The sequence below is a fragment of the Thamnophis elegans genome, chromosome 1 (genome assembly GCF_009769535.1).
Source record: "Thamnophis elegans isolate rThaEle1 chromosome 1, rThaEle1.pri, whole genome shotgun sequence".
NCBI lineage: Eukaryota > Metazoa > Chordata > Lepidosauria > Squamata > Colubridae > Thamnophis > Thamnophis elegans.
In genome coordinates, this window is record NC_045541.1 from 72,627,717 (window position 1) to 72,749,612 (window position 121,896).

At 41.5% G+C, this 121,896-nt stretch overlaps 3 protein-coding genes and 1 long non-coding RNA gene across 8 annotated transcripts; 1 reads left to right on the plus strand and 3 right to left on the minus strand.

Moving 5' to 3' along the window:
* Positions 1 to 1,394: 1,394 nt before the first annotated feature.
* On the minus strand, positions 1,395 to 35,192 carry LOC116510765 (ryncolin-3-like). Of its 4 annotated transcripts, none has more exons than XM_032220425.1 (8): positions 35,051 to 35,180; positions 16,320 to 16,457; positions 15,637 to 15,699; positions 15,335 to 15,370; positions 3,591 to 3,724; positions 3,015 to 3,144; positions 2,489 to 2,623; positions 1,395 to 1,744 (listed from the first exon to the last, which is right to left on the minus strand). In XM_032220425.1, exons 1-8 carry the CDS (start codon positions 35,163 to 35,165, stop codon positions 1,497 to 1,499), a joined length of 999 nt encoding a protein of 332 aa, XP_032076316.1. In that variant the 5' UTR covers positions 35,166 to 35,180; the 3' UTR covers positions 1,395 to 1,496. The 4 variants fall into 4 exon arrangements, with proteins under 4 accessions (XP_032076316.1, XP_032076307.1, XP_032076331.1 ...); XM_032220416.1 differs by having other exon boundaries at positions 16,320 to 16,460; positions 35,027 to 35,180; XM_032220440.1 differs by lacking the exon at positions 35,051 to 35,180 and adding an exon at positions 22,602 to 22,644.
* On the plus strand, positions 24,142 to 96,255 carry LOC116510821. The gene is made up of 3 exons (XR_004255671.1): positions 24,142 to 24,204; positions 28,184 to 28,234; positions 95,252 to 96,255. It is a non-coding gene; the product is annotated as an uncharacterized LOC116510821 (long non-coding RNA).
* Positions 37,407 to 46,195, minus strand: LOC116510796 (ryncolin-3-like). Its single transcript, XM_032220449.1, has 8 exons — positions 46,066 to 46,195; positions 44,165 to 44,302; positions 42,205 to 42,267; positions 41,903 to 41,938; positions 39,586 to 39,719; positions 39,029 to 39,158; positions 38,502 to 38,636; positions 37,407 to 37,755 (listed from the first exon to the last, which is right to left on the minus strand). The coding sequence occupies exons 1-8, from the start codon at positions 46,178 to 46,180 to the stop codon at positions 37,508 to 37,510; spliced, it is 999 nt and encodes a 332-aa protein (XP_032076340.1). The 5' UTR covers positions 46,181 to 46,195; the 3' UTR covers positions 37,407 to 37,507.
* On the minus strand, positions 64,592 to 120,645 carry LOC116510748 (NACHT, LRR and PYD domains-containing protein 12-like). Of its 2 annotated transcripts, XM_032220400.1 has the most exons (29): positions 120,415 to 120,645; positions 114,102 to 114,241; positions 111,932 to 112,223; positions 108,312 to 108,344; positions 103,559 to 105,245; positions 101,589 to 101,666; positions 96,262 to 96,432; positions 95,135 to 95,305; positions 94,770 to 94,940; positions 83,523 to 83,693; positions 83,183 to 83,353; positions 82,820 to 82,990; positions 82,472 to 82,639; positions 82,122 to 82,289; positions 81,760 to 81,930; positions 77,329 to 77,499; positions 76,970 to 77,140; positions 76,612 to 76,782; positions 76,062 to 76,232; positions 74,540 to 74,710; positions 74,176 to 74,346; positions 73,816 to 73,986; positions 73,442 to 73,612; positions 73,089 to 73,259; positions 72,476 to 72,646; positions 72,096 to 72,266; positions 71,749 to 71,919; positions 70,662 to 70,832; positions 64,592 to 64,903 (listed from the first exon to the last, which is right to left on the minus strand). In XM_032220400.1, the coding sequence occupies exons 3-29, from the start codon at positions 112,200 to 112,202 to the stop codon at positions 64,783 to 64,785; spliced, it is 5,946 nt and encodes a 1,981-aa protein (XP_032076291.1). In that variant the 5' UTR covers positions 112,203 to 112,223; positions 114,102 to 114,241; positions 120,415 to 120,645; the 3' UTR covers positions 64,592 to 64,782. The 2 variants fall into 2 exon arrangements, with proteins under 2 accessions (XP_032076291.1, XP_032076297.1); XM_032220406.1 differs by lacking the exon at positions 108,312 to 108,344 and having other exon boundaries at positions 120,415 to 120,644.
* Positions 120,646 to 121,896: the final 1,251 nt, after the last annotated feature.

Sequence of the window (121,896 nt, forward strand, 5' to 3'; positions counted from 1 at the left end):
AGAAATTTTAAGTTGAGAACTACCGTTATTTTCCTTCTTACTTTAGTAACAACCTATATGCAAATTGGTACTTGGGACAAGGGACATATGGGGGTCTGCGTGGGGAAACACTAGAAATGAACTCCCCCCCCCCCCGGTTTTTAACTTTTAAAGGGTCAGTCAGAGTTGGGTAGACAAAACAAACTTTAATGACAGACTGAATGAATAAATTTCCTTTGCAAACATCATTGCATGCTTTAAAAAGTGTGGAGCTTTCATTGTGCTATCATGGTTGCCAAGTTGACATTTTGATCTGCCTTTGGGACAGACTGAAATGTGCTGTATGTTTTATTAACAATGGTTTGTTATTCACATCCCTATATTGTCCCTCTGATAAGCTAGAAAGGAATTAGGCAGCCCCCTGGCTTAAGTTGTTTTTGCATTCTGCATCACGTCATGTGATATTATTATGCAGTCAGATATTTCGATTGGATTTGCCATTTTATCTGCCTGTTGAGTCCTTCCCAAAGACCTATCATAGGCAGAGATTGATGTTTGATTATGTTCAATATTGTTGCAACATGTAAGCTGTTCCTTTACAATTGGATGGTGGTGATTTTGTCAATGCCAATCAGTGGTGGGTTGCAGGCGGTACGCCCCAGTACAAACGTACCGGATCCTGCCAGGAGCATAGGATAGCGTTCCGGTATGGTGCTCCAGTGGGCTTGCCCGCCCCCCCCTGCTCCTTACCGGTGCTTTATGCTTTTGGTGCTTACCTGCACACGCATGGTGCATATGGTGCCTGCGTGATGCTCTGTGGAGAAGCTGGAGTGTTACGGAGGCTTGTGGAAGGATCATTTGATGCTAGAACGCATGCATGCACCATGCGCCTGCACGGACCCATGCATGTGGGTAACTCCGGGTCGTTTCAACTGTACCAGTTAGAACGGAATCCAGAACCCACCACTGATGCCAATGGTGTTCAAGTGGTGCTACATGAATAAGTACCAAACAGGGGAGGGTCCCTGTACCGGTTGGTACCGCTTTGCTTCACTCACTCACGCATCCGCTGTGCGTTGCTCACATATGCACAGTTGACTGTAATCTAATCTGCGCATGTGCAGAAACATGCCGGCAACAGCAGAAGAGACTGGGGGATCGGTTTGGAGTCTGGGTCACTGCTGATTCTACGACTCAGGCCGAATCACCACAAACAAACCAGGGCAAACTGGGAGCAATCCATCTCTGGTACCAAAGCACTAATTTCTATTCGTACTACCTTTGTTTTCTTTTGCCACAGATGTTCTATTTCTGCTTCCAAAAAATTGGAAAATGAAGAAGGAAAATGGTTTGAACCCAATCCCCATGTACATAAAAAAGGGATCACTACAAGAGAGAACAGTGACACAAATGAGTTGTTTTAACGAATTGCTGCATTTAATTTTTTTTCCAGAAGAGAATAGAGAAGAATAATCATTTTGGGTCATATTGAAAAATCTCTCAAACTGTGGTTTCATTTATTGTGGCCTAATTTTCATATCTGCATACTTGTAAGAATAATAGTACCCTTTTCCGGCAGCCCAGTTGATGCCATCAGCAAAAGAGGTATGTTCCCCTTTGTAATACAGGCCATTCAGGTTGGAAGTGTGGCACTTATGGTACCACCAGGCTCCTTTGAAACTTACGGCACAATTTCCATCATAGATATCATTGTCTCTGTCTTTGGTAGAGAACGGATGGTCCTTTTGTCCGGAGAGAGAATCACCTAAAGGGAGGAAATCACAGGCAAGCACTAAGTTCCTGTCTTCCAGGATTGCAAACCTGCAGGGTATTTCACCAATGAAAAATGTTCCTACACCACTAAGAATTAGAAAGGGATCAAATATAAATGATAGAGGATCTTATTTATATGCATAATTTCCTAGATCCCCTGAGTCTGGGATTGCATTTTGCTCCCTGGACCAGTTAAAGGGCTGCTTCTTCATATTCAACCCCCCCCCCACCCCCAATATATTGTCCCTCTGATTAGATAGAAAGGAATTAGGCTTAAACAGTTTCTGCATTCTGCATCGGGTCATGTGATATTATTATGCAGTCAGATGTTTAGATTGGATTTGGCATTTTTATCCACTGGTTGAGTCCTTCCCAAGGACCTATTATAGGCAGAGATTGATGTTTGTTTGTATTACAATATTGTTGCAACATGTAAATTGTTTCTAACAAATGTGCTTTTACAATTGTCTAGTGGTGATTTTGTCAATGCCAATGGTGTTCAAGTGGTGGTACATGAATAGGTACCAAAGCACTTATTACTTTTGGTAGTACTTTGTTTTCTTTTACCACAGATGTTGTACTTCTGCTTGCACATTTTTGTATTTTGTTATCTTCTCCAGTTTTCTATGAATAAATTTATTTTCCGTCCATCTCACTATTTGAAGTAACTATTTATGTTTGTTCTATTCACTGTAAAAAGGTACTCGAATGCAGAGGCATTTTCTGTATTACTCACCCATGTTGCCATCCAAATAAGAACCCAATATTAATTTGTAATTTTCACTTTCATTTGCAATTTTGAAACTGGAATATATTGCAAAGGTTCTGGAACCATTGAAATCTTCCAGGTCAATCCTCAACTGATGTGTTCCTGCACAACAAAAGAAAGATATTATTAGAGAGTTACTTAAGGTGCAGAAGTCATTGAAAGGAAGCCTGCTAATCATTGTGTAGCCTTTCATTCCCCATGGGCATGATCATGGTGGGATTATGATCCATGTGTCCATCCAAAACCTCTGGTGATCCTCTGAAGTTTCCTTTATCTTTACAAAGTCAATTTTTAAATAATTTTCTATGTACATACAATTGGTTATGTCAGTGAGAGGGGTACCGATCTGCTAGTATTAAAGGGCTGAATCTGGAAAGATTGATACTCATCTTTTCTTAAAAAATAATTCTGATAAAGATAAGCATTATCTGTAGAAAAGGACTTAATGTCTATCAAACTGAGTATCAGGTAGAAGAGTAGATTTTGGGCTTACCAGAACTGGTGAGAAGATGGATCTTATCATTGCCCAGCCAGAATTCTGATCCTTGATTTCCAAATCCTTTCTTGTATGATTCCCAGTCACGGTAGAAATCCACAGACCCATCTTGCCGCCTCTGGAATTGCTGTGGAGAGAAAGGGAGCGATACCTCAGCATCTGCTTGATGGAGAAGCTGCTTTCCTTAATCTCAGGCGATTTCTGAAGTGGTGGGGAGGGCTGCCTTTCAGTCTTGTTTTGCAAATGACCTTGAATAGAACTACGATCCTCTTGTAAGTCATAACGAGGGAGCAACTCCTTGAGACCATCTTTGTGCCTTCTACTGTCTCGGCTCAAATCCCAACAGGGCACTTGGGAGTCTTGTACAGCTTTCGGGCTGTAACTTCTCTGCCACTCATCTCTTCAGATGAGAGAAGACTGATGGGTTCCCGAATAGCCGCTATTATTTTATAACAAAGTGGTTTGCATGGTGCCTACTTGTTTAAAAGAGTAATTATAGTAACATGGTTTTTTTTGCTCTTCTGATGCATTCAGGTAACTCTTCCTCCTCCTCCTCCTTGGGCTGCCACTTACCAACCAGCCTCCTCCATCAGTCCCCATGTCACAGAAAACCAGAATCGGGTTTCCCTTGGTTGGGTAGATTGTATACCAGCCAGTCAGGGTCTCCCCACGTTCCAGGAGGTCCTTGCAGTTTCTGGCTTCAGTCTCTAGGGAAAGAATAGGGAGAAGAATTGAGTGGGTCAGTTCAGGCAAAATACATGTCCAGGACTGACGTTGACTTTTGTGGAGAACTCTCAAGTGTGAAATCACTGTAGTCTCAATTGTAGGATTAATGCAATGAACTCATGGAGATCCCTTATAAAAAGCGATTATATAAAGATAAGATGATAATTCTAGGGAGGAAGGAGAATCATAGTAGACATCTTTGGAACTGTTGGGCTTGCTGACTGAGGATGATGGAAGTTGGAGTCTCACTTGCAAATGTTGATACATGCAAACCACAAGTATCATAATGATCCTCAGCCTGTGGTTAATGAGTTTAGTTTTAGTTTAGTTTAGTTTTATTATTATTTATAGGCCGCCCTTTTCCCTGAGGGGACTCAGGGCGGCTTACAAAATATAGGGAGGGGGGTACAAAACAGTAAACATAAAACGATACATAAGTAAAAATAGTACACAACATTCATTCATCATTCAGGTGGGGACAGATTACGATCTTTATCCCCAGGCCTGACGGGATAGTCAGGTCTTGAGGGCTGTGCGGAAGGTCTGGACGGTGGTGAGGGTACGAATCTCCACGGGGAGATCGTTCCAAAGGGTCGGAGCTACTACTGAAAAGGCTCTCCTCCGTGTGGTTGCCAGTCGACTGACTGGCGGATGGAACTCGGAAGAGGCCTAATCTATGCGATCTAATAGGTCAAAGGAGGTAATTGGCAGGAGGCGGTCTCTCAAGTATGCAGACCCACTACCATGAAGGGCTTTATGGGTGGTAAGTAGGACCTTGAAGCGCACCCGGAGATCAACAGGTAGCCAGCGCAGCTCGCGGAGGATAGGTGTTATGTGGGCGAACCGAGGTGCACCCACAATCACTCGCGCGGCCGCATTCTGGACTAGCTGAAGTCGCCGGATGCTCTTCAAGGGCAGCCCCATGTAGAGCACGTTGCAGTATTCCAGCCTAGAGGTCACAAGGGCCCGAGTGACTGTTGTGAGAGCCTCCCGGTTCAGGTAGGGTCGCAACTGGTGCACCAGGCGAACCTGGGCAAATGCCCCCCTGGTCACAGCCGTCAGATGATGGTCGAAGGTCAGCTGTGGGTCCAGGAGGACTCCCAAGTTGCGAACCCTGTCTGAGGGGTATAGAGTTTGACCCCCCAGCCTGAGTGATGGAATACTAGCCGAATTATTGGGAGGGAAACACAACAGCCACTCGGTCTTCTCCGGGTTGAGTACAAGCTTCTTAGCCCTCATCCAGTCCCTAACGGCTTCAAGACCCCGGTTCATCACGTCCACCGCTTCATTGAGTTGGCACGGGGCGGACAGATACAACTGGGTATCATCCGCATATTGATGGTATCTTATCCCGTGCCTCCGAATGATCTCGCCCAGCGGTTTCATGTAGATGTTGAATAGTAGGGGGGATAAGACCGAACCCTGCGGCACCCCGTATGTTAGGGGCCTAGGGGTCGATCTCTGCCCCCCAACTAACACCGACTGCGACCTGTCCGAGAGGTAGGAGGAGAACCACTGCAAAACAGTGCCTCCCACCCCCACCTCCCGCAGTCATCGCAGAAGGATACCATGGTCGATGGTATCGAAAGCCGCCGAGAGGTCAAGGAGAACCAGGATGGAGGCATGGCCTCCATCCCTGGCTCTCCAGAGATCATCGGTCAATGCGACCAAAGCGGTTTCTGTGCTGTAACCAGATCTGAAGCCCGACTGGAAGGGGTCAAGGTAACTGGCTTCCTCCAAGGACTGTTGAAGCTGGAAGGCCACCACCTTCTCAACAACCTTCCCTACAAAGGGGAGGTTGGAGACTGGACGATAATTGTTGAGAACAGCTGGATCCAAAGATGGCTTCTTCAGGAGGGGTCTCACCACCGCCGCTTTAAGTGCGGCGGGGAAGTGCCCCTCCCGAAGAGAGGTGGTGACAACCGCCTGGATCCAGCCTCGTGTCACCTCACTGCTGTTGGCGACCAGCCAGGAGGGACACGGGTCCAGTACACAGGTGGAGGCACTCACAGCTCTCATGGCCTTGTCCACGTCCCCAGGGGCAACATCTTGAAACTCAACCCAGGGGTGGTTTACCAATTCATCCTCTTGTGCCTCGGCTGGATCTGCAGAGGTGGAGTCCAAATCCAACCGAAACCGAGCAACTTTGTCCGCTAAGAATTGGACATAATCCTCAGCCCTACCCTGCAAGGGTTCCCCCGTATCCCTCCTATTTAGGAGGGAACAGGTTATCCTAAACAGGGCGGCTGGGCAGGACTCAGCGGACGCAACCAAGGTGGCAATATAAGATCTTTTTGCTGCCCTGAGTGCCCTGATGTACTCCTTGGTGCAAGTTGTTAAGAGTGCTCGGTTCGATTCGGACTTATCGGACCTCCATAGGTGCTCTAGGCGTCTCCTCCGGCGCTTCCTCTCCCGGAGCTCCTCGGTGAACCAAGGAGGCCTCCTGGATCCGCCGCCTCGGAAGGGACGTAGTGGCGCAATCCGGTCAAGGGTCTCCCATGCTGCCGAGTGCCAGGCAGCGACCAGAGTCTCCACCGGACTGTGGGTGAGAGTATCAGGAATAACCCCAAGCTCTGTCTGGAACCTCAGGGGGTCCATAAGTCGCCTGGGGCGGAACCACTTGGTCGGTTACTCCTCCCTACAGTGGGGGTTTGGCATCTGAAAGTCAAGCCTCGGTAGGCAGTGGTCTGACCACGACAGGGGTATGATCTCATTACCCCTCAGACCTAGATCACAAGTCCACTGCTCCGAGAGGAATATGAGATCGAGCATGTGACCCGCTGAGTGGGTTGGGCCCCGGATTACCTGGGTCAAGTCCATGGCCGTCATGGAAGCCATGAACTCCTGCGCCCCATCAGAGTGTTCACTGAGCGAAGGCAAATTGAAGTCCCCCAGGACCATAAGTCTGGGGAACTCAATTGCTAGCTCGGCTACCGACTCGAGGAGCGAGGGGAGGGCTGCTGCAACACTGTTGGGAGGCAGGTACGTTAACAGCAAACCCACTTGACCCTTGAGGTCCAACTTCACCAGCAGGGACTCACACCCGACAAGCTCCGGAGCAGGGATCGTACGAGGTGCTAAAGACTCCCGGATAACCATAGCCACACCCCCACCCCTTCCCTGGGCTCTCGGCTGATGAAGCACCTGAAATCCGTCTGGGCACATCTCTACGAGGGGGACTCCTCCCTCCAGGCCCAGCCAGGTTTCAGTAATACATGCCAGGTCTGCCCTCTCGTCTAAAATTAAGTCCCGGACGAGGGGAGCCTTGTGAACTACAGACCTGGCATTTAGCGACAACAGCCTGAGACCAGGGTCCTGATTACTCGCGCCGTCTGGCCTCGGAGTGGGACTCATAGGGCCAGAAGGAGGGATCTCTGTGACGTAGCGAACCCTCCTTCCCCGGTAATGGCCAGCCCTAAAGTCCCCGCCATATCTGCCCCTCCCTGTTACGACTGTAATGCTCTGGCCCACTCCCGTGTCCGTGGTCCCCCCGACCACCCCAGTGCCCCCCGCATTCCTCGGCAGGTCCTCCGAATCATACATACTCATTCACTCACCCAGGCAGTCCTCACGTAGTAGTTAAAAACACAAAAAATACAACAATAATGGTGATAAAAAGTGGGATCATTCATTCAATTACATACATACCCCTAGCATATCCCATACAAAGTAAGAAGAGAAAGGTAGAGAAAAGGAAGAAAAAGATAGATTGCGCAGCTGTTAGGGTGCGAGTCCAGGCAGAGCCAAGTGGCTCTCAGTAATCGAGATGGTTAGAATAATTACGATAATTAGCGTCCAGTTATGGTCCAGAGAAGGTATACAGGGGCGTAACTCGTGTCCCCCTCTTCTACAGGTCTGAATAGGTCCAAAGAGTCCGGAACAATTGAGGGAAGCAGGGGGCCTTCTTCCACAAGCGCTGTCCCAGATAGAGCCCCAGGGATAATGGCAGGTGGTAGTGTTGATAATGTTCAAAGCCAGATGGGGCTGAGCTAGCGGGTCTGAAAGTCCAAAATCCGCAACCAGAGGTGGCCAGAAGTTATAATGCCACAGTAGGGGGGCGCCAGATGGCAGGTGGAAAACACAGGGAAAAGCCTCACTGCAACAAGGGGGGGCAAAGAGTAGAATGCATCCAGAGGGCCACTTGATCGAGCAGGGGCGAAGGAGGAAGGAGGCAATGCTGGGAGGGAAGTGAGGCTGAATAGTAAAGGGAGCCATCCGGAGGGGCCAATGCAGCGTCAGGAAAAACCGCCCATCCAATCTGCTCAGTCCCCACACTGATTCAGTTCGTTCTCTCTCCCTCCGGAGCAATAGTGGTCTTACGAAGCCCCAATGAGGCAGCTCAATAAGCAAGGTGAAATCGCCTAGGTCGCCGAAAAACGCCACCGTTGCAGCCGATGTGGCGCCGCCCCCCCCCCACCGAATAATGCAGGCAGCTCACGGCACACAGACCACCAAAGTTGTGCAGTCCAGGGTCGCCCAGAAGCGGCCACCCCCGCAAAGGTCTGGGCTGATTCAGTTGGTTCTCTCTCCCTCCGGAGCGATAGTAGTCCCACAAAGCCCCAATGAAGCAGCTCGATAAGCCAGATGAAATCGCCTAGGCCGCCGAAAAACTCCGACGTGACGCCGCCCCCCCCACCGCCGGATAACGCAGGCAGCTCACAGCACACAGACCTCCGAAGTTGTGCAGTCCGGGGTCGCCCAGAAGCGGCGACCCCCGCAAAGGTCTGGGCTCCTCGGGTCCCCTGAATTCCGGACATCCCCGGGACCTTCTTCAAGGCACGAAGTTGTTTAGTTTTTAGGTTTTTTTCAGCATTTGCTCACCTTGTCAGACCGGAGCAGAACGCCTGGGCGCCATTTTTCGGTCTCGCACATGCGCATTCTTACTACTATCCAAAACCCATTCTCAATTTGGCTACTACAAAGTCCGTCATTCCTCTTTCTCTTCATCCAGTAAGCATATGCATCTGAGTAAAATTTAAAACCTGAGGATATATATTTTCTAGAAAGAGATTCTTCATATCTTTCAGCACTGCTATACTTTAAAAATATTATTTTCACTTCAAAATGTTTACCAAGTTATTATCTGGTCTTTCATCGCTTTGTAAGCAATTTTATAGAAGTGTTATTGTTATGATTTGTTGCCCAGCCAGCCAGATTTTGTCCACTGAAGGTCATGGTCACGGAGAATTCATACTTCCTAGATCCTGTGTGAGGACAATATGTACTAGGAAGGATCCATTCTGCCAGAAACTAGGAGGTGAGCCGCACAATGGGAGAAAAGCTGCCCCTCAATTAACCAGGTTCTATGCCATACAAAGTTTTAAAGCATTTTGAAGCCGCTAGCAGCCAATGCCACTCTCATAGCTGTGATCACATAGGCACAATGAGACGGGACGATCACTGCTTGTACCATTCTATTTTGAAAGAACTGTAGTTTCAAGGTAATCTTCAAGGGTAGGTCTATGAAGAATGGTTTAGAGTAGTTTAATCATAAAGTGATCAGGGCATAAGTGATCACCTGCAGGAACTCCTGCTCAAGGAAATGACACACTCCTGTGCAAAGATGCTCATGGCCACAGCTGACACCTAAAAAAAGCTTTGAAGTACTCTTCCCATCACTAACTTGTTGAAGTCCAAAGGTGGGCCGAAACCCAGACCTAGGAAGCCGTTGGATTGGACCATGGAGTGTCAAGTTGCTTTTGTGAAGTTAAAATGACTTTTTGCCGAGGAACCGGTTCTGAAGCACCCGGACATGGACAAACCATTTGTTGTTCAAGCTGATGCCAGCGACGTGGCGGTGGGGGCCGTATTGCTTCAGACCAACGATCAAGGTAAATTACAACATTGCACTTATCTTTGCTGGGGAGGATAGCGGCAGTGAAAATGAACATTTTACCAAAATTTTTATTTCTTTTTCAAATGCTACCTATACTTTAAAAAGATGCGAATCTCTTAGAATGGCAGAAGAGTATCAACAAATTTGTATGGGCTGGAAAGAAGCCGAGGGTAAAGATGAAAATAATGCAAGATGTACGCGAGAGAGGAGGCTTGAAATTACCTAACCTAAAATTATATTATGAGGCAGTGGCCCTATCCGCAATTAGTGATTGGACCCATTTAACCAATGATAGAATACTGAATATCGAGGGACATGATCTGGTATATGGTTGGCATGCTTACTTGTTATTCAACAAAAAATTGGATAAGAACTTTAAAACTCATATCTTAAGAAATGCTTTATTGCGGGTCTGGAAAAAATATCAACATAAACTAAATGAGAAGTTACCCATGTGGGCAATTCCTAGACATGCAATTGAAAATATGAATATAGAACAAAAACACGATAGAACCACTTACAGACAACTTCTCACTTTAGAAAGGGGGGTTCTACAATTAAAATCTTTAGAGGTACTGAAAGAGAAGGTAGTTCAAACATGGCTCCAGTATGGCCAATTACAGGCCAGGTGGAAAATAGACCAAAAAACTGGTTTTGTCAAAGTTGAGGATAATTTGTTTAAACAAATAAGAGATCAAAGCTTAATGCATATAAAGAGGATATATAATGTACTAATACAGATGGATTCGGAAACGGAATTGGTTAAAGATTGTATGATAAAGTGGGCTCAGAATATTGAAGAACCAATAATGCTGGACACGTGGGAAAGAATATGGGTAAGAAATGTGAAATTTTCACAAGCACAAAACTTGAGAGAAAATTTTTATAAGATGTTTTATAGATGGCATTTAGATCCTAAAAAGTTGGCTTCTATGTATCCGAATGTACAGCCTAAATGTTGGAGATGCGGTTCTCTCGATGCTACATATTTTCATATATGGTGTATTTGTTGAAAGGTTAAGGCATTTTGGATAAAAATGTGGTGGATCATGCAAAATATCTTTAAAAGAAGGATAAAATTCACTCCTCAGTTATTTTTACTAGGTATATGTACTGACTTTACAGCGGTAGAGACCAATTTGGTTCTGCACCTAATAACGGCAGCAAGACTGTTGGTGGCGCAATATTGGAAGAAGGAAGACGTGCCTACAACTCAAGAATGGGCATTGAAAGTTACAAACCTAGCCGAGATGGCTAAAATATCGGCATATCTTAAAGACCACTCAAATGAGAGATATAAACGAGACTGGAAAAAATGGATTGACTATACACAAAACAAATATGGGACTAAGAAATTCCAGATAGCCTATGCTTAAGATTAGGAATAAGTTAAATTGCTTAAAGTTTGTGTAACAGCAAGAAGCTGAGTTCAACGTAGAGATCTTATTGACTTTCTTTCTTTCTTTCTTTTTCTTAATCTCCTTTGTTTTAATATATTTTAGACTATGTTTGTTAAAAAGCTACACCGTGTACGGGCTCTGGGAAGTCGGGGGGGAGGGAGGTGGGGTCTTAGGGGGAGGGGGGAGGGGGGAAATATAGTATGTGCTAGATTTTAAAGTAACACGATTGCACTTGTATACTGTTGCTCTTTAATTTTAGTCTAAAAATAGGACAAGCTGAATATATTGATAGATAGTAGAAATACACTGAAGGGAGGAGTAGAGGGAAAGAAGAAAGAGCGGTAGAGAGGGTGGGAGAGAGGATTGGAGGGAGGGCGAGAAGGAAGGGAGGGAGTGTATTGGGAGAGAGGAGTGATAGAGGGGGAGGGGAAGTAGGGTAGAGGGGAATGTTGGAGGTAAGAAGGAAAGTTGGAGGGGGGCGAAAGAAAGGGTGTATGGAGGGTCGAAGTGGTATATTGGGTTTGTATTGTGGGGGGTATTGTTGACAAGAGGGATGGCTGTGTTTATTGTTTAATGTTATATGGCCCCGGTTATGCACAGTATATATGTGACTGTACGAAATAAAATGGAAAATAAAACATATTTACACAGAAAATGACTTTTTGCCGAGGAACCGGTTCTGAAGCACCCGGACATGGACAAACCATTTGTTGTTCAAGCTATGCCAGCGACGTGGCGGTGGGGGCCGTATTGCTTCAGACCAACGATCAAGGTAAATTACAACCTTGTGCATACACCTCTCGCAAACTCACTGACACTGAAAGGCATTGGACCATCTGGGAGAAGGAAGCATTTGCTGTTTGTTGGGTTTTAGCCACATGGCGCCATTTCCTAGAAGGCACTAAGCACCCGTTCGAAGTGTGGACTGACCATAAAAATTTGGAAGCTTTGAGAATTCCCAGGAGACTTTCCCCTAAGCAGATGCGCTGGGCTCAGCATTTCAATCGTTTTAATTTCACCCTGAAGTACATCCGGGGTGTGTGTGTGTGTGAGAACTTCATGGCTGATGCTTTGTCCAGGCTCCCTCAGTACAACTGCTCTAAGCTAAGTGTGATCCAGCCGGTTGTTCCCACATCAAGCCTCGCTGCTCCTGTGGTTACTAGACAACAGGCACGTTCTAAGGTGGAAATGTCCCAGGATTTTCTCTCCAATCTCAAGAATGCCCTTGCTCATGATGATTGGTTCCAGCAGCATAAAAATGAATGCACCATGAGGGATGACTTGCCATGGATTGGGGCGAAACTTTACATCCCTGCCTCTCTTTGTCTGGTGGTTCTCCAACGGGCTCATGATTCCAGGATGGCGGGGCATTTTGGGTTCGTGAAAACGCTGCATCTCGTGAAACAGCAGTTTTGGTGGCCTTCTTTGAAAAAGGACATTGAGCTTTATGTCGCCAGTTGTCCCATTTGTGCTGCCACTAAACGCCCGCCTGGAAAATCGCAGGGTTTGCTCCAGACTGTAGCTCGCCGTCGCCCTGTGGAGGGAGATCTCTATGGACTTCATTGTTGAACTTCCTGAGAGCCAGGGGCACACTGTTATCTGGGTGGTTACCAACTTGTTCTCCAAGCAAGTTCATTTTGTACCTTGCCCCAAGATTCCTTCTGCTAAAGCCCTCGCAACAATGTTCATTTCTCACGTTTACCGTTTACATGGGGTGCCTGATCGCATCATTTCAGATAGGGGTGTACAATTCACCTCGGTGTTCTGGAGGGAATTTCTTAAACGGATTGGCTCCGCCCAGGGCTTATGCTCTGCCCACCACCCTCAGACTAATGGGGCTTGTGAGAGGACTAATTCTGTTCTAGAACAGTATTTATGTTGTTTCATCAACTACCAACAGGTTGATTGGGTGGACTTGTTACCACATGCGGAGGTGGCTTATAACAATTCTGTGCATAGCAGCACTGGTTTCACCTCTTTCCGGGTAGTGTCTGGACAGGATTTTGTTCCTATTCCTGAAGTTCCTCGTGAGCAGCCACAGGTTTCATCTCTCTCTGAGTGGAGTGATCGTCTTCAGCATGTTTGGCCTTTGGCACTTCGGACTTTGGACGCTGCGCATCGCGCACATAAGAAACAGGCAGATAAGAAACGTGCTAGGCCTTCTGATTACAAAGTGGGTGATCAAGTTTATCTGTCCACCAAGTTTCTTCAAACTACCCAGAAATCCAAGAAGTTAGGGCCTAAGTATGTGGGCCCATTTCCTATTGTCAAGGTCATCAATCCTGTGTCGGTTCGCCTGAAGCTGCCTAAACACCTCAACCGTGTCTATCCTGTTTTTCACATTAATCTCATTAAGCCTCTTCGCTTTTCCTCTTTACGCCCGCCAGTGGATCCGCCACCTGCCCCCCTGTTGATTGATGGTGAACAGCATTTTGAGATTCGAGAAATTTTGGACTCTCGCAGACGGCAGAATCATGTTCAATACCTAGTGGCTTGGAAGCATTTTCCCCCGTCTCATGCCGAGTGGGTTCACAAATCGCATGTCCGAGTCCCAGAGCTGATTCGCCAATTCTACTCAGCTTATCCTAACAAGCCTTAGTTTTCCCTTATTTCCTGGCTTTTTCTCTCTCCCCCCGCCTGTTTTTCGCTTTCCGTTTCTTGTTGTTCGTCTGTTTGTTTGTGCTTTGTCGTTTTCCAGGTCGGACGACCTTTTTCCAGAGGAGGGCCGGATGTCAGCCTCTGCTTTGCTGCTGCTTCGGCTGCCATTGAAACGGGGAGGGGGGCATGGTATTTGGGAGGGACTGATTGTTGTGCTGGAGGAAGATTCTGGAGTTTGAACTGTCCACCTTACTGCACATGTGGAGGAGGAGTGTTTCCCGCCAAGGCCAACGGCATTAGCATTCCAGCCTGGTGATGCCTTTCGAAGTTATCTCACACCTGACACTTGGGAGAATTATGATTGGACTGTCCGTGGGGTTCCAAGGGGAGGGGAATGAATTATACAATATATTATTCGCTTTCGTGCCTAAATAATCAGGCTTCGCTTTGCTTCGCTTCTGTTCATTTATAATTAGTAAAAGTACACTTGATTTCTATCAGTGGAGTCTTGTGGTCTTCTTTCCTGATTATCCAATGAAGGAGTGCTGACAGACTCCTGCTGAAGGAAAGGACATATACCTATGCAAAGATGCTCATGGCCACAGCTGCCACCTAACAAAAGCTTTGAAGTAGTTTTAGTAGAACTTTTAGAAACATTCTCCTGATGTTTCCACCTTCCTATTATGTATATTATCTCATGTTGCCCTCTGTATTCTGAATTGTGTCAGTTCAATTGCCATTCCTCTTTATATATGAGGATGTAATCTCTTCTGAAGGATTTTCAACAGTATCTTTTGAATTTCTTCTTATATCTTACTATCTTTTATAGGGTGTATATTCACTAAAATGTTTTTATTTTTTCCCAGACCATGAGAAGTCTCTCATTCTAAGATTAAGAAATGACAGATTCCCACGTTGAATGGAAAGTCTCAGGACTCAATAGCTTTAAATATTTACTGACGTTCTGTAAAGATACATAATATGTGTAATATATTATATATATAATATAGCTTATCAGGTGGCTTAGTAAGTTCTTTTAATTCTAATTGCAGGTAGTTTGGTAGGAAATAATCAAATAGGAAGAAAGAGTCATCAGCTCTTATCATCTGCTTATACTAATTCCACTTGCTTACGTTAATAACTTGTACTGCTTTTATACCTGAATGACTTTCTGTAACAAAGTTCTGGAAATAACAACTTGGTGAGTGTATTGACAATATGAACGCTGTTTAGAAGGATGCAGTTAAAAGAAATATGCTTTTCCAACTTGAATTATTCAGTCCCTTAAATGCCTGACAATACTGTACATTGTATCCATTAAGATAGCGTTAGGGTTAGGATTAGTTCTGGAAGTAACAACTTGGTGAGAGTATTGAGACTATCAACCTTGCTTAGAAATGTAATAGAGTGGAGCTAAAAGAAATATCCTATCCAACATGAATTATTCAGTCAGTTAAGTGACTGATAATACTGTACATTGTATCCATTAAGATAGATAGATTGCTGTGGATGATGGAAATTGTAGTTGGCCCAGATAGGAATGTGCGAGGTCAAAGGTAGTTGATTGGCAGTTTTATAGGCATCTTAGCTTAGTTATAAAAGCCCGGCAGGGCTCAGACTAGCAAAGAAAGCCTTCTGCATTTGATGATTCCAGGTTTCTTGGCCTTCAGCTCCCAAAATCATCCAGCTAGCATCTAAGTGAAAGACTGAAGCAACCCAATTAGGAAGCTTTTGAGAAAGAGGAAGAAAAGGCATACCTTTCGGTGGACAATTGTCTAATCTGCAGGCATCTCCTGTAAGAAAAGAAAAAATAATTTATTGTGCAGTGGGCAAACAGAAAGGTTCATAAGACCCATAGATAAGAATAACCTCTTGTACGCCAGTGTATTGTCCGTTCGGCATAGTGATGGATTGCTATCATGATTTCGTTCTGAATTATAAACAGTTCAACCAAGGAGACCATGAAATAAAGTGTGATCGGTGACATAGAGGTGGGCCAGTGCTTCCCCTTTGATCCAGCTCTTGCACAATCTTTTATCTCAATCAATAGATGTATTACCTTTGTCTCCTTTGTCTCCTTTCGGTCCAGCTTTTCCAGTTATCCCAGCAGATCCTCTTTCACCTGAAGAAGAGAAAGAAGAAGAAGAGGAGGAGAAAGACCAGCTTAAGAGCATCAAAATACATCTTCAACAGACTTTTGAAGCCATGCATTATACTGATGAGAATATTACAGCTTCCAGAGTGGCAAACAATCAAAGGGGGAAGTTGTTTGGATTTTGATGATGGTTTCAAATTTTAGCTCAGGGCTCATAGGAGTCTTGATTTGTATGAAATTATGTTTGATTTGTAGGTTAGTGACCAACAAATCCTTGATAGCATTGTTGATTCTTTTGAAAGGAAGAAGGCTCATGTGCATAAGAACAACTCATATGGGCAAAACGACCTAATCCACCTGTCTTTAAAAAGTTTCCAGAATACCAGAGAACCAAAGAAGTATCTCCTGATTACTTTGCTAAGACATTGATCTTAAGAATCCTTTTCCTGACTGAAAGAACATGCAACTTTCATATCCTATCTAGCATTTGGGAGAGAGAGAATTGCTTCTGTCTCTTTACTAGTGCCTTCTCCTTTTCCAGGCAAACTTTATTAATACAAAGTTTGCTTCCCACTGTTTCAAGGAAAGACAGCAAATAAGCTGCTGTGAATCACCTGGAATGACACCATTAATGGGCTTTTACTCACCTGGGGGCCCCTGAGGACCTTGGTCACCCTTTAGCCCTGGTGATCCGTTTGTTCCTGGCACACCTGGAATTCCAGGTATCCCAGCCTGACCTTGGAGAATAATCTTGTCCGTTCCGCATTGTGTTAGGGCCTTCAGCTCTGGCATAGGAGAAAGAACATAAAAAGGACAGAACATGAAAAATAGAAAAGAAGCAGTATGGTATCCTTATGGAGCAATAGGTTCACATTAAACCAAAATAGCATGAGTGAGGTGCTAGAAAATCAGGGTGGAGCAGAAGGCAAGGTGCTTACGGTGTAAAAGAGACACAAAATGTCTTCCATTCATATTTTCCACACATAAACATTATTTCTGTTCCTGGGCTATTGAAGAATTTGAGAATGAAATTAGGGGGCTGTCCTCCAAGGATTTTTCTCTAAAATAACAGTGCATACTTCTTTAAAAAAAAAGTCCTTGATTTGTTTTCACTCTTCCTTTTTTATCCTTTTTCCTCCCCCCTCCCCATCTTCTTCCTTTAAAATGAGACTGGACTCCTGGCAACTGCAGCTTTCTTGGCAATCTTTCTCAGAAGTGACTTGACCTTACCTTCTTCTTAGAGCTGAGAGAGAGGACTGGTCCAAGGTCAGATGACTTTGTGTTTAAAGTGGAACTAGAGCTCATGTTCTCCCAATTTCTACCTTGATTATTTAACTGCTACACCAAACCAGCTCTCGTCTACACCCTTTATACCATGTGAAACCAGGGGCTTCCACATAAAGCACAGTTCATTAACGTGGCCCTGTCTATATCTAGAAAATGAACTTTATTGTTCTTATTTCTACCTATACAAATATCTATATCTATATCTATATCTATATCTATATCTATATCTATATCTATATCTATATCTATATCTATATCTATATCTATATCTATATCTATATATATATCTATATCTATATCTATATCCATATCCATATCCATATCCATATCCATATCCATATCCATATCCATATCCATATCTATATCATCTATCTCTATCTCTATCTCTATCTCTATCTCTATCTCTATCTCTATCTCTATCTCTATCTCTATCTCTATCTCTATCTCTATCTCTATCTCTATCTCTATCTCTATCTCTATCTCTATCTCTATCTCTATCTCTATCTCTATCTCTATATCTATATCTATATCTATATCTATATCTATATCTATATCTATATCTATATCTATTTCATTTCATTTCATTTTATTATATTTATATGCCGCCCTTTCCCCCCGAAGGGGACTCAAGGTGGCTAACAAATCAAATCAGGGAAGGGGGGGTACCGACAAAAAATAAAAAACAAAACATAACAATGCATAATTTAAAAACACACAACAGTCATACCATTCAAGACGGGGGCAACAGCTCTTTAGCCCCAGGCCTGTCGGAACAGCCAGGTTTTAACGGCTTTGCGGAAGGCCTGGAGGGTGGTGAGGGTTCGAATCTCCACGGGGAGTTCGTTCCAAAGGGTCGGAGCAGCCACAGAGAAGGCTCTCCTCCGGGTAGTCGCCAGTCGACACTGGCCAGCGGATGGAATTCGGAGGAGGCCTAATCTGTGGGATCTAATCGGTCTAGTGGAGGTAATTGGCAGCAGGCGGTCTCTCAAGTACCCAGGTCCAATACCATGAAGGGCTTTATAAGTGACGACTAGTGCCTTGAAGCGTATTTGGAGACCAATAGGCAGCCAGTGCAGCTCACGGAGGATAGGTGTTACGTGGGTGAACCGAGGTGCACCCACGATCGCTTGCGCGGCTGCATTCTGGACAAGCTGAAGTCTCCGAATGCTCTTCAAGGGCTGCCCCATGTAGAGCACGTTGCAGTAGTCTAGTCTAGAGGTCACAAGGGCACGAGTGACTGTTGTGAGGGCCTCCCGGTTCAGGTAGGGACGCAACTGGTGCACCAGGCGAACCTGGGCAAATGCCCCCCTGGTCACAGCTGACAAGTGGTTTTCAAAAGTCAGCTGTGGGTCCAGGAGGACTCCCAAATTGCGAACCCTGTCTGAGGGGTGTACTGTTTGACCCCCCCAGCCTGAGAGATGGAAAACGTGGCCAATTAGTAGGAGGGAAACACACCAGCCACTCGGTCTTATCCGGATTGAGAACAAGCTTGTTAACCCCCATCCAGTCCCTAACAGCCTTGAGGCACTGGCACATCACGTCAACCCCTTCATTGAGTTGGCACGGGGCGGACAGATACAGCTGCGTATCGTCCGCATACTGATGGTATTTTATCCCGTGCTGTCGAATGATCTCACACAGCGGCTTCATGTAGATATTAAAGAGGAGGGGTGACAGGACCGAACCCTGCGGCACCCCATAATTCAGGGGCCTAGGGGTCGATCTCTGCCCTCCGACCAACACCGTCTGCAACCTGTCCGAGAGGTAAGAGGAGAACCACCGTAGGACAGTGCCTCCCACCCCCACCTCCCGCAGTCGTCGCAGAAGGATACCATGGTCGATGGTATCGAAGGCCGCTGAGAGGTCAAGGAGCACTAAGACGGAGGCATAACCTCTATCCCTGGCTCTCCAGAGATCATCGATCAATGCGACCAAAGCGGTTTCCGTGCTGTAGCCAGGCCTAAATCCCGACTGGAAGGGATCTAGATAATCGGTTTCCTCCAAGGACCGCCGGAGCTGAAAGGCCACCACTTTCTCAACAACCTTCCCTACAAAGGGGAGGTTGGAGACTGGATGATAGTTGTTTAACACAGCTGGATCCAAAGATGGCTTCTTCAGAAGGGGTCTCACCACCGCTGCCATTAGAGCGGGGGGAAAGAACCCCTCCTGAAGGGAGGCGGTAACAACCGCCTGGATCCAGCCCCGTGTCACCTCCCTGCTGTTAGCGACCACCCAGGAGGGGCACGGGTCCAGTACATATGTGGAGGCACTTACAGCTCCCATGGCCTTGTCCACGTCCTCAGGGGTAACAGCTTGGAAATCAATCCAGTGATGTCCTTCCAGATTCTCCCCTGGTGCCTTGGCTGGCTCTGCGCAATTGGAGTCCAGGTCCATCCGAGCAACTTTATCCGTGAGGAATTGGACGTAATCCTCAGCTCTGCCTTGCAAAGGATCGCTCGTATCCCTCCTGTTTAGGAGAGAATGGGTTATCCTGAACAAGGCGGCTGGGCACGACTCAGTGGAAGCAATCAGAGAGGCAATGTGTGTCCTTTTTGTCGTCCTAATTGCCCAAAGGTAAGCTGTGATGCTAGATGTTAAAAGCGCTCGGTCTGACTCGGACTTACTGGATCTCCATCGTTGTTCTAGGCGTCTCTTTCGGCGCTTCATCTCCCGGAGTTCCTCGGTAAACCAAGGGGCCCTCCTGGATCCACTGCCTCGGATCGGCCGTAAAGGCGCAATCCGGTTAAGAGCCTCTGTCGCTGTTGAATTCCAGGCAGCAACCAGAGTCTCCGCCGGACTGCGGACGAGGGTATCAGGAATAACTCCAAGCTCCGTCTGAAAGCCTAAAGGGTCCATAAGGCACCTGGGGTGGAACCACCTAATCGGTTCCTCCTCCCTATAGTGGGGGTTTGGTCTCCGAAAGTCAAGCCTCAGTAGGTAGTGGTCCGACCATGACAGGGGCAAGATCTCATTACCCCTCAAACCAAGATCACAACTCCATAGCTCCAAGAGGAATACGAGGTCGAGCATGTGACCCGCCGAGTGAGTCGGGCCCGAATTACTTGGGTCAAGCCCATGGCTGTCATGGAAGCCACGAACTCCTGCGCTCCGTCAGAGTGTTCACCGAGCGAAGGCAGATTGAAATCCCCCAGAACCATAAGCCTGGGGAACTCAATTGCCAGCTCAGCTACTGACTCGAGGAGCGAGGGGAGGGCTGCTGCAACACTGTTGGGAGGCAGGTACGTTAACAGCAAGCCCACTTGACCCTTGAGGTCCAACTTCACCAGCAAGGACTCATACCCGACAAGCTCTGGAGCAGGGATCCTACGAGGTACTAGAGACTCTCGGATAACAATAGCCACACCTCCACCCCCTTCAGTGGGGTCGTGGCTGATGAAGCACTTAAAACCCCTCTGGGCACATCTCTGTGAGGGGGACTCCTCCCTCCGGGCCCAGCCAGGTTTCAGTAATACATGCCAGGTCGGCCCTCTCGTCTAAAATTAGGTCCCGGACGAGGGGAGCCTTGTGAACTACAGACCTGGCATTTAGCAACAGCAGCCTGAGACCAGGGTCCTGATTACTCGTGCCATCTGGCTTTGGAGTGGGATTCATAGGGCCGGAAGGAGGGATCTCTGTAACGTAGCGAGCCCTCCTTCCCCGGTAATGGCCAGCCCTAAAGTCCCCGCCATATCTGCCCCTCCCTGTTAAGACCATGGTGCTCTGGCCCACTCCTGTGTTCGTAATCCCTCCACCCACCCCCATAGCCCCCGTGTTTCCCGACAGGCCCATCGAATCAATCATCCTACGGCTGGGATTAAGCCCAGGCCCCCCTGACACTTCTGCAGAGCAATCAGTGCAGGGGGTACTCGGTTGCAGTCCCAACCTGCTCAAACAACACAGTCACATCACCAATCACTCCCCACTAACAGTTTAAAAACACAAAAGTTACAATAATAATAGGAATTAAAAAAGTGGGCACACCCATCTACAATCATACCATACACACCTCATTCATAAAATGCGGAGAAACTAAAAGTGCGCAGATCTTAAGTGAAACAAACTTAAGGTACTCCGCTTTTCTCCCTTCCTATGGCAATTAAATTGACCAAGATGGTTGAAAACCCAGCCACAATCCACAGATGGTATACAGAGGGGGAGGATAACGTTTCCCCCTCTAGTAAAGCTGAGAAAGATCCCAAAAGTCTGAGAGAGTAAGGTGGAACCGAGAGTCCTCCTACGCACAGATGTTTAAAGGCCCAGCTGGAAAAGGGCCAAATGGCCAACGGGGGAGATAAACTGAGGCTCCCCACTGTCAATAACAGGCAGTAGAAAAAACTCTCCAAGACCACCAAGGGAAAAAGTCCACCCAAACAGGGCTCTGAAGGAGACGATGATAATGTTGATACAAAGGCTGAGTTGCAGAGGGAGGAGGGAGGGGGGGGGGCGTCTGGAAGGGCTATGGCGGCACCTGAATAATTCAGGATGAAAAAGTCTAGCAGCCATCTTAGTCTCGCACCTGTGCATTAAGTTTAAGCCTTTCAGCTCTGACTTAAGTGATGTTAAAGTGCTTAATAGATGATGTTAAAGTGCATGTTAAAGTGATGTTAAAGTGCTAATACAGCCAGCATTTTCCTCTCTGTGCTCTCAATGTTTTCTTCTCAGTCTTCTCAGTCTTTCAGTAAAGCAATCTCTCAGTAAAGCAACCCCTCCTCAGTCAGTTCAAGGAACTCCAGGCGCCTTCCGTATCCTCCAAACCTGGTTAATCTCTTAGTAGGTTCACAGCTGTTCAGCGGCTCGGTGTTAATGTGAGCTCTGGCACTTCCCAGCGTCTCCTGGCGAGTCAGCAAACTGCCCAGCTCCAGGCGGCCACCTCACCCCAGGCAGCCACGGCGCCCTCAGCCCCCCGGGCACGATGGTCTCCAGCAGCTAGCAGCAGCAATTCCAGCCAGGGACCCTGGTAGCCACACCTCCAAGCTGCGCTCCAAGCCGCACTAGCGTTGGCAGCTTCTCTCGGGCCAGGTATCTCTATCTCTATCTCTATCTCTATCTCTATCTCTATCTCTATCTCTATCTCTATCTCTATCTCTATCTCTATCTCTATCTCTATCTCTATCTCTATCTCTATCTCTATCTCTATCTCTATCTCTATCTCTATCTCTATCTATCTATCTCTATATCTATCTATCTATCTATCTATCTATCTATCTATCTATCTATCTCTCTCTCTCTCTCTCTCTCTCTCTCTCTCTCTCTCTCTCTCTCTCTCTCTCTCTCTCTCTCTCTCTCTCTCTCTATGTAACTGTTTAGGTAAATACTTAGGCAAAGATCTTAATCATGTTTTACAGATATCAAAACCACAGCTAATATCTGTTCCACATATACAAAACATCAACTGAAATTTACCTAGTAGCTCAAGATCAATAGTCTGTTTTTATTTATTAAAAAGTAACTTATTGATCTTTAAAAACTATTCTGAAGGTGCTGCTGCTTTGAAAGGATCCTTTCCCTTCAAGAGCATCACAACTCATCAACTTTCTCCAACCTTTAAAAGCCACCAGCACCCTCAGAAAATGTTCAATCTTAATATCTTGTACATGTTATCTTGTACGTGTTTGACCAAACAAACAAGCAAGCAAACTTACTTCCCTGCGGCCAGAATTCCGCCCTCATCTATTTCCTGAGCCATCTCTTTACCTGAAAAACTGCCAGTCTGCAGTGCCTAGGTAGCCGTAGCACTTAAGCTTATATGCCACTTTGTAGTGCTTTACAGAACCCTCTAAGTGATTTACAGAGCCAGCATATTGTCTCCAACAATGTGGGTCCTCATGCTCACAGTAGTTGTGGACAGTCGAAAGAACATGAGGCAAGTATTCCTTTTTTTTACGAATTGGCTTTATTGGGAAACTAAGGACCAACATTCTGCTCCTGCATGTAGGGACCCCACAGAGGTTAAGACCAAGCTGAAAGTTCAGACAGCTGGAACTCACGTGCACATCAAGTGGCTTCAGTGTCCTGGGATCCTCCAGTGCCATAATTTGAGACGTCACCCTCCACCGAAATAGCAACCAGGAAAATCAGGTGGAAACCAGCCCAAGGCTTCATTCTGCCTTGCCAGCTTTCTCTCTGAGTGAGAGGTGTGTGGTATCTTGCCTCTTATATATATATGGCGGTCTTTTGATGATTGCATTAACAGAGAAAACAGGAAGTATTTACATTTTCTGGGTAAAGATAAATAGGCCCATATCTGTTTTGTAATATCTGTTTGTGCAACCTCAGCAGTGTTCACTAAGGAAACAGGGTACTCTTGAATTATGCAATGTTTACCATATTACCGAAGCTTTCCTTATATTGACTAATATGTGCATTGTAGCAACATTGTATCAGAAAAAAAAACCAAAACAAAACAAACACATATTGGTTTAATCACTAATCCTATAAATCCTTGCACTTTTTCTGGTTGGAGAAGTGTCCACATTCATAAGCAACTGATACTGTTGTTTTAAGGATAAGATATTTGCTCTTGGGCTGGTTCTGAAGCATACTTCAGCAACAGAGTAATCAATGCCTGGAGTTCACTACCCGACTCTGTTGTTACATCCTCAAACCCCCATAACTTTAACCTTAAACTGTCTAGTGTGGATCTTGCCCCTTTCCTAAGAGGTCTGTAAGGGGGCATGCATAAGCACACCAGCGTGTCTACTATCCCTGTCCTATTGTCCCTATTATCCTTTTCCTGCGTTCAAGTCTATTTTTATACAGTTTATACCTGTTATCTCGTACATGTTTGACAAAATATATAAATAAATACATACATACAGACATGCTGCAGCACATTCTTATCTTTCTGAAAAGGAATCCCTCAGACAATCTTATCCTGCAAAAGATCCCTCATTAATGATACGTTGACCATATCTGTAGTTCACCAATAGTAAATCACTGATTTTATAAAATTATTTTTTTCAAAAAAAAAAAAAAGCCATTTTTGTGTGTGCCACACTTGCCTGGGTTAGCAATAACAGCCCTAAACCCATGCCTTTAACCTCTGGAGATTGGAGTAAATGTTTGATAGCCTCTTGAATTGAAAGAGAAATCAATCATCCAATGACAGATAAAGTAAACTCAGGTTACTCATGGAAACTATTAACAGTGAAGCTTATTTTTTTTACACATAATGTGCAGGTCAGTCACTAGATAAACCTTTGCAGCTTGAAAAAAAAAGGAGGTCAAAGAAGAGGCTAACAGAAGGTAAGGTGGCTGTGAGGGCGAAAGCATGTGGTTATAAGAAGCTATTTTTAATAGTCAGAGAATCCTGGCAAAATGATATCCCTCAGGTAAGGGTAAGCTGGAAGTGCCTGAACAAGAAGCCTTTTGCCATCACATGGTATTATTTAAGTTCTGTCATCTGCCCTGTAAAAACCTGTTTTGAAAAGCAGCAGAGATATTTTAAAGTAAATAAATACATTTAAAACTGCTAACCAAAGGTAATTTACTTTTGTTTCGGTTGAACATTTCCTGGCTATTTCAGACCATTATTTTGTGTCTCTTAGGCCAACATCAACAATATTCAGGGCTGGTTGGTGGTTAGTGAATGAAAGGATCCCCCTAAACAGCAACTCTTAGACCGCAAGATTAAAAGAAAAACAAAACAATGACAAAAATTATTTTAATTTCAAGTTTCTTGCTGAGAAACTCTCACTTGTGAATCCGAGACTCAAAATGGGAAACTTTCAAGGAATGTTTTGCTCCAAGAGCTTTAAACCAAGCATCACTAGAAGCTGGTTCATGAAGCAATGTGGTCCCCTTGATTCCTGTGATTTGAGTTGTTATTGGCATCTTTTATTTACCTTTTTCTGTCTTTGCAGTGTTGCTGTGTTTTTATTTAGTTAAGAAAAATTCTTTTTCTGCCTCCAGTCTTACATTCCAGATAGGGACTAGAGGTAGTCCTTGATTTACAACCGTTTGTTGCAGGGCTGGGTTTCAACCGGATCGCACCGGTCCCTGCGATCCGGTTGGTCACCGAACCCGGAAGTAAGTAACTTCCGGGAACGGCGAAGCCCCCCCCCGCGCCCGCGCGCGCCCGCACACCCGCGCCCGCTCCTTACCCGGTTTTTTCGAATTTTGCGCTTTCCACGCATGCGCAGAACGCCTGCGCGATCCTCCAGGAGCAGCTGGAGCATCGCGCAGACACTAGTACGCATGCGTGCGTACACGCGTGCACACGTGCGCCACGTGCGTGCGTGAGGACGCCGCGTGTGTGCGTACGCGCGCCGCGTGCGTGCGTGAGGACGCCGCCGGCCTCGTTCCAACCGATCCGGTTGGAACGGGGCGAGAAACCCACCCCTGGTTTGTTGAGTGATTATTCAAAGTTACAACAGCACTGAAAAAAAGTGATTTATGACCATTTTTCACACTTATGATGGTTACATCATTCTCCACAGTCATGGGATCAAAATTTAGATGCTTGGCAACTGACTCACAGTTATGATGTTTGCAGTGTCCTGGAGTCATGTGATCACCTCTGGCGACTTTCTGATAAGCAAAGTCAATGCGGAAGCCAGATTCAGTTTCCAAGCTAATTTAACAACTGTAGGGATTCACTTAGCAATTGTGCAAGAAAGGCAAAACTCACTTAACAAATGTCTCACTTAGCAACATAAATTTTAAGTTGAGAACTACCTTTATTTTCCTTCTCACTTTAATTACAACCTACATGCAAATTGGTACTTGGAACAAGAGACATATGGGGGTCTGCATGGGGAAACACTAGAAATGAACCCCCCCCCCCAGTTTTTAACTTTTAAAGGGTCAGTCAGAGTTGGGTAGCTAAAAGAAATATTAATGACAGACTGAATGAATAAATTTGCTTTGCAAACATCATTGCATGCTTTAAAAAGGGTGGAGCTTTCATTGTGCTACCATGGTTGCCAAGTTGACATTTTGATCCGCCTTTGGGACAGACTCAAATATGTTGAATGTTTTATTAACAATGGTTTGTTATTCACACCCCTATATTGTCCCTCTGATAAGCTAGGAAGGAATAAGGCAGCCCCCTGGCTTAAACTGTTTCTGCATTCTGCATCAGGTCATGTGATCTTATTATGCAGTCAGATATTTAGATTGGATTTGGCATTTTTATCTGCCTGTTGAGTCCTTCCCAAGGACCTATCATAGGCAGAGATTGATGTTTGATTATGTTACAATATTGTGGTGAGGTTTATGGCTGGTGAGGCAGCAATTTTTTTAGACTTGTGGACTTCAACTCTCAGAATTCCATAGCCAGCCATGCTCAGTTCCGATTTAAAGCGACAGCATTTGTTTTTCTCCTTTGCTAAATAAGTTTCCTTCTTTCTTTTTCTTCTCCCTTCCCCTCCTTCCTCCCTCTCTCCCTCCCTCCCTCCCCTCTCTCTCAAACACACACACTCACAGACACAAAGTTGCACCAGGATTCAGAAAATTTAGGTTTTCCTCCTCAGCCTATGTTAGCAATACCACTAGCAGCATTTTGGCTGGCAGGTGTAAGAAGAAGTGGAAATTCATTCTACTGAAAATTTTGTTTTTGCTTATGATTGGATAATTAAAATTTCAGAAGACCCAAAGGCATAGTATTAGAGTGTTACGTAGTGCATAAACTAAACAACTGTCTCAATATGCTCCCTCCCCCTCTCTCAAACAAGCAGACACACAAAGTTGTACCAGGAGGATGAAGTTTGAATCCCTTCCCCTCCCTCCAACCCACGCATACCTTTTCCAGCTGTTTCAGAGAGGATTTCAACTCTGCTCTTGCCTGGTATCATGAAAATAAAAAAAAATGTAAAAGGAAAAAGGCAAGAGCTGAGGCCAAGATGAGCTAGTTGCCATGGATGACTCTGCTTAGTGCTTAACTGTTTAAAAAAGCCTCTAAAAACATCCTCTACAGAGGAGGAGGCAGGAGAACGACGTGCCTCATCTACGTCAGGAATTTTTCGGCTTTTAACCCTTGCTTAACTCTGCTCGAGTGATCATAAAATGCCAGACTAGATGAGGCACGTCATTCTCCTGCCACCACCTGTAGAGGGCACTTTTTTAGAGGCTTTTTTAAACAGTTAAGCACTAAGCAGAGTCACCCACTGTGACTCTGGCAGCAACTAGCCCAGCCTGACCTCAGCTCTTGCCTTTTTCCTTTTACATTTTTTTTTCTTTTCATGGTGACAGTAGTGAGGCTCTGTCTCCCCTGCCTCCCCTGCCTGCATGTCCCTGGTTGCAACATGTAAGCTGTTCCTTTACAATTGGATGGTGGCGATTTTGTCAATGCCAATCAGTGGTGGGTTGCAGGTGGTACGCTCCAGTACGGGCATACCGGATCCTGCCTGGAAGACAGGATACCATTCCGGTATGGTGCTCCAGAGGGGCCCACCCTCCCGCCCGTGCTCCTTACTGGTGCTTTATGCTTTTGGTGCTTACGCGGACATGCATGGCGCATATTGTGCACAGAGAAGCTGGAGCATCATGGAAGCTTGCGGACGCATCAGTTAATGCTAGAACGCATGCATGCACCATGCGCGTGTGCCCATGCACCGCTCACGTGCATGTGGGTAACTCCGGGGCCATTCCAACCGTACCAGTTAGAATGGAATCCAGAAACCACCACTGATGCCAATGGTGTTCAAGTGGTGGTACATGAATAGGCACCAAACAGGGGAGGGTTCCTGTACCGGTTGGTACCGCTTTGCTTCGTGCGGGCTTCACTCGCTCCTGCACCCGCTGTGTGTTGCTCACACATGCACAGTTGACTGTAATCTAATCTGTGCATGTATAGAAACATGCCGCAACAGCAGAAGAGACTGGGGGATTGGTTTGAAGTCTGGGTCACTGCCGATTCTACGACTCAGGCTGAATCACCACTACCAAACCAGGGCAACCTGGGAGCAATCCATCTCTGGTACCAAAGCACTAATTCCTATTGGTACTACCTTTGTTTTCTTTTGCCACAGATGTTCTATTTCTGCTTCCAAAAAATTGGAAAATGAAGAAGGAAAATGGTTTGAACCCAATCCCCATGTACATAAAAAAGGGATCACTACAAGAGAGAACAGTGACACAAAGGAGCAGTTTTAACGAATTGCTGCATTTAATTTTTTTTCCAGAAGAGAATAGAGAAGAACAATCATTTTGAGTCATATTGAAAAATCTATCAAACTGTGGTTTCATTTATTATGGTCTAATTTTCATATCTGCATACTTGTAGGAATAATGGTGCCCCTTCCCAGAATACCAGTTGATGCCATCAGCGTAAGAGGTATGTTCTCCTTTGTGATACAGGCCATTGAGGTTGGAAGCGTGGCATTTAGTGTACCACCAGGCTCCTTTGAAACTTTCAGCACAATTTCCATCATAGATATCATTGTCTCTGTCTTTGGTAGAGAACGGATGGTCATTGTGTCCTGAGAGAGAATCACCTAAAAGGAGGAAATCACAGGCAAGCACTAAGTTCATGTCTTCCAGGATTGCAAACATGCAGGGTATTTCACCAATGAAAAATGTTCCTACACCACTAAGAATTAGAAAGGGATCAAATATAAATGATAGAGGATCTGGTTTATTTGCATAATTTCCTAGATCCCCTGAGTCTGGGATTGTATTTTGCTCTCTGGACCAATTGAAGGGCTGCCTCTTCATATTCACACCACCATACTGTCCCTTTGATAAACTAGAAAGGAATTAGCCCCCTGGCTTAAACTTTTTCTGCATTCTGCATCGGGTCATGTGATATTATTATGCAGTCAGATATTTAGATTGGATTTGGCATTTTTATCCACCAGTTGAGTCCTTCCCAAGGACCTATTATAGGCAGACATTGATGTTTGTTTGTATTACAATATTGTTGCAACATGTAAATTGTTTCTAATAAATGTGCTTTTACAATTGTCTAGTGGAGACTTTTGTCAATGCCAATGGTGTTCAAGTGATGGTACATGAATAGGTACCAAAGCACTTATTACTATTGGTATTACCTTTTCTTTTACCACAGATGTTGTATTTCTGCTTGCACGTTTTTGTATTTTGTTATCTTCTCCAGTTTATCTATGAATAAATTTATTTTCTGTCCATCTCACTATTTGAAGTAACTATTTATGTTTGTTCTATTCACTGTAAAAAGGTACTCGAATGCAGATGCATTTTCTGTATTACTCACCCATGTTGCCATCCAAATAAGAACCCAATATTAATTTGTAATTTTCACTTTCATTTGCAATTCTGAAACTGGAATATATTGCAAAGATTCTGGAACCATTGAAATCTTCTAGGTCAATCCTCAACTGATGTGTTCCTGCACACCAAAAGAAAGATACTATTAGAGAGTTACTTAAGGTGCAGAAGTCATTGAAAGGAAGCCTGCTAATCATTGTGTAGCCTTTCATTCCCCATGGGCATGATCATGGTGGGATTATGATCCATGTGTCCATCCAAAACCTCTGGTGATCCTCTGAAGTTTCCTTTACCTTTACAAAGTCAATCTTTTATTAATTTTCTATGTACATACAATTGGTTATGGCACTGAGGAGAAGTACCGATCTGCTAGTATTAATTCTGATAAAGATAAGCATTATCTGTAGAAAAGGACTTAATGTCTATCAAATTGAGTACCAAGTAGAAGAGGAGATTTTGGGTTTACCAGAACTGGTGAGAAGATGGATCTTATCATTGCCTAGCCAGAATTCTGATCCTTGATTTCCAAATCCTTTCTTGTATGATTCCCAGTCACGGTAGAAATCCACAGACCCATCCTGCCGCCTCTGGAATTGCTGTGGAGAGAAAGGGAGCGATAACTCAGCATCTGCTTGATGGAGAAGCTGCTTTCCTTAATCTTAGGCCATTTCTGAAGTGGGGGGGGGGGCTGCCTTTCAGTCTTGTTTTGCAAAAGATTTTGAATAGAACTATGACCCCTCTTGTAAGTCACAATGAGGCAGCAACTCCTTGAGACCATCTTTGTGCCTTCTACTGTCTTGGCTCAATTCCCAAGAGGACACTTGGGAGTCTCATTTAGCTTTGGGCCTGTAACTTGTCTGCCACTCATCTCTTCAGATGAGAGAAGACTGATGGGCCCCTGAATAGCCACTATTATTTTATAACAAAGTGGATAGAATGGTGCCTACTTGTTTAAAAGAATAATTATAGTAACATGGGTTTTTTTGTTCTTCTGATGCATTCAGACATCGCTTCCTACTCCTCCTTGGGCTGCCACTTACCAACCAGCCTCCTCCATCAGTCCCCATGTCACAGAAAACCAGCATTGGGTTTCCCTTGGTTGGGTAGATTGTATACCAGCCAGTCAGGGTCTCCCCACGTTCCAGGAGGTCCTTGCAGTTTCTGGCTTCAATCTCTAGGGAAAGAATAGGGAATGTTGATACATGCAAACAACAAGTATCATAATGATCCTCAGACTGTGGTTAATGAGTTTGTACTATCCAAAACCCATTCTTAATTTGACTACTACAAAGTCCGTCCTTTCTCTTTCTCTTCATCTAGTAAGCATATGCATCTGAGTAAGATTTAAAACTTGTGGACATATATTTTCTAGAAAGAAATTCTTCATATCTTTCAGGGCTGCTACACTTTAAAAATATTATTTTCACTTCAAAATGTTTACCAAGTTATTATCTGGTCTTTCATCACTTTGTAAGCAATTGTATAGAAGTGTTATTGTTATGATTTGTTGTCCAGCCAGCCAGATTTTGTCCACTGAAGGTCATGGTCACAGAAAATTCATACTTCCTAGATCCTGTGTGAGGACAATATGTATTAGGAGGGATCCATTCTGCCAGAAACTAGGAGGTGAGGCGACACAATGGGAGAAAAGCTGCCCCTCAATTAACCAGGTTCTATGCCGTACAAAGTTTTAAAGCATTTTGAAGCCGCTAGCAGCCAATGCCACTCTCATAGCTGTGATCACATCACTGCTTGTACCATTCTATTTTGAAAGAACTGTAGTTTCAAGGTAGTCTTCAAGGGGAGGTCTATGTAGAGTGCTTTAACTACTTGAACAGTAGTTCAAACTACTATTGAACTACTGTTCAATTATAAAGTGATCAGGGCATAAGTGATCACCTGCAGGGACTCCTGCTGAAGAAAAGGACATATACCTATGCAAAGATGCTCATGGCCACAGCTGCCACCTAACAAAAGCTATGAAGTAGTTTTAGTAGAACTTTTAGAAACATTCTCCTGATGTTTCCACCTTCCTATTGTTCCGTATATTATCTCATGTTGCCCTATGCATTTTGAATTGTGTCAGTTCAATTGCCATTCCTCTTTATATATGAGGATGTAATCTCTTCTGAAGGATTTTCAACAGTATCTTTTGAATTTCTTCTTATATCTTACTATCTTTTATATGGTGTATATTCACTAAAATGTTTTTATTTTTTCCCAGACCATGAGAAGTCTCTCATTCTAAGATTAAGAAATGACAGATTCCCACGTTGAATGGAAAGTCTCAGGACTCAATAGCTTTAAATATTTACTGACGTTCTGTAAAGATACATAATATGTATAATATATTACATATAATATAGCTTATCAGGTGGCTTAGTAAGTTCTTTTAATTTTAATTGCAGGTATTTTGGTAGGAAATATTCAAATAGGAAGAAAGAGTCATCAGCTCTTATCATCTGCTTATACTAATTCTACCTGCTTACGTTAATAACTTGTACTGCTTTTATACCCTAATGACTTCCAACGCTTCTGTAACGAAGTTCTGGAAATAACAACTTGGTGAGTGTATTGACAATATGAACTCTGTTTAGAAGGATGCAGCTAAAAGACATATGCTTTTCCAACTTGAATTATTCAGTCCCTTAAATGACTGACAATACTGTACACTCTATCCATTAAGATAGGGTTAGGATTAGGGTTAGTTCTGGAAGTAACAACTTGGTGAGAGTATTGAGACTATCAACCTTGCTTAGAAATGTAATAGAGTGGAGCTAAAAGAAATATCCTATCCAACTTGAATTATTCAGTCAGTTAAGTGAGTGATAATACTGTACATTGTATCCATTAAGATAGGCTGCTGTGGATGATGGAAATTGTAGTTGGCCCAGATAGGAATGTGCTAGGTCAAAGGAAGTTGATTGGCAGGTTTATAGGGATCTTAGCTTAGTTATAAAAGCCTGGCAGGGCTCAGACTAGCAAAGAAAGCCTTCTGCATTTGATGATTCCAGGTTTCTTGGCCTTCAGCTCCCAAAATCATCCAGCTCCCATCTAAGTGAAAGACTGAAGCAACCCAATTAGGAAGCTTTTGAGAAAGAGGAAGAAAAGGCATACCTTTCGGTGGACAATTGTCTAATCTGCAGGCATCTCCTGTAAGAAAAGAAAAAATAATTTATTGTGAGTGGGTAAACAAAGGTTCATAAGGCCCATAGATAACAATAACCTCCTGTATGCCAGTTTATTGTCCATCCTTCATAGTGATGGATTGCTATCATGATTTCGTTCTGTGTTACAAACAGTTCAACCAAGGAGACCATGAAATAAAGTGTGATCGGTGACATACAGGTGGGCCAGTGCTTCCCCTTTGATCCAGCTCTTGCACAATCTTTTATCTCAATCAATAGATGTATTACCTTTGTCTCCTTTGTCTCCTTTCGGTCCAGCTTTTCCAGTTATCCCAGCAGATCCTCTTTCACCTGAAGAAGAGAAAGAAGAAGAGAAGGAGGACAAAGACCAGCTCAGGAGCATCAAAATACATCTTCAACAGACTTTTGAAGCCATACATTATACTGATGAGAATATTACAGCTTCCAGAGTGGCAAACAATCAAAGGGGGAAGTTGTTTGGATTTTGATGATGGTTTCAAAGTTTAGCTCAGGGCTGATAGGATTCTTGATTTGTATGAAATTATGTTTATTTGTAGGTTAGTGACCAACAAATCCTTGATAGCATTGTTGATTCTTTGGAAAGGAAGAAGGCTGATGTGCATAAGAACAACTCATATGGCAAAACGACCTAATCCACCTGTCTTTAAAAAGTTTCCAGAATACCAGAGAACCAAAGAAGCATCTCCTGACTACTTTGCTAAGACATTGATCTTAAGAACCCTTTTACTGACTGAAAGAACATGCAACTTTCATATCCTATCTAGCATTTGGGAGAAAGAGAATTGCTTCTGTCTCTCTGCTAGTGACACTGTTGGAATGACATCATTAATGGGCTTTTACTCACCTGGGGGCCCCTGAGGACCTTGGTCACCCTTTACCCCTGGGGATCCATTTGTTCCTGGCACACCTGGAATTCCAGGTACCCCAGCCTGACCTTGGAGAATAATCTTTTCCCTTCCGCATTGTGTTAAGCCCTCCAGCTCTGACATAGGAGAAAGAACATAAAAAGGACAGAACATGAAAAATAGAAAAGAAGCAGTATGGTATCCTTATGGAGCAATAGGTTCACATTAAACCAAAATAGCACGAGTGAGGTGCTAGAAAATCATGGTGGAGCAGAAAGCAAGGTGATTAGGATGTAAGAGAGAGACATAATTTCTTCCAATCATACTTTCCACACATAAACATTATTTCTGCTCCTGGGCTATTGAAGAATGCGAGAATGAAATTAGGGGGCTGGTCCCAAAGGACTTTTCTCTAATGCAGGGGTGTCAAACTCCATTTCATTGAGGGCTGCATCAAGGTTGTGTTTGACCTCGGTAAATGGGGTGGGCGTGACCATGGTGGGTGTGGCCAGCTTGACATCACTCGTGTTGGGGCGGCAGTGGCCCGAGCACTCTGCCAGAGAAAATGGGCTCTCGAGCTCCATTTTTGGCTAGGAGGGTGTCCCGCAACTGTCTGCCAGCAAAAACAGATCTCAGGAGGGCTGCGTTTTCACTGGCAGAGGCACTGCGGGCTGGCCATTTGCTATTTCCAGGATGGCCCCATGAGTCAGATCTAAACACCCTGTGGGCCTGATCTGGCCCCCGGGCTTTGAGTTTGACACCCTTACTCTAATGCAATAGTGCATACTTTTTAAAAATAAATGCCTCTATTTTTTTTTGACTCCGCTTTTTTCCTACTTCCTGCCTTCCTTCCTTTTTTCTTTTTCTCTCCCCCCCCCCCCTTTCTTTTCCTTTTAAATGAGTCTGGACTCCTGGCAATTCAACTGCTGGGTAAATTTTTGAAGCTTTCTTGGCAATCTTTCTCAGAAGTTGTCCTTACCTTCTTCTTAGAGGTGAGAGAGAGAGTGACTGTCAGATGACTTTGTTTCTGAAGCAGAACTAGAGCTCATGGTTCGAGCTCCCCCCCACATTTCTAGTCTATTTAACTGCTACACCAAAACAGCTCTCACCTTCACCCTATCTACAGTGTGAAACCAGAGGCTTCCACAAAAAAAGCAGTTTTTAGGAGGCCCTGTCTGCATCTAGAAGATATAGGATTAAATTTTCTTGTTCTCATGTTTACCTATACAAGTACATACATAAAAGTGGTTAAGCAAATACTTAAGCAAAAATCTTAATCATGTGTTATAGTATATTAACCCAGCTAATACATGTTGTACATATACAAAATGTCATCAGAAAATGACCCAATAGCTCAAGATCAATACTCTGTTTTTATTTATTAAAAAGTAACTTATCAATCATTAAAAACGATTCTGAAGATGCTGCTGCTTTGAAAGGAGCTCCATTCCCTTTAAGAGCATCACAACTCATCAACCTTCTCCAATCTTTAAATGCCACCAGTACCCTCAGAAAATGCTCAATTTTAAGGCAGAATGTCCCTGCAGCCAGAATTCCTCCCTCATCTATTTCCTCAGCCATCTCTTTACCTGCAAAACTGCTAGTCTGCAGTGCCTAGGTAGCCGTAGCACTTAAACTTATATGCTACTTTGTAGTGCTTTACAGAACCCTCTAAATGATTTACAGAGCCACCATATTGTCTCCAACAATGTGGGTCCTCATGCTCACAGTAGTTGTGGACAGTCGAAAGAACATGAGGCAAGTATTCCTTTTTTTTTTTTTTTAACGAATTGGCTTTATTGGGAAACTAAGGACCAACATTCTGCTCCTGCACGTAGGGACCCCACAGAGGTTAAGACCAAGCTGAAAGTTCAGACAGCTGGAACTCACGTGCACAGCAAGTGGCTTCAGTGTCCTGGGATCCTGCAGTGCCACGATTTGAGACGTCACCCTCCACCGAACTAGCAACCAGGAAAATCAGGTGGAAACCAGCCCAAGGCTTCATTTTGCCTTGCCAGCTTTCTCTCTGAGCGAGAGGTGTGTGGTATCTTGCCTCATATATATATATATGGAGGTCTTTTAATGACCGTATTAACAGAGAAATGAGGAAGTGCTCACATTTGCTGAGTAAGGATAAATAGGCCCATATCTATTTTGCAATGTCTGTTTGTCCAACCTCAGCAGAGTTATTTAAAGAAAAATGCACTCTTGAATTATGCAGTGTTCATATTACCCAACCTTTCCTTATATTGAACAATATGTGCATTGTAGCCACATTGTATCCAACAGCTTTAATTAAAGCATCCCTAGAAGCTGCTTCATGAAGCAATGTGGTCCTGTTGATTCCTGTAATTTGAGTTGTTATTGGCATCTTTTATTTACCTTTTTCTGTCTTTGCAGTGTTGCTGTGTTTTTGTTTAGTTAAGACAAACTAAACAGTTTGTCTTTATTTAGTTAAGACAAATTCTTTTTGTGCCTCCAGTGTTGTATCCTGAAAGGGACTACAGGTAGTCCTTGACTTACAACAATTCATTTAGTGACTGTTTGAAGTTACAACAGCACTGAAAAATGTGGCTTATGACCATTTTTCACACTTATGATGGTTACAGCATTTCCCACAGTCATGGGATCAAAATTCAGACGCTTGGCAACTGACTCACATTTATGATGTTTGTAGTGTCCTGGAGTCATGTGATCACCTTTGGTGACTTTTTGACAAGCAAAGTCAATGGGGAAGCCGGATTCACTAAATAACGGTGTTACAGGGATTCACTTAGCAAATTTGACAAGCAAGGCAAAACTCACTTAACAAATGTCCTACTTAGCAGCAGAAACTTTGGGCTCGATTGTGATTGTAAGATGAGGACTATCTGTATTTTCCTTCTCACTTTAATAACAACCTATGTGCAAATTTGTACCTGGGACCAGGGACATATGGGGTGGGGTGGGGAAACACTAGAAATGAACCCCCCCTTTTAACTTTTAAAGGGTCAGTCAGAGTTGGGTAGACAAAACAAACTTTAATGACAGACTGAATGAATAAATTTGCTTTGCAAACATCATTGCATGCTTTAAAAAGGGTGGAGCTTTCATTGTGCTATCATGGTTGCCAAGTTGACATTTTGATCTGCCTTTGGGATAGACTGAAATGTGCTGAATGTTTTATAAACAATGGTTTGTTATTCACATCCCTATATTGTCCCTCTGATAAGCTAGAAAGGAATTAGGCAGCCCCCTGGCTTAAACTGTTTCTGCATTCTGCATCACGTCATGTGATATTATTATGAAGTCAGATATTTCGATTGGATTTGCCATTTTATCTGACTGTTGAGTCCTTCCCAAAGACCTATCTGTTGAATATCCAGGATATTCTCAAAGGGCCAGCAACAGCCTATGCTGCGCCCTGATTGGCTGGGACGCAGCATAGCCTGTTGCTAGCCAGCTACCTCCCCTGATTGGCCGAGGTACTGCGTCAGCAGTTGCTGAACAGTACTCGGCCCCTGATTGGTTCTGACAGCTCTAACAGTTACAATTGCTAGTATAAATACCCTGGCGCGATCTCCGTGGTTTTGAATCGCTGTCATCTCTTCTCTGTATTCAATAAACATCTTGGCCTTGATTCCTGGCTCCTGCGTCTTCCATCCGCCCTCACCACACAATCATAGGCAGAGATTGATGTTTGATTATGTTCAATATTGTTGCAACATGTAAGCTGTTCCTTTACAATTGGATGGTGGTGATTTTGTCAATGCCAATCAGTGGTGGGTTGCAGGCGGTACGTCCCAGTACAAGCGTACCGGATCCTGCCAGGAGCATTGGATAGACTTCCGGTACGGTGCCCCCCCCCCTGCTCCTTACCGGTGCTTTATGCTTTTGGTGCTTACCTGCACACGCATGGTGCACATGGTGCCTGCGTGACGCTCTGCGGAGAAGCTGGAGTATTACGGAGGCTTGTGGAAGGATCATTTGATGCTAGAACGCATGCATGCACCATGCGCCTGCACGGACCCATGCATGTGGGTAACTCCGGGCCGTTTCAACTGTACCAGTTGGAACGGAATCCAGAACCCACCACTGATGCCAATGGTGTTCAAGTGGTGCTACATGAATAAGTACCAAACAAGGGAGGGTCCCTGTACCGGTTGGTACCGCTTTGCTTCGCTCACTCACGCACCCGCTGTGCGTTGCTCACATATGCACAGTTGACTGTAATCTAATCTGTGCATGTGCAGAAACAGTGACACAAAGTTTTAAAGAATTGCTGCATTTAATTTTTTTTCCAGAAGAGAATAGAGAAGAATAATCATTTTGGGTCATATTGAAAAATCTATCAAACTGTGGTTTCATTTATTGTGGTCTAATTTTCATATCTGCATACTTGTAGGAATAATGGTGCCCCTTCCCAGAATACCAGTTGATGCCATCAGCAAAAGAGGTATGTTCCCCTTTGTGATACAGGCCATTCAGGTTGGAAGTGTGGCATTTAGTGTACCACCAGGCTCCTTTGAAACTTACGGCACAATTTCCATCATAGATATCATTGTCTCTGTCTTTGGTAGAGAACGGATAGACATTTTGTCCTGAGAGAGAATCACCTAAAAGGAGGAAATCACAGGCAAGCACTAAGTTCATGTCTTCCAGGATTGCAAACCTGCAGGGTATTTCACCAATGAAAAATGTTGCTACACCAGTAAGAATTAGAAAGGGATCAAATATAAATGATAGAGGATCTCGTTTATTTGCATAATTTCCTAGATCCCCTGAGTCTGGGATTGCACTTTGCTCCTTGGACCAGTTGAAGGACTGCCTCTTCATATTCATCCCCCCCCCCCCCCCCCATATTGTCCCTCTCATAAGCTAGAAAGCAATTAGGCAGCCCCCTGGCTTAAACTTTTTCTGCATTCTGCATCGGGTCATGTGATATTATTATGCAGTCAGATATTTAGATTGGATCTGGCATTTTTATCCACCGGTTGAGTCATTCCCAAGCACCTATTATAGGCAGAGATTGATGTGTTACAACATTGTTGCAACATGTAAATCGTTTCTAACAAATGTGCTTTTACAATTGTCTAGTGGTGATTTTGTCAATGCCAATTGTGTTCAAGTGGTGGTACATGAATAGGTACCAAAGAACTTATTACTATTGGTAGTACTTTGTTTTCTTTTACCACAGATGTTGTACTTCTGCTTGCACGTTTTTGTATTTTGTTATCTTCTCCAGTTTTTCTATGAATAAATTTATTTTCTGTCCATCTCACTATTTGAAGTAACTATTTATGTTTGTTCTATTCACTGTAAAAAGGTACTCGAATGCAGATGCATTTTCTGTATTACTCACCCATGTTGCCATCCAAATAAGAACCCAATATTAATTTGTAATTTTCACTTTCATTTGCAATTTTGAAACTGGAATATGTTGCAAAGGTTCTGGAACCATTGAAATCTTCCAGGTCAATCCTCAACTGATGTGTTCCTGCACACCAAAAGAAAGATACTATTAGAGAGTTACTTAAGGTGCAGAAGTCATTGAAAGGAAGCCTGCTAATCATTGTGTAGCCTTTCATTCCCCATGGACATGATCATGGTGGGATTATGATCCATGTGTCCATCCAAAACCTCTGGTGATCCTCTGAAGTTTCCTTTATCTTTACAAAGTCAATCTTTTATTAATTTTCTATGTACATACAATTGGTTATAGCACTGAGGAGGGGTACCGATCTGCTAGTATTGAAGGGCTGAATCTGGAAAGATTGATACTCATCTTTTCTTAAAAAATAATTCTGATAATAATAAGCATTATCTGTAGAAAAGGACTTAATGTCTATCAAACTGAGTATCAGGTAGAAGAGAAGATTTTGGGCTTACCAGAACTGGTGAGAAGATGGATCTTATCATTGCCCAGCCAGAATTCTGATCCTTGATTTCCAAATCCCTTCTTGTATGATTCCCAGTCACGGTAGAAATCCACAGACCCATCTTGCCGCCTCTGGAATTGCTGTGGAGAGAAAGGGAGCGATACCTCAGCATCTGCTTGATGGAGAAGCTGCTTTCCTTAATCTCAGGCGATTTCTAAAGTGGGGGGGAGGGCTGCCTTTCAGTCTTGTTTTGCAAATGACCTTGAATAGAACTATGACTCCTCTTGTAAGTCATAACGAGGGAGCAACTCCTTGAGACCATCTTTGTGCCTTTTACTGTCTCGGCTCAAATCCCAACAGGGCACTTGGGAGTCTCATACAGCTTTCGGGCTGTAACTTGTCCGCCACTCATCTCTTCAGATGAGAGAAGACTGATGAGTCCCTGAATAGCCGCTATTATTTTATAACAAAGTGGATTGCATGGTAATTATAGTAACATGGGTATTTTTGCTCTTCTGATGCATTCAGACATCTCTTCCTCCTCCTCCTCCTTGGGCTGCCACTTACCAACCAGCCTCCTCCATCAGTCCCCATGTCACAGAAAACCAGCATCGGGTTTCCCTTGGTTGGGTAGATTGTATACCAGCCAGTCAGGGTCTCCCCACGTTCCAGGAGGTCCTTGCAGTTTCTGGCTTCAGTCTCTAGGGAAAGAATAGGGAGAAGAATTGAGTGGGTCAGTTCAGGCAAAATACATGTCCAGGACTGACGTTGACTTTTGTGGAGAACTCTCAAGTGTGAAATCACTGTAGTCTCAATTGTAGGATTAATGCAATGAATTCATGGAGATCCCTTATAAAAAGCGATTATATAAAGATAACATGATAATTCTAGGGAGGAAGGAGAATCATAGTAGACATCTTTGGAACTGTTGGGCTTGCTGACTGAGGATGATGGAAGTTGGAGTCTCACTTGCAAATGTTGATACATGCAAACCACAAGTATCATAATGATCCTCAGCCTGTGGTTAATGAGTTTGTACTATCCAAAACCCATTCTTAATTTGGCTACTACAAAGTCCGTCATTCCTCTTTCTCTTCATCCAGTAAGCATATGCATCTGAGTAAAATTTAAAACCTGAGGACATATATTTTCTAGAAAGAAATTCTTCATATCTTTCAGGACTGCTATACTTTAAAAATATTATTTTCACTTCAAAATGTTTATCAAGTTATTATCTGGTCTTTCATCGCTTTGTAAGCAATTTTCTAGAAGTGTTATTGTTATGATTTGTTGCCCAGCCAGCCAGATTTTGTCCACTGAAGGTCATGGTCACGGAGAATTCATACTTCCTAGATCCTGTGTGAGGACAATATGTAATAGGAAGGATCCATTCTGCCAGAAACTAGGAGGTGAGCCGCACAATGGGAGAAAAGCTGGCCCTCAATTAACCAGGTTCTATGCCATACAAAGTTTTAAAGCATTTTGAAGCCGCTAGCAGCCAATGCCACTCTCATAGCTGTGATCACATAGGCACAATGAGACGGGACGATCACTGCTTGTACCATTCTATTTTGAAAGAACTGTAGTTTCAAGGTAATCTTCAAGGGTAGGTCTATGAAGAGTGCTTTAGAGTAGTTTAATCATAAAGTGATCAGGGCATAAGTGATCACCTGCAGGAACTCCTGCTCAAGGAAATGATACACTCCTGTGCAAAGATGCTTATGGCCACAGCTGACACCTAACAAAAGCTTTGAAGTACTTTTAGTAGAACTTTTAGAAATATTCTTCTGATATTTCCACCATCCTATTGTTACGTATCTTATCTCATGTTGCCCTATGCATTCTGAATTATGTCAGTTCAATTGTCGTTTCTCTTTATATATGAGGATGTAATCTCTTCTGAAGGATTTTCAACAGTATCTTTTGAATTTCTTCTTATATCTTACTATCTTTTATTTGGTGTATATTCAATAAAATGTTTTTATTTTTTCCCAGACCATGAGAAGTCTCTCATTCTAAGATTAAGAAATGACAGATTCCCACGTTGAATGGAAAGTCTCAGGACTTTAAATATTTACTGACATTCTGTAAAGATACATAATATTTATAATATATTATATATAATATAGCTTATCAGGTTGCTTAGTAAGTTCTTTTAATTTTAATTGCAGGTATTTTGGTAGGAAATAATCAAATAGGAAGAAAGATTCATCAGCTCTTATCATCTGCTTATACTAATTCCACTTGCTTACGTTAATATCTTGTGCTGCTTTTATACCTGACTGACTGCCAACGCTTTCTGTAACAAAGTTCTGGAAATAACAACTTGGTGAGTGTATTGACAATATGAACGCTGTTTAGAAGGATGCAGCTAAAAGAAATATCCTTTTCCAACTTGAATTATTCAGTCCGTTAAATGACTGACAATACTGTATACTCTATCCATTAAGATAGGGTTAGGGTTAGGGTTAGTTCTGGAAGTAACAACTTGGTGAGAGTATTGAGACTATCAACCTTGTTTGAAGTGTAATAGAGTGGAGCTAAAAGAAATATCCTATCCAACTTGAATTATTCAGTCAGTTAAGTGACTGATAATACTGTACATTGTATCCATTACGATAGATAGGCTGCTGTGGATGATGGAAATTGTAGTTGGCCCAGGTAGGAATGTGCTAGGTCAAAGGAAGTTGATTGGCAGGTTTATAGGGATCTTAGCTTAGTTATAAAAGCCCGGCAGGGCTCAGACTAGCAAAGAAAGCCTTCTGCATTTGATGATTCCAGGTTTCTTGGCCTTCAGCTCCCAAAATCATCCAGCTAGCATCTAAGTGAAAGACTGAAGCAACCCAATTAGGAAGCTTTTGAGAAAGAGGAAGAAGAGGCATACCTTTCGGTGGACAATTGTCTAATCTGCAGGCCTCTCCTGTAAGAAAAGAAAAAATAATTTATTGTGCAGTGGGTAAACTGAAAGGTTCATAAGACCCATAGATAAGAATAACCTCCGGTATGCCAGTGTATTGTCCATTCTTCATAGTGATGGATTTCTATCATGATTTCGTTCTATGTTACAAACAGTTCAACCAAGGAGACCATGAAATAAAGTGTGTTCGGTGACATAGAGGTGGGCCAGTGCTTCCCCTTTTATCCAGCTCTTGCACAATCTTTGATCTCAATCAATAGATGTATTACCTTTGTCTCCTTTGTCTCCTTTCGGTCCAGCTTTTCCAGTTATCCCAGCAGATCCTCTTTCACCTGAAGAAGAGAAAGAAGAAGAGGAGGAGGGGAAAGACCATCTTAGGAGCATCAAAATACATCTTCAACAGACTTTTTTTTTTTTTTTAGGTTCAAAAGTTTTATTTCTTTTAAAACAAACATTTCATCATTCCTCAATCAGTAAGACATCGGAGTACAATTTTTTGTGTGTCAGAATAGTTCTAGTTTACCACCAAATTCTTGTCTAGCCTAATGTATACCCCTCCCTCCCTCCACCCTCCCCCCCAGCCCCCCTCCTCCTCCCCCCCCCCGACTTCCCAGAACCCGTACACGGTATGGATTTTTAACAAACACAGTCTAAAATCTATTGAGAAAAAAGAAATAAAGAAAGTAATGACATCTCTACATGGATCTTAGCTTCTTCTTGCTGAGCTAACTTTAAACAATTTAAATCATTTCTGATCTTAAGCATAGGCTAACTGGAATTTCTTGGTCCCGTATTTATTTTGTATATAGTCAATCCATTTTTTCCAGTCTTGTTTATATCTCTCATTTGAGTGATCTTTAAGATATGCCGACATTTTAGCCATCTCGGCTAAGTTTGTGACTTTCAATGTCCATTCTTGGATTGTAGGCAAGTCTTCCTTCTTCCAGTATTGCGCCACCAACAGTCTTGCTGCAGTTATTAGGTGCAGAATCAAATTAGTCTCTACCACTGTAAAGTCAGTACATATACCTAGTAAGAATAACTGAGGAGTAAACTTTATCCTTCTTTTAAAGATATTTTGCATAATCCACCATATTTTTATCCAGAATGCCTTAACCTTTTGGCAGGTCCACCATATATGATAATATGTAGCATCGAGAGAACCACACCTCCAACATTTAGGCTGTACATTCGGATACATAGAAGCCAACTTTTTAGGATCTAAATGCCATCTATAGAACATCTTATAAAAATTTTCTCTCAGGTTTTGAGCTTGTGTGAATTTCACATTTGTTACCCATATTCTTTCCCATGTATCCAACATTATTGGTTCTTCAATATTTTGAGCCCACTTTATCATACAATCTTTAACTAATTCTGTTTCCGAATCCATCTGTATTAATACATTATATATCCTCTTTATATGCATTAAGCTTTGATCTCTTATTTGTTTAAACAAATTATCTTCAGCTTGGATAAAACCAATTTTTTGATCTATTTTCCACCTGGCCTGTAATTGCCCATACTGGAACCATGTTTGAACTACCTTCTCCTCTTTTAATACCTCTAAAGATTTTAGTTGTAGTACCCCCCTTTCCAAAATGAGAAGCTGTCTATAGGTAGTTCTATCCTGTTTTTGTGCTATGTTCATATTTTCAATTGCATGTCTAGGAATTGCCCACATGGGTATCTTGTCATTTAATTTATATTGGTATTTTTTCCAGACCCGCAGTAAAGCATTTCTTAAAATATGACTTTTAAACTTCTTATCCAATTTTTTGTTGAATAACAGGTAAGCATGCCAACCATATACCAGATCGTGTCCCTCGATATTCAGTATTCTATCATTAGTTAAATGAGTCCAATCACTAATTACAGAGAGCAGCACTGCATCGTAATATAATTTTAGGTTAGGTAATTTCAAGCCTCCTCTCTCACGTACAGACTTTAGAAGCCAGGCATTATACTGATGAGAATATTACAGCTTCCAGAGTGGCAAACAATCAAAGAGGAAAGTTGTTTGGATTTTGATGATGGTTTCAGAATACCAGAGAACCAAAGAAGCATCTCCTGACTACTTTGCTAAGACATTGATCTTAAGAATCCTTTTACTGACTGAAAGAACATGCAACTTTCATATCCTATCTAGCATTTGGGAGAAAGAGAATTGCTTCTGTCTCTCTGCTAGTGACACTGTTGGAATGACATCATTAATGGGCTTTTACTCACCTGGGGGCCCCTGAGGACCTTGATCACCCTTTAGCCCTGGTGATCCGTTTGTTCCTGGCACACCTGGAATTCCAGGTATCCCAGCCTGACCTTGGAGAATAATCTTTTCCCTTCCGCATTGTGTTAAGCCCTCCAGCTCTGGCATAGGAGAAAGAGCATAAAAAGGACACAATATGAAAAATAGAAAAGAAGCAGTATGGAATCCTTATGGAGCAATAGGTTCACATTAAACCAAAATAGCACGAGTGAGGTGCTAGAAAATCATGGTGGAGCAGAAAGCAAGGTGATTAGGATGTAAGAGAGACACAAAATTTCTTCCACTCATATTTTCCAGAAAATTTTTTTTTTCTGCTCCTGGGCTATTGAAGAATGCGAGAATGAAATTAGGGGGCTGGTCCCCAAGGACTTTTCTCTAATGCAGGGGTGTCAAACTCCATTTCATTGAGGGCTGCATCAAGGTTGTGTTTGACCTCGGGAGATGGGGTGGGCACGACCATGGTGGGTGTGGCCAACTTGACACCACTCGTGTTGGGGCGGCAGTGGCCCGAGCACTCTGCCAGAGAAAATGGGCTCTCGAGCTCCATTTTTGGCTAGGAGGGTGTCCCGCAACTGTCTGCCAGCAAAAACAGATCTCAGGAGGGCTGCGTTTTCACTGGCAGAGGCACTGTGGGCTGGTCATTCGCTATTTCCAGGATGGCCCCATGAGTCTGATCTAAACACCCTGTGGGCCTGATCTGCCCCCCCGGGCTTTGAATTTGACACCTTTACTCTAATGCAATAGTGCATACTTTTTAAAAATAAATGCCTCTATTTTTTTTGACTCCCCTTTTTTCCTACTTCCTGCCTTCCTTCCTTTTTTCTTTTTCTCTCCCCCCCCCTTCTCTTTTCCTTTTAAATGAGTCTGGACTCCTGGCAACTCAACTGCTGGGTAAATTTTTGAAGCTTTCTTGGCAATCTTTCTCAGAAGTTGTCCTTACCTTCTTCTTAGAGGTGAGAGAGAAAGTGACTGTTCCAAGGTGAGATGACTTTGCTTCTGAAGCAGAACTAGAGCTCATGGTACGAGCTGCCCCCCCCCATTTCTAGTCTATTTAACTGCTACACCAAACCAGCTCTCATCTTCACCCTATCTACAGTGTGAAACCAGAGGCTTCCACAAAAAAAGCAGTTTTTAGGAGGCCCTGTCTGCATCTAGAAGATGTAGGATTAAATTTTCTTGTTCTCATGTTTACCTATACAAGTACATACATAAAAGTGGTTAAGCAAATACTTAAGCAAAAATCTTAATCATGTGTTATATTATATTAACCCAGCTAATACATGTTCTACATATACAAAACGTCATCTGAAAATGACCCAATAGCTCAAGATCAATCTCTGTTTTTATTTGTTTAAAAGTAACTTATCATTAAAAACTATGCTGCTATGCAGATGCTGCTGCTTTGAAAGGAGCTCCATTCCCTTTAAGAGCATCACAACTCACCAACCTTCTCCAATCTTTAAATGCCACCAGTACCCTCAGAAAATGCTCAATTTTAAGGCAGAACGTCCCTGCAGCCAGAATTCCTCCCTCATCTATTTCCTGAGCCATCTCTTTACCTGCAAAACTGCTAGTCTGCAGTGCCTAGGTAGCCGTAGCACTTAAACTTATATGCCACTTTGTAGTGCTTTACAGAACCCTCTAAGTGATTTACAGAGCCAGCATATTGTCTCCAACAATCTGGGTCCTCATGCTCACAGTAGTTGTGGACAGTCGAAAGAACATGAGGCAAGTATTCCTTTTTTTTTTATTTTTTTAAACGAATTGGCTTTATTGGGAAACTAAGGACCAACATTCTGCTCCTGCACGTAGGGACCCCACAGATGTTAAGACCAAGCTGAAAGTTCAGACAGCTGGAACTCACGTGCACAGCAAGTGGCTTCAGTGTCCTGGGATCCTGCAGTGCCACGATTTGAGACGTCACCCTCCACCGAACTAGCAACCAGGAAAATCAGGTGGAAACCAGCCCAAGGCTTCATTTTGCCTTGCCAGCTTTCTCTCTGAGCGAGAGGTGTGTTGTATTTTGCCTCATATATATATATATGGAGGCCTTTTAATGACCGTATTAACAGAAAAATGAGGAAGTGCTCTCATTTGCTGAGTAAGGATAAATAGGCCCATATCTGTTTTGCAATGTCTGTTTATGCAACCTCAGCAGAGTTATTTAAAGAAAAAGGTACTCTTGAATTATGCAGTGTTCATCATATTACCCAACCTTTCCTTATATTGAACAATATGTGCATTGTAGCCACATTGTATCCAACAGCTTTAAATAAAGCATCCCTAGAAGCTGCTTCCTGAAGCAATGTGGTCCTGTTGATTCCTATGATTTGAGTTGTTATTGGCATCTTTTATTTACCTTTTTCTGTCTTTGCAGTGTTGCTGTTTTTTTGTTTAGTTAAGACAAACTAAACAGTTTGTCTTTATTTAGTTAAGACAAATTCTTTTTGTGCCTCCAGTGTTGTATCCCGATAGGGACTATAGGTAGTCCTCAACTTACAACAATTCATTTAGTGACTGTTTGAAGTTACAACAGCACTGAAAAAGGTGGCTTATGACCATTTTTCACACTTATGACTGTTACAGCATTTCCCACAGTCATGGGATCAAAATTCAGACGCTTGCCAACTGACTCACATTCATGATGTTTGCAGTGTCCTGGAGTCATATGATCACCTCTGGCGACTTTCTGACAAGCAAAGTCAATGGGGAAGCCAGATTCACTAAACAACAGTGTTACAGGGATCCACTTAGCAAATTTGACAGGAAAGGCAAACTCACTTAACAAATGTCCTACTTAGCAGCAGAAATTTTGGGCTCGATTGTGATTGTAAGTTGAGGACTACCTGTATTTTCCTTCTCACTTTAATAACAACCTACGTACAAATTAATCAGTAGAACAGTTTGCCTCTAGAAGTTGTGAATGCCCCAACACTGGAAGTCTTTAATATGTTGGATAGCCATTTGTCTGAAACGGTATAGGGTTTCCTGCCTAGGCAGGGAGTTGGACTAGAAGACCTCCAATGTCCCTCTAATGTACTGTATTGTATCTTTCGTTACATATTGTAGAAGTGTGTCGATTGGTTACGAATAACTTTCGTGCATCTCTTCCACAGTCATTACTTATAGTTCATATCACAGTGTATTTTAAATCAAAATTCTTTAAATATCTTACTATCAACATCCTACAATTCTCATTTGACTATAATTGCTTTAACATCCTTTTGCATGAAATAATCCAAAATTAAAAACACAACCACATAATGACATTTCATTAATTATTTCTAATATCATCCAATAACATTACACTTTTATAACATGTTCTAAGTAAGAATTAATTATTATTGATAACAAAATTTCTAATCCTCTTTTCCAGGTTGCTGTTTACTATTTGTATCCCAATTCCTTTTATTGAGCCAGCACACACACACACACACACACACACACACACACAACTATATCCCTTATCATTTCATTGTTATTATTATAACTGTTATTTATTAATAGAAATTCATTCGTTAATTATACCAAGTTTGCTCTCTTCAAACCAACACATGTGTGTTCCTTGTTATCATTATCAATTATTTATTTAACATATCACTCTAAAGATTACTAATTTACTAATCAGTAATCATATTGTAGAAGTGTGTCGATTGGTTACAAATAACTTTCTTACATCTCTTCCACAGTCATTGCTTATAATTCAAATCACGTTATGTATTTTAAATAAAAAATCTTTATATATCTTACTATTAACATACCACGCTTCTCATTTGACTGTGGTTGTTTTAACATCCTTTTGCATGAAATAGTCCAAAATTAAAAACACAACCAGATAGTAGCATTTTATTAATTATTTCTAATATCATCTAATACCATTACCCCTTTATAGCATGTTCTAAGTAAAAATTAATTATGTTTGATAACGAGGTTTCTAATCCTCCTTTCCAAATCGCTGTTCACAATTCTTTTTATTAAACCAGTACACACACACACACACACACACACACACACACTGTTCACTATATTCCTTGTCATTTAGCTATTATTGTTATAGTTATTATTAACAGAAATTCATTCGCTAATTATATCAAATTTCCTCTCATCAAACCAACACATGTATTTACCTTATTATCCTTATCAATTATTTATTTAACATAGCACTCTAGAGATTACTAAATTACTAATCACTAATTACTAAAATTAACTATTTTTTATTATCAACTTTCATATATCAGCTTGTATGCTTCCAGTAATAATACAGTCTTATTTCTTTTGTCATTTATGGAATTAATCTTCTATTTATTTCCTTAATAAATTTTTTGTGGACTTCTCTCAGCAGCGTGTTCTTGTAGCATCACTTAAGTAATCTCGATGCCCTCCATCTGCTATTTTAATCAGCTTATCTTTGGTTGTCAATCGTGCTTCTGAGAAGTTTTCTCTCCTTAAATCCATCTTTTTTCCTCATTTTTCTTCTTCCATGCCTTGAATTCCAGGGTAGAGTTCCTGTCGATCTAATTTCCTTTTCCATACTCCCCTTTTCCCATTTTCAACCACATTCACTCCACTGGTAAAGTAATCAGTTATCTTGTCTTTATAATCATTTTCCCCTTCAATTTTTGGGGCTCTGACCCCATCATTTTTTGCTGTTATAAACTCTAATTTTTCCATCTTCTTCTCAATTCTCTCTGTTATTTCTAATAAATTTTGAATTCCGGCCAAGATGTTTTGCAAAGTTAATGTTTCTTTTGAATATTTTGCCATTTTGGCAAGCTGGTAGATACTGCCACTCTGGCTTTCAAGGCTTCTTATATTAAATTAGCTTAAATGCAAGTTCATTTATGATCTTCAAAAAAGAAGGTTCTGTTTCTTTTTCTCTCCCACTGCCAATAAGACTCTCAAAGTGCACCTGTAAAAACAATTCGTGCCCTTGCTTCTTATCACTTTCTATAAACAAGTTGCCAAGCCTTGAGATACAAAGTCAGTGAGATCAAGAGGAAAAGGGAACGTGCATTGTTTCAAAAACTACAGCCTCCAAGTGGCAGTATTGCTTCCCACTCTCTAATGTTATTTCAAACTTAAAATGGAATTAATAGCAAGAAATAAAAGTCCTTGTTGAAATAAAGAAGACTTTAATCCATAGATTAAAAAATAAAAATAAAAAAGTAGAAGAAAAACTGATTCGTTCTCTTTAAAAAGAAGAAAAAAGAAGTTCCGAGCACTTCAATCCACAAAGTAGAATTACAAAGAAAAAGAAACACACTATCCAAAGCAATCCAATATAGGTTAATTTCTCCGCTTGTTTTCTTCTGCTTTCAGATTTAATTTAACTTTAAAAAAAATTGAGCAGTGTTTTCCAAAACTGTAAAGTTTCCTCACCAGATGGACACACTTTTTCTTTCCGCTTCCCTTCTGTTCTGGAGTTGTCCCAACTTCATCAGCCTGGGGCTGGACTTTTTGTCTCTGGCTTGAAGAACTTCTCTTGGATTGATCAGGGACTTTGCGGTGTCCCTGAGATCAGCAAGACATATTCTTCCTGTTCACCGTCTCTACGGAATGGTTTAGGTCTGATTGGACCATCCAGCAGCAAAAGTATCGGCAGCGATCTCAGGACATCGAGACCGCATGTCCGTATCATTGCGACATTGGCTCCTCCCATCCTGAATGTTTTATTAGCAATGGTTTGTTCCGTTTTGTCTGGGTTAGGGATTGGGAGAAATAAAAGTATTGTTGGACAGCCGGATTTTGAAGCCAAAATGAGCTACACCCAACTCAAAAGAAAAACCAATTTCGCACCCAAAGGAAGACAGCAACCACTCTGCGAAAACTTGCTCTACCAGGGACTCTGTCAAGGGAAGATTCAAGCAACCAGGAGAGCCAGAAATAAAAAATCCATGTTCCTTGTAGCTTTGGAGCTTCCCCACCCCCCCTCTGCTTTAACTCAGCAGTGTTGAGCTGCCAAAATCTATTCAGTTTGCTCAAGGAAAAATTCATGCTATCTTGGAACATGGAGCTTCAGCATCTCTGCATCTATGGATTGTTAAGTGAATCATGTGATCAGTAAGCGAATCTTGCTTCTTCCATTGACTTTTTTGATTGGAAGCCAGTTGACATGGCAATCAAATGACCATGGGACATTGCAGACATTGTAATACATAGTATTTGCCAAAGACCTGAATTTTGATAAGTTGCATGTAGGAATGCTGCAACAATTGTAAGTGTGAGGACCAAGTCGTAAGTCACTTTTTTCAGTGCTGTTGTAACTTGTATATTGCAATCCTTTAAAAAGCAATGGTACATTTTTATTGCAATTGATCAAGAACCATATTATCTATATAAAACAATAGAAACATATTAACAGGAATTAACTTCCAAATAAGGGGAAATCTAGGAGCTTATTTCAGCCCAGCTGTATGGCAAAGACAGGGGCAAGCCAAAAGCTGCAATTCTATGCACAATGATTGATGAATAGGCCAAATTTATATCAGCTGACTTTTAAATGAGAAATATGCCTAGGATTACATTCCATAATGATTACCGTAAATATGAGATGTGATCTGGTAAAACCTCAACCATCTTTTCATCCACTCACTCCATTTTGTAGCTGCAATTCCATTCTGGCCTCTTTGCCAAATTTATCTCCATGCACAATTCCCAGCTAACCCTGTACTTTCTCCATATTTCACATTCATCTTCAGTTTGAATAGGTGCACTACTTATGATGGAGCACAAGAGCACATTTGATATGGATAAATGTACTAATCTCCCTTTTAGCAATCATCTGTGTTTGGCTCAGAAGTATTCACAAAGTAAGTAATCTATGTGTTGCTATATTGTCAATTGTACTCTTAGTATCTGGCACTTAAAAACACAATTATCGGAAGTTTTACTCATCTTTCTAATCAAGAACTTACAATCTTCCTTGTACAAGATCTAACGTGAAGGTTAGACTTATTATGAAGGTTGCCAAATGTCTAGCAATAGCTATGGTTCACAGAAGCCAAGTAGTATCCCTCCTCTCATTCATCATTTCATGTTTGCTTCTTTTCTTCAATGTATCTTGTATCTACTGCAATGCGCTCTACATGGGGCAGTCCTTGAAGAGTATTCGGAGACTTCAACTCGTCCAGAATGCAGCCGCGCGAGCGATTGTGGGTGCACCTCGGTACACCCACGTTACACCTATCCTCCGCGAGCTGCACTGGCTACCGATCAGTCTCCGGATACGCTTCAAAGTGCTAGTCGTAACTTATAAAGCCCTTCATGGTATCGGATCTGGGTACTTGAGAGACCGCCTGCTGCCAATTACCTCCCACAGACCCATTAGATCACACAGGGTTGGCCTCCTCCGGGTTCCGTCTACTAGCCAATGCCACCTGGCTACCACCCGGGGGAGGCCCTTCTCTGTGGCAGCTCCGGCCCTCTGGAACGAACTCCCCGCAGGGATTCTGACCCTCACCTCTCTCCAGGCCTTCCGAAAAGCCGTCAAAACCTGGCTTTGCCGGCAGGCCTGGGGTTGATGAGTTCCCCTCCCCTCTCGACTGTGTGGTTGTGTGATTCTTGGCTATTTTAATTATTTGTATTCTGTTCTATGTTCCCCTTTTCCCCCTTTTGAGTTGTTCGCCGCCCTGAGTCCCTCCCGGAGAAGGGCGGCATACAAATAACAATTTAAAAAAATAAATCTTAATTTTTGTATTTGTGGCTTCTCAGAGGCTGTAGCTTCTGGCAGGGTCCAATGTGCAACACATATCTTTATCTTCATTCCTGTACATTCTTATCTAGTTGCATACTAAATCAGTTGTACACTGAATTTCTATGCCAAAATATAACAATGCAGATAATTTAATTATTTCAGCAACTGTTGATATTCGTATCCATGCCACCACCATTAAACACAGAAACAAACATAGCTGTGGTATTTTAGCAAAATAACAAGTTAGCATAAAATCATTGGCTATTAAATTCCATTCTAGCATTTTGCATCCAGAAAGGATTCTGTAGAAGTTCACACATGGGATACCGAAAGAGTACTCTGGAGTTGTGTAATCTCAGGATCCATTATGGAGAAAGGGGTCTTCATTGTGTAGGATAAATCATCACATCTGACTAACCTTCAAGGGGTTATAGTCATACTTTGGAGATTCAAAGACTCTGTTGCCAGACAGATTAGGGATGAGAGACAGATTTGCAGGGAAAAAATGCTTTAAAAATGGAGGGGGGGGAAGCTTCTGAGGATCACATGGTTCAGCTGTGAGCCGCGCGATCCTCGGAAGCATGGAAACCACTTGTTCAAAAATGTTATTGTCATAATATCGGGTTTCTTGCTCTTCTGTTGCGTTCAAGTACATAATTATCTCTTCCTCCTCCTCCTCCTCCTCCTCCTCCTCCTCCTCCACCATCACCACCACCACCACCACCACCACCACCTCCTCCTCCTCCTTCACCTCTTCCTCCTCTTCCTCCTGAAAACCAGCATCAGGTTTCCCTTGGTTGGGTAGATTGTATACCAGCCAGTCAGGCTCTTTCTACGTTCCAGGAGGTCCTTGCAGTTTCTGCCTTCTGTCTCTAGAGGAAGAATAGGGATGGTTGAATGGTCAGTTCAGGCAAGCTCTGCTCTCAAAATATATGCCAAGTTGACCTTGGTGGAGGACCCCCTAGTGTGAATCACCATAATCTCAGTTATAGGAATATGAATGCTTGTTGTAACGCAATGAACTCACAGGGATCCTTTGTAAAAAGTGATTACATAAGAAATCATGATAAATTCCAGGGGGAAAGGACAGATGTCATAATAGATATCTTTGGAACCGTTGGGCTTGCTGGATGATGATGGGAGTTTGAGTGTCACAGGGGAATGTTGATACATACAAACAGCATGTATGATAGTGCTTCTCAGCCTGTGGTTAATGAGTTTGTATTAGTCCAAAACCCATTCTTAATTTGGCTACTACAAAGTCTTTTCTTTCTCTTCATATGAATCTAAGTAAAATCTAAAACTTGAAGACATATATCTTCTAGAAAGCCATTGTTCCCATCTTTCAAGGCTTCAGCATTTTATCAATATTACTTTCCCTTCAAAATGTTTACCAAGATCTTACTAGGTCTTTCATCACTTTTCAAGTGTTTTTATAGAAGTGTTGTTATTATGATTTGTTGCCCAATCAGCAAGATGTTTAGATTGGATTTGACATTTTTAGCCACTTATAGTCACTCAGGGCTTCTGCCTCTTGACTTATTTTTTGCTAGGCAGCATCTCTAGCTATTATCCCCCAAGGTCATCCACACATTCAATCACAGCTTCCTAGTCGAGTGGATTCTGAATGGTCCATATGTGTAGAGAGATGCTGTTCCAGATGGAGGGGGGCGTGACAGAGAAATCATGTTTCCTAGGTCCTTTTAGAGCAGAGCATTTAATGGAAAGGACGCACTCTATCAGAAGCTAGTGGGTGGACAGACATAATGAGAGAAAGGCTGTGCCGTACAATACGTGTGGTTTCCCCCATTGACTTTGCTTATCAGAAGCCCTTTGAGAAGGTCACAAACAGGGATCATGTGATTCTTGCACACTGCAACTGTCATAAATACATGCCAGTAGCCAGCACACGCATGCGGTGATTGTTGTGTGATGATTGGTCATAAGTTTCTTTTTCCAGCGCCATCATAACGTTGAGTGATCATCAGTTGAGGACTAAATGCATCACTTCTATTTCACTCTGTAACTTGTGATCTCAAATTGCAGTTTTTAGCCATAATAACCATTCACTATTTTATCCTCTATATACTTGTCAAATTCCTTTCAAAGCTATTTGGGTTGCTTCCACTTCCACATCGAAGAGAAGCAAACTCTGAAGCATAATCCCATCCTATGCAAAGGAAGTCTCCTCTTTCAGATGCATTGGATAATTTTAAGCCTAAGACTAACAAAACATAAACAATGAGGTAAAGGAAGGGAAGAGAAAAATGAATTCAGGCAACATTTTTTAGTTACAATACAAAAAAATTAAAGAAGGTTAAAGTGTAATGGAAATAGTTCTACTAAGGACATTTTCTGAGGAAAGCAAAGTGTTTATTTCATACTGGAAGCTTCATTCTGTTATTCCTTTTATTTTGTATTACTCCAGGAAGCTAAACGATGTCAATCATTTTAAATAAACTGCCCCACCCCCCCATTTAAAATGTATTGCAGAGTTATGCAAACTGGTTAAAAATTGCAGAACAATATTGAATAATTGTGTGTAAAATTATATATTTCATAAGGATTAAAACACAGGGTTCTTAACACCATTTGTATTTATATGCTTCAGCAACTTCACTTTGTGGCTTTTTAAGGACCCCTTCAGAAACCAGATATGGTCCTCAGGCATATGGAGCATTAAGAAGATTTGCCTCTACCAGTGACGTGCAGTCAGGGGAGGCAGGGGAGGCAGAGCCTCACCACTGTCATCATGAAAAGAAAAAAAATATAAAAGGAAAAAGGCTGAGGTAGTTGCTGCCAGAGTCACAGTGGATGACTCTGCTTAGTGCTTAACTGTTTAAAAAAGCCTCTAAAAAAGTGCCCTCTACAGGAGGAAGCAGGAGAACCACGTGCTTCATTTAGTCTGACTATATGATCACTCGAGCAGAGTTAAGCAAGGGTTAAAAGCCGAAAAATTCCTTATGTAGATGAGGCACGTGGTTCTCTTGCCTCCTCCTGTAGAGGGCGTTTTTTTAGAGGCTTTTTTAAACAGTTAAGCAGAGTCATCCATTGGGGACTCTGACAGCAGCTAACCCAGCCTGACCTCAGCAGCTCTTGCCTTTTTCCTTTTATATTTTTACATTTTCATGATGGCAGGCAACAGCAGAGTTGAAATCCTCTGAGATTGTGAAACAGCTGGAAAAGGTATGTGGGTCGGAGGGAGGGGGAGGAATTCAAAATTAATGTAATTCTCCCAGTACTTCCATAAGCCTAAAGCCAGATTGTAATGGCTCTTCTATGATAAATACAATATCGTCTGTAAAAAAAGACGAAGGATGCTCCCGGAAACTGAGAGAGGGAGGCTCAAGGCAGCTTTCCACCCTAACCCAGAGGCGACCAGGCTCTCGCTCTCGGGCAACATCTCCGCCTCCCCCTCCTCAAGCCCAGCAAGGAAGCCTGCTGCTTCACCTCCTCCCACCCTTTCCACCCAAGGAAGGAGAGAGAGAGAGCCTGGCTCGGCCGAGCTGCCTCTCCCGGAGCCAGAAGAAGCAGCACGCATCGGCCAGGGCTCTTTGCTGTCTCTCTCTTTTGGGGGGGGATCCCCAGAGTGCGTGATCAGGCAGTGTGGTGCTCTAAGAAGGCATGCTCAGCCAGCTCTCACCTGCATTCGGCGGCTGAAGCGGTCTGGGTACAGAGAGCACTGCAAGGCCAGGATGCACTGCCGGAGCCTGGCCAGGTCCAAGGAGAAGCTGCGCGGGCAGCCCAGCACCCCGAAGAGATCTGTGTGGGGCTCTGGCAGCTGCAAAGCATGGCACAAGGGACAGAAGCCCCCGAACCCAGCGGGGTCTGTTCCAGATGCGATTATGTGCAGATAGGAGAGGTGAACAACGGAGGACAATGAACTGGCTGGGGAAGCAAAACGAACGTGGACGCTGACTGGCCCTTCTCTGGCTAGGGAATAAATAGGTGGAAAAGGGTTTGGTTGTCTCAGACAAACTTTCTTAAAAGTTTGCTCCTTGTGTGTTTTATGCAACAAAGACTGCCTTGCCAGAACTGAGGTTTGTCTATTTCTCTGTGTGAACTGACTTAATTTGCAGCCTCCCAGTTGGGAGCTCACAACCTTGTATTTTTCATAACAAACTGATAAGAACTATTGTTTCAGTTAACTTTTACAGGACTCTTTCCTGGAGTTTCTGTTGATGAATGCAGTTAATTCCCGATGTGTAAATAAAGAAGGGTTTTTCTTTGCAGGTAGTCTGTTTCTTGCTTCTGCAAAGGCCGGGTCAGAAACACACAGTGCTTTACAGCCCTCTCTAAGCGGTTTTACAGAGTCAGCATTTTGCCCCCAACAATCTGGTTCCTTATTTTACCGACCTCGGAAGGATGGAAGGCTGAGTCAATCTTGAGTGTGGTGACATTTGATTTGCACAATTGCCAATATGTAGGACAGAGCATTTGTTAGTTGAAATATGGAGTTGCCAATTGCGTGACCATTCTGACACATAGTTGAGGTCACTTTTTAGGGAAGCAGCATTGTTGGTGGTGTTAAATAGTTTTACCTTGTCAGCAAAGAGGATGCAGCTGCTTGTTATATGATCACAAAGGTCATTTATGCAAAGCAAAAAGAGTGTGCGTCCTAATTTAAGTATAGAGAATCATCCCCTTCCTTTAAAAATTATTTTCCATCTTTTGGATTCAGCTAAATGTGGTCTCCTGGAAGGTGTTAACCAACCAGCAGGAACATGGATCTAAAAGACGATGGGATTCACACACACCCAGGAACCAAGCTACCTCCTCAGCTACTTCCTCAAGGCTAACTGGCTCAAATGCTAGGACAAGTTAGCTTGTGTAAGGTGCAGTGACTGACTGACAGTGTGGGATATTTTGCTGAAGAATCCATATACACCACCAGCTGAAATCTAAGTGAAGCAGAGAAACAGCGTATTGTAGAGCATTTATTGAAGCTTCCATCCCTGAACTCAGACCAGAAGAGATGCATATTCTGCTTCATCCAGAGCCTTATAATAAAAAAGGTTGCTCCTTGGATAGTTTCATAGAGAAGGTGGATAGTCATCTGTCAGAGAGGGATCCTACACTGAGAAGGGGATTGGATCAAAGACCTTTTATGATGCTAGCTGGATTCCATGGGTCTAGCAGGTGTCCCAAATGAATTAGAGATGCTGACATACACTTGTAGTTTTATATAAATAATTATATTCAACAACTTTATTTACAACAGACAAGATACAGTAGTCAGGCACATCACTACATCATGAGCTAAACAGTAAAGCACAGAACAACTTACAGAGCACACAGAAGAAAAGTGAGAATAAAGAGAAACTCCACCTTTAGACACAGCAACCAATCATAAGGTAGACAGCTTCATTCAGGAGCCCGCACTCTTCAACCAATCAACTACAACTATGTGTTCTTACAATTATCCACTTAATTATTCTAGCTATTAAATTAAATACCTTAACATCTCACCAATTTATAGCTGGACAGCATTTTAAACCAAGTTGTTTCACAAGATCTTTGTGTCTTCGTATACTCAATAGCTTTGTCATGACATAAGCTAAATTATTTTCTGATGGACAATAAATTAAGTCTATAACATTTTCTTTCACTGCTTCTCTGCCATTACAACATTTTATGTCAACATGCTTCTGGTTTTTATTCTCTTGCTTGTTGCCATTTGTATACATGTTGTGTTATCTTCAGATACTGGTATAGCTCCTTTCACTTCAATCTTCAAATACAATTATTAAATTGTATATATGATGATATCTCTGAATCCAATGCCACACAATTCTGACAATGCTGTGAACTTTGCCTCAGCTGTGGAAACGACAACTGAAGTCTGTTTTCTAGATTTCCAATCAACTACTATGTTTGCAAACATTACAACAAATTCTGACACTGATTTTCTATCTTGTGCATCATTAGCCAAATCAGTGCCTATAAAAAATTTCAATTCCAATTCCAATTCCAATTCATTTGATGGTTGAACGTCCAGATACAGGCAGTTACATAAATGATCCTACATAAGGTTTTGATCCTACATAAGGTTTTGACCTTCCTCACCAGCATTGGTCAACTCTGAACAGGATCCATACCCAATATGGTGTCTGTCAGGACTCATTTTTTAAGTGGGGTCTTGTCTCTACCCCTCAGTGTGACTGTGGTGCTCCTTGACAAAATATCCATCACATTGTGTCTGAATGTCCTTCAAGAGCTTACACCAGCCCAATGTCTGATTTTTTCAACATAGACCACCCTGTCCTTGGGTGGACGGATATTAACATTTGGACCACTATAAGTCCATGTATTTGCCATACACCAAATAAATAAACAATTCCATTTCTTTGTTCTGCCATAGGCAAATTTAATGCTTCCTAGTAATTTTGAGGCTCATTAAAAATGTTACACATGTTTACCTCATCTGCTGTAAGTCTTTCTGGAGGAACACCTTTTGTTTTCCCTTTCAGACTTTCTTGGAATAAAATATTTCTATTTCACTGGATTCTCACCAAACATTCCTCTAAGCTACTGAGCTACTCTTGGATTTCATTTTAACATGCCTGCATGAATGTTCATTTATTGGAGATCTCTAACAGGCATTAAAATTTCAGTACAGTTGTAGTTGATTGTTTGGAGAGTGCGGGCTCCTGCATGAGAAGAAATAAGAGGAAAGGGAGCTATTGCCAATCTTCTTTACAATAGCTACTTGATACTATTTCCCTCCTCAAAGTTACATAATATAGTTCCATTTATCCCATATGCAGTTCTTTTTAATCAATAAATCCAGAAAAGATCCATTTATTTTTATCCATTTTCAGCAAAAAAAAAAAAAAAAAAAAAAAAAAAAAAACGTAAGAGATTTTCAGTGTTTAATAAAAGTGATTGTTGTTCCTTCTGTAATGAAACAAGTCAATTCTTTCCTAGAAAAACAAACTTGTTACTGAAAATAAACAAACACTTTTGAAAACAGCTGAAATTGAGATTTAGGTGCACTTAAAAATTTGAATTTATGAGAAAAAGATGGAAATATTGGATTTACATGATTTCACTAATTATTTTAAAATCCCCAAAGGTCATTAAATAATGCACCTAATATCCTCTTGGGGTATCCTCATAAATTGAAATACAGGTTTACTGGAGTCACTACAAATGGATAAAAATAGAAAGTGCAAGAGAAGAATGAAAAGTGACTATAAGAAAACGAGTTAGAATCAGTGGAATTGAAGCATTGTTGGAAGGAAGATGGGGAAAAAAACTGCAAAATTCAATTATTTGACTGTTGCTTTTTTGGATGATGTTTAGGGATTTTTAAAAGTTTATATGCATTAATGTTTTAGATTTATCACCTGGATAATAATTGTATTAATAGAGTAATAAAGGAGAACATGTTATATTCTGTAGTTTATTTTGCTAGCTGGTGGCATACTATTTTATTTATTTGCTCCATTCTCTTTTTGTTTTGTTCCTTTCAAATTTGCAAGTCATTGACCAAACAAATATTAAGGATTGATTCTTTGGGAAACATTTAATGGAGTAATTGATTAGTTTGTAAATAGGAATAGGAATAGGAATAGGAAAGTTATTTATAGGCCGCCCTTTTCCCTGGGGGGACTCAGGGCAGCTTACAACCCATAGGGAGGGGAACACAAACAGTAAAACATATAACAATACATAATTAAAAATAAAACACAACATTCATTCATTCGGGTGGGGACGGATTACAATCTAACCCCAGGCCTGATGGGATAGCCAGATCTTAAGGGTTGTGCGGAAGGTCTGGAGGGTGGTGAGGGTATGGATCTCCACGGGGAGATCGTTCCACAGGGTCGGAGCTACTACAGAGAAGGCTCTCCTCCGCGTAGTCGCCAGTCGACACTGACTGGCAGATGGAATTCGGAGGAGGCCTAATCTGTGTGATCGAATTGGTCGCGAGGAGGTGATTGGCAGGATTGGGGTATCTAAATAAAAGACTATTATTTCTGGTACAGCTGAATAATTTTAAATTTTATTGCTCTTATTCTTATTTATGTAATATATAAGCTTGCATTCAGATATTGTGGGTGCTTCATCCCTGGAGGTTTTTAAGAAGAGACTGGGCAGTCACTTGTCTGAAATGGTATAGTATCTCCTCCTTGAGCAGGGGGCTGGACTAAAATACCTCCAAGGTCCCTTCCAGCTTTATTCTATTCTATTTATTAAGGAGGGGTGAGAGGGATTTCACCTACATGGAAAGGGAAATTATATGCATATTATATAAGTATTTTTCTTAACCTTTTCTGGACTTTGATTGAATAAGAAGAAGAACTACAAATATAGAGACGAGTTTATAAAAAATGGGGTGAGTTGTGAAATGAAGATGTATCTGGTTGTAATTTAAGATACAGTGATACAAATACAGACATAAAACAGACAGAAACATGGTAAACATCATTAAGATGTCATTAAAATAAATGTAGTAGGAGGTGAAAGTGAAAACGTAAGTATCTACTCCAGAAAAGCTTCAGCACTGCAGAAGGAAATAGGTGTGTTAATCTAACAATGCTTATCACACTACTCAGTGAATCATTATGAACCAAAGATCATGGTCTTCCTTATAGGTACAGTAATACTCAAAATACAGGAAACAATAAATTTTATGTATAGGACTGAATAAATATACAGAAGAACTGGTGAGATGGGCCCCCAGCCTAGAATTTAATACTTAAAGAATACAATTTGCTCAAAAATAGAATGGAAAGAGGGACGTCCCTATATATTAAAAGTTTTCACAAATAGCAGAAATCCAAATGAAGGAATTCTGTAATACTGTAAAGAGCCCCGGGTTAAGATACATGGATCAGTGACCAAAAACTATAATATTGTTGGTGCCCAATACCCTGCTCCCACTGAAACAAAAGAAAGGGTATAATGGTTGATTCTCCAAACAAAATGCAGAATTTGCCAAGACACATGGAACTTTAGTAATGGGAGACTAATAATGTGACTAAGAGACAATTTCTGTCAAATATGGTCTCGGTATCATCCTAAAAAATAAACTATAGTGAACTCAATAATTCCTTCAAGTGGAAGAAGATCACCTCTGTGTGCAGCATTAGAATGAGAAGCTGATCCTCCATATTTCAGCTTCTGATTTTTAAAGGATTAAAGACCAGTGCTTTGTGCAGTGGTCAAGATCTCATGGGAATGAAAATGGATAGAACAATAGTGTGTCTTTTATTCTGCATCATGTACTGTAGTCTGCATCCAGCCCATTATCTCTTCCGCCAGCCAGGATGCACAAACACTTTTCTTGTATTGTAGAGACCATATAATGGCCAAATGGACAGATAAACTTTCTTCAGAAGGGGCTACTCCTACACACCAATGGGCCCATAGAGACAGAAGTTCTAGCTTTAAAACAGGAGTCATAAAAGGCCACAATGACTTCAAAATGGCAATATTTTACATCACAAAAATTATGTCGGGTAGAAGCAGACAAATCACATCATTTGTGTGATGCTATCCTGACTCAGGCATCAGCATTTGCCTTATTTGCCTGGGTGGCCATATAAATCTTATTACTACAAAAATACATCAACGGGATCACAGAAAACCCAGGAAAAATTGTCAAAGTGATATGTCTATGGAGATTCTCATTCACCCAGAGCATGGTAGTCCCAAAGGAGCTTTTTTTCAAGAGGCAACTGGATTTTCTGGTTTTTCTTTGAAGATGTTTTACCTCTGACCCAAGAGAAACTTCTTCAGAACAGAAGCCCCACAGAAGGAACCATGCTGGGAGTTCTTCTGCATCTGTCCTATAAAGCTTGGCACCCCCTGGGATGCAAGACCACAGACACATGGGAGGAATCAGATTTTGCCATAAAGGGATGTTCCTGCTGAATCAGGGGCAAGTAATTGATTTTTTCAAGGGGGCCACATGAGAAAGTGGGATTGTGGTGAAATATCACCCCCTCATGCCAAGGCCACCAACACTGAAGGTCTTCCAGGGCAACAGGAGCCATAAAATGCCCAGATCTGCACTAGACAAATGTCTGGCTCACATCTCTTCTGCTAAAACATGTGATTAAACATTAAATGCAGACAGGCTAAGCTCGACATGGCATTTCAAAACATAGAAGATTTTGTCAATTTGAAATCATAGGAATTGGCTTTTTAAAACCTGACTAGGTGGCTCAGTGCCTAAGACACGGAGCTTGTCGATTAAAGGTTGGCGGTTCGAATCCCTAGTACAGTTGGACTAGATGACCTCCAAGGTCCCTTCCAACTCTGTTACTATTAAAAATCCTTCCCAGAAACCATGCTTTGGAAGTTCTCAAGCTGGACATTCCAGTATCTTTTAGATTTAGATTTTTTTAGATTGCTTTTATTTATAGGCCGCCCTTTTCCCTGAGGGGACTCAGGGCGGCTTACAACCTATAGGGAGGGGATACACGTAATGACATAAACAGACAATACTTAATTAAAAAATAGAAGCAACATTCATTCATCATTCGGGTGGGGGCGGATCCCAATCTTTAACCCCAGGCCTGGCGGGATAGCCAGATCTTAAGGGCTGTGCGGAAGGTCTGGAGGGTGGTGAGGGTACGAATCGAGTACCCTCAAGTACTCGATTTCAAGTACCCCCCCCTGGGGAGCCAGGCTTTAATGATCTCCAAGCAAAACTTCCAAAAAGTCTTCACATGTTTATAGGCTTATGGTGGAGATCAGGGACCTTCCATTGCCAGATTCATTTCAAGCTCAGCTGAAGTTTCTACCCCAGAGAAAGTCTTTTCCAAAGGCGGCATGCTTTTGCAAAGCATTGGCTCTTCCCTGACACAAACACATATGGTATCACAAAATCCAATCTTCCCATACTTAAGCACTTAGGATATCAGGCTTACCTTTACATGGTGAAAAACAGGAGTCTCAAAGCTAAATTGGTCCTGATTTTTTAATGAGACAGATAAAACTCAGGCCTCCTGTTAAAAGTATTTTCCTTTTCAAAAGTGCCCCGCCCTTCCTCCTATTGTGTGAGTTACGTTTCCTCTGCAGCTGCTTTAAAGGAGGAAAAGTTTCATAGCAGTTTTGCTTAATCGGTTATATCAGATAATAGGGCTTTGCGAGCCTTGAAGATGCCTTTCCTCCACAAAGGTTTAAATGAAGATACACACCTACTGCTTCGCTTAATGTCTTCCGCAGCTCTTCTGATTTTTTTAAAACCTCTTGCAGAGTTGTAACAGTGGGGAAAGGGTTTTGGGGCACGTGCAGATTTTTATTCCCATTCCAATAGATCGAGGAGGCCAAGAACATGAAGGAAGCCACAGAAAAGCTCTTTTCCTGAAGGGAATGTAAGTCTAGAAAATGGTCTCCACCTCCCTTTTCACCCTCAGCTCTAGACAGAAATATTTGCCTAACTTTCATGTTCCTGTCAATTTCCTCCTGAAGCTCTTCCTGTTTGTGAGACACCATGGCTATCCATCTTGCTATTTGAACTTTGGAAAGTAGTACTGGCATTGCTTGTAATTACACTCTTGATGGACATTAACTTGTGAACTTGGTGAGATCTCCTTCAGTAGGTCAGACTACTACTGTGTGTTAGAGTTGTACTTAATACAACCTTAATACAAGTGCATGCCAAATAAAAATATTAACACTAAAATGCTAAAAATGCTTCAATGCACTTTTATTCTTACTCGCTACTCTTTTTTCAGAGTTATTGCAATTTTCACTGTCCCTTACGGTCTTTTCCTACCAGCACAGCAACTGTTGCCTATAAAGGCTGAGCAGAAAGGCAGCTGGGTGTGGTAGTGTTGGTGTGAGGGAAGGAGGTATGCATTTGTCTTTGGAGATGAACCTTCTGCAATGGACTAAAATAGGAAAAGAAACTGTTCTCCAGCAATGGGATTTATAAATAGTAGTAGTTGGGGGAGCAGCAGGGGTAGTAAAAGTGAGAAAGAGTGGATCAGTGAGTACTAGCCTTTGAGTGCTTGGATATATGATGTCTAGAGACCTATACTCTTAAGTTAGCTCTCTTGGGTTTTGAAGCAACTGGCTTGGGTATACGTAAAAGAACCTGTTGATTTTAATCTTAAATATAATTTATTAAATTACTTTTAAATATAACCATACAAAGAAAAGCTCTTTTGAAATCCTCCCTAACTTTTGAAGGGCTTTGAGAAAAAAGTTTCATTAACAGAAAAAAAAGGCAGGGGGACTGCTGTACTTTCACTATTCCATCAAGGAACTAGTGCAGGAAATTGGGAGGATAAAAGAGTGAAAAAATTAAGTTGGAGGTTAAATGATCCAGGCCCAAAATGGCCATGCAGGGCAGTAACCATTAATCTGGATGAGGGGCTACCCCAGCCACTGCACTCCAATGCTAAATGAAGGGCAGGAGTTTACCAGATGGAAGAAACTGAGTTCTGCTAAAACTGGTACAAGCCAGAAAGGATTCCTTTAATCTTGGAGCAGGCAGACAGCAATGGAGATGGCATTGGCAGTGGATGAGGGTAGCATATCAGATCCTCCCTTTGGGAAAATGGTTGGGGTCCTGTACACCTGGCTGTCTACCTGGCCAGACAAGTGCTGAAAACCAGACAGCTTTAGTCTGAATAGACACTAGGGGGCAAGATGGACTTGATGGCCCCTAATCAAACAATCAGCCAAGGTTCCTTCTCTTATACAGATTTCAAAGAACAATAATAATGTCACAATGTAAAAGAAGTATTATAATTTATTTTCCATATTTCCATGAACAAGTTTGTGGGCTAACTTTTATCTTTCTGGCGTGGCATTTTTTAGCTGCAAAGAGAGAAAAGTCCTTAGTTCAGATTATAGTTGTTGAAAGCAAGTTCTTCAGACCTTCACTTGAAATATATTAAATTCCAAATCTTATTAACCATATTCTTAACGGAAATAAAAATAGATCAAACAAGCAAGCATGAAAAAGCAGAAGAAATTCACAAGGAAGATTGTATAGTTTGCATCCATCCATTTTCCATTCTGTAGAATACATTTTCCATTCAACCTATAATGAAAAACAAAATCTTACTTTAATCTCCCACCAAAAGATAAGTGCCCAGTAATGTCTCTATCAGACTGTGCAGGGACCCCCTGGCCATCTCTGACCTGACTTCTAATCTGATCCACCCCATAGAATTCCAGAATTTATTTCATTATTTCTAGACATGTTCTGTATAATTTAAAAAACTTAATTTCCTTTGTCTTTGGGAGCCCTATAAAATTTACCATTTTAGTAGAGGATCATTATGGTTTGTTGTACAGTCAGCTAGATGTTCAGAGTAGATTTGGTATTTGTTTCTACCTATTGAGACCTTCTACAGGTCTTGGGATACGCAGATGGGGCTATTTGATAGTGTTATAGATATTGTTGCAGGATGTAAACTGTTCTGAGTAAAAGCAGCCTTTTTCAATTGACTGATGGTGAATGCCAATGTCAAGTGATGCTCCAGTTGTTTTGGAATTGGGTGCCTATTACTATTGGTGCTGCCTTTGCTTACTTTTGCCACAGTTGTTCTATTTCTATTTGCAGATCTGTTTTGTTATATTCCCCAGTTATATTATTATTGATTTCTCAAAATTTAAGAGCCGAGGTGGCGCAGTGGTTAGGGTGCAGTACTGCAGGCCACTTCAGCTGACTGTTATCTGCAGTTCAGCGGTTCTAATCTCACTGGCTCAAGGTTGACTCAGCCTTCCATCCTTCCGAGGTGGGTGAAATGAGGATCCAGACTGTGGGGGCGATATGCTGACTCTGTAAACCGCTTAGAGAGGGCTGAAATCCCTATGAAGCGGTATATAAGTTTACCTGCCATTGCCATCTACAAATCCCCCCCCCCTTGAATCAGTAAGTCATAGGTTTCTCATATTTTTATTTTATCTCTCAACCTGAGTGGAGCCCCTCTCCTCCCTTATTTATCCAGCCCAGTTCTCAATAGTACCTCCCAATCATTAGTCAAGAAACTGTCTTCTATAATTTCATCCTCTGCCCTAGATGTCACTGGGGGCTAATAATGGATCGATAGAAAGGGGCCTGCTGAGTGAAGCAGCCATTGAGGGATTGGTCAAAAGGCTCACTTTGATTCAAGACAAAAAGTTTACTTCTAGGAGTACTTTGATTTAAGGCTCTATAAATTCCCTTAGGACAAATCGGGAAGATCAACAAATATGAAAGAAAAGAACAAATAAATTATTATTAACAAGAAAACTATAGTTCAAAAAATCAGGGGTGAAATATAAAGCTTAAATTAAATGGCTTCTATGGAAAAAATAAACTAAGACATGCGGCACGCTTCCCTGGAACATTATCCTCCCATGATCAATTGCCCCATATCCTTCTGACCTTTCACAAGGCATTAAAAACTTGGTTTTGTCATGATTTCTGGGGCCCTGAAAGCATGTGTGATCCTTTCTTATGATTATATAGACTCTGGGAGGCTGGGAGACAGCAGTGTTTTATGTTATTTATGTTTATACTTTTAGTTCTCTTTGGACTTTTGTTTTTATCTTATTTTGTCAGCTGCCCAGAGTTATGTAAATGAGATGGCTGACTGTATAGCTATATTAAATATTAAAGCTGCAATTATTTGATCCAATTATTTTAATGCCATGTTAAGCTGCTATGTTCATGATTTTGCCCAAAGTGGTGGACTCCCAGATGAACCTTTTTGATAATCATAACAACAGTATTCAAGGCAGGCCAAAAGTTACACACTATTGTTCTGGTATTCCTGATTTTTAAATGTAATCTCTGAAATTTGTAGATATGTAGCTGGTTTGGATCTTTTAGTCACACCATTATTTATCTCCTTAAGTTTACTTATCTTTGTTACGTTCAGATGTTATGCAGTTGAATTCCATTGTAAAACCTTGGAAAATCCAAGTTCCTCACTGAAATGACTTTAATTTGAAAACCATCTCCTCAATCTTTCAATATATTCTAAAATGTTGGTTCAGTGTTGTTTGGTATAATGATGGTGACTTCTTTGGCAATTGGGCATTAAATCTTCTGCATTGTTCAAATGGTAATCTCCAGTCAGGATCAATTACAATGGAAGCATCTCAAAATTGTTATTTTGCAAGTCAAAGGGACAGTATGTAGTCACAAGGCAAATGACATAGACATGTTCAGTGCACTTTGTGCACTGAAAAAATGTGCATAAATGATGGACCAAATTTTCACCTCAAAACGCATTGAGATCCAATGTTGTTGAGTACTAGCTTACCCCTGTATAGGAATTTTGAAGGGAATGTAATTATATATGGCAACTGAACATCCTCTCCATGGATGTAGAGGAATATTATTTCAGGAATATTAACAGCCAAAAATATGGTTGCACACCTCAATCTTTTTAACATATTTGTTTTCTTTTATCAATGATAAAATAGAAAACAGAAAAATGAACATTCAACACAAGCGGCAAAAAGATAAAAAATGTGCCATGAAGTTGGTTCAGTTTCAGTGCTGTTTGTTATAATGATGATTTTGTTGGCAATTGGTGCTTTAAATCTTTTCTCATGTTTAAATGCTAATCTCCAGTCAGGACCAGTGACAATGGAAGCATCTGGTATGTCTCAAAGTTGTTCTTTTGCAAGTCAAACAAGATACAATGCATGGGTTCATTGTCATAGAAGTTTCTTTAATACTTCAACAACTTCATATTAAATTCCAACGTTGTAAAGAATATCTATTCTCAATTCTATAGTCTTGAGGATCCACGAAATAAACTTGAATCAATGGCTTGCTGGTTTGGATCTGCCATTAAATGTCCAGTGTGATAATCACAGAATTCAGGACTGGGGATCAAAGATTGCTAGCCTGATGGAGCAGCCTCAGCTGGGTCAACTGGATGAGCGTGAGGCTGAGGGAGGCTAGCCATAACTGCAGCAGGTTGCCCAGGAGACTCTAGGTGAGGACTGGGAGTGTCTGCTGCCTATTAGCAATGAGAAGGAGATGGAATCCACATTTTCTCCTGATCCAAAGAGACACAGAACAGAGAGGCAACAGACACAACACTCGTCAGTTAGAGTACTTATGAGGAGGCAAACTCGCCTCTCATGAAGGGCTGTACCAGCATTGCTTACTTAACCCAGCTCTAAGGACTTGAATGTTGCTGGAGCAATGTGCCCAGTTCTGTGCCTTATATAGCCTTTTATCCTGGCTGTTGGACTCCTGAACTGCTTTCCTGGATTTCATGTGAGCCCATTAGACTGTTACCCAGGGTCTCTTGCTGTACTGAACTTGGAATCTGGACCTGTGCAACAGGGGTGCTTTCCAAGGATCAGTTTGGGGGTTTGAATAAACATCTGTAGGACTCATACAAGCATGTTATTGGTCTGTAGTTTTCAGGTGTTGTTCCTTTAGTTGCATCTTTCTGAATCAAGTATGTTTTTCCAGTTGTCAACCATTCATCAATTTGGCCCTTTTGTAAAATTTCATTCAGTTGCCTGGCCAATATTGCATGTAAACTGGTCAGATATTTGAGCCAGAAACCATGTAATTGGTCCTTTCCAGGTGATGTCCAATTCTTTACCTTTTAAACTCGATTTTTGACCATCTCAGTTGTTATTTCTAATATTTGCATTTGTTTGTTGCCAATGCTTTTCTCAAAGTCATGTATCCACTTTGCTTTCTTGTTGTAGTCCTTTGCATTTTCCCACAATTCTTTCCAGAATTCAACTGTGGCCTGTTTTTCTGGTTTTTCACTTTTGGTGTCACCATTCACATTAAGACTTTGATAAAAACGCCGTTGGTCTGATCGAAATTGCTGATTTTGTTTATATTGGATGATTCATGCCTCATATCTTTCAATTTTTCTAGCTGTTGCTGTTATCTGCTGTTTTACAATCTCTACAGCTTCATTAATGTTTCTTGTATCCAATCTATATCTTCTGATTAGCCGATCTATGATTTTGTTGTTTTTAAGCCGTTGCTCATGCATGTTCTTTAAGTTACTAGCATCTGCCCTTAATTTTTTGTTTTGTTCTAAATGGATTTTCCACTTTGGCTTTGATGCTTTTTCTGTTGTGTGACTAGGTACTTTAATTTTAATGCCTAGTTCATTAGTGACTATTACAGCTGCGCTGTACATTAACTGGTTTGTTTCCAAGATGGATCCCGGTTCAATTGTTGAAAACACTGCATTAACCATTTTCATGATAGGGGCCAAAATTTTCTTAGGCACAGTTTTTAGTGATGGTAAACGTTGCCTTTCCTCATTAAGCAGAAAATGTTCCATGATCTTATCCTTCAATTCTTTTTGTTTTTGTGTTAGTTCATCAGTTGGTTCAGTGATAACTGGTTCTAGTAGTGGTGATGTTATTTCCTCCCCGAGAGCTTCTTCTGGGAGTTCTACTATAATGTCTTTAGTTGTGTCTTGAATATCAGTTATTTCCACTTGTGATATTGTTTTTTGGGTTTTGCAATTTGCCTGAATTTCCTCATGTTCAACTTCACTAAACACTTTATTCCGTATTATAAATCGCCTTTGATCTGCTAGTCGTTGTTCACTAACATTTGAATCTGGATATTGTTGTTTCCATAATTCATACATTCTCTTTAAATAGCCTCTTTTTTGTGGCTCTGAGTGGTAGTAACAGGCCATTATGGCACGGTTTTCATCTGCACTATATTTTTGTCGTTTTGTTGGCTGGTCCACTTGTAGCCCACTTGTCGATGGATGTCCAGGGACCCCAACATCCGCTGCGGCCCTTGTTAACCCGCGCGACGACCGATGCGGTATGGAATTCTTATTTGTTTTTTTCACCATATTGTATGGGTTGGCGGGTTTTTTTTTAACGGGACCAGATGCCAACCTGACCCCAACCCTCCTCCTTTCTTATCCGGGCTTGGGACCGGCAACGGCGGAGTATTATTATTATCATTATTATTATTATTATTATTATTATTATTATTATTATTATTATTATTATTGTATTTGTCAAATATTCTGGATTTGAGCTTTCTTTTGCTCCTCTATCTTTTCTTGCCTCTTCATTCTGTACCTTGTGATTCTGGAGATACGCGGAATCTTCATCCTCAGTTTCTTCCTCTCCTCATTTCCATACTTCATTTTTTGCTGTCATGTCTTGACTATGATGGCTTCCTCATTTCCATCTGGCATCATTATGCTGATATTTTAATTTAATTTAATTTTACCACAATGCTTTATATTGCTGTTCTCAGCTCAGAAAAAATTAGAATCCCTGCTTCTGGCTTTTTTTTAAATTGAGGCCCAAGAGGTAGTTTAGTCCACAAAAAACATGGGATACAGTTACATGTGTATGTTTGTGTGCATATACACAAAATAATAAAAATATCCAGTCCTTCCTTCATGCATATTAAGCTTCTTGCTTTTTAAAGACCTTCATGATGAGATAATTCCTTGCTGCTTTGGGGCAGGAGGGAGGAAGAGATCATGGAATTGGAGCACTAGCATAGCAGCAGACAATAACAGTGAAGCAAGCACAATGGCAAAAAATTTATTCCATCAGGAGATGGGGACCCAGATTTTGGAAAATTGCATAAGTTGCCCATTTGAGTTAGTTTGGTTGAAAGACTATTGCCCTATGTTCAACTGCTTCACCCACTTAAAGGTCAGCATGAGAGTTTTAGTGATGTATAGATCTTGGAAAAGAAACATGAATTCACGAAGGCATAGAAAACTATCTATTGCAATTGGAATTACACCTCCCTGCATATATTCCCAGAAGATAAACAGTCCAACAGATGGTTGGAACATCAAACTGGGGAAAAAAAGGTCACTTACTGTAGGGTCTCCAATTTACACTGTGGATCTTTGAACCCTTCACACAACAGTTTCATTGTTTTGTCATCTGGATTCTTGATGGACAGTTCTAACTTTCTCAATCTTTGGTTTTTCCTGAGTACCTCTGCAAGATACCTGCTGCAGGATTCAGTCAAGAACTCTCCAGCAAGCCTGCAAAGAATGATCCAAAAAAATAATGATTTATTGAAAAACAAGCATGGGCTGTATTTATACAGTTGGTAATTTATACATCTTGGTAATCATCATTAGTTGGTTGCAGGAAGCATGATGAGTACCAAAAATGATGTGCACCGAACAAATTTCCCCCATCAGGAATAATGTACTGAGTCAAAGGTAACAGACACAGACAGGTTCTAGCTTGTGTGTTGAGTACCAAACAAATGATGAATGACCAGGACAAAATTTTCTTGTCAAAATGCATTGAGTACCAAATTCAATGAGTTTCAAAGCAATTGAATACTACGATACCTAAGATACCTAAGATGTACAGGAATTGAAGGGAATGTGATTATGTATGGCAACTGAACAGCCTCTCCTTGGATATATTTCAGGAATATTAATGGCCCAAAATATGATTGCATATATCATTTTTTCATTTGTACATATTTATTTTCTTTTATCAAATAAGATAAAATTATAAACAGAAAAAGGAAAATTAAACCCAAACAGTGTAAAGAGAACAAAAAAATCTTGCGTATAAAAAAAGGAACACCCCCCCCAATTATCAAGTAAATTTAACATTAAATATAAAGAATCTACCTTGGCTGGATGCTGAAAAATAAATAAACTAATAGATTTTCCTCCCACTAATTGTAAGATTTCTGTTATCTATCTATCTATCTATCTATCTATCTATCTATCTATCTATCTATCTATCTATCTATCTATCTATCTATCTATCTATCTATCTATCTATCGTAACCAAATATTGTAGTTGTGGAAATCTGCCTAATAAGCAAATTGACCCAACATCTAATCATAATGTATATGTTAAAAAAGTGGTCAACGGAATAACACAAACTGTGTACAGATCAATCTGGGGAATGGGGGGGGGGGAATCACTTACTGTAGTTTCTTTATTGCACATCCTGGATGTTTGATCCCATCACATAACAATTCCATTGTTCTGTCATCTGGGTTTTGAAGGGACAAGTATAACCTTTTCAATCTCTGGTTTGTCTTGAGTACTTGTGCAAGATGCCAGCTGCAGGGTTCAGTCAGGATCTCTCCAGTAAACCTGCAGAAAAGAGAGAAAAAATACAATAATCTATTGAAAAATAAGCATCGCAAATATTCTTATAGAAACTGAAGGGAAGGTGATTGTGTATGGCAGCTGAACTACTTCTTGACTCTAATTCCAGAAGGTAAAAATTCAAGAGTTAGTTGACTGAAGAGAAACCAATGATCACTTACAGTAATGTCTCTATGTTACATTCTGGATATTTGAGGCCTTCACACAGCAGTTCCATTGTTTTCTCATCTGGATTCTTGAGGGACAGCTTTAACTCTCTCAATCTCACATTTTTCTTGAATACTTGTGCCAGATTCCTGCTGCAGGAGTCAGTCAGGATCTCTCCAACAAGCCTACAGAGAGCAAACCGAAAAGTTACAATAGATTCCTCAAACAAAACAAGCAAGAGAAAAAAAAAGCTTGGATTGCATTTTTATTTGAATTAAAGGGAATGTGATTATGTATGACAAGTGAACGGCCTCTCCCAGGATGCATTTCAAAAATATTCACCATCAACATTCAATTGTGCCGATCAAACTGAATGAAACACATGGTTACTTACTGTAGCCTCTCTATTGTACATTCTGAATGTTTGAGGCCTTCACAGAGCACTTCCACTGTTTCATCATCTGCATTCTCAAGGTACAAGTGTAACACATTCAATTTGTGGTTTTCCCTGAGTACTTCCTCAAGGTGCTTCCTGCAGGATTCTGTCAGGATCACTCCAGCAAGCCTGCAGAGAAGAGTAAATAATAATAATAATAATCAAATTATTTCTTGAGAAACCAACGAAGACACTATTTTTATAGGAACTGAAGGGACAGTGGTGGGTTCCTACCGGTTTGGACCGGTCCAGCTGAACCGGTAGTAGTTTGGCGGCCTAGGTCGTTGGAACTGGCAGTGACCCAGGCCTGCCATGGCCCCAAACCGGTTCTTTAGGTGGCACCATAGGCGCTGCCATCTTATTTTTTGCTTCTGTGTATGTGCATAACAATTTTTAAGGCACTGTGCATGCGTGTGTGACATGCCCACGTACAAATGGCAGTAGTGGCTGCTGGAACCCACCCCTGTGAAGGGAGTACAGCAACTGAACTGGTTCTCCTGGATGTCTAGAATATTGTCTGTCAAGAGACAGTTTTGCAGATGAACTTGAGAGGAAAAAGATAGTTACTTACTGTAGAATCTCTATTGTACATTTGGGATGTTTGAGTCCCTCACACAGTGCTTCCATTGCTTTGTCATCTGGGTTTTTTAGGGACAAGTATAGCACATTCAACCTGTGGTTTTCTTTCAGTACTTTGGCAAGATGCCTGCTGCAGGATTCGGTCAGGATCCCACCATCTAGCCTGTAGACAACAGTCCAAGTAATTACAATTATTTCTTGAACAACAGGCATTGTATGTATTTTATGGAAACTGAAGGTGATTATGTATGGCAACTGAACTTCTCTCCTGGATATATATCCAAAACATTAACCATCAAAAGATGATTTTGCAGATCAAACTGAAAAGGGAAAAAAATAACTCACTGTAGCATCTCTATTGTACATTCTGGATGTTTGAGTCCCTCACACAGCACTTCCATTGCTTTGTCATCTTGGTTCTTGAGAGACCAGTATAATACCCTCAATCTCTGGTTTTTCCTGAATACTTCTACAAGATGCCTGCTACAGGATTCTGCCAGGACCTCTCCAACAACCCTACAAATAAGAGTCCAAAATAATCACAATTATTTCTTGAAAAAAAAGTACAGACACTATTTCTATTGAAGGTACATGATTATGGCAACTTAACTGCCTCTCCCTGAATATATTTCTAGGATATTAACTGTCAAAATACAGTGGTGCAAATGAAATTTAAAAAAAAAATTTAAAAAAAAACATACAAAAAACCAGTCACTTACTGTAGCATCTCTATTGTACATTCTGAATGTTTGAGCACATCACACAGCATTTCCATCGTTTTGTCTTCTGGGTCTTTGAGTGACAAAAATAAGATACCCAAGTTCTGTTTTTTCCTGAGTACTTTTGCAAGATGCCTGCTGCAGGAGTCAGTCAATATGTCTCCAGCAAGCCTGTAGAGAAGTGTCCGAAAAAAATATCACAATCTATTCTTCAAAAACAAGCACAGATACTATTTTTTATAACTGAAGGAAATGTGATTGTGTAGAGCAACTGAGCCGGCTCTCCTGGATACATTTCCAGAATATTAACCATCAAAACATGGTTGTTCAAATGAAACTGAAAGGAAAAAAGTCACTTACTGTAGCGTCTCTATTGTACATTTTGGGGGTTCAAGTACCCCACACAGCACTTCCATTGTTTTGTCATCTGGGTTCTTGAGGGACAAGCTCAACATATTCTTTCCTTGTTTTTTCCTGACTACTACAGCAAGTTGCCTACTGTTGGATTCACTCAGAATTTCTCCATCAAGCCTGTAAAGGAAGTCCAAAAAAAAATCATAATTATTTCTTGAAAAACAAGCATGGACTGTATTTGTTAGAGGGGAACTGAAGGTAATGCAATAATGTATGGCAACTCAACTACCTCCTTGTGGATATATTTCCAAAATATCAGCCTTCAAAAGACAGATATGCAGTTCGAAATAAAAGCAAAAACATTACTTACTCTAATGTCTCTATTTTACATTCTGGATATTTGAGCTCATCACACAGCACCTCCATTGTTTTTTCATCTGGGTTCTTGAGGGACAGTTTTAGCTCTCTCAATCTCTGGTTTTTCCTGTATACTTCGGCAAGATGCCTACTATAGGATTCAGTTAGGATTTCTCCAACCACCCTGTAATGAGGAATCTGAAAATTACAACTATTGCCTGAAAAACTAGCATGTATTGTATTTTTATCGGAACCGAAGAGAATGTGATTATGTATGGTCCTTCATGGATCACTACCTTGTTGTAGGGAAGGGACCTGTGTAGGTCAATGAAGCTATGAGCCAGGCAGTCCAGGGCCAGCTGAGAGTTATGAGAAAACATGGTCCACTGGAGATGGAAATGACAACCCACTCCAGTATCCTTGCCATGAAAACTGTGGACAGTATCAAAAGGCTAAAATATAAGCTAGAAGATTGGAATATGTGGAATAGGTGCCCAATATACTACTGGATAAGAGTGGAGGGCAATTGCAGGTAGCTCTAGAAAGAGGGAAGTGGCTGGGCCAAAGTCAAAAGGATGGTCAGCTGTGGATGTGTTTGGTGGTGAAGGGAAAGTCTGATAGTAGAAAGAACTGTGTTGCATAGGGATCTGGAAGGTAAGATCTATGAATCAAGGAAAGATTGATGTGGTCAAATATGAGATGGCAAATTTGAAGATTGATATCTTCAAATCAGTGAACTCAAAAGGATGGGAATGGGCAAATTTAATTCAGATAACTATTATATCCAATATTAGTTATACTGGCATAGTGGTTAGAATGCAGTACTGGAGGCTACTTCTGCTGACTCCTGGCTACCTGCAATTTGGCAGTTCAAATCTCACCAGGCTCTAGGTTGACTCAGTCTTCCATCCTTACAAGATGGGTAAAATGAGGACCCAAATTGTTGGGGGCAATATGCTGACTCTGTAACCTACTTAGAGAGGGATGTAAAACACTGTGAAGGGGTATACAAGTCTTAAGTGCTATTGTGGGCAAGAATCCCTTAGAAGAGGGCTGTCAAACTCCTGGCCCGTGGGACGGATGCATCTTGCGCTGGCCATGCCCAGTTTAGCGAAGGGAAAAAAACCCCTGATACATTATGTGAAACCGCCGTGATGATGTCAGTATGACACCCTTGCCGTAGTAGAACTCAGAGCCAATAAAAGACAGGAAAAAGCAGTACTAGAGAGTGATCTCGGTTCAAAACCAAGACCAATTATTTAACATCACAGTAACCTAACTCTTATGTCCCAACCAGCAATGCCAAGGAGGCTGAAGTTGACAATATGAAGATCTACAATACCTTCTAGAACTAACACCAAAAAAAGAAGTCCTTTCTACACATAATTGCATCTATGAATTACTCATCTTTTTTGCAATTATTTGAGCCATTTGTTCTTCTTGCTCTTCTCTCATAACATCTTTAGAACATAAATCATTTATAACGTAAACCATTTTGTTTAAACATTCCTCAAACACCTCAAAAAATCACTTACTCAAGTGTCTCTATTCTACATTCGGAATGTTTTAGCCCCTCACACAGCCCCTCCATTGTTATGTCATCTGGATTTTTGAGGGACAAGTGTAACACTCTCAGTCTCTGATTTGTCCTGAGTACTTCTGCAAGATGCTTGCTACAGGATTCTGTCAGGAACTCTCCATCAAGCCTGCAGAAAAGATGAGAAGAATTACAATGCAGGTAGTCCTCAACTTACAACAGTAATGGGGCTTACTCGTTCGGCAGTCAAGGAGTGCATTAAAAGAAGTGCATAATTAATGACCTTCCCACCCCTGCTTTCCCCAATGCATTTGTTAAACAAATGCACAGGTTGCGTGCATGGGTCTTTAGGTAGAGCCTGGGGTGACTCAGGGAGGAGGAAACTCTGGGAGGCCTAGTGCAGCAGAGTTTATTCTTATAGTAACTAAAGGGAATGTGATTAGGTATGGCAACTGAACTGCCTCAATTTGGGTATATTTCCAGAAGATAAACACTCAGTAGAGAGTTGCACATCAAATTGAAAAAACAACCAACCAATAGTGACTTACAGTAGTGTCTCTATTTTACATTTTGGATGTTTGAGGCTGTCACACAGCAGTTCCAATATTTTGTCATCTGGATTCTGGAGGAACAGCTTTAACTCTCTCAATCTCTGGTTTTTCCAGAATACTTCTGCAAGATGTCTGATGCAGGATTCAGTCAGGATGTCTCCAGCAAGCCTGCAGAGAAGGGTCCAAAATTACAAGTAAACCTTGAAAAAAGCATGGAATATCTTGGTATAGTAACTGAAGGGAATATGATTAAGCATGACAACTAAATGGCCTCCCTCTGGATAAATTTACAGAATATTAACCGTCAAAAGACAATTGTGCAATTCAACCTGAAAAGGAAAAAGAAATCACTTACTGAAGTGACTTTATTGTACATTCTGAATGTTTGAGAGCATCACACAGCACCTCCATTGTTTTGTTATCTGGGTTCTTGAAGGACAAGCACAACACATTCATTCTCTGGTTTTTCCTGGCTACTACTACAAGTTGCCTGCTGCAAGATTCACTCAGAATCTCTCCATCAAGTCTGTAGAGAAGAGTCCGAAAAAATCACCATTATGTCTTGAAAAAGAAGCATGGACTATACTTTTTCAGGAATTAAAGGAATTGTGTAATTATGTATGGCAAGTGAACCACTATTCCATGGATATATTGCCAAAACATTACTCTTCAACAGGCAGTTGTGCAGATTGAAAGAAAAAAAAAATCACTTACTGTAGCATCTCTATTGTACTTTCTGGATCTTTGAGCCCATCACACAGTACCACCATTGTTTTTTCATCTAGATTCTTGAAGGACAGTTTTAACTCTTTGCACGTTGGGTTTTTCCTAAATACTTCTCCAAGATGCCTCCTGCAGGAATCAGTTAGGATCCCCCCAAAAAGCCTGCAGAGAGGAGTTTGAAAATTACAATCATCTCCTGAAAAGCTAGCATGTATCATATATTTATTGGAACTAAAGGTATGCATGGCCCACTCATGGATCACTATGTTGTTGTGGCAAAGGGGCCTGCATAGATGAATGAAGCTATGAACTATGCCATGCTGGACCACCCAAAATGGATAGGTTATAGGTTTGACAAAACATGGTCCACTGGAGAATGAAATGGCAATCCAGGTATTTTCTCTTTGCCAAGAAAACCCCATGAAGAGTATCAAAAGACGAAAAGACATGATACCTGACGATGAGCCCTTTGGGTTGGAAGATATCTAATATGCTACTGGGTAAGATTGGAGGGAAATTATAGGTACTCCAAAAAGAGTGAAGCGCCTGTGCCAAAGCCAAAAAATGCTCAACTAATGAGAAGAAAGAAGACTTACTGAAAAATATCCCATGTTGGGAAAGAGTCAAGACAAAAGGAGAAGGGAATGGCAGATGGGGAGATGGTTAGGCAGTGTCAGCGACACAATGGACATAAATCTGGGCAAACACCAGGAGGAAAGGGGAGCCTAACCTGCTATGATCTATGGGGTTACGAAGAATTGGACAGGACTTAGTGATTAAACAACAATTAGGTATGGCAACTGAACCGACTCTCTCTGGATATATTTTCAGAATATTAACCATCAAAAAAAGGTTGTGTAGATCGAACTGAAAGGGAAAAGACAGTGATTTACTCTAGCATCTCTCGACACTGGAAGAGTATAACTTGCGTACAACCTGAAGTTGAGCAAAAGCCCTCCCAGCCATGACTGCCACGTGTTCCTTGAACAAGACTTGGGAGTGCAAGAAGATCCCCATATTACACATCGGATCCGTCTGGGGCACTGCTACCAAGACAAAGATGGTAAAGGCCCAAATACAGAGGAGCCACCTACCCAGAGCCACTCCGTCTTACCAGAATTCAGTTGAAACCTCTTGTCCCTCATCCACACCCCACAGTCTCCAAGCACAATGTAAGGACATCCACAGTAGCGCTTGCTTTTTCTGGGGCAGAGATGTATATCTGGGTTTCATCTGAATATAAAAGATTTCACCTAGGACGGGGATGTCAAATCGGGCTGTATCATGATGTGTTGCACCTTTGCAGAGCAGGGGTGTCCATGGCCCATGGGCCACCAGTTTACAGGCCTGACCTAGGAGCTTCATGTTAAAAAGAAGTGGAGAAAGTACTGAGCCCTATGGCATCCTACAATGCAGTAGTCATGGGCTGAACCTCTCATTCCCTATCAACATTAATTGGGGCTAGTCTCAGGGAAGAAGGTGAAACAGAACAAAATTGAGCCACCTCCACCCCCCTCCCTGAGTTGACTGAAAAAGATATTATGCTGGGAGATCAAGAAGAGCCGGGATGCATACACTACCCCATCCCATTCCTGCCAGAGGTCATTCACAAGTGCAACCAATGTTGTTTCTGTCCCATATCAGTGTAACCCTGGAAGCCATCTTTTTCTTTGGAGCTTCAGGGCTGCCACAATTAGTGCCTGAGAAAATGGGAGGGGGGATTACAAGGGATCAGTGGAGAATGAGCCATAACAACATTCCTATCTCTGGGAGTCAAGGATAATCGGCCTGCACCTGGATGGGAGTGACTGGGGATCGTCTCCAGTTGGGATGGCGAAATGATTGGGACATGTGATGGACTTCTGAGTGCAGGGGATGGATATTTGACTTTCTTTTGGGTAGGGAAAACCCCGAAACTTTCAGCATGGTGTTTTTCCAGATGTGCCAATTTGACACTGCTAATAAAATGGATGTGGTGGCTCAGTGACTAAGACCCTGAGCTTGTCGATTAGAAAAGTTGGCAGTTTGGTGGTTCAAATCCCTAGCGCTGCGTAATGGAGTAAGCTCCCGTTACTTGTCCCAGCTTCTGCCAACCTAGTAGTTTGACAGCATGTAAAAATGCAAGTAGAAAAAATAGGGATCTTTGGTGGGAAGGTGTTCCATGCACCTTCGGTGTTTAGTCATGCCGGCCACATGACCAGAGAGACGTCTTCGGACAGCGCTGGCTCTTCTGCTTTGAAATGGAGATGACCACCACCCCCTAGAGTCAGGAATGACTAGCACATATGTGCGAGGGGAACCTTTACCTTTACTAAAATGTAACTTTGAGGAATTGCTAGCCTCAGAGTTTTCTTTCGTTAGAGGTGTTACTTGGAACTTTGACATCTAGGCTGGAAGCCTAACTGGAAGGGGTCCAGAGAATCTATCCTATCTGTCTCAAAGATATGTAGCAAACTAAACATACATGCTTTTCGTTTAACAAAGCACAAATTTGATAACATTTCTGGTTGATTTGCCATTCTTTAAGGATACTCTTAGTTTTTCACTTCTTTTTCCTCTTCTTAAAGTGATGCATAGCTGATCATGTTGAAATATTGGTTTCTCCAGGTAAACCAGCACATGCTCTATGATTTGTCCTTCATCTTTACATACAGTGAAAACAAAGCATGACTGTATTAGGAACTGTGTCCACTGAAGAGGCACATGTTAATCTTCAGATAAATTGAGCGTAAGTCTTGGAATCATAATATCATTTTTAAAAACACCAATCTTTAGTTTTGTTACAGTGACATCATGTGGAGATCTTTCACAATCACCTGCATTCCACTGTAAAACCTTGGAAGATTCAAGTTCTTCATTAAAATAACTTTAATTTGGAAACCATCTTCTCATTCAACATAATGTGCCATGATGTTGGTTCAGTTTCTGTGTTGATTGGTATAATGTTGGTGTCTTCATTGGCAATTGAGGCATTAAATCTTTTCTCATGTTCAAATGCTAATCTCCAGTCAGGATCAATTACAATGGAAGCATCTCAAAATTATTCTTTTGTAAGTCAAAGGGACACAATGGGTTTCATTGTCATAGTAGCTTCTCCAATAATTCAACAATCTCATGTTAAATTCCAACATTGTAGAATATACCCATTATCAATTCTACACTCTCTTGAGGATCCATGAAGTAGATTTGAATAAATTGAACTAGCTGGTTGGTGTCTGGTATGTCCAATGTAGTAATTAGAGATGGATTCCATCCATTCCTCATTGGAAGGACTTTGGTTTTCATTGGGAAGAGGCAATTGTGTCATCTTGATTTTCTTCCTGAACTTGTTCTCAATAGGTTCACTAACTCTATATAAATTGAGAGTTCTTTAGATAGAGATTGAAAAAGGCTTATCCTGACCTCTCCCTTCATATAGTAGAAATTGGTGCCTTTTCCAAAGAATAGGAATGCATGACAGTGAGGGAAGATTTTGACCATGGCACCAGTATCAGCAGAAATTCTACACTGCAAAAATCCTGCACTTTGCTTTGCTCTTACTTTGTTGGAGTCTTCTTGTTATAGGTGGGTATTGTTACATTGAGGAACTCTCTCACTATTTAGTGTTTGTCACTTATACCTTAGTTGATCTTCCCTTTGCTCCTCCATCTTTTCTTGTATTCTTATTTGATACTTTTCTTTATGATTGTGGAGCTCTTGGGGTCATTCATATCTTCAGTTTCTTCCTCTCTTCTTCTCCTTGCCACATCCCAATATTTGATGTCATGTTTTGACTGTGATGTTTGACCCCATCTTTTCCCATATAGTATAATTATGCTGATGATATTTTAATTTACTTTTACCACAATGTTGTATACTGCTCTTTTCATCACAGGAAAATTTAGAATCCCCACTGCCTTTGTTATTGACATGTAGGAAGCTGCAAGAGAGAGTTTTAAAATTGGATCTTATGACATCCTGAGGATTAATATGTCTAATTGTTGGTGGCTGCAGGAGGCACCAATCTGTAAGTTTCAGAATAGGACACAGTTCATAAATGAAACAGGATGGAGAAGGACTAAGGGGTTTACTGTGGTGTCTCTATTTTATTTTCTGGATGTGTGAGCTCCTCAAAAAGGATTTGCAGTATTCTGTCATCTGCATTCTAACACTCTTCCAATCTCTGGGTTTTCTTGAGTACTTCTGCAAGATGCCTTCTACAGGATTTAGTCAGGATCTTTCTGGCTACCCTGCAGTGATTTGTTCAGAAACTTACAATTATTTTGTTGAAAAACAAACACGGACTATATTCTTATATAGGAACTATAGGGAATATGATTATGTATTGCAATTGTACTGCCTCTCTCTGGATATACTTTCCAGAACATTAACCATCTAAAAGACAGTTGCATAGATCAAAGTGAAAGGAAAAACATCACTCACTGTAGTGACTCAATTGTACATTCTGAATGTTTGAGTCCATCATACAGCTGTTCCATTGCTGTGTCATCTGAATTCTTGAGGGACAACATTAACACTCTCAATCTCTGGTTTTTCTTCAGTACCTCTACAAAAAGCCTGCTGCAATATTCATTTGGGATTTTTCCAAGAAGTCTGCAGAGGAGAGTTTGAAATATTACAATTATCTCTTGAAAACAAGCATGGACTGTCTTCTTGCAGAAATTGAAGAGAATATGAATACGTATGGCATTGAAACTGCCTCCCCCTGAATATACCTCCAGCATATTAACCGTCAAAGGACAGTTTTGCAGATGAAACGGAAGGAAAAAAAAACAGTCATTTACCGTAGGGTCTCTATTTTACATTCTGGATCTTTGAGCCCCTCACACAGTAATTCCATTGTTTGGTCATTCATGCTGTTCAGGAATAACTCCATTTCATTCAGTTCCTGATGTTTGCTGAATCCCTTACGTAAAACACTGCAGAATTCATTCAGGAATTGTCCAACATTCCTGCAGGGAAGAGTCAGAAAAATTACAATTAACTCTTGAAAAACAAGCATCGGTTATTGTAGAAACTGAAGAGAATATGATTATGTATGACAATTAAACTGCCACTCTCTGGATATATTTCCAAAATATTCATCATTAAGAAAAGTTTGTGTATCTTGAACTGAAAGGGGAAAATAACTTACTGTACTCTTTCTTTTGTACATTCTGGATCTTTGAACACCTCAAGCAGCAGTTCTATGAATTTGGCAATTGCATTCTTCAGTAACTTTTGCACTTCTCTAAATCCATGATTTTCCCTAACTAGTTCAAGTAAATTGCTGCAGCATTCATTCGGGAAGTATCCAACATCCCTGCAGGGATGAATCAGAAAAATTACAATTAACTCTTGAAAAACAAGCATGGACTGTGTTGTAGGAATTGAAAAGAATAAGTATGACAACTAAACTGCCTCTCTCTGGATATATTTCCAGAATATTAACTGTTAAGAGAATGTTATATACCTTCATCTGAAAGGAAAAATAATAAGTTACCATGCTGCCTCTTTTGTGTATTCTGGGTCTTTGAATTCCTCAAGGAGCAGTTCTAATACTTTGTCAACAGTGTTGTTCACCAATGAATCTAAGTCTCTAAATCTCTGTTTTTTCTTGAGACGTTCTGCAAGATGCTTTACGCAAGATGTACTCAGAAACTGTATAGTAAGCCTGCAGATAAGAGTTCAAAGATTATAATTATTTCTTGGAAAAACAAGAATGGATTATATTCTTATGGGAACTGAAGAGAATATGATTTATGTACAGTAACTGAACTGCCTCTTCCTGAATATAGTTCCAGAGTATTAATAATTTAGAGACAAATGTACACATTAAACTGAAAATAAGAAACCAATTACTTACACTATCAACTCCATTTTATAATCGAAATCTTTGAGCCCCCCAAGAAACAATTCCACTGCTTTGTCATCTGGGTTTTTGGACAACAACTCTAACTCTCCCAACGTCTGGTTCTTTCTGAGTAATTCTGGGAACTCAGTGTCGAAGCAATTTAACAGGAAATGTAGCAAATACCTGCAGAGAATATACTGAAAAATTACATTTCTTGAAAAACAAGAATGAATTTTACAATAGAACTGAAGAAAATATGATTATGTATGACAACTGATTTGCCTTTCTTTCGATATGTAACTGTTAAAAGAGAGTTGTGCATATCAAACTGAAAGTTAAAAAAAAAAATTACCATATTGACTCTAGTGTTATATCTGGATAACTGAGTATTTCAAGTATCAGTTCTATTACTTTGTCAAATTCATCCTTCACGGGCAACGCTAATGCTCTCAATATCTCGCTTGTCCCCAGTACCTCCGCAGGATCCCTGCTGTTGGATTCTATCAGGACCTGTCCAATAAGCCTGCAGAGAAAAGTCCAAAACATTAGTTATCTCTTGATAAACACATATGGATTGTATTCTTCTTTTACTTAATATATGCTAGCCATTTCTATAATAACAATATCTAATCAGCAAATCAAAGTTTCATTTTTTTCCACCCTTAAACACAAAGTCCAAAAGTCGTTTTGAAATAGAAACAAAATGAATAGTATTCTTTTCTTAAACCAAAACAGTCAATTTAGTTATTTCTGCTAACTCTGTCAACTTTTGCAGCTATTTGTTCATTGTGAGAATCAGAGTATCCTTCCATTTTTTTACATAGAGTATTCTTGCTGCTGTCAGAATATATAGCATCAAAGTTCCAATTTCCACCCAAAATTCTTTATTCATTAAGCCCAAAAGAAAATACTCTGGATTTATCTTTATATTCATTTAAATTTTCTGTATTAAAATGTGAATCCTACTCCATTTCTTTGATTTGTTACATGTTTGATTAATTTGATTTTATTTGTCTTGTATGCCGCCCACTCCCGAAGGACTCCAGGCGGCTCCCAATAGACAAGGGAAAGGGGGAAAACTAGACAAAGACAACATCTTAAAAACAAAACCACAACATTCACAATTTCCGTGGGGCTGGATATTTCACAGGCCCCCCGGCCAGCTGGAGCAGCCAGGACTTGGTGGCTTTGCGGAAGGCCAGGAGGATAGTAAGGGTCCGGATCTCGACAGGGAGATCATTCCAGAGGGCTGGAGCTGCAACAGAGAAGGCTCTCCCCCGGGGGGTCGCCAGCTGACATTGGCTGGCAGATGGAATCCGGAGGAGACCTAACCTGTGAGATCTAATCGGTCTGAGGGAGGTAATCGGCAGGAGGCGGTCTCTCAGGTACCCAGGTCCGATGCCACGTAGGGCTTTATAGGTAGCGACCAGCACCTTGAAGCGGATTCGGAGACTAATGGGTAGCCAGTGCAGCTCGCGGAGGATAGGTGAGACGTGGGTGTACCTGGGTGCACCCACAATCGCTCACGCGGCTGCGTTCTGGGCTAACTGGAGTCTTCAAACACTCTTCAAGGGCAGCCCCATGTAGAGCGCATTACAATAATTCAGTCTTGAGGTCACAAGGGCGTGAGTGACTGTCTGAAGGGCCTCCCGATCCAGGTAGGGTCGCAATTGGTGCACCAGGCGAACCTGGGCAAAGGTCCCCCTGGTCACAGCCGACAGGTGGTGTTCTAAAGTCAGCTGCGAATCCAGGAGGACTCCCAAATTGCGAACCCTCTCTGAGGGGTGTATAATTTCACCCCCCAGCCTGAGAGATGGAATAATTGGCCAATCTTTGGGAGGGAACATCAGAAGCCACTCGGTCTTGTCTGGATTGAGTGCCAACTTGTTTGCTCCCATCCAGACCCTAACAGCCTCCAGGCACTGGCACATCACTTCTACTGCTTCGCTGAATTGGCACGGGGCAGACAGATACAACTGCGTATTGTCTGCGTATTGATGGTACTTAATCCCGTGCCGGCGTATGATCTCACCCAGCGGCTTCATGTAGATGTTAAACAGGAGGGGGGACAGGACCGAACCCTGCGGTACCCCATAATTGAGGGGCCTTGGGGTCGATCTCTGCCCTCCGACCAACACCGACTGCGACCTGTCCGAGAGGTGGGAGGAGAATCACCGAAGAACAGTGCCTCCCACTCCCACCTCTCGCAACCGTCGCAGAAGGATACCATGGTCGATGGTATCGAAGGCCGCTGAGAGGTCAAGGAGCACAAGGATAGAGGGGTGGCCCCTATCCCTGGCTCGCCAGAGATCATCGATCAGCGCGACCAAAGCAGTTTCCGTGCTGTAGCCAGGCCTGAAGCCCGACTGAAAGGAGTCTAGATAATCGGCTTCATCCAAGGACCATCGGAGTTGAGAGGCCACCACTTTCTCAACAACCTTCCCAACAAAGGGAAGGTTGGAGACTGGGCGATAGGTGCTCAAAATGGCTGGGTCCAGAGACGTTTTCTTCAGGAGGGGTCTCACCACCGCATCCTTTAGGAGGGGCGGGAAGATTCCCTCCTGGAGAGAGGTGTTAACAATCATCTGGATCCAGTCGCGTGTCACCTCCCTCTGGTCGAGACCAGCCAGGAGGGACACGGGTCCAGTATACAAGTGGAGGCACTCACCGCTCCCATGGCCTTGTCCACTTCCTCAGGAGAAGCACGTTGAAACTCAATCCATAAAGTATGCTCAAGATCTTCCCCCGGTACCTCGGCTGGTATCGTGCAATTGGAGTCCAGCTCTGTCCGAATCCAAGCGACTTTATCCATTAAATACTGAACAAATTCCTCAGCTCTTCCTTGTAAAGGGTCATCCGCATCTCTCCCTTTCAAGAGGGAGCGGGTTATTCTAAACAAGGCGGCTGGGTATGATTCAGTGGATGCAATAAGGGCGGCAAAATGCGAACATTTCGTCACCCATATTGCCACGAGATAGGCTCTAATAAAGGCTCTCATCAGTGCTCGGTCTGACTCAGACTTACTGGCCCTTCAGCGGTGCTCTAGGCATCTCTTTTGGTGCTTCATCTCCCGGAGTTCCTCGGTAAACCAAGGGGCCTTCCTGGATCCGCTGTCTCGGAGAGGTCGCAAAGGCGCAATTTGGTTTAGAGCCCCCGCCGCCGCTGTATTCCAAGCAGCGACTAAGGACTCTACCGGATTGTGGACGATAGTGTCAGGTAGTTCTCCAAGCGCCGTCTGAAATCCCATAGGGTCCATCAGGCGCCTGGGGCGGAACCACCTAATCGGTTCCCCCTCCCTACAGTGGGGGATTGGCTTCCGAAAGTCAAGCCTCAGTAGTACCATAAATGGTAAAAGTTCCTTCTTTACATTTACTTTTCCAACATTCATTTGAAGTACCTTTATACATTTTTCACAATTTGTCCAGTGTTAGACACCAACACCACCATCATCTTATAAACATTTTAAAATTTATAATTTAATGTAAATTTTAAACCTTTTGTCCACATATTTTCCCATTGTTCAAGCCTTATATTATATCAGTATATTATATACTGAGGCGTACAGTGCTTTTATATACTCATTCTGCATGTTCAATTTCACTAGCAATTGATAAACCTTAGCAATAAAATATTTATCACTAACACACAATAAAAATTTTAGTTCACATTTTACAAAATCCATAGGTTTATTAAATCTAGTTTAAACCTTTCTTTCAATTGTATATATGTAAACCAATGGCAAATACGTCCTTCTAATTCCAACTCCTCTTCAGATTTGAGGACAAGGTCACCGTAATTGAAAAATATTATTTGACCATAAGTCCACCAGTTTGGCCTTTCCACCATTTCTTTTATAAAAAAAAATAATATTTGCAGAGAACTTTATATTTATTCTGAACTCTTTAGGAAGGAGCGTTGAACAAAGTGGTTGTTGAAATCAGCATTTATTTTAACCTTATCATAATATAAATAAGTATGCCATCCAAATCTAAATTCATGGCTCCAGCTCAAGTAACTTCTTATTTTGGAGAGTCACCCATTCTTTTAGACAGACCAAACAATAGGCATCAAAATACAGTTTCAAATCTGGTAAACCCAAACTTCCTCTTTCCTTAAAAGATAAAGGTTCCCCTCGCACATATGTGCTAGTTGTTATTGACTCTAGAAGGTGGTGCTCATCTCAGTTTGAAAGCCGAAGAGCCAGCGTTGTCTGAAGACGTCTCTGTGGTCATGTGGCCGGCATGACTAAATACCGAAGACACATGGAATGCTGTTACCTTCCCACCAAAAGTGGTTCCTATTTTTCTACTTGCATTTTTACATGCTAGGCTGGCAGAAGCTGGGGCAAGTAATGGGAGCTCACTCTTTTACATGGCACTAGGGATTCGAACCACTGAACCACCCTTTCCCTCTTTCCTTAGCACCTTGCTAAGAGGTGCTGGAGGTCCGACAAGACCGAGTCGAACCGAGCAATCCTAACAACCAGCACCAAGGAGTACATCAGGGCACTCAGGGCAGCAAAAAGATCTTACATTGCCACCTTGGTTGCGTCCGCTGAGTCCCGCCCAGCCGCCCTGTTTAGGATAACCCGCTCCCTCCTAAATAGGAGGGATACGGGGGAACCCTTGCAGGGTAGAGCTGAGGATTATGCCCAATTCTTAGCGGACAAAATTGCTCGGTTTCGGTCGGATTTGGACTTCACCCCTGCAGTTCCAGCCGAGGCACAAGAGGATGAATTGGTAGACCACCTCTGGGTTGAGTTTCAGGATGTTGCCCCTGGGGATGTGGACAAGGCCATGAGAGCTGTGAGTGCCTCCACCTGTGTACTGGACCCGTGTCCCTCATGGCTGGTTGCCAACAGCAGTGAGGTGACACGAGGCTGGATTCAGGCGGTTGTTACCGCCTCTCTTCGGGAGGGGCACTTCCCCGCCGCACTTAAAGTGGTGAGACCCCTCCTGAAGAAGCCATCTCTGGATCCAGCTGTTCTTAACAACTATCGACCAGTCTCCAACCTCCCTTTTGTAGGGAAGGTTGTCGAGAAGGTGGTGGCCTTCCAGCTCCAACGGTCCTTGGAGGAAGCAAGTTATCTCAACCCCTTCCAGTCGGGCTTCAGACCCGGTTACAGCACAGAAACTGCTTTGGTCGCATTGACCGATGATCTCTGGAGAGTCAGAGACCGAGGCCATGCCTCCATCCTGGTTCTCCTCGACCTCTCGGCGGCTTTCGATACCATCGACCATGGTATCCTTCTGCGACGACTGCGGGAGGTGGGGGTGGGAGGCACTGTTTTGCAGTGGTTCTCCTCCTACCTCTCAGACAGGTCACAGTCGGTGTTAGTGGGGGGGCAGAGATCGACCCCTAGGCCCCTAACATATGGGGTGCCGCAGGGTTCAGTCTTATCCCCCCTACTAGTTAACATCTACATGAAACCGCTGGGTGAGATCATTCGGAGGCACGGGATAAAATACCATCAATACGCGGACGATACTCAGTTGTATCTGTCCGCCCCGTGCCAACTCAATGAAGCGGTGGACGTGATGAGCCGGGGTCTTGAGGCCGTTATGGACTGGATGAGGGCTAACAAGCTTGTACTCAACCCGGAGAAGACCGAGTGGCTGTTGTGTTTCCCTCCCAATAATTCGATTAGTGTTCCATCGCTCAGGCTGGGGGGTCAAATTTTATATCCCTCAGAGAGGGTTCACAACTTGGGAGTCCTCCTGGATCCACAGCTGACTTTCGACCACCATCTGACGGCTGTGACCAGGGGGGCATTTGCCCAGGTTTGCCTGGTACGCCAGTTGCGACCCTACCTGAATCGGGAGGCCCTCACAACAGTCACCCGGGCCCTTGTGACCTCTAGGCTGGAATACTGCAATGTGCTCTACATGGGGCTGCCCTTGAAGAGCATCCGGCGACTTCAGCTAGTCCAGAATGCGGCCGCGCGAGTGATTGTGGGTGCACCTCGGTTCGCCCACATAACACCTATCCTCCGCGAGCTGCGCTGGCTACCTGTTGATCTCCGGGTGCACTTCAAGGTGCTACTTGTCACTCATAAAGCCCTCCATGGTAGTGGATCTGCGTACTTGAGAGACCGCCTCCTGCCAATTACCTCCCTGCGACCAATTAGATTGCATAGATTAGGCCTCCTCCGAGTACCATCTGCCAGTCAGTGTCGACTGGCAACCACATGGAGGAGAGCCTTTTCAGTAGTAGCTCCGACCCTTTGGAACGATCTCCCCATGGAGATTCGTACCCTCACCACCGTCCAGACCTTCCGCACAGCCCTTAAGACCTGGCTAGCCCGTCAGGCCTGGGGATAAAGATAATCTGTCCCCACCCGAATGATGAATGAATGTTGTTTACTATTTTTACTTTTATGTACTGTTTTGTGTCTATTGTCTGTACCCTCCCTTCCCCATTTTATGTAAGCCGCCCTGAGTCCCCTCAGGGAAAAGGGCAGCCTATAAATACTAATAAAATCAAAATCAAATCAAAATCAAATATCTAATTCTTGGTTTTTCCCCCCTTGCCATATAATTTAGAGTATCAATTTGCCATTGTTTAGATTTAATAACAGTTATAAATATTGGTAGAATCTGAAACAAAAAGGAATGAAAGATTCTGTAACATTCATCCTAATTAGAGATTCTACCCAATAAGGATAGTCCCATCTTAATAAATCCTTTTTAACACCATCCCAAACAAGCACAAAGATATTTTGAAGCAATTTAGAATTGATATTTGTGAGTATAAATATCAGATATTTTACCCTTTTTCAACTTATATTCACGTATTGTCAATTTAGATTTGAAATGGCAATTCAAAAAGTAGTTTCTTATTCTTACAATGTAGACTAAGATATCTCTTGGTGGTTTTCTTATGGTGGCAATTCTAGAGTTTACTCTATATATTTCATCCACTTCAAGCACCATTTTTTTATTTCCAATTAATTAATTGAGCCAAAGATTTAATTTTTCTTGATCCAATATCCTCTCTAGATAATTCATGAACTGCTCAAAATTTGTACTGGCATTGCTTAAGATGTACCGTATTTTTCGACGTATAAGACACATCTTTTTTCCTCAAAAGAGACTGAAAATCTGGGTGTGTCTTATACATCGAATACAGCATTTTTTTTTGCCTCCCAATGCTCCACCCCCTTCACTAAAATGGCATAGCCTTATGGAGACTTTCAAAGAGCTCCTGGGGGCTGGGGAGGGCAGAAATGAGCAAAAAATGGGCCATTTTTTACGCCCTCAGCTCCCCGTTTTTTACACCTTAAGCCTCAATAAGGCTATGCATGCAATTTTTTTTGACAAAAAACGGTGCCATTTTTGTGAAAAACAGGCCGTTTTTTTGCTCTTTTTTGCCCCCCCCCCGAGCACTCTGCAACCCCCCCCCCCCGGGCTATTCATGCCTTTTATTTGAAAAAAAACGGGCCCATTTTTGCAAAAAATGGGCCGTTTTGGGGAGGTTTGCAGAGTGCAAAAACTTTTTTTTTCCCTTTCGAAAAGCTCTTTAGTTAGAGTGATTGATGAGAATTACATTGATCAAGTGCTGTGCCACCAGAAACTAGTCTTAGGTGCTGCAGATTGTCAGATTTCCTTCTCCACTACATGGATAAATACACCTGGACACATCTACCTACCTACCTACTCTATTTCTCTCCCTCTCTCTCCCTACCTATCTACCTACTCTCTCTACCTACCTACCTACTATATTTCTCTCTCTCGCTATCCCTCTACCTACCTACCTACCTACTCTCTCTCTCTCCCTATCTACCTACTGTGTTTCTCCCTCTACCTCTCCCTACCTACCTTTTCTCCCTACCTACCTACTGTATTTCTCTCTCTCTTTATCCCTCTATCTACCTACCGTCTCTCTCCCTCCCTCCCTACTGTATTTCTATTTCCCTCTAGCTACCTACCTACTTTTTTTAAAAAAAAAATTGCCTCTTCAAAACTTTGGGGCGTCTTATACTCCAAAAATATGGTAATTCCAGAACAGCACTTTCATCTGTTGGAAGAAATGTCCTTCTGTGTTCAGTTCCAAGTGGGGAAAAAGACACTGGAAACATGGAGGCTGCTTAGAAAAATGGTTTAATGGTGGACAGGATCACATGGATTGCGCTCCTGAACAGAAAAGAGGGATCACATGCTTCCAGATGTTGAGTGAAGAAGAAAAGAGACAGATGCTGAAAGTCCCTGGTTTTATGCCCTCTCTGGGCTTTGATCTTGATCTTGTATTCCGATTGGTTGTCAGACTCCCATGGGGACATGCAGGGGCAACTCTATAAGCTGTATTTTGAGTCCAAGTTTAGTTGTGCATTGCTTCTTCCCAGGTGCCCTGTGGTGAGATGGGTAAAGGGGTACTACTATCATGCCTTAATCCCATCACCCTACAGCTGAAGGGGGATCTTTGTTATGTAGAATAGACGAAGGGTGGGGGCTATTAAGAGGGAATCTGTTTCATTTCTTATCCAGAGAAATGTAATATTCTGCCTTTTCAATATTTCCCAGGATATTTCATTTTTCTAGGAGAGGTGTGGGTTTTAACTTCCTATACATCTAAATAAGCACCATCCTTCTTATTTGGACATCTCCAATTTACACTTCAGGAAATCCATTCTCCTTTATCTGTTTAATACCTCCACTTAAATGATGTATGGTCTCATGGAGTTCCCTTGAAAGTATATCCATTTTGGATTCAAGCTTTGCTCTTATTGCCTGGATTACTTCGTGTGTTTTGCTTATATGTTCCTCCAGAATAGTTCTTAAAGGTTCTAATTCCCTGATCCTCTTCTTTTTAATATTTTGTGTTGACATTGTCTAATTTAAGATATAACTATTTAAATATTAATAACATTGTTAACTGCAAAGTCGTATCGGACCCATCAAGACTCCATGGACAAGTTCCTCCTTTCCTGTCCTATTAATAACATTACTTCCATTAGTAATATTACAGTCTTTGGCTCCCTCCTGTAGCACCACTACACCAAAACAATATAAAGTATAAGACACTTTTTCCCCTCCCTGAAAGAGGGTGAAAATTTGGGTGTGTCTTATACACCAAATGTAGCCCTGCTCACCCTCACCCTTCAGCCTCCACATGTCCTCTCAAAGGGAGCTTTTGGAGGCTGCAAACGGAGAGCCTCTCAAACAGCCTCCAAAGGACCTTCTCTTTGCAAAGGCAGCCTCTCAAATTGAGAGGCAGCCCTTCAAATAAAGCTTTTGGAGGCTGCAAACTCAGCTTCCCAAATGGAGCTTTTGGAGGCTGTTTGTGAGGTCCTCCGTTTGAGAGGACATGTGGAGGCCGAAGGGTGGGGGCGAGTGGGCGGGGCTACACTCTCAAAGAGAGAGCCTCTCAAACAGCCTCCAAAAGCTCAGTTTGCAAAGGAGCTTCTCTTTGCAAAGGCAGCCTCTCAAACTGCTTGTGCTGAATCATGCTAATGTGCTGAAGCTGACCAGGCTTTTTGCTAAGGAGGCTAGCCAAATGAATACCGGTGGATGCTGGTAGGCAGAGGCAGATTTTTTTTTATTTTTCTCCCCCAAACTAAGGTGGGTCTTATACTCCGGGGCGTCTTATACTCTGAAAAATACAGTAATTTGCAGGTTTATTCGCTTTCTGTGGTCAAACTTCTCATTATAGACAGCTTTAAACTAGTGACTTCTCCTCCAATCAGAAGCAAGTAAAATTGGAACTTTCCCCCTCACAACAGACTCAAAGCACCATTTAAACAGTCTTTATTCTAAAAAGGAAGAAGTTCAGTAGAGTCAGTTTAAAAGAAGTAACATCATTTAGGAGATTTATGTCCTAAAATTTCAGAAATGGTTTTTAAAGTAGAGTATGGCTTCTTTACTCTGGTTTGGTTACAACAATTCCTCACCATATTAAAGTTATGGAACTTCAGAAGTGATGTTTCAACAAAAAGGGGCAAGGAAGCTGTAGCCAACAGCCTCTTTTTACAACAGAAGGTAAATCAACAGAAACTGACAGGATTAGGGCAGGCAGACACATCAATCACTCATCTAGGGATGGGATTAACCTCTTCCCTTCAGGAAGAAAGACAAGATTACAAACATTTTCATTATAAACACGTCTGCGATCAGCTAATACTCCCTGGAGTTTCCCAAGACCGTTTATAACTGCTGCAGTGTTAGCTATTTCTTGTTTCTTCCTGGGAGAAAAGATACAGGAGGGGACAATGATGCAGCTGGATCATACAGGCTGCGAATTTAGTGCATGTATGATCCTGCCAGCTGTATTGCTTCTGCTGTGAAGCACCCAATTTAGAACATAAGAGAACATAGAATAATAGAGTTGGAAGGGTGAATGGCTTTTGGCAGCATGCCCAGGCTTTCAATTAGTAGCCGCTCTTAGTTTCCTCTCAGCTGCTGTGTTTGTTTTGGGGTTGACTTTAAAAAAAAAGGGAAATGGCTATTTTAAGTTTTCTGCATTGTTTTAGTAGTTCCAGGCGCTGTCCTTTTGGGGAATACTTCTCTCTCTCTTTTTGAAAGCCTCTAGTGACGGAGCATCCACAACTTCTGAAGGCAAGCTATTCCATTGGTTAATTGGTCTCACCCTCAGGAAAGTTCTCCTTAGTCCTAGGTTGCTTCTCTCTTTGGCTAATTTCCATCCATTGTTTCTTGTGCCTTTTGGTGCTTTGGAAAATAGATTGACTCCCTCAGTTTTGTAGGAGCCCCTCAAATTTCCTGACAGAACAATTAATCAGTGGAAGAACCTGCCTCCAGAAGTTGTAAATGCTCCAACACTGGAGGTTTTTAAGAAGAGATTGGATAATCATTTGTCTGAAGTGGTGTAGGGTTTCCTGCCTAAGCAGGGATGGACTAGAAGACCTTCAAGGTTCTTTCCAACTCTGTTATTCTATTTTATTCTAAATATTGGAACAGTGCTATTTTATTGTGTTATTTTATTGTGAGTTGGATTAAGGAGAAATGTAAGGGTGAGACCAATCAAGTTGGCCATACCCACCTAGTCACATGACCCATTTCCCACAAAAAACACCGGGAGCCACAAAATCTGGGTAGGTGTGGCTGGTGGGGTAATATGACTGGGTGGGAGTGACATTGAGTTGGCCATGAGCCATGACCAAGCCACGCCCACAGAACCAGTAAAAAAACTAGTAAAAAAATTGAATCCCACCACTGGGCTTCACTAACAGTGTGGCTCTTCCTTTCCAAGGATCAACCCATGCATTTCCACTGCTGTTGCCTCTGTCTCTCTCTATGCCAGCTCCATTCCCTCTTCCCCCTCTGAGCTCTTAGGTTGCCTTAATGCTGACCCTGACTCCCATGCCTCCTCCTCCTCATCTGATTCAGCTGCTGGAGAGGCAGGCAGCCTACAGCCCACAACATTCCCCTTCTACGTTTAATCAAACTTAGAAACACCAGTATAAAACCTTGCAGAATCAGTGTCAGTCCAAAAACAGAGAGATATCGTCACTGTAAGCCATATGCACTGTATTCCTGTAGGAACTGAAAAGGGTATGATTAAACCGTTCCCTGGATAAATTTCTACAATATTAACCCTTAAGAGACGATTGTGCACATTAAATTGAAAGGGAAAAGCAATTACTTACTGTAGCATTTCAATTAAACATTCTGCATGTTTGAGACCCTTATTCATCACTTCTGTTATTTTGCCATCTATTTTTTTGAGGGAAAACTCTATCTCTCTCAATCTTTGATTTTCCCTTATTACTTCTGCAAGATGCCTGGTGCAGACATTGGTCAGAAACTCTGTAGCAATCCTATAAAGAAGTAAAAATAATAATAATAATGCCTTCAAAAACAAGCATTGAGAATACTATTGCAGGAATTGTAACAAATGTGTTTATATATTGCAGATGAACTGCTCTTCCTGGATGTATTTTCAGAAGACAAGCAGTCAAGAGAAACTAACACATATCACATTGAAAAACAAAACGAGGTTCTGAACACTTACCCTAGTTTCTCTATTCTACAGTCTTGATTTTGGAGCCCCACACATAGCATTTCCGCTACTCTGTCATCTGGATTGTGCAGCCATAATTTTAACTCTCTCAAACTCTGGCTTTTACAGAGTACTTCTGCAACATGCCTGCTACAGAATTCGGTCATGGATTCTCCTGTAAACCTGCAGGTATGAGTGCAAAACATTACAATTATTTTTGGAAAATACACTATAGCAGTGATGTTGAATGTTTTTCTGCCTGAGTACCAAAAGGATGCACGTGTATGCATGCCCACCCCCATAATGCAATGCCCACCCACCCCAGCGCATGAGTGCACACACACCCCAAGCTCTCCCCACGCATGAACACAGACCTCACTGAAGCCTCCGGACTTCCAGTAGGTCTGTTGTGTGGTATTTCACCATCCACAGGCTCCGGAGGCTTTTCTGAAGCCTGATGAGGGCGAAAACACCCTCCCGCTGCCCTCCGGATGGCTGAAAATCAGCTGGCCAGCGCTGATTTATAGTTTAAGTTTATAAACATTAATTAAGCGATTTTCAGATATAACAATTATACTGATTGAAATATCCACAGCTGTACTTTACAAATTTGTAGATCTATGTCTGTGATGGCAAACCTATGGCACAAGTGCCCGAAGTGGCACTCGGAGCCATGTCACCTGGCACGTGTGACATCGCCCATTTCTCTTCCAGGTTTCTGGCATACATGTGCCTGCAATGATCAGGTGGCCTTTGTGAGTGCGGCAGTGTTGGAAACTGGAAGAGCTGGTCTTCTGTTTTCCGGCGTGAGCATGTGCACGGGCCAGATCGTCGCATGTGCATGTGTGCTATAACCGGAAGACTTGCTGACTGGTATGGTGGAAGTTCATTTTCTGGCAAGCGCATGTCCCCTGGGCAGCTCCTCTTCCAGGTCACAGCCCCGATGAATGCGTGCATGTGCGCTCCCTTTTTGGCACTTGGTTCCAAAAATGTTCGCCATCAATGACATAGTACTCTAGTAGAAACTAAAGATAACATGGTTAAATGTCATAACTGCATCTGTGTTTCCCTGGATATTTTTCCAGAACTCATGAGAAAGCATCACACATCAAACTGAAAAAAAAATACTGTACACTCACACTAGTGTTTCTACTTTACAGTCTGCGTGTTGGAGCCCCTCACACAGCAATTCCGCTGCTCTGTCATCTGTATCGTCAAGGGACAACTGTAACACTTTCAATCTCTGGTTGTTTTTAAAGACTTCAACAAGATGCCTGCTGTAAGACTCTGTGAAGGACCACCCTACCAAGCTGAAAGAACAGCAATCACTCAGGAAAAATAGAATGATACCGTCTAGTTAGTAATATCAGTACAACGGAATTCAAATTATATCTTCTAGTAGTAGCATCACATATAAAAATAGATGATACAGGAGTCAACAGGAAGTTCTCCAGTTGGACAGACGTGGGGAATGTGAACTCTGAAGAGCCTCACATGAACCCTGTCTGACAAACTTACTCAGGTGATCCTTTCTTTGGATCAGAGCCCTCCTGGAGGGGGGACAAAGAAGGGCAGCGTCTCACCAGACCCAGAGGGAGGAAACAGGTCCCTCACAGGTCGGAGATTTGCCTTATGAATCGGAGTGGGGGCAGCAGCCTGCAATATGGCTGACAAGATGCTGACTTCTCATCTAAGCAAATGGGTAAGAAAATTTATCTAACCCACAGTCATAAATCAAACCTAGTAAAGGCAAAAAAATCCTGAGAGCATAAATAATATTGATGGTCAGACCGGGATTTTCTCCAAAAGAAAGAAAGGAAGAAAAGGAAAATGGTTGAAATACCCCCCCCCCCAAGCTATTTTGCTTAAAACAAATTTGGACAGAAAAGGAGAAAGCAGAGAAGTGACAAACCCCTTCAAATATAAACTCTAAATTTGGTTTCGGATACGAAATAGATATCAAACATTCCGAAGGCTTACTTTGTTTTTTAGCAACTCCAAAAAAATTAAGGGAAAAAAAACACTTCTTCGCACTGATAACTGATAACCTAGTTCTGAGCAGCTGTGGCTGACTGGAGGTGGAAGGTGACAGGGGAAAGAATTATTATAAAGTCAAGAACTGGGAAATGCGAAGGCCCTTTCGTCCTTTTTTTTCTCTGCAAAAGAATAAGATGGCACCAGCTTCTCTTCTGGTCTCACAGTAGTTGAAATTTAAGGTGGATCAGACCCCTCAAAATAAGATTTGTATAACTAACTGCAATTTTGGAACTGGACATTAAGGAAGAACAAGAGACCAAGTTGGCTCCCATTGCTCTTCCCCACAGCAACTGAAGTAGATAAATTTAAGGTGGACAACAACTCTGAAATAAGAACTGTATAACTAACTGTAACTTTGGAACTGGACATCATGGAAAGCTGGAAATTTGAAGAACTAACTACGTGAAATTATAAAAATATGCATAAATCATTAAAATCAAGCCTAAATAGTATTCTGAACTGAGAGAAGCAGATATCTAAAGAAGAATTTAAAGAAGAAAGGGGACAAGGCAACGAAGGGGTAGAAATGGAGGGAAATAAAAAGTAGACAAAATGCTCCATTAGTCTTGGCAGTGATATATGGAAAACTGTAAAAAGAGCAGGTGTCCCAACAAAAGGGAATAAAAAGCAGACAAAAGAGGCTGAGGCTGTTAATGGCATAAGAAAAATTGAAGTAGGAGGTTTTGCCCCAACAAAGAGAAATATAAAATATTCTTTTGATGGTGAACTGGGGAAAATTGAAGAGAGTGAATGTGTCAAAACAAAGAAAAGGGAGAAGATAGGAACAGAGAAGTGGGACAAAAGACTTACTAGGAAAAAATCAGACAACTAGAAACTTTCATATGGGAAAATATAAAGCTAAGGGTTTTATTCCTAAATATGATAATAAAATGGAGTTACTAATTGGTTGAATATAATAATGGAAAGATAACTAAACAAAAGTTTAAATATATGGCATATGGATAAATATGATACTGATATGGGGAGGTTGTAAAGCAGAGGTTTGTGATTCACTTTTATACATGATAATTAAACTAAGTTGTGAATTGACTGAATATGATAAAGAGGGACAACTAAGCATGGATTAAAATATATGAAATGGACATATATAAAATTTTTAAGATGAAGAATAAAGTGAGATGTTTACCACTGTTATTCTATATACTAGACCAGCGATGGTGAACCTTTTATGGCTCGTGTGCCATAAGTGGGGGGAGCATAGGGGGGTTGTGTGGGCATGCCACACCCATAATGCCATGTGCGACTCCCCCAGTGTGCATATGTGCACTACAGGTGCTCCCCCCCATTTTTTGCATGCTTTATAGGAGCCTGGGGAGGGTGAAAACAGCCTCCCCCCCCCCGAGGACCTCCGGAGGCTTCGGGGACTTTCAGGCGGCTTCCCTGAAGTCTTCGGTGCGTTCAAAACGACCCTGCGAGCAAACCAGAAGTCAGTTCCTGAACTTCTGGTTTGCCAATAGGGCCATTTTATTGCACTCCGGAGGCTTCAGGGACACTCATGAAGCCTCTGGAGGGCCTCCGGGGGAGGGAAGGCTCTTTTTGCCCTCTCCAGGCTCCTATAAAGCCTCTGGAGCCCTGGGAGTGCAAAAAATGGCTTTAAAAAAGGGTGAACTCAGCTGGCCAGCGCGTGCATGCGCGCTGGCCAGGTGATAGGGCAACCCCTCGCGTGTCCTGACAAATGGCTCCATGAGCTACCTGTGGCACACGTGCCATAAGTTCGCCATCCTGGTAGTAGAATAAGGGAATTGTAATGAACATTGAACAGCGAGGATTGCCATTTATAGACAATTAAGGCTAATCTAATTTAAGATATGGAAAATGGAGAGGGAACATGGAATACACCTACAATGGAAAACTATTGAGATTTAAAGACAGAATCACTAACTGGAGATGTATAATTATATAAAGATAATGATGAGAATAGCTTGGAATTGTAACTAGGTCTACATCTTGGCCAAAATTAGGCTGGGGGGGGGGAGGGTTTTAAAAGTACAATGACTATATAGGTATACTTTTTTATTCTATTTTTTTAAAAAGGAGAATACATGTTAAAATTAAATATGTATATTGAAAAGGAATTATAAATACCATCAACATAAAATGGAGCTTGCTCAGAGGCTGAAATATACCAAATAAATGAGATGAAGAGTGGGAAATAGAGGAGAGAGAGGAAAGAAGAGAGAGATAGGAGAGAGGGCAAGAGGGGAAAGAGGAGGAGAGAAATGAGGAGTGGAAAGGGGAGAGAGAAGGAGAGAGGAAGGGGAAGTAGAAAAGGATGACAGAGGGAACAAAGGAGGTAGGGAGGGGGAGGAGAAAGAGAGAAGAAAGTGATGGCTAAGATACAAATATGGTGTATGGAGAACAGAAGAGTCAATAATTGTTTTGGGGAGTTAATGGTAAGATGAATCGATGTAAACATTTAATAATACAATATGATGTTGGCTATGTAATAGTATACATTTGATTATATGTTATGAAACTGAAAGAAATAAAAAACTTTATTTAAAAAAGTAAGTGGTACAGTTAATAATTAGAAATAATTAAAAGCAATTGTTATGGGCAGTTAAAGTATCATATGGTTAGATATAAACAATATATTTAAATTATCCTATAAATAATATATAGATTATATGTCAAAGGAAGAAATAAGCTCTGAAACACATATGTTGGATTTGGCATCATTTGATGTGTGCAGTTGTAAAATAAAATGTATTTCACATTGAATGGAATTCTAAATATAATTTCCTTTTAAAATATGAAGTTAATCTAGACATATTATATATTCCCACAATTTTGTTAGCCTTTCTTCACAGAGGATCAAATATCTTTTTCCAATAAAGAATATATAAAATCCTTGTAGCTCTTAACATATTCAATGCTGGTATTCAGTATTTTCAGCATATTAAAGAAATGCATGGTTTAATTTTTAATAAAAATCTTAGACTATAATGGAATTAAGATTTTCAAAATTAATTCCAACAGAGGATTTATTAGCTTTGAAACACTGCTACCACATATGGAAGAGGAATTGAATTTTTTCATTACATTTTCAGCATTTCACACAAAAACTTATTTTCAAAATCATGACTAGACTATGGTGAAACATCTTAAACCAAATTGCTTTAAGTATATTGTGTATTTAAGTTCTAGTTCCACTGAAATTCCCACTGCTTTCTCTCTATACATATTCCTTCATTTAATAATAAATTTTTGACATATTTTGGTTATGAACTGGATGTCAATAATAAATTATAAAGTGACCGTTAAAAGCAGCCACCCCACCAGAAGTGGGTGCCTGCCGGTTCGCACCGGTTCTTGCGATCCGGTTCGTCAGTGAACCCGGAAGTAATTAACTTCCGGGTTCCTAGCTCCTAGCCCGTCGCTGGGTGCCTGCAGGGTTTTTCTTTTTAAAAAACGCCTCTCCGGATGATCTTGAAAACCTGCAAGGTTGCTTTGGAAGGGGACATATGGGCAGCATTTCCCCCTGCCCCACTCCCCGGGAGCCTGCAGTTTTAAAGCAAGCCTTTGCACAGTAAAGAAAATCTCACGAGCGAGAGAAGTTCTTACTTGCTTTTACTGTGAAGTTGCGGAAGCTTCCGAGGCTGCAGGCAACCTGAGATGGGGTGGGGGAATCCCTCGCAGGTTTTCAAGATCGTCTGCAGAGAGGCATTTTTTAAAAAGAAAATCCTGAAAAGGATTTGGAGAGATTTGCAACTGGTCTTTGGTGGGGGGGAATCCCCAAAACCAGGAGCACAGTCCATTCCCCCTCCCAAGAAGACCGTTTTCTTTTTAAAAACCCCTCTGTAGAAGCTTGAATTCCAGAACTCTTCCATGCCCTCCCTCCCCGTTTCATGGCAGCCGAAGCAACAGTGAAGCAGAGGCTGACACTCCTTGTTTAGGTAATTCTGAGGTGGTTGATGGTTCTGTGAGTTCCTGTCCTTTATAATTTTCCACGTTGCCTTGATGGTTTTTATTCCAGTGACTTTGTCTTTCCTGTTCTTAGACTTAGGAAAAAAAAACTGGTTTCATTGGCAGTCTTTTTTTTGGGGGGGGGGGGGATTTTTATTTTTTTGGTGTTTTCCTAGCACTGTCATAGTTTGTGGGTGTGGGTGGGTGTGTAATGTCCCACAGTTATCTATGCATTAATAATGATCTAGTAATATTAATAATATCTAGTAATTAGTAATATCTAGTAATAACATCGTCTTGGCCACTCCCACCAGGTCACATGGGTGGCAAGCCACTCCCATCCGGTCACATGGGCAGCAAGCCACTCCCACAAAGGAGGCCACGCCCACAGAGTAGGTTCGAACAATTTTTGAAACCCACCCCTGCACCCCACCCATACAACAAAATGGCGGATAATGACTCCCAAACAGAATAAAGGAGGTTGAACATGAAGGTTTCTTACCTTAACTCTCTTAAGTTTCTCAGTTCTGTCAGTGCTTTAAAGAGGCCTTCCACATATCTTTCATCCAAACTCCCTTCCCTAAAGGAGAAAAGACGTTTTTGCTCTCAGACTTCCACTTGAGTGTTTCCAGTTCCTCTACTTTGCAAATATTTGAAAAGTAACCACAATTAAATGCAACCCCCACATATGCTGTTCCAATGTGGCCATTAAATAAAGGAAAAGGTACACCAGGGGGCTTGGTGGGAGGCTCTGGGAGGTCTAGTGCAGGTTCTACTATGGGCCTCCTAAGGCCTCCCCTCCCCTGAGGCATGCTATGTTCACATGGGAGAAGCAGAAGCTGCACTGTACCTAAGCTGTCTGGTCTGGTTCCAGAAGCAACTGCCAATTTTCAGACCAGCTGCAATGAATTGTGGCTGCTGCAAAATGGCGTTCATTTCTGAGTTCTTAGGCCATGCCTCCTCACATTCTTCTCCAATGCGAGATGTATTCGGAGTGCTGCAAAGAGCTGCAGAGCTCTCTGGAGATTGCATTAGAGAAGAGCAAACTGCTCAGTTGCTAACCTGCATAGCCCACTTTCAGAAGTGAGCACCATTTTGGATTTGACAGAATTTAGTTGGCTGTCCTGAAAATGACAACTGCATCTGAGATCCTGCCACAAGTCCCAGAACAAGGCAAGGTTCCCTCCTCCTCTAACCCAATCTGTGAAACTCCAGAAAGGCAAGTGTGCAATGGATGACATAGAGTGACGAGTAGGTTGTGGGATCCAGTGGATGGAAATATATTCTATATGACTTTGTTTTAAGAGAGGAGTTTAAGAAGTTTCCAATTATTACAGAAGCACCTACTTATAGTATCTGCCATTTAAGCTGGAAAATTTCATATGCAATGGAATTTTCAAATGCAGCACCACGGAACATTTGAGGGTATTAAATGTAGCTCTTTTTTGTTTAGAGAGAAACACGCTAAACTTTGCTATAGCCAAGTGAGCTTCCAGTCAGCTTTAAAGACTGCCAATGTTGGGCTATTTATTAAAAAAAAATCACGATTTTAAAAAACTATTTATTTAAAATGGTTACAGCTTCTAGATCTCAAAAGCTATCGGCCCTCTGATCTTGAGCTGAGCTGAGTATTTCCTGATGGTATAATTATCAGGCTCTTTAAGTGCAAGGTGAATTGATTGGTTTTGGCTTCAATAATACACAACTGCTCATTTTTAGTTAAACATCCTCCCAATCCACCCAGCCCAAGCCATTTCTTGTTTTTACTGCGAAGGATTGAGAGGCTTCTTTAATTTAGCTGCCCAAAGACACTTATGCATACTCCTAGATGGCATTTTTCTGCTCTATTATTATATGTGAGACAATAGGTTAGAGCAGTGATGCTAACCTTTTTCTCATCACGTGACAAAAGCAGAGGGAATGCAGGGGGTTGTGCGCGGGGTGTCCACACCCATAATTCTATGCACGTGCATGCACGACTCCCCATGTGCGTGCATGCACAACCCCTGCACGCATGCATGATCCCCACCCTCCCCACCGCTTTTGGCCTCCAGAGGCTTTCTAGGAGTCTAGGGAGAACAAGAACTGCCTCCCTGCCCCCCCCCCCCCCAAAGGCCCTCCGGAGGCTTCAGGGGGCTTTCTTGAAGGCTCTGGAGGGTGAAAAACGGCCCCAATGCACAAACCAGAAGTCCATTCCTGAACTTCCAGTTTGCCCATAGGGCCATTTTTCACCCTCCAGAGCATTCAGGGAAGCCTCCAGAGGGTGGAAAATGGCCAAAAATGAAGGCTGAAGGCAGCTGGCCACCAGGTGCATGCGCGCTGGATGAGGCAATGCCTCACATGCCCTAACAAAAGGCTCTTTGTGTCATCGGTGGCATGCGTGCCTTAGGTTTGCCATCATGGGGTTAGAGAATAGTGGTGGTATGAGAATAAACTGGATGAAATCTTCAAAAGATTTTCTAAAATACTTACTCATTTTCTGGAAGAAAATATTTGGTCTCTGTAGGATACAGAAATTCAAGGACTTTAACATGGAGATGCTCCAAATTCTGGCAATGTTGTATACAATAGCTCAGGATCATCAAGTCCATATCTGAGTTGCACTGATAAATTATTTCAGTGATATCATGTACTGCATATTTTACAAAATTTTCATCTTGTGTCTCATATAAATAACCAAACATTTCTTTTTGCAATTGGAAATTACGCCTATTTTTTTTAAAATTATTTTTCACACAGTCTAACAAGAATTCTTTATTCTTAGGAGAAATTTGCCATCCAAATTTTTGTTTTAATCTTGTCATTCTTTTATCTTCATTTAAAAACCCGAAGAGGAAGTGCAATCCAACTGCAAAATTAGGCTTAAAAGATTTATGTCTTTCTAACAGTGTCTGCAAATTTTTATTCCAATTTTGAGAATGCTGCTCATCTCCTTCTTCTAGAACATAAAACATAGCAGCAAAAAACTCTTGAAAACTTAAATGAATAAAGCTATAGATTTGGATACAATCAATGTCCCTCTTGAAGAGGTTCTGATTCAGAAAGAGGGTGAGGGGGACTCCCTGATCCAAAATGTGCTCCTTGACATCTTCTTCCAAAAACAATGTTTTCTGATTCCAGATGCCTTCTGCAGCCAAAGAACATAAGCCTTTCACATAGGATTTGACATCCTGTTTGGATTCTTTATGGTGAAACTGTAACAAACTGGAGAAATACCGTATATAGATTGCAGTGAGGGTGCATGGTGTCTTCTGAAGATCCTTGCCTCTCTCCATCTCCTGCTCCATCACTGTGCAGATGATCCAGCTCACAAGGGGAATGACACACATGGTGAAAAGAGTATCATTTTGTTCCACAAGTCTGAAAGCTTGAATTGCTTGGTCTTTATTTTTAAAAAAATTGTAGAAATATTCTTCTCTCTCTTTTGTGGAAAACCCCAATATCTCACAATGCCGTGGATATTCTAAATATCGATGGAGTTTCTCCAAAGCAGTAGGTCTTGTTGTGATTATAAGAGAGGATTTAGGAAGAAGCTTTTTTTGAAATAAACTGCTCAAAAGAATTCTCACTGGCTCCTTCTTCCAGGTTTTAGTACAAAAGTAGCTTTCAGGATGATCAAAGGAATACCCGAATTCATCAAACCCATCAATTATGAATAGAATCTTCTCTTCATTCTTGCGTATGTTTTGAATGAAATTTTTTACTGCATAACACTTTGGCCATTGTTTTGAAATTATCTCTTCAATGCTACTTTTCTCTGTCTCTGCATGGAGATTCATCTCTCTACAGCTAATATAGAAAACATAATAAAATCTATCCTGGTAAAGTTGTTGAGAAGCCCAATCAAACATGATTTTTTTGGCCATCATAGTTTTTCCAATTCCTGCAGCTCCTTGCAACACAACAACTTGTGGAATTGATCCATGTTTATCAGGGTTAAATAATGTTTCAATGCTGGTTGAAGATTTAGCTCTTTTGCTGATGATTTCAAGATGTTTCCTTCCCATCGCCAGGATTTCATCTTCCTTCTCATCTTCAGACCGATGATAATCTAGGATAATTAGCTTTGAGTATCTCTGATTTAGGAGCACATATTCGCCAGGAACAACATTAGGATCTTTCATTTTTTCAATTCTTCTTTTAATGTCATTTCTGTAATCTAAAGGAAAAATGAATCAAATTAGAAGTGTGAAAAACAAGGCCTGGACAAGACATTCAATTGTTTTGTCTCTGTATCTTCTCCTCGAAGCCACCCCCATTCACCCTCTGGATTTTAGGGTGTTGAGGGAAGCTATATGTAGGTATTTTGCAATTGGTATGTCAGTATTGATGTCAATGTCAATAGAAGAAGTTCTCCAGAAAATGGCATTCTGAATGGCAGAGTCTTTTGTTTCCTCTGTCAGTAGACAGCTGATTTTTGCAGCAAAGCTGGCTTTCAGTCTAGGGTGAGCATAAGAGGGAAAGCAGGGATAGGAGATCTTGTTGGACTACATGCTTATTTTTTCACTTTTATAATGTGTTTTCTTTTTCTTTTTTATTATTTTTCGTGAATAAGTTAATTGCCTGGTTGAGCATTGCCAAACTTGATACCTCTAGATTGCAATTGATCATTTTTATTGTTTATTCAAAGACATGAGGAGACTTAATTTATTGCAAGGAAAATTGGTGGCAATGTTGGTCCTTTCTTTTGCATGCAAGTGACTTTACTTGCTTTGACTATTTACCAAAAGGCTTCTATATAATATACCAACTTTAAAGATTCTCAATTGTATTCATGATATTTCTTCCTTTGTTCTCTAAATCAAGAAGAGGAAAATCCTCCACTTTTTTTCTGTGGGAACTGTTAACTCAACTTGCTCTGTGTTGTAAATATAACACTGCTTCTAACCTTCTAACCTTCAATTTGCTGAAGAGATCAAGTAATCTATGTATTTAATTGGTTACTAATAATGCTTTTAAAGAAAAAAACAACTTAGAGGAATTTAAGATTTAATCTGCTGTAGACAATTCTGAGCAAAAATTTCTCTAATTTTTTATTTTTATTAATAATATTTTTATTTTAAAAATAAAAAAGAGCTTTGATGAAGTTGAAGTAGTGGTGGCAAAAAACTTAAATGGAAAAATAGACCATGCAATTGGTTAAATCAACTAAAAGAAGATTTCATGAATATTCATATAAGAGAAGAAATTTAGATATGCAGATGGAACTAATAAACAATTTATTATTAATGGATCTGAGATCTTACTTAAGAGTTAGAGGCCTACCAGAAAACTGGACATGCCAACTGGAGTTGGCAAAATTACTGAAATTAACTGTATGGTTTAGAGACAAAGTTTTGGACCTGTTTATAAGAATATGGGAATTGTCTATAGAGTTTCTTGGCATTTAATATAATAACAGACCATTAACAGAGAACCCCCAGCTGCCAGGAGCCCTCTACAAGCCTCCCAAAGCTCTGCATGCCCCCCCCCCTTTTTTTTGCAAAAAATGAGGCGTGCAGAGGGTTTGGGAGGCTTGTAAAATGCTCCTGAATAATTATATCATTATGCATATATTCTGATAATTCCACATTGGAGCAACTTGATTTGGTATAAATTTTCCTTCCTATGGTATTTTGGAATATTCATAAGTGACATTCTTGGTAGCACTGTTTTCAAAACATATTAGCCATAACTCCTCTTACTATTATATCAAGCTGAATATCATGGTATATTATTTCAGAAAAAATGCATTTTTATCCCTTTTCTTATTTAAATTGATGCAATGAAATAATCCAAACTTTAAAATTATTTTTTTAAAAACTGTGGAATCAGGAAGAGTTTTTACTTTAAACAAGCTAGGGAACGATAAAGATGGAATTTTACTATTCCCTTTCTTCAAAAATAAATTCAGCATCTCACATGCAGCAATTATAGCTATAGTTAGTCCTCATTTATCAACTGCCATTGGGAGCAGTAACTCAGTTGCTAAGTGTTGTAGTCCTAAGGTAAAAATCATGTGACTACTCCTGACTTACTACTGCAGTTTTCACTGTAGTCATTAGTAAATCACCACAGGGGTTTAAGCAAAATATCATGTGACTATGATTTGCATTTTTCTCCCAGCTTCCCCCTTGACTTTGTTTGTTGGTAGCCAGCTACGAAGGTCGCAAATGGCGAGCATGAAATCATGGGATACTGTGACTGTCAGAAATGCACATCAAATGCCACATAAATTTGGATAATTAAGTTGGATGAAGCAGCATTTCAGCTTGAGGGACAAATAAATGATTAGAAGTGATAATCAAATGTTATATACCTTAAAATACCACATTACTCTTTATTAGTAATGGTTTTTTTTATAAATCTCTTTGATATGCACATTTAAAAAGTGAATGGAATAATACATCAGTGGACAGCTAACCTAATCTGACAACAAAAGATTGTCTTAACATCAAATTTATATTAAACTGTCCAATATAGATTATAATTTCTTCAACAAAATAATGCTTTGGATTTGTAGAGCCATGTTATGCTGTTATGTTATATTATCCTATCCTATCTATATACAGAAAAAGAATCAATAACCATTGCCGTTTTGGGGATGGAATGAGAATACATTAGTTGTGTTTGGTTTTTAACTTTTTGTGATGGTTACATTTTTTGAACAATTACATGGAAAATGATGGCTGGACAACAGAAATGGATTCTCAATGCCATTCTTGGCATTAGGAGATTTTTTTGCTGAAGATTGCAAAGAAACATTTATGGCTTCAATTAACCAATGGACAGAAGATTGTTTTGTTACTTATATGTTCTGAACATGTTGTGTATGACGAGAGATTATAATGGATAATTATAAAATAATACTAGAAAATCCATGCTCTGTTGAGTCATTTTTTTAGAAATATTTCCTTATCTAAAGAGAGAAATAGAATGACATAGGAGGGCAAAATAGCAGTGAGAGTGGAAGTGAATTTGAACTTCCTGCTGGCTTCCCCATTGAGTTTCCCTGCAGGAGATTGGCAGGAAACCCTGGAAATCTTTCCCTCCGTCTTTCCTCCCCCCCCCCTTTCCTTATGGTCAGCACTGCAAAAGCACCCTGCAGCTTTCCCAAGGAGGATTTTTGGGGTGATTATTATTCACAGTAGCTTTTGCATAGATGGGGAGGCAAAGAAGAGGACCTGATAATGCTGAATTAGGTTTAAACATAATTCAATGACCCTTTGAATGTTTTCTGCCTTACCTGATATAAGTTGGTGAGCATCAACATCTGCAACTAAAAATGGATTTGAATTAGTAAAATACACTTTATAATAATGGATAAATCATAATGCATTTTTAAAATAGTTAAATACATGATTGTATGACTTCTATGAATGTGTACATTTATTTATATATATATATATATATACATACATACATACATACATACATACATACATACATACATACATATATATATATATATATATATATATATATATATATATATGTTATATTTATGCTGATAAATAAATAAAGGGAGACTAGTATAGATCTATTTCAAGCTATTTAGCTCTCATCAGCTAGCCATACCCAAGTTTGGGAATCGAACCTGTGCTCTATTGCCTCCCAGGCAGGGAGTTAACCATTTGAGCTACAGAGAACGACTCCTTATCAGCCAGCCAAATATATATATATATTTAAAGTCACAACCCCTGGTATGCCCAAATATGGGAGGAAGGTCACACTTCCACTCTCTGTCTTCGGCTCGTCACAAGAGACCATCCAGACAGAAACCCAATATTTTTTACTGTTGCCTTTTTGTTACATTTGTTATATTTATGCTGATAAATAAATAAAGGGAGACTAGTATAGATCTAGTTCAAGCTATTTAGCTCTCATCAGCTAGCCACACCCTTACTGGGAATCGAACCTGTGCTCTATTGCCTCTAAGGCAGATGTGTTAACCATAATGGAGTCGAGCCCTGTAGCTCAATGGTTAACACATCTGCCTTAGAGGCAATAGAGCACAGGTTCGATTCCCAGTAAGGGTGTGGCTAGCTGATGAGAGCTAAATAGCTTGAACTAGATCTATACTAGTCTCCCTTTATTTATTTATCAGCATAAATATAACAAATGTAACAAAAAGGCAACAGTAAAAAATATTGGGTTTCTGTCTGGATGGTCTCTTGTGACGAGCCGAAGACAGAGAGTGGAAGTGTGACCTTCCTCCCATATTTGGGCATACCAGGGGTTGTGACTTTAAATATATACCTTTCACCCTGGCCTCGCTGATAAGGAGTCGAGCCCTGTAGCTCAATGGTTAACACATCTGCCTTAGAGGCAATAGAGCACAGGTTCGATTCCCAGTAAGGGTGTGGCTAGCTGATGAGAGCTAAATAGCTTGAAATAGATCTATACTAGTCTCCCTTTATTTATTTATCAGCATAAATATAACATATACACACACACACACACACACACACACACTAGATTTTTTATCTAATAATTCCTATGCATTTCTACATATTTTCTTATTTCCCCTTTTTCTTTTATAGGCATGATAAAAATGACCAAACATATCTAACTGTGCTCTTGTCCTGTCTTGCAGTTTGGGTTGCAAAACTGGTCTAAGAAGAAGAACTGCCATTAAACCATTCTTCCCACTCCTAAGACACTAAGCCATTCCAAAAGCATATTATAATCAACAGTATCAAAGCTATAAGAGAGCTCAAGTAGAGCTTGGACAAATATCTCCTGGGGCCATCCACAAATTCAATCAATAGTATCTCAGTGCTATATGTCAACCTGAAACACAAGTGGAAAGAATCAAGATAATTATTTCCTCCAGTGCTCTCTCACTTCATTTGATCAAGTATCACTTTCCGTTTGCTGGATTCAGCAAAAGGTCTCCTGGGAGGCCTTTACTAACCAGGAAGGACATGGTTGCAAAAGAAGACACAATTGAATCTTCCCAAGGAGCCCAGCTACTTCCTCAAGTCTAATTGGATGAAAGGACTAGTTGGCTTCTGCAATGTGCAGTGGGTGACTGACAGAGAATTTGGTGAGGGATCCACATGCACCAGAGCTGAAGACTGAGTAAAGCAGAGAAACAGCATATTGTAGAATTTGAAATGAGGTTACCAATAAGGAAACATCAGAACGTTGTTCTTTTTATATAGCAAAGCTTGTCTTGCCAGGAAGGACAAAAATTATTTCGTCTCAACTGCTACCTTTTAAATTAGAGTTGAGATGGTTCTTCACCTTTGACCTCCCCTTCTTCTGGAAAGCACTGAGTGCTCACTAGCTCTGTCATCAGGTTCCCTAATTCCTTTCACAACAGCCCACCCTTCACCTCTATATTTCTATCCCAGTGAGGCCTTTGAGATGTTGGGTGGGTGCTTCCCAATTTTATACCCCTCCACAATTTATTTTTAAAGTACCATATTTTTTGCTCCATTAAGACACACCTAGGTTTAGAGGAGGAAAAGAAGAAAAAAAAATATTCTGCTCCTTTGTGCCCACCACCGGACAGCTGAGCGACGACTGGATCACAGCCTCCCGTAGCCCCGCCAATCAGTGGGTTGGCTGACCAGAAACACCACCATTGCTGCCTCCTTGGGTCTGCTGCTTCCACCAGGAAACGCAGGAGCCTTCGCTGCTGACCGACAGTTGGATCGGCCTCCCAGAATACTGCTGATCAGCAGTTCCAGGTGGTGCTAACGAAATATGTGCACCATAAGATGCACAGACTTTTTTGGGGGGAGGAGGAGTGCATCTTATGGAGGAAAAAATACGGTATGTCTTTACCAAAGCCCACATTTTGGATAACATTTCCAATCAACTTTTTATTATTTTATTTTCTAGCCTAAGTAGTTTAATGAAATTGCAGCCCCCTAGATCTTCAAGGGATAAGTAGCAGTGGTGGGATTAAAAATGCTTTACTACCAGTTCTGTGGGCATGGCTTTGTGGGTGTGGCTTGGCAGGTCTGGACATGGCTTGGTGGGCATGGCTTGGTGGACGTGGCAGGGAAGGTTACTGCAAAATCCCCATTCCCTCCCGATCAGCTGGGACTCGGGAGGCAGAGACTAGATGGGAGCGGAGCCAGTCAGAGGTTGTATTTATCAGTTCTCCGAACTACTCAAAATTTCCACTAGCGATTTTCCAGAACTGGTCAGAACCTGCCTCTGATGAGTGGATTATACCCTCCTTCAAGTAGGCTGCTGTTGTTACAGAGCCCAGTCTGATGCCATCTAACAGGACATCAGGCAAACAAAGCAGTTCTATAGATTGCAAAAAGACACAAATGGGATTTCTTCTTGGGATTAGGACTGGTTCTGGGACACTTCTTGGTTCCCTAATTTGACAACCCCCCTGCAGAAATGTGCTGAGGGTGTTTTAGGTATTTAGGTATCTCAGTTCCTTTCCACTTGGGCAACCTTCAAGAGAATGTTGGTTTTTTTGTTCTCTGGCTCCACTCAACATTTAATGCCCTGCTCTCTTCCCTAATAGCAACAACAGCATCACCTGGCAGATATCATAATACTGTATCATGTCAGGAAGCACATTAGAAAAAAGCATGGACTAAAACTCAGCTTTTAAGGATCTCCTGAAATTTAGATCAATGAACTAATTTGTTTCTCTTCAACTTGGCATCTCATTTATTTGACAGTGATAGATAAATGCCAAATTGAGGGTCAATACATGGGATCCCAGGCTAGAAAGAAAGCCCCATTCTGAAATCTCAGGGAGTCACTGCCAATCCTAGTCAACAACAAATCTGAACAACATTCAGTGGAAAACAAACCACAATCATCATTTATTTCCAGTTGATCTTACATGAAGAGAACTTCTAATCCATGTAAATAGGATTTACTTACCTTTCTGTTCAATTTCTTGAAGATTTTTAGCAATATCATTTAAATTGCTTTTTTGAAGGACATTGATGCACACATCTACAGCATCTTCTTCATAATATTGAATCAGAAAATCTGCAACATCTAATTGATTAGCTTTCTCCAATCGAGCTACAGGAATGTTTTCCTTTCCCTTGTAGTCAATAGATTTTAGCCACCATTTAAACTCTTCAAACTCCTTTTCAAGAAGATTATTCAATGCTATGTAAAGATGATCTCTCACAGTGTTGTTCATTTCAATTATTACGGATTATATCTAAAATTAGAATTAAAGAATTAAACTAACATTTTCGGAAATGAAATTTGATGGGAACAATATTTTCTATTTTCAAATTAAACTAGATAGCTCATTCACAGCCCTTTTTAATCAATAATCATGTTCATTTTTACCCATTTTCAGCAAAAAGTCTGTAAGGTAATTTCCATTTTTTATACAGTGATTGTTTTTCCCTCCCTAATCAAACAATCAATTTAGCCATTTCTGTAAATTCTACCATCTTCACAATCAACTCCTCTTTTGTGTATATTTCTATATTTTCCATATTTTCTTTGCATATAATAGCCTCCCTCAATGACCATATATAAAATCATGAGTATATTTAATTGTCTATCCATAAGTTTTAGTAAGAAAAAATCTGGTTTCATCTGAATAATTTTTAATTCTCTGCATAACCATACATATTGGCATCCAATTTTTTTTTTTTTGTTATTTCACCAGTCTGCCATGCATGGTAAAATGTTCCTTTCTGGTTTACACATTCCCAACAGCACTTAGAAGCAGGGGTGAAATTCAGCAGGTCCTGGAAAACCACTAGCGGAAATTTTGAGTAGTTTGAAGAACCGGCAAATACCATATCTGGCTGGCCCCAGAGTAGGGTGGGAATGGAGATTTTGCAATATCGTTCCCCCAGGATTGGGGAGCGAATGGGGATTTTGCAGTATCCCTCCCCTGCCATACCCACCAAGCCATGCCCACAGAACTGGTAGTAAAAAAAAAAGAATTTCACCACTGCTTAGAAGTAGTTTTATACATTTCAGGTAATGTGTCAGATGCCATATACCAAAGGTATATCATTTATAAAAATTCTCTAAGATGTTCATTTCAGAGCTTTTGACCACATCTCCAATTTGTATGTTATAACCATCATTCTTAGTCCATTTTATTATGTGTTTTCATCTGTTTCCAACATTCAAATCTCAACAGAAGTGTGCACATTTTTGCAGTTAGGTGTTCCCCATAGGGACATAATTCAATTTCAAGCTCAATGTTGTTCTATATGGATAGCCTTTGATCTAGAAGGAGCCCCAGGCTTCATGAAACTTTGGAGATCCTGGAGACTCCTTTGTCACCCTCTCCAGTTTTTCAACTGCAAGCGTTGGGGTTTCTCTTGCTGTCCGAAGACTTCTGCTGAGGTGTTGCTTTGGGGTTGGAGTCTTCTCTTTCCAGAGTCTCTTCCTGGCACAGTTCCTTTCCCGACACCCCAGGCCAGACTCCCATTCAGTTCCCTTTTCAGAAAACAATCTCCCTAATTAAAGAGAGCTGGAGCTGCTTTATTCTTCCTTCTCAGATAGCACCAAAGTCCTTGATCCCGGGAGGGGGGAGAAATGCCTGCTCCCTCCAGGTGGTGAATTCACTCTTCCACTGGGTCTGCATCAGGATGTTTACAATTCTCTTTTCTCTTTTGTGATTGTGATTCAGTCCAACCAAAAACTGTACATAAACCACATTTACCTTTCATATTTTACATATGAAAACAAGAAGAGAAAAGCTATTATTATTTCCAACTAAATAAACTGCATTATTAGTGCTTTAAACCTTTTTTTTTCTTTAACCACCCTCAGCCAGCTATTGGGGCTTAGTTTTTGGTTGATGCTTGCCCTACTAGGTAATAGCTTTACTACAGTAAAGATACAACTGACAATGAGTGATGAGAAATCTCTGCTTGCCAACCTTTCATTGCTTAAATAAAATACAAGGAAATACTTTCCTTTAGGCTGGCTTTTGCTACAGGAACAGTCTGGAGGTCTCTGATCACTAGAAGTTTCTGCATGTGCCCATTCACAAACACCTCCTATAAGCATCTATCCTGAAAAGCTAGTGGCCCATGTTAAACGATGTACTGTTTAGACTTACCACTCTGCAGTGAATAATCCTATGCTGAATTGCATAGCAGATGAAAAGAACTTTCTATTTCACTTTCAAAAGTACAGTTATTCCAACCCACTTCCTCCTTGTATCTCAAGTCCACTTTTCCTTAGTGTTGATGGTCGATCCTAAAAGACAGAAGAAAGCCACCACTTCAATCCTTGACATAAGACTGTAATAGACCCCCCCCATTAAGTCACAACTCAAGACGGTCATAAAGTGGGTTACCATGTGACCAGTCCCAATTTTACAAATGTTTTTGCAGCAGCTGTTAAACAAACATTGTGCTCATTATCCCTATGGGACATTTTTGTTGAAAAGCAGAAGAAAATGCCAGTTTTCAGCAAAAGTATCAGAAATCAGTCATGTAATCATGTGATACCACAAATGGCATAAATGGGGACCTGATGGCAAGTATCCAAAATGCAGTCATGTGATTGGTGGGGCATCTGTCAGAACTTTGGAACTGGGTGATAAGTACAGTTTGGTGGGAGAAGGGTCCGTTGGAAGTTGTAACAGTCATTAAGCAAATGGTCATAATTCGAGGACTTGTATCTTCATTGTCAATCTTGCAGTTATTTGCTTCACCTGTTGCTATTAGTTTGGTTTCCTATATATTTAATCTTAGTCCCATTTGGGGGGGGGGGGCTCCTTAACATTCATTACTTGAGTTTGCAGATACGTTGCATTTTCAGCAATCAGAGGAATGTCCAATATGGATTCTTGCAAACAATCCTTGGTTCAGACAATAGTTCCTAAAAGAACTAGACTTTCCTCTAGAACAGAGGTCTTCAAACTTGGCAATTTTAAGACTTCTGGACTTTACTTCCCAGCATAGCTGGCTGGAGAATTCTGGGAGTTGAGGTCCACAAGTCTTAAAGTTGCCAAGTTTGAGCACCCCTGCTCTAGAATATATTAAATTCCATCTTTACTTATATTCCCACTACATACAATCATGACAAAACCAGCAAGCAGAGGCTCTACAGTTACAATAGTTGTTCATCCGTTTTCCATTGCATAATAAATTCTCCATTTAACTTGTAACAAAGAAAATAATAAAAATTATTGAAATTAAGCTCTCCACAATTAATGTTTCTATTAGGACTATAGCACGAACCAGCTGATCATATTTAGGCAAGACCCAGAACTAGACAGATCTATTGATTTCCATCAGAAATAGACTGAGCCGTATTTCCCATTTGTTTAGTCTGATTTCAAAAATCTGATTTCTCTTCTTTTTTCAGGTGATTACCTCCTGTACCACTACAAAATCTATTCCTTTAGAAGAGGAATCCCCTCCCCCATCCCAATATATTTTAAATTGGTCTGCAAACCTTTTTTTTCTGAGTAAACTAATCTGCAAAGCTTTCTCATGTTATAAATTTTTCCATGTCTGAATGTTAGGAATGCCCCAACTTTCCACCTTTTCTTTCTTTATCTGCCTAGCCTCACAGAACTCACCACTATGATTTTACAGCATTTCTATTTTTACTTATTGTTAAATACATCAGACTCTGTTACAAGAATCAAATCCAGAAAGTACACACAGATAACTGATTCAGCAGGATTCATTAACTTTATATATATATGATTATGTATAATAACACATGAATAAATGTACAATTCCAACAGCAGATTCTTCCAAGTGGTAGAGAAGAGAGATTGGTTTCAGTTTAGAGTTCAGAGCAGACAAGTCCAGGCTACTTCATTCTCTTGCACAGACTCAGAAGTTGCAGGACTAAACCACCCCCTGGCTCTAGTCTGTCTCCAGCAAAAACTGTTTCAGTTTCTAAACAGCCCTCATTGGCTGACTTAGTTGCTTTGCCTATTCATTTGCTGACCTTGTTATCATGTCTTTGCCAGTCATGAATTCTCTGACAAAATAAAATGATTTATACTGAGAACATTTTACTATTGAGATTTTAATCCTCAAGAGTCTCTTGATTGTGCTGGGTGACAGATGAAATATATACTCAGATATATTTGCCTTAGCAGCTCAGTAAAATTGTTGAATTCATAATTTTCCTATAGATGCAGTATGGAGTTGACATTCTGTTATTCGATTATCCTTCAAAAATGATGATTTGATGGGATATTAAAAATTATTAATATCTCTGAACATAGGTGCCCGGGTGCTGGCAGTGCCTGGAAGCTCTAAGGGAGTGATAGTGAAGCTTTTTCTTATGGCGTGCCAAAATTGTGTGTGCCCATGCTATCATGCATGCCATCGCGTGTGCACGCCTGCCCACACCAATCCTCCCTGCCAACCTGCACATGTGTGCGCAATCTCCCAGAGGCTCCAGAGGCTTTCCTGAAGACTGGGAAGGGCAAAAACTGCCTCCCCCGGCCCCCTTCGGAAGCCAGAAATGAATCATTTCCAAACGATTCCGGTTAGTTTGTTAGGACTGTTTTTCACCCTCCCCTTGCTTCAGGAAAGCCCCCATGGGCCAAAGTTCATTCCCTCCCCAGCCTCCGGAGGCCTTCCTGAAGCCTGGGGAGAGCGAAAACGGCCTCCCCCAGTCCTCTGGAAAACCAAAAATGAGCTGGCTGGTGCACACATGCGCATTGGAAGTGACAACTGGTGTGCCAGAAAATATGGCTCCATGTGCAACCTGTGGTTCGCCATCACAGTTCTCCTCGCGACCCATTAGATCGCATAGATTGGGCCTCCTCCGAGTTCCATCTGCCAGTCAGTGTCGACTGGCAACTATGCAGAGGAGAGCCTTTTCAGTAGCAGCTCCGACCCTTTGGAACGATCTCCCCATGGAGATTCGTACCCTCACCACCCTCCAGACCTTCCGCACAGCCCTCAAGACCTGGCTATCTCGTCAGGCCTGGGGTTAAAGATTATAATCCATCCCCGCCCGAATGATGAATGTTGCTTTATTCTTTTAATTATGTATTGTCCTATATGTCATTGTATGTTTCCCCTTCCTACATAAGTTGTAAGCCGCCCTGAGTCCCCTCAGGGAAAAGGGCGGCCTATAAATAAACTTAAATGAAATGAAATGAAATAAGGGCCATGATGGAGAATAAACAGCTGCAATGTTACTTTGGCAATTTAACCATGGTAACATTTACCAGAGTAGATATGGTACTTCGGACTGCTGCTGGAAGAGTGGGTAGTAGCATTGGCCGAGGGGGCAGGGGAAGGGAGCTTTGCATCCATTCCTGGACTGGAAGGCCTTTCTCATAGTCACTCATGCCTCCCATTTGAATTACTGGAAAGTGCTCTACATGGGGTTTCCCTTGAGGACAATCCAGAAGCCGAGGTGGCGCAGTGGTTAAATGCAGCACTGCAGGCTACTGCTAGATCAGCAGTTCAGCGGTTCAAATCTCACCGGCTCAGGGTTGACTCAGCCTTCCATCCTTCCGAGGTGGGTAAAATGAGGACCCAGATTGTTGGGGGCAATATGCTGACTCTCTGTAAACCGCTTAGAGAGGGCTGAAAGCCCTATGAAGCGGTATATAAGTCTACTGCTATTGCTATATTCAGAATGCAGCACCACCTACGTTCATCCCAGTGCTGGGTGCCCTGCTCTTCATCTCAGTAACTTGAGGTGAGATGAGCAGCAAACAAATTTCATAAATAAAAATAAATAAAACACCACTGCCATATGACCTGCACTGGCTTCCAATTGCAATTCAAGGTGCTGGTTATGGACCAAAAACGAACCCTGTAGGGCAGAGGCCCAGGATATTTGCATGACCACCTCTCTTACTGGGTAGCTACTCATCCTACTAGGGTAGATAAGGTAGTGCACTCTGTATCCTCTCCCTTAAATGTTGCCACTTGATGGGACTTCAGAGTTGTGTCTTCTCAATGCCCCCCCTTTAAAATAGCCTTCAAACAGAAAAAAGAAACAGACAAAAATCCTCTGCAGAGCTCCTGCTCCCTCCTTCCATGGGGACACATAAATTGATCTCCACCAGTAAATACTGTTAGCCCTCTCTTTTACTAAAATGCAATAGCCATATTCTCTTCGCTCCTTCGAGCAGATACAGCTAAAATGAAAGGGATTGAAAAAAAAGACAGTATGGAGAGGGGGAAAGAGAAAGGATTGCACTTGTGAAGGAGAGGAATGGAAAAGACAAACTACATAAAGATGAAGCATGGAGAAGGGGGAGAGGGAGAGAAAACAAAGAAGCATGAGAAGCAATAGTTATACATTGAGAAACAAACAAACAAATCTTAAACAGTGTCTCCCCAACTATAGCTAATCTTCAGACCAATCTTCTAAGACATCCATGGCTTATAATAGCAGCCTCTGAGGCTCGGGAACCTCCAGCCCAGTCCCTCCTTTTCCACATCTTCCGCTCCTCTCAGAAATGATAGTGCAGTGCAACATCTCCTACACAGGCATATATCAGGAGAGTGGGAGCCTTATCCTCCTGTATATACAGCTAGTGATGGCCAAGAGCCAATCTGTGGTTCCTTGACCAAGTCCAGTCAATTACAGAAAGTCTAGGAAAATGAAAATTTGACCCTTTTTTTCAGATCAGAAACAAAGGGGCTTCCTGTTGGCAAAGAAAGCAGTTGAGAGGAACTATGAGCAATAATGGCATTGTATGTTTATATCTCAGGATACCGGAAGTTAAAAACAACAATGATTGGTTATAAACATCTTATCATCACTAAAATAGCATGCATACAAGTACAGATAATGCTCAGCTTATGATTGCTACCAACCTGCTTTCCAGCAAAGACCTGTATACTGCATAAATCAAAGAGGGCTGTGAAAATAACTACAGACCTCTCACATCCTGGACATAAATTGTTTCAATTTTTACCTTCAAAATGACGCTTTAAAGCACTGCACACCAGAACAACTAACACAAGGACAATTTTTTCCTGAATGCCATCACTCTGCTAAACAACTAAGTTCCACAACACTGTTAAATTATCTACTAAGACTGTATCATTCTTCTTCTTCTCCTCCTTCCTAGTACCTATCTCTTCCCACTTATGACTATAACCACATTGCTTGTATCTTTAAAACTGATAGTGTTTTGTTTCCTACTATAATCAGATTGCTTATTAGTAACCTATGAACTATCACTAAGTGTTGTATCTTATGATTCTTGATGAATGTATTCTATTTTATTTTTCTTTATGTAAACTGAGAGCATATGCATCAAAGACAAATTCCTTGTGTGTCCAATCACACTTGGCCAATAAAGAATTCTATTCTATTCTAATTGAGCCCAAAAGTTCTGTTGCTAAGCGGGACACTTGTTACATGAGTTGTGCCCCATTTTACAACCTTTCTTGTGGATTACTGCAGATGTTAAGTTAGTAATACAGCTGTAAAGTGAATCTGGCTTCCCCATTGATTTTGCTTGTCAGAAGTTTGCAAAAGGTGGTCACAGAGCACTGGGACATTACAACTATCAAAAATATGAGCATCTGAATTTTGGTTACATGACCCCAGTGATGCAGCAATGGTCATAAATGTGAAAAGTCAAACAACACTTTTTCAGTGCTGTTGTGATTTCAAATGGTCACTAAACAAACTGTTGTAAGTCAAGGACTATCTAGAGGGCTGTTCATTTTGGAAAACCACTTGTACAAGTAGTGCTGCTCAGCTGTTCTTATACCACCTAGGCCCATGCTCGCCCCTCAACCCAGGCTGAAACAAGCTTCTAGGTACTCTTCTAATGGCATCCTGCAGAACTAAATATAATTTCTTGCTCTGGTTTAGATAAGCAATTGGCGGTTTCCTGTTTATGCTTCTGTGCAAAGAGGGTACAGGGAAGGGAGAGCAACGTGGAAAGAAAAAAAAAGAGGCTTCTGTAAAATGGATGCTTTTAAGGATGAAGTTTGGAAAGGTGACGTTTGGAGTCCCAGGCCTTCAATCTCTTCTGCTAAAGCATATGAAACATTAAATGTTATGAGAGACTGAGCTCCATATGGCATTTCAGAACACAGGAGATTTTGACAACATAAAAACAATGTTTGGAAGTTCTCAAACAGGACAGAGAAGGCGCCCTTGAAGTTATTTCATTCTGATATCAAGTAAACGCCCTGTATGAGAAACCAGAGATCGCCAAGATAAATTTCCGAAAAACCTTCGTATGCTTATAGGCTTATCAGAAACCCTCCATCGCCAGATCCATTTCAAGTTCAGCTGAAGGGCCTCTTTCCTTCGCGGAGGCGTTTCCTCCCCGCAGGAGTCGCGCTGCAAAGTCTTTCCCAAAGGCTGCACGCTTTTGCTCCTCCGGAGAAGAGTTTATCACACAAACAACACGTATCACAAAATCCAGTCTTCCCATATTTAAGCACTTGGGGTGTCGGGCTTACCTTTCCATGGTGAAAAACAGGAGTCTCAAAGCTAAATTGGTCCAGACATTGTAAACAGACCGATAAGAAAGCGATCTTTCGTGGAGGTCCTGTTAAAAGCACTTTCGTTTTCAAAAGTGCCCCTCCTTTCATCCCCGCAATATTTTGTGTGCGTCACGTTTTCTCTGCCGGGTCCTGAGGCAAATGTTTCAAGAGAGGAAACGTTTCACAGCAGTTGTACTTAATTGGCCATAACAGGGCTGTGCAAGCCTTGAAAATGCCTTTCCTCCACAAAGATTTAAGTGAAGATATACAGCCACTGCTTCGCTTAATGTTCTTTCCCGTTGTTTGTCTGCAGAATTGTAGTGCCAGGAAAGGGTTTTTGAGCATGTGTAGATTCTTTTTCTTCCATTTGCAAGAGCTGAAGGAGGACAAAGACATGGAGCAGGGTGCAGGGAAGACAAAACTCTTCTGAGATGAATTTAAGCCTAGAAAATGGTCTCCTCCCTTCTCCCTCTGTGCTGGAAAAGTATTTGTCTAACTTTTCATGTTCCTGTCAATTCCCTTCTGAAGGACCTTCTGTTTGTGAGTGTGTGACACCATTGCTATCAATCTTGCTACTTGAACTTTGGAAAGTAGCACTGGCATTGCTTGTAATTAGACTCTTGATGGACATTAACTTGTGAAGTTGGTGAGATCTCCTTCAGTAGGTTTGAGTTGGTCCTTTTGCCAGCTTTCTGCTAATGGGTATCAATTATCCCATTGAAGTCTTGATATAAGCAGCTGTTGATTTTCTGGCTGACCATAATTTTTTTACAGGTCTTATTCTGGAGGTGGCGTTTTTCAACTTCTGGGCTTTCTGTTTACTTCATGTACTGATTGCTGACAGCACTTAGAAATTTCTTCTTCCCACTTCATCCTGAGAGGAACAACTAGGATGAAACAGTAGGAAGCTCTCAGAGTCAAGTCCTGCAAGTTGGTCGTTTGCAATGAGTGCACTGCCATTAAGTGAGAAGAGGTTTTGTATGGCTGTTACGTTTTGCTGTGGATTTAATATATCAATAGAAGCCAGATCACCATAGTGTTGGAATAGAGATTGCTTAGTACAAGTGCATGCAAAATATATTAACACTTAAATCATGTTTTAGCCTCCAGTCTCCTAATCTTCTTGGCTGTTCTTTGCACTATTTCTAGAGTCTCAACATCTTTTTATAGTGGTGACCAAAACTGGATGCAGTATTCTAGGTGTGGTCCAGTGGTGGGTTTCAAAAATTGTTGGAACCTACTCTGTGGGTGTGGTCTCCTTTGTGGGAGTGGCTTGCCGCCCATGTGACCAGATTTGAAATTATGAATTAGTACTTAGATTGGCCCAAGTAGCTATTCAGAAACTCAGGCATTGAAGCATGCAAGTCTTAAAGCTGTCAAGTTACAAGATCCTTGCCAGTGGTGGGTTTCAAAAATTTTTGGAACCTCTTCTGTAGGTGTGGCCTGCTTTCCGGGTCC

Coding starts and splice junctions, on each gene's coding strand:
- LOC116510748 (XM_032220400.1), bottom strand. CDS start 112,202: ATGAACAACACTGTGAGAGATCATCTTTACATAGCATTGAATAATCTT. Junction 81,931..82,121: donor TGTAAAATAGAGACCCTACG/GTAAATGACTGT, acceptor TCTCCTCTGCAG/ACTTCTTGGAAAAATCCCAA. Junction 71,920..72,095: donor TGTAACATAGAGACATTACT/GTAAGTGATCAT, acceptor TCTTTTCTGCAG/GTTTACTGGAGAGATCCTGA.
- LOC116510765 (XM_032220416.1), bottom strand. CDS start 35,165: ATGAAGCCTTGGGCTGGTTTCCACCTGATTTTCCTGGTTGCTAGTTCG. Junction 3,725..15,334: donor AGACAATTGTCCACCGAAAG/GTATGCCTTTTC, acceptor TTCTTTCCCTAG/AGACTGAAGCCAGAAACTGC. Junction 3,145..3,590: donor CTGATGGAGGAGGCTGGTTG/GTAAGTGGCAGC, acceptor TTCTCTCCACAG/CAATTCCAGAGGCGGCAAGA.
- LOC116510796 (XM_032220449.1), bottom strand. CDS start 46,180: ATGAAGCCTTGGGCTGGTTTCCACCTGATTTTCCTGGTTGCTAGTTCG. Junction 44,303..46,065: donor TGAAGCCACTTGCTGTGCAC/GTGAGTTCCAGC, acceptor CTCCTATGCCAG/AGCTGGAGGGCTTAACACAA. Junction 39,159..39,585: donor CTGATGGAGGAGGCTGGTTG/GTAAGTGGCAGC, acceptor TTCTCTCCACAG/CAATTCCAGAGGCGGCAAGA.